This window comes from Amphibalanus amphitrite, unplaced genomic scaffold (assembly GCF_019059575.1).
Source record: "Amphibalanus amphitrite isolate SeventyFive unplaced genomic scaffold, NRLGWU_Aamphi_draft 000215F_arrow, whole genome shotgun sequence".
NCBI classification, from domain to species: domain Eukaryota; kingdom Metazoa; phylum Arthropoda; class Thecostraca; order Balanomorpha; family Balanidae; genus Amphibalanus; species Amphibalanus amphitrite.
This window is the reverse complement of record NW_024881710.1, coordinates 500,555-643,049: the sequence shown is the minus strand read 5'-3', so window position 1 is coordinate 643,049 and position 142,495 is coordinate 500,555. Positions and strand designations below refer to the sequence as shown.

General features: G+C 48.3%; 6 protein-coding genes across 11 annotated transcripts; 4 read left to right on the top strand and 2 right to left on the bottom strand.

Annotated features, from left to right (window-relative positions):
* Window positions 1-3,405: 3,405 nt before the first annotated feature.
* Window positions 3,406-11,428, bottom strand: LOC122385354 (ribosomal RNA processing protein 36 homolog). 3 transcript variants are annotated; one of them, XM_043373572.1, is made up of 2 exons: window positions 11,397-11,428; window positions 3,406-4,653 (listed from the first exon to the last, which is right to left on the bottom strand). In XM_043373572.1, the coding sequence occupies exon 2, from the start codon at window positions 4,643-4,645 to the stop codon at window positions 3,893-3,895; it is 753 nt and encodes a 250-aa protein (XP_043229507.1). In that variant the 5' UTR covers window positions 4,646-4,653; window positions 11,397-11,428; the 3' UTR covers window positions 3,406-3,892. The 3 variants fall into 3 exon arrangements, with proteins under 3 accessions (XP_043229507.1, XP_043229509.1, XP_043229508.1); XM_043373574.1 differs by having other exon boundaries at window positions 11,389-11,420; XM_043373573.1 differs by lacking the exon at window positions 11,397-11,428 and adding an exon at window positions 11,358-11,378.
* Window positions 11,429-11,501: 73 nt separating this feature from the next.
* Window positions 11,502-16,629, top strand: LOC122385353 (2',3'-cyclic-nucleotide 3'-phosphodiesterase-like). 2 transcript variants are annotated; one of them, XM_043373570.1, is made up of 5 exons: window positions 11,502-11,823; window positions 12,982-13,704; window positions 14,041-14,298; window positions 14,698-14,873; window positions 15,070-16,629. In XM_043373570.1, the coding sequence occupies exons 2-5, from the start codon at window positions 13,106-13,108 to the stop codon at window positions 15,660-15,662; spliced, it is 1,626 nt and encodes a 541-aa protein (XP_043229505.1). In that variant the 5' UTR covers window positions 11,502-11,823; window positions 12,982-13,105; the 3' UTR covers window positions 15,663-16,629. The 2 variants fall into 2 exon arrangements, with proteins under 2 accessions (XP_043229505.1, XP_043229506.1); XM_043373571.1 differs by lacking the exon at window positions 11,502-11,823 and adding an exon at window positions 12,121-12,191.
* Window positions 16,630-17,052: 423 nt separating this feature from the next.
* LOC122385339 lies at window positions 17,053-24,566 on the top strand. The gene is made up of 4 exons (XM_043373540.1): window positions 17,053-17,211; window positions 17,602-17,739; window positions 17,965-18,212; window positions 23,133-24,566. Exons 1-4 carry the CDS (start codon window positions 17,109-17,111, stop codon window positions 24,564-24,566), a joined length of 1,923 nt encoding a protein of 640 aa, XP_043229475.1. The 5' UTR covers window positions 17,053-17,108.
* Window positions 24,567-35,247: 10,681 nt separating this feature from the next.
* Window positions 35,248-36,648, top strand: LOC122385338. Its single transcript, XM_043373539.1, has 3 exons — window positions 35,248-35,375; window positions 35,738-35,971; window positions 36,223-36,648. Exons 1-3 carry the CDS (start codon window positions 35,248-35,250, stop codon window positions 36,311-36,313), a joined length of 453 nt encoding a protein of 150 aa, XP_043229474.1. The 3' UTR covers window positions 36,314-36,648.
* Window positions 36,649-36,732: 84 nt separating this feature from the next.
* LOC122385359 (metaxin-1-like) lies at window positions 36,733-50,596 on the bottom strand. 2 transcript variants are annotated; one of them, XM_043373582.1, is made up of 8 exons: window positions 50,525-50,596; window positions 40,552-40,646; window positions 39,413-39,559; window positions 38,991-39,094; window positions 38,556-38,721; window positions 38,169-38,406; window positions 37,702-37,871; window positions 36,733-37,351 (listed from the first exon to the last, which is right to left on the bottom strand). In XM_043373582.1, the coding sequence occupies exons 2-8, from the start codon at window positions 40,618-40,620 to the stop codon at window positions 37,298-37,300; spliced, it is 948 nt and encodes a 315-aa protein (XP_043229517.1). In that variant the 5' UTR covers window positions 40,621-40,646; window positions 50,525-50,596; the 3' UTR covers window positions 36,733-37,297. The 2 variants fall into 2 exon arrangements, with proteins under 2 accessions (XP_043229517.1, XP_043229516.1); XM_043373581.1 differs by having other exon boundaries at window positions 50,529-50,596.
* Window positions 50,597-74,793: 24,197 nt separating this feature from the next.
* LOC122385358 (alpha-2-macroglobulin-like) lies at window positions 74,794-130,363 on the top strand. 2 transcript variants are annotated; one of them, XM_043373580.1, is made up of 25 exons: window positions 74,794-74,904; window positions 81,355-81,530; window positions 82,944-83,059; window positions 84,867-84,992; window positions 85,369-85,485; window positions 85,725-85,879; window positions 89,742-89,886; window positions 92,619-92,711; window positions 92,924-93,076; window positions 94,548-94,681; window positions 95,175-95,361; window positions 95,971-96,150; window positions 96,779-96,958; window positions 100,715-100,805; window positions 102,111-102,342; window positions 106,853-106,964; window positions 119,933-120,237; window positions 124,504-124,588; window positions 126,652-126,795; window positions 127,031-127,230; window positions 127,376-127,577; window positions 127,877-128,027; window positions 128,280-129,401; window positions 129,740-129,912; window positions 130,181-130,363. In XM_043373580.1, exons 1-25 carry the CDS (start codon window positions 74,831-74,833, stop codon window positions 130,205-130,207), a joined length of 4,680 nt encoding a protein of 1,559 aa, XP_043229515.1. In that variant the 5' UTR covers window positions 74,794-74,830; the 3' UTR covers window positions 130,208-130,363. The 2 variants fall into 2 exon arrangements, with proteins under 2 accessions (XP_043229515.1, XP_043229514.1); XM_043373579.1 differs by lacking the exon at window positions 119,933-120,237 and adding an exon at window positions 115,879-116,186.
* Window positions 130,364-142,495: the final 12,132 nt, after the last annotated feature.

Genomic DNA, 142,495 nt, shown 5'->3' with positions numbered 1-142,495 from the left:
CCGGCAGTGTAATGTCATTGCGGCTTACTTAAACATTTATAATGTTAATCAGGCTGGATAAATAATAAATGTAGAGATAAATAGCGATGTTTTTTGCCCAGGTAAATAACTTTACATGTGTCCGTATGTTTGTAAAAGTGCAACGAAAACGTTTTATGTAACCGACTAGATATATGTGAAAGTATGGTTAGATTTTCAATCGTTTCTCTCAAAATTATTAATTTTTATCATTTCGACAACTTGTTGACATCAGTTTTTACTTTTTGATCATAGCTGTCACCTCTCACGCCCGAGTCCATGTTGAAAATGCCGTATTTTGTCAATTACACCACAAGTTGGCAGCCTAAATGGCAGCTGCATTATAAGTTTGACGAGAGAAATAATTTGCGGACTGGCGACAGCGGGCTGCTCCCCTGCCTGGCATTAAACTCCTTCTTTATTGCAATCAGTTAATGGTGCATTCATACTGTCGTGATACAATAGCTACACCATTATTCTATTTGCGCCCCCATGGAGCAATTGCCATGGGCGCAATTAGAATTGAGGCACTTTTTAATAAAAGCGTAGAAGTTATCATAAATATGATGAAGGAAGTTTACTGTTTACGTGAAATATAATGAAAAAATGGGCTTTCTTTCTAAATATCACTCTGAAAATCACACACGTATCACAGATTTTTATAGCCAACGGTTCAAAATACTGCAAAAAAGTTAAGAAAACGCCGTAATATCTTTGATGGCGTAACTGAGCCCTGCTGATTGGCTTCGTCGGAGAGCTTGGGCCATAAAATGAACTATCAGGTGGTGAAAATATTGTTTTCGAACACAAAATTATAAACATGCCATTGAATTCGTGGGAATGTTGGTGGGCGCAATTGGTTAGGAGGGCGCAATACACCCACTTTCCCCTACTCGAAAACTGCTGTGCAAGTGTATTTTCGACATAGCCCACAAATGACCTTAGGTCATCGCATGACCTTGAGAGGTCAAATGAGTGTCGGGAAAGTAAGATTACATGCTGTCGAGTCGATTGGTGCCATTTTTAGCGCTCTAGCTCTACTGGGTGGGCCACAATCTGCTGTGCAAATTTGGGCCACGTGACCTTTGCTGATCTCTGTAGGTCAAACAGCTGGGAGTGCCACCGAATGACTTGGGCTGTGGATTGGGCAATGGGCATGTCATGGCCTACATTGTGTGTGAGTTTCAGCTTGATCGGAGGTGTCCCGAGTCTGGGCTGAATCCGGGCTGAGACGTATTGTGTGTCGTTTATTTGCACGTTTTGACCTGCCGAGGTCAAACGGGGTCACATATCAAAAAACGGTTTTTAAGGAAAGTTACTACGGCCTATGGGCTACCCGATGATGTGCTTTGATTTGGAATTTGGTCAATCCATCTACTCGAAAACTGCTGTGCAAGTGTATTTTCGACATAGCCCACAAATGACCTTAGGTCATCGCATGACCTTGAGAGGTCAAATGAGTGTCGGGAAAGTAAGATTAGATGCTGGCGAGTCGATTGGTGCCATTTTTAGCGCTCTATCTCTACTAGGTGGGCCACAATCTGCTGTGCAAATTTGGGCCACGTGACCTTTGCTGACCTCTGTAGGTCAAACGGCTGTGAGTGCCACCGAATGACTTGGACTGTGGATTGGGCATGTCATGGCCTACATCGTGTGCGAGTTTCAGCTTGATCGGAGGTGTCCCGAATCTGGGCTGAATCCGGGCTGCGACGTATTGAGTGTCGTTTATTTGCACATTTTGACCTGCCGAGGTCAAACGGGGTCACATATCGAAAAGCGGTTTTTAAGGAAAGCTACTACGGCCTATGGGCTACCCGATGATGTGCTTTGATTTGGAATTCGGTCAATCCATCTACTCGAAAACTGCTGTGCAAGTGTATTTTCGACATAGCCCACAAATGACCTTAGGTCATCGCATGACCTTGAGAGGTCAAATTAATGTCGGGAAAGTAAGATTAGATGCTGGCGAGTCGATTGGTGTCATTTTTAGCGCTCTAGCTCCACTGGGTGGGCCACAATCTGCTGTGCAAATTTGGGCCACGTGACCTTTGCTGACCTCTGTAGGTCAAACGGCTCGGGGTGCCACCGAATGACTTGGAATGTGGATTAGGCATGTCATGGCCTACATTGTGTGCGAGTTTCAGCTTGATCGGAGGTGTCCCGAATCTGGGCTGAATCCGGGCTGCGACGTATTGAGTGTCGTTTATTTGCACATTTTGACCTGCCGAGGTCAAACGGGGTCACATATCGAAAAGCGGTTTTTAAGGAAAGTTACTACGGCCTATGGGCTACTCGATGATGTGCTTTGATTTGGCATTCGGTCAATCCATCTACTCGAAAACTGCTGTGCAAGTGTATTTTCGACATAGCCCACAAATGATCTTAGGTCATCGCATGACCTTGAGAGGTCAAATGAGTGTCGGGAAAGTAAGATTAGATGCTGGCGAATCGATTGGTGCCATTTTTAGCGCTCTAGCTCTACTGGGTGGGCCACAATCTGCTGTGCAAATTTGGGGCACGTGACCTTTGCTGACCTCTGTAGGTCAAACAGCTGGGAGTGCCACCGAATGACTTGGACTGTGGATTGAGCATGTCATGGCCTACATTGTGTGCGAGTTTCAGCTTGATCGGAGGTGTCCCGAATCTGGGCTGAATCCGGGCTGAATCTGGGCTGAATATGGGCTGTCTTGACGGACATGAGGCGCCACTGGGAAACAGAGCACCGGCTTTGGTCTCGAGCACCCAGGCCACCATTGCTGGCAGCTGCTGCTTATAGTAGCTGCTAATATGGCTACTGCGGAGGGGGCATACTTTAAAATATATAAATATAAAAATGCTGATCTCGCCGCCCATGCGGTGCTGCGTGATTCAAAACAGAGTTTTTCTTAGGTGCTTCTTAGTGTTTATCGTGAATTGCAGGCGATGCAGCAGCAGGGTAAATATCACTTCATGCCCCCTGAATGCCCCTTACCCTAAATAACAACTATTGACCTATCTACCAGCTTCGTAACACTTCGAAGTACAGGTACCATTATTTACTTATATACGGGTTTTAGCGGGCATTGGGAAAATACCAAATATTTTGCCTTCATCCTTTGATATATAGGTCGTTGACCTAACCGGACTTGATCTCATTATTTTTTTTTTTTTTAAGGTGAGGCAAGAATGACCTAAGGCTGCAAATATTTGACGAGCTCATTTAGGACCTACATACATTCCTAAACAATCAGAGGAATGACATACACTATCGCATCCCCACATCAGGCGGGGGTCATCTTTGGGTATATTGAGCTCAAAGGTCGTGCAATGCCTTCATGTAGCTATCTCATCTAATGATGAGACTATCTTTACTACATAGGTGATGCCCGCAGGCAGTAGACAGTAGGCACATTTCAAATTCATTTATTTACCTTTTACGGTAGAAGCAAACAGACTAACAGTACCACCTACCGGCTACCGCTTCGATTCTCATAAACGGTAGCGAAATGCACCATAACAACTATAATGTATAGGTACCACGTGAGGCCGGCAGCCTGAGCCGCAGGTGGCTGCAGAGCATGCAGATCAATTATGAGAACCATTGATCCAATCATCCACCACCAGCGAAGGCGAATCATCCAACGTATATACATTTGCGACATTACATTAGAAGTGAAAACTAGTTAAATTCGGTGACTGGTTAAAAGAGCCGGAAGTAACCTTAAATGACAACAAAAGTGTTCAGAAATGCTCGGAAGCATCGTTCTGCAGTATCAAACACAAACAGAGGCAGCAGTGGAAATGGCAGACGATACGTTCGCTGGAGACCGGGGGAGCAATCAATTACAAGGGCAACCGAGCGCTACAAAACACATCATTTGACAGGCGTCGTTACTCACGATGACATCAACTGCTTTTTCGACTTGCCAGCCATCTTCTTCCTCTTCTTTTGCAAGTACTTATCTAGCCTTCCACTTTCCTTCAACTCGATGAACTTTTCGGCAAGTTCCTCCTTTTTCTTGACCGATTTTGCTTTATAGATGGGTTTCTTGCCCTGCTTCAAACGAGCGATATTTTCCTCGCGTTCCATCTTCGCCTCAGCTTCTTTCTTTTCTTTTTCCTTCTCTGCCTTCTCTTGATTTTGTAACCTTTGCAGAAGTACTTTGAGCTTTTTCTTCTCGCTTGGGTCACTTTCCTTTCGAAGTTGTTCTTTCAACTGCGTTTTCTCTGAGGTCTTGATGTCGCCGACAAATTTGTAATTTTTCTTCCACGCTCTTTCGTCGTAAGTTCCAGACACACCATCAAATCGAGGATCCCTCCGGACTACCTTTGGCACAGCGATCACATCTCTTACAGATGGAACGCGCATCTTGGACGATTCTTCCCGCGGGGCGTGTTTGCCTCTCTTGCCATACGGCTGACCGTGCACACGACCCGATTTCAGCAGGGCCTTGCTCCCAGTTCGAGCTCGTAAGGGTCTTCCGTGGTAAGCCTCATTAAAAACCTTAGCACCCAGCTTCTCTTTCAACTTCTGAATCTCCTCGAAAGACATATTAGCGAGCTCTTTGCGGATTTCTGTTCTCGTATCCTCCTCACTGTTTGCTGAATTTTCACCAATTTCCTCTTCATGATTCAGGTTTACAGCCATTGTTCTGCCTGTATAAAGAGAAAAACAGTTATACCGGTATGCTGAATTACAAACACAGGTACAATTAGCACAATTAGCATCGGTGTCCTAAAACAGTCAGTTTTTGACTCATGCATTTGTAGCGGTCGGATGGGCCCCCTCTTGTTTTTCCCCCCACGAATAGCCCGCATAAACAGCGGCAGATCGCGCCATTTTTTCAGCATTAGGATTACCTGCAAAACGACTTTTGGGGCGACAAACGAGCGAGTGATAAATCTAAAGTTAAGGGTATCAGCCCTCAACCAGCGCAAGACACTAAGAGATTGACATCTGCCCTTTAAAAAATGTTACAATTGTAAAAAATGACAAAAATTTTGCTTTTGATCATTTTTTTGTGGCCACGGCAACGACCAAAGCAAAAAACAAACTATAACTATGCCTACTGCTGAAATAAATTATGCACCGTTTTTTTCACAGGTAATGACAATACAAAAACAATGTAATATTGTCATTGTCGGTGAGAAAAACAAAATGTCTGACTCTTCTAAATTGTGCACTATACATACAGAGCTATCGAAATCAATGGCTTTTCTTTTTCATATTTTTCTTTTCTTTTTTAGATTGCTGAGTGTGCCTAAAAAGGCTCCCTCACATGGGTGAAAGTGGCAAAGAACCACACCTGGGTGTGGGTTAAGTACGCCACTACTGGGGCCCCTAAGGTAAGGGTGGGGCTCCTTGAGTAGGTTTGGCCTCCCCTTTTCAAGATCCTGGATACGCCACTGTGCATGCCCCACGGCCACCTCTCCTAAACGACCTCCTCACACTTAAAGGAAAAGGGCCACCTTCGTGAAATATGAAGATATCGTTGTTTTTCATTTTGACATTATTATTTTCATTTTCTTTTTAAAACTGGTGCCAGAAGTGCACAATTCGCGAAAAAGTATTTAAAACTATTTAACATATTGGTACTATGTTGATACTCTCTACGGCACCTACTGTATGATGGCATAGCGATGACGTCACACTCAAGCCAATCAGCGTTCAGAAGACAGACTCGTCGGATTGTGTCAGATAAGCTGATTGGTTAAAGCTGAGCTGGTTAGAGCTGATTGGTAAAAAACCAAAGCCTCGCCGCGGGTGGCTGTATTGTCGGATAAGAACGCATTCCTGGGATAAGGACGCATTCCTGGCGTATTTTCTTTTAAAATTACCGATAACTACGAATGGAGGCCGAAATCGGCCGTAAGGAGGTACGGTTCTCCAGGGTATTAGTCGTTGGTCGCTCGGCGAGCGGGAGGGCAACCAGTTCCGCCCCTGTATCGCGTGACCCCTTGCTCCGCCCAGTTACGCACGAGCGTACTCCACGCCGCGTAGTAGAGTGGGGAGGGGAGGGTTAGAACGGTGGCATGTGTAGAGGCTAGAACCGGTTTCCACCGCCATGCCACCGCCCAGCGACATGGAGCAGGGTCAGTGACCAGGGCGCAGGGAAAGGTCAGAGGTCAGCTATAACGTAGAGCTTTGTGTCTCCCTCCCCTCCGCGTGTAACGACCGCACGACAGCGGCCGGCCGCCAATCAGGCTTGACATGTCAAGGTCACCCGCAGTCAACGGGCTCAGAGGGTTGGTGGAGTGCGTGTCCGTGGCTGAGGACAGTCTCGACCATGTGCTATGGTGCTGATAGACTAGCGTGGGTAATAAGTTTTTGTTCAGTGCATATGGCTGCTGGGGTGTGTCATCTTGATATGATGCTTTGTAACGCGTATGATACGCTTAAAACCTCGCTGGCAGTGGCCGAGAGGAGAGGGGGAGGCGGGTGCCGCCTACACATGTTTATTTTTGTTGATAGCTGCGAGAGCTGAAATTTGGCAAGCCTGACCTTTGATTCAAGCTGAATTTTTATGACAGCAGGTATATTTTCACCCTCGCCCATATTGGTGTTTTGCCAGCGTCTATCGTAAAGGGGGGGGGGAGGGTCCGTTGGACCCCTTTGCCGTTCAGCCCCTGATCGAGCTAGAGCTTCGCGGAAAAAGAGCGTGTTGCCCGTGACGAGAGGAGGCCGATGATACCCAATTTTAAGGTCCTAGGTCATTGGTTGACAGGTCAATATAACTCAAAAGTCGGGGAATCGGGACCTGTTAGAGCTTCGTAAAGTGAAGCTGTTATAAGGTTTTGCGGGGTGCTGATCACGAATTTCAAGTTAGTTTTGATCACAGATTAGAGGTGGCAAAATGTGGACCCGAGGACCCGGTCCAAAGAACCAGTCTGGACCCATATGGGTCCAGACCGGTTCCTGGAAATTTTCTGATGGGTCCAACCGGGTCCTACCATAAACTATACATCTTGCACACTACACATTAGTGCAAAATACGAAGTGAATGAAGTGAATGTTTCTTTGCACACAGTAGCTCATGAGTATTCCCAGTGGGAAATAGGCTGTTTTATATGATGCAACAAATGACACCTACAAGTAGTTTGTATTAATTGACTTTTTGGGGAACGGGTCCAACTGGTGCCGATTCCCACTAAGACCGGGTCCGACTGGTTCCAGAAATGTCCAGCCGGGTCTGGTTCGAGTCTGGTTCCCAAAATTTTCATCTTTTGCCACCTCTATCACAGATGATGTTTTCGTGCATTTAGGCCAGGTCGGGTCAGGTCAGTTCAGGCCACATGTCACGAGGGAACCAAAACTACTTCTTAAATGTTCAAACGGTTTCTAAATGCGAAATCAACTCCAAAATCTACCCTGGACACATAGAGCTCGAAAGAGTGAACAAAGGTCATCAAAGGTCAGTGACCTGACTGACCTTCACGTGACCTTGATACCCACTAGAATCCATGGGATCAACATCCTTTCACGTGTTTGATCGCATAACCCTATTCCTGGCGGGGGGGGGGGGGGCCTCAGGAGCCGCCCCCCTGAGGTTTTTTGGTTATTTCTCCCAAACGCTTTGAGCTAGGAAGCTCAAAATTTCTGACTTTTCCTAAAAGACTTTTACGCAACATTTCTGAAATTTTGAGTTGATCTGACCTCAGGTCAGGTCACCAGGTCAACCTAATTTTAGGTCATGAAAAAAGTTTGTCCCCTCACCACAGCAAGAGTTTTCGAGCAAATATGTTCAAACTTCCAGGTTCAAATAAGCTTACCGATATGTGCAACATATGTTTCAGTTTTTGTTATATCCTTGACAGGTCATGACCTGAGGTGACCAATGCTTACCATTACGGTCAATGAGGAAACGATTCAAACTAACATGTTTGGGGTAAAATCAGAAATTATATGCATGAAACATTCATATCGTCTTCATATAATGATAAAAAGTAAAACAAATATGATAAAACACTTCTTTATATAACAACATGTTTCCCTAGTCATGACGTATCGAATGATATGTTACTCGCCTATACTTGCTCAGGTCAGGTCAACCGTGACCTGAGCTCAAAATTGAGAGTGACCTTAGTAGGTCAAAATACAAACCATTTGTTTCACATTTATTAGAGAACTGCAACGACGTTTACCGTTTCAGGCTATCACTAACGGTGTAGAAGTTATTGACGCAAAAGTGATGTTACTAAAAAATACGCTTTTAGATTTTTGACTCCTAGCGCCTAAAATATCAAAAATAGCTGAAACCTGTTGGCAGCTATTCGAAAGGAAATTTCCTCAGCTATCAGCTGCTTTTTTCCATTTTGCTCTGACTTTCCTAGATACTGAGCTAGACCTCATTCTTTGAAAACTGCCAAATCGGAAAATTTTGGCTTTTTGGGGGTCTCAGGGGTTTGTTTTTTCGTTTTTGATATTAAAAATGTCTAAAATGTATTTCACGTTGAGAGCAATCCAATGCCGCTTACCGGATCAAAATCCGTCCATTAGTTTCCGAGATCTCAGGGGGGGCCGAATCGCCCCCCCCGCGTTTCTTGTCCCGGCGGAGCCCGCCAGGAATAGGGTTAAAGCCACAAAAAGACAATAAAACGCGCTCTTCTCGAAATACGCCAAAACGCGATTCCGGCCAAACATGGTCTCGGAAAACAGGTCACAAGTCAAAGGTCTTTTGAGCCAGGGTCATACAAATTATAGGGTAGGCGCAATATTGATTAACTCGAGGGTACTGGAAGTTTCGTCGCAATCAGTCGCTTTTTGCGCGAGTTATTTGCACAAAAACTGAGGGTAGGAGGTCTGTTCGACACCCTCCTACAAGTGCGAAGGTTAAGGTCAGGCCGTTGACCAATGACGTCAAAAGTGAACCTATGTAAGGTCCCAAAATGTCGCTACGTCGCAGCACCCTTCGTGCCAGGGGACTTTTCAACGGGGAATGAAGCTTATATGATCTAGTACTATCTCCCAGAGGCCTCACAGCTTGTATGTAGCTATCTCGCATTTTTCGCAAGAGTCACCTGAAGTCAGGTCGGTCACGCAACCTCACGATTATTAATCAATTGGGAAATATGAAAGCTGTTATTATGGCGCCGGGAGCCATCTAAAGCTGTCTCAAGCGCAATAATTCGCAATTTTATACAATCTTTGCAAGCCCCAGCGGCCAGCATTCACTTTTCCATTCTTAAAGTTAGGCGACTTCATTTATGACGTCATTAAGGTCACAGGAGTTTTCACCAAAAAGTCCCGATCAAATTGAGCTAGCGAGTCGGGAAGCCACCAGTGGACTTGTGAGGACCTACCGAATCTAAGAAGCGATATGACCTCCTTGGGCCAGCTTCGTGGCCTGAGCGGCTCTGCCCTGACCATGACCTGATGTGAACACCTTAAATTGACCTCAACAAAAACAAAGCGTATACCTACTATTCGACGCGCTTGAGCATGCAAAACCCGATGGTGCCATTATCTTGGCTCTGTAACCACTTATGGTGGTTGTTTACCAAAAACCGATCCCGCGATTTGAAACACTTATACTAACCTCAGAGTTTATCGGTTGACCTGAGACATTCAACTCGGGTACCAGTTGCTGCATCTCATGCGACGCACGCGCTCAGTTTTATCCGCAAGGCGCTAGCTCAATTAGGGGCAAAAAGACGGAGAGGGGTCGTAATCGCCCCCCCCCCCTCGGCCGGGGTATATGCAGAAAACCCAAAATTCCGTTGAGGGTTAGGTAAGCACTGAAGTGATATATTATGATGCGAGAAGGTATAGGTCAAAACGAGTATGCACTTGAGCGGGTGTGAATAAAACTGTTTGAGGTATGCCTTTTTTACTATACATTCGATTTGCTTTAGTTATTGGTAAGAACAGATACAACCAAGAAGAGCGCCCCTGAAGAAAAGGTGGCGCACCGGACGGGTGTGGTTTTAAGGTCTAAGGTCAGTCGGGGACCTCTAAGTTCGGATCAAGCGCTGCATGTTAGGGGTAAAAAAAAAATGGGGACAAAAAAGCTTCCCGGTTTTGGCAGCATCGCCATGCTTTGTCACGGCACTCATCCACTCCCTTGGCCGAAATATTATTTCCTTTTTGTATGAGTTCTGGCATAATCCTGCCCATTTTGCTGCATGTTGCTTGCCATGAAAAAAAAACAATGCATGTTCAGCTACGTTCCACGCAGTATGCACTAACCTAACCACCATCCCATCATCCACCACTAGCCACCATCCCGTTCTGTGCTCCCTTCCACCCCACACGAATCAGCCGAGATACTAGTCAGTCGGGCTAGCACTATCCTATCCTCCCTTCCTGACTGCACAGCGCTAAAACCCAGAGCCGAGACTTCCCGAGCGCGACCTCTGACCCCACGCGGTCCGAAGGGTCGGCCGGTGCCTAAGGGCGCGCCGCGCGCCGGCCACCCGGATAGCCTCTGCCGAGTCTCCCTTTCATACACCGTTTACTACGCGCTCGATTCATTCATGATTCTGTGCTTCCGCGTTCCTGTCGTTAGATGGCTCTACTAATGTCATAGGCGATCCCAGGAAGATTGCGGCCAGAATACCCCAAACGGCAGAAAATGAGGTTTTTGGTGAATATCTCGGAAAGTATTTGGCATACAACGATGCAATTTCACAGTCTCGTGGTAAATGTGCATACACATAATTCGGGTTGAGACTTATGCATTTGAACATTATATAGGACCAGATATGTCCGAAAAAGCAAAACCAACAAGACTTTTACTGGAGAGCCGTACCTAGTCAGGCAGGTTTTCGGACACGGGCTACAAGATGGCTATCTCAGTTTCAATCCCCATGTTAAACGTGGCCCTTTTCCTTTAACAATTTAAAAATGTCAATAAAAAACAGAAGCAATGGGTAAGAACCTTGTATTATAAGACAAGGTTGTAACCTTGTAGCATATATTTATGTATTGTAACACTGAAACTTAAACTAGAAACAATTTAAGTATCCTACACCAGACAAAAAATAATGAATACATAACTCACAATACCCATAATGACATGCTTACTTTGCGATTTCCTCAAAGCAGCTTTTACATGGACAAAGGCTCTCCAGCTTACGAGGCCAACCAATACATGTCTCACTTGATTTTGGAGCTGTTGTTTTGCATGCACACAAAATATTTGTTCCTATTTATTAAAAAATATGAGGTACCCGTACCTACTACCTACCTACCTATACCATGATTGTGATAGAGCCCATTTAACCTACACTGGTAACAGGCAAGGTGACAATACATGACTTTTTAACAATCAAAATAAATATTTTCTAAGGTCTGAATATACTTCTCCCTTTCAAATTACATGGAAATTGATATAAAAATGCTTAAATCGATTATTATTTTCGATATAATGGCGAATTCTGTTCTATACTGACACCACAACACCACAACACCACAAACCCAACCAACCCCAACAACCCACGCGGCTTCAATGTTTGCGCCAGAAACGTATGTAGTGCGGCATAATTGTAGTACCAAAAACGCAGTGAACTTTTATGCAAAGATATAACTCTTGAATTCATGCCTCTTTAGGACCAAAAACTAATATAACCTGACTTAATTCTACATCATGAGCTTAAATATATGACCTTACAACCTAGCTACCTAAAAACTACTTATCTAACATCTAAAGGCTACTAAGAGGGAACATATCACCTACAACTTTCCGTCTAAATTTTGCTGCGTAATAGTGTAATTTCAACATAATTTATGGGACAAATACCTATAGATGGCATTGCAAACACTTGCAAACACCAGTGTTTTTATATACCATTATATCGTGCATTACGTGAGGTCTGCTGGCCGTTACGGTACGTAAAATTAATAAAAATTGGGTTTTTTTGCAAGTATTTGACGTTTCGGTGTGTTGATGATATTCCTCCCTTTCATGGAATCTGAATGAAGAAGCTTTTTTCAGTCATTAAAAAGTTATCTCAATTAAGTCATTTTGATGATTGCATTAGAGCTAAATGAAAAAAATATTTTCAAATTTATTTTTGAAAATAACGTAACTGGACCTTGGAACCAGGGTGAGCGAGCAGTCTGCAGTCAGTAGGTTCCCCTAAGGTAACAGGGACCCCAGACCCCTTAGGGTAGCAGGGGTTTCATAGGTTACCAAGGAAGGGCTCCTCAAGCGACGAGGGGCCTTTCAGTTGAGAGATGACAGCCTTTTTTATAGGTAGGTACCTCTTAAGAACTAAGAACACATCACTAATTTGGCCATTGATGAACAACAATTCCAAATATGTGTGACCACTGGGCACTGACCCCCATTGATAACTATTGATTCTTTATTTCTGGTAATCATGTAATGTCAATTTTTAAGAAGTGTGGTGGGACGCTAGTAGCCAAAGGGGGAAGGGCACGTGGGCCCAGCCCCCGTTCACGAGCTCCAGAATCCCTTTACCGTGACATCACCACGGCGGTAGAATCTTCCTTCACCCATAGGCATGCATGCAAATTTTATCATGTTTCGAGCAAGCTGGAGAAAAAAAACAAGGATTATGTGTCATCAAAAGTTGTACCAATGTAACAATGAGTTCGCCTCATTATGATAAATGGGGCTGAAACTAAAAAATAGGACTATATCGAGCAAAGTCAGCAATTCAAATGACCCCTTCATTTGAACGTGAAGGATTTCCTCTGATGACGTCACCACGGCGCCTTTATTTCCCTAGTGAACCAACCTGAGTAGTAAGGGAATCTTGTGTGGGCCATGCCTGCCCCTCAGCACTGAAAGCCTTGAGCCTCAGTGTGCCCTTGGTGGTGCCACACCACCAGCTGCCCCATTTGGGGAAGGCTTTCAGTTGTCTTAAATATTTTGGTAAATTTGCTGTCTTCTTTCATAGTTACCTACCGATGTTTTTGGCTTGCTATAAAAATGAATATTTTGGCAGAACCATTTGTAATTCCTTGTTTTTCCTTGTTGATAGGTTTTTATAAATGCTGATTGTTTTTTCTGTTTCCAGCTTGGCCCTTGGGACTAATCATTGGCAGACTGCAGAGTGCCCCTCAATCTGAGAGTCTGGGCCACGCGGATCTGTCTACTGCCGCACAGTCTGGTGGACGCTGTCGGGCGTCGTCTGCGGCCGAATGCTAGGCTCGCTCACGGTCGCTCTGTACCTGGTGTCGCGGTGCTTGGAGCAGGTCATGGGTCAGGTGTTGGCGCGTCTAGCTCCCGACTGGCGGGGTGCGACGGATGGCCCCTCAGCGGCCGACGCCCCCGGTCAGGACGAGTGCGGCGGCCGGCTGCACGCGCCCGCTCGTGGCTTGCACCGCGTGGCGCTGCACGATGACGAGGAGATGGTGATCCGAGAGAAGGTCGAAAACGGCACGCGGCAGGAGCACCACAGCGAGGCTGTGCTCCTCGAACACCAGCCCAATGGTGTGCTCCTGGTGCAGCCCGCCGAGCCGGCCGGCCAGGTGCTGCCGGTCAAGCGGCCGCCGCCGCCGGCCGTCGAACAGACGGAGCCCAAGCGGCGGCTGCCGGCCGAGCTGGGCACACTGATCCGCTGTCAGTACTCGTTCCTGGACGACCCGGAGACGGTGGACTATCTGCGCACCTCCAAGGTGTTGTTCGTACTGCGCGGTCTGCCCGGCTGCGGCAAATCCTATCTGGCCGACAAGATAGCGACCACCTACCCGGGCACCGTCCTGTGCTCGGCTGATCACTTCTTCATGAAGGATGCCAGGTGAGTAGGTACTAGGCAGGAAACTGGTAAAGTACTTCTTACTTTACTACCTATGAAAGGTGCAGGAACAGAGCTGTTATTATTTCATGTTGCATTATTGGTAAGCTGTTTGTGAGCTGCTTTGCGTGGTTTATGTGCTCGTTAGTTACCGATGTTTCTTTCTCTTTTGTTTCTTTGGTAATGATATTGGTCCTGGTTTTGGTGAACGTTCTATGCTAATACAGGTAAAGGCACGATCTTCAAAGTCTGTTTTTTTGTAAATGCGTCTTGGTGTCTCCAGGCCTGATAAGCTGTCAGTTGACACACCGTGTTCGGGGTTTGTTTGTCTGTCACCAGCTACCAGTTCGATCGTGAGCAGCTGTCGGCGGCGCACGAGTCATGTAAGCAGCGCGCCGAACACGCCTGTCTGGAGCAGCGCAGTCACATCGTCGTGGACAACACCAACCTGCGCTACTGGGAGTGGTCCGAGTACGCCAAGCTGGCGGCGCGTCACCACTACCTGGTGCTGGTGCAGGAGCCGGCGACGGCCTGGCGCCGCGACCCGCACCGACTGGCCATCACCAACTGCCACGGCGTCACCGAACAGGAGATCAGGTACCGCTCAGCAGCCGGAGGCGACGGGCGGGGGCGTACGCCGACAGGCCGCGTAGGTAAATTACTCGGGCGCAGACGGTCACATGTAAATAAGCGTGTAAGTGTGTGTTGGTGAAGCATATTTAACAGTGCGCTAGTTCGTACCAACATATTACACATCGGTATGTGCAAAGCATGTCATGGAAAATGTAGGACTGACTGATGCTAGATTTAGCTGATGAGGATTGCTATTAATATTTCGACATCCTAAATTACAGAAGCGTTTACACGCACTGAAGATTATGCTTTTTGTGCATGCTAGAAAGCCATAGACGAGCTGTTCTGAATAGAATGCCATTCACGGTTTCGACCGTTATTATCAAACGAGACCTTACCACCCCTGTTTTCTCATGGTTTCAGGAAGAAGCTGAAGTCTATACAGGAGCCGGTACCAAAGTATTATGGCTGGTTTCTGAACGCCGCCGATTGTCGCGATCTGCTGGACCGAGTGTGGAGCCTCCTGCAGACGATGCACCGTGCCAGCGACCAGTTCAGAGAGGAGTTGACGCTGATGACAGGCAGTGACAATATCTCGGGTGAGCCTCCCGTAGCCTGCTGGGTGACGGAAAGTCGTACTGCGATGCGTGGTCAGTTGCGTGTCATGGGCAGCCTGCTCTAGCATGGCCATTGGCCAATCTTAGTTGTGATGTGGGGTGTGCGCTGTCATGGGCGCTGATGTGAAACGGTGTAGCGTGTTCCGCGCCGGTAACCGTCCCTCTGTGTGACCGCCAGACCTGGGCTCGCTGTACCAGCCGCCTGCCGAGCTGCTCCACTGCACGGCCTTCTTCTGCGGCGGCCGGGCGCGCGCCGCCGCCGGCCGCCAGTACGGCGAGCGGGCCGAGGTGCGGCGCGCGCTGGGCGCCCTCTCCACGGCGCGGCTGACAGCCGTGCTGATCACACCGCGCACTGTCTGCGGCCGGGTGACGCTGGACGCCGAGCAGCTGGCGCTGTGGCACCAGTCGGACCGGGAGGCGGGCCCGCCGCCGCCGGCGCGGCCCGAGCGGCCCCGACCGCCACCCGCCGGCTGGCAGGTGGGCGCCGCCCAGCCCTCGCTGGCAGTCTCCGGCTCGAAGCGGCCGGCACGGACCGAGTGCGGCCGGCGCGCGCACGTGACGCTGGGCTGCCGGCCCGGCTGGCCGCCGGTGACGGCCGGGTGCGACCTGCTGGCGGCGCTGGACCGACTGGAGGCCAGTCCGGAACTGCTGCGGCGACCGCCGGCGGCAGCGGCGGGCCGCGCCGCGCTGCACCGTCTCGGCGAGCAGCTGTGGTACCTGGACCTGGACAGGGACATGGTGGTGGATGTGATATTCAGCGGTCGCTACTGAGCGCCCGGCGAGGAGGGATGGGCGGACTGGACCGCCCTCTGCGAACGAAGACTGACCTGGAGAGTGACAGTCTGCCTGTAGCGCTGACTGCTGGTTCAGACAGACTGCCTTACCACTGACTGGTCCTGACAGACTGGACTGCTGCCAGTCTGTCAGACTGCCGACACGAACGGACTGACCAGTACAATCGGGTGGCCCGTTGGCCTGTTTGCGTTACGTGGGTAAGTTTTTAAGTGCAAATTGGACAGGCCACAGGCCTGTCTACTCTGTTTTATTGGGTTGGGTGCGGTACTATCACGTAGCTCCTCGTGCTCATGAATAATCGTACTCATGAAACATTACGGATACCAAATGCCGTTACAATGCGCACGCATTGATTGTATTGTATGCATTGTTTATGACTGTCATTCATCTCCAACTCTAACTATCTCCAACTATCACACCATTGACCTGTAGAGGCTGTGGAGGTCGATACATCACAAAGCCGAAAGCCCTAGGAAATCGACTTGTGTGTGGGTTCGTGTAGGTGGTTGTGCTTGGCTCATTGTATATAATCATCGTTTTGCAGTTTTCGCATATTTGTACTATCAGATCTCTCGCGGTTGGGTTCGTGTTTTCATCCCGCGATATATTTGTTTTGTTTTGTTGGTACTTGAATGCGGTTTTTATTTCAATGATGCTTGACTAACGCTATTTCCTTTTGTTTTGCGTTACTCAACGAAACTTCTTTGTTACTTTGCACAAAACGTTTCGGTGAAGTAGATGCTGAAGTGACAGCATGTGTGTCCTCTCCGTCACACATAACACGTTGTGTTATTATTGTTCGAAACTTTGCGATAGTTGGTACATGCATCGCGCATCGTTTAAACTCGATGAATTCACCAATCACCTCACCACATTGGACCGTACAATGTTATGTTTGCTTAATTGTTATGCTATCTACAAATAAAATGAAATTGCACAAACATATGCATATGTTGTAACGTATTGTATAACCGCCTCCCCCCTCCCCAATCGGTTTCTGGGTAGACAACCGAGTACCGACAGCAGTGAATGACGTCCAATGCAGCTACAACAGCGTGGCAAAGTATCTTATTGGGCCCAATATCGTTATGTGGCATTATTCACCTCAATGCAACGTCTTGGCCTCTAGAGACTAAGTGGTGAACCTCAACGTATCTATCGTGATGTTCCGTCGCCGTTGTTCCGTCCAGCCGACACCAATCGCAAATCGCCCGTTTGTTCCGTACAGCGGATACTAATGGTAAATCACCTCCAGTGACTGCTGCCCCGATCGGTGGTATCGCACGCCGGGCGTGGGACCGGCGCAGGTCGCCCCATTGATTGCCGCCGCGCGGGAATCTCTCACGAGCCGTTCGATGTCGGCCGTACCGCGCCGCCTGGGTACACCTGTGCAGTACACGCGGGTCCGTGGTGCGATCAGAGATGCCCCGGTGGCGCGCGCTGGTCCGGCTCGGCTCCCCGCTGGCCGCCAGCGCCGTACTGGGTGCGCTGGCCACCCTTCTGCTCACCAGTCCGTCAGGTGACGGTAAGACGGTGCCGTCCGACACACCGGTAATACCTGGAAAGGTGTCTGCTGCTCATGGCATCAACATCGTGTGTAACGTTCATGTTTGTTGTTATCAGTCAAATGTTGGCACTTCTTTTTGGTGCGGGAATAAGACAGAGACAGGGAAAGGAAAGTCTTACATACATACGCAATAAATGCATGCTAATAAAGGATTCTAAGTCTACACTATGTACAACATCTGGGATCGGAATGCGTGCTCCCGTAAAGTACCTACGCACGTTGAATGCATCATATGCACGGTAATGGATCTTCTGAGAGAGTAAGTACTGACCGGACGAATATGACGACCACTGCTACTGTCAGCTCGGCCGTCTGACGTCTCCGCCCTGACTTCCCTCTGCCCAACAGACCTGCTGCCGGAGCGATCCGCTCTGTTCTCCGAGAGCAGCCTGCACCGTCACGTGCTCTGTGGTGACAGCGTGGAGCTGCGCCGGACGATGGCAGCGCGGCTCCAACGCATCCGGACAGAGCTGGCCACCGCCGCAGGTAGGAGGCGTGTCAGCCACTCTGACATTATGCGTGCCTGCCGAGAGAAAGTGCTTTGCTCATCACAGACCATATGTATGAATGATAGTTGCAGTGCAGTTGAGTGCCGCATCGCTAAAATCACGCTCGTTTACCAATGCAATGAATGTAAAATATCTGTGTATAGTTATGTTCAGCGACTCCAAAGCCCGTCCTGAACTAAGACGCACGTGCTCTGTGCCGCAGAGCTGAACCGTCAGCCGGACCCATCAGTGCTGTCTCAGCTCACAGAGCTGGCGCAGCGGCTGGACGCCCGGGCGGCGCTGGCGCAGCTGGACCCCGACGAGCTGGACAAGACGTTCGGCCTCGACCACGACTCGGACTCGGACTCGGAGTCGGAGCCGGCGCGGTCGGAGGTCTGTCCGGAACTGTACCACGGAGCGGCGGACGACGCGCCCCTGCACAACAATGGATTTGTTACGGAGGAGTGTAAGGTAATAGGACACAGGCCACAGAGATTCGTAAGCGGAAAGGGTAGCACGGGCGTAGGAACGTTATGAAAAGTGGGTGGGCCACCCTGCCAAGGGGCCTCCTTTTCCAGGGGGCCTCCTATTTTCAGGGGCCTCCAACTTTTGCCTCGTCCTGCTGGCTGCTTTCAAGTATGACCTCCAAATCTAGCTTCTGAGATCGGGCAGATGTACCCAGGGGCGTAACCGCTTAACCTTCCAGGCGGTGGGGGGGGGGGGCAATTTTTTGCCCCCCTTTACTTTTTTCGATATATCTCGAGAACCGCTGCGCCGATCGTCACCAAACTTTCAGTACCCTCCCGGGAGCAGCTAGCGCACATGGTGACCAAAAATTTTTCCAAAGGCTATGATAGGTTGGCCGCTAATGACGTAAGAGTGACGTCATTTTTGCCATTTTCGACCCAAAAAAAGGTTTCGCGGGAAGAGCTGTCAGGCCTACAGCTTTAGAGATACAGAAAAATGTTTTATACATAAAAGGTGTGGAATCAAAAGGGCTACAAAACTGCTATTTCGGTTTTTCAAATTTTTTGGATTTTGACCCCCAAAAATAAAAAAATAGATTTTTTGAATATAATAGCCAAAAAATCCAAAAAGTTTTTTGAATTTCGAAAAAACCGGAATATATGTGATAGTCCCTACCGCCTTCTATCTACATACCAAGTTTGAGATCGATACCTCGTTTTTTGGCCAAGTTATAGCGAAAAAACTGTTCAAAATTGATGACGTCAAAATTTTCAAACTCAATTTTTAGCAATTCTAGACCTCGTAGCGCAAAACAAAGACCACCATTAGACTCCCCGTGACGAGCTGCATCGATACCCATAATCGATACCCATTTTGTGCAAAAATATCAACTTTGAAATTTGACCTTTTTTGACCTGACCTTGACCTGACCTCCACCAGAAAGTGACCTAAACCGTACCTGATGCTCTTATAAACAACACCATTGAGTTGGAAATGAAAAACTGGCCATAAAACATGCATCACATAACCTTAGTAAAGTTGGGCTCATGTGGTGACCCTTGGTGACCTTTGGTGACCTGACCTGTGACCTGACCTGGTATGACCAGTGACCTCTAATAGCAACATTTGTACTAGACAACTGAAGCCTTATCGCTGATTTTCGACAAAATGCGTTTTACTCGGTGTTATAGCGCTTTCCCTAGAAGCCCTGTGAACGGTGAAACATTTTATCTTTGACCTGACCTGTGACGTCATCGGTGACCCCGAGGTCAATGAAATTTGGTTTCCCTCGACAAATTTGACAGGGCTATCGAACGCCGTTTGAATTTTTCGGATCCGTCCAGTAGTTTCGGAGATACGGGGGGGGGGCAAAAAAGTGCCCCCCCCCCACCGCGTGGAAGGTGGCTGGTAGGCCCACCGCCTGCCGGGTTAAGCGAACAGTGCGGAAAGTCCGCACCATTTTTAAAACTTATTCCCCCTCCGATTTTTTTTTTAGAATCTATTTGCCGCAAACGGCGCATGACCCCTGAAAACCCTTACACAAATGTCTTCCGCGTTTCCCAGGTGCCCCCATAAGCTTCATAGGCGCCCTCTTTGGCATATAAGCGCCCTATGTATAGTCATCAGAGACATCCCTATATGTCACACAGTCGCCCCGTTGTCGCATACAATGTGCGCTCATAGGCGTCTCTCTTTTATGGACACTTGAAGGCGCCTCTCTTTGTCATGCCGGCGCCCCTGTTTCTTATGAATGCACCCCCATGGCATTGATCAATTGCAGGCAGACCTCTATTGCATGTGGACGCCCATATATGTAGGCCTCAGAGGCGCCCCTCTTTCGCATTGATGCGCCCCTATGATGGGCTTCATAGGCGCCCCTCTATTGCACGTAGGTGCCCTACTGTCTCAGAACCGCTTCCCTTTGGCATGCAGACGCCCATCTTTCGTACGGAGCAGCCGCTGTGGTTCTTAGAGACGGCATGGTGTTCCGAGACGCAGATGGGGCTCTCGGAGTAGACACTAGACAGTATGGGACCTTCAGTCGCTGATGGGTGCCCGCCAGATGTGGACCCTCGGAGACGCCGGTATGGAGCCCTCAGAAATGCCGGTATGTGGCCCTTAGAGACACCGGTGTGGAACCCTCAGATACTTCAGTGTGAAGCCCTTACAATTGCTGGTGTGGAGCTATGAGTGCGCTGGCTTAAATCCCTCAGAGGCCGGTACATGGACATTAGAGCTCAGTGAGAGCTTGTGTGGTGCCTTCAGTGGCATATGTGGAGCCGTTAGACATCAACATGGTGCTCTCAGGAGCCGGTGAGTCCTCAGAGTCACCGGTGTGGGGCCTTCAGAGCTCCGAGATACTGGTGTGGGGCCCTCAGAGGTGTCAGTGTGGGTCCTTCAGATGTACCTATAGAGCCTTGAGATGCACAGGTGTGGTGGCCCACAGAGGCGCCGATGTGGGGCCCTCAGAGCCACCGATATAGGGCCCTAAGAGACACTAGTATGACCCTCAAAGGCGCCGCTGTGTGGCGCTCATAAACACTGGTGTGGAGCCATCGCAGGCGGGTGGAGCCGTTAGAGGCCGGAAAGGGCCCTTAGATGCCTACAACTTACAAGGAGCCTTCAGAAGCCGGCGTGGCACGCTTATGGGGATAAGCGTGTCTACTTAGGACTTAGGAGCCCTTGAGGTGCTCTCATGAGCTTTGTGGGGCCCTACCGAGCCGAAATATGGCCACGGCCAGTTGCCGCCGCATGGCTCTTCGGACTATCATTCTCAGGGGCCTCATCTGCCTAGTTTGAATAGAAGGGCCTCTCAGACCATCAGTCTCATAGGCCTCCTCTGGCTAGTATAAATAGAAGGGCCTGTTAGACCATCAATCCTAGGGGCCTCCTCTGGTTAGTATAAATAGAAGAGCCTCTCAGACCATTAATCTCAGGGGGCTCCTGTGGACAGTATAAATAAAAGGGCCTCTCAGACCATCAGTCTCGGGGACCTCCCTAGAAAAGTGTAAATGTGGATAGAGGGCCCCCTCAGATTCATTAAGAGTGGACCTCTCTGACTATCAGTCTCAAGGGCCTCTTGTGGCCAGTAATAAGAGCCTCTCAGACCATCGGTCTCAGGGGCCTCTTCTGACTAGTGTGGATAGAGGGCCCTCCCAGACCACCGGTTTCAGGGGCCTCCAGTGGCCAGTTATATGAACAGAAGGGCCTCACAGCCATCAGCCTCGGAGGCCTCTTCTGACTGGTGTGAATATGAGGGCCTCTCATACCATCAGTCTCAGGGGCCTCCTCTGCCTAGTGTGAATATAAGGGCTGCCCAGGCCATCAGTCTCAGGGGACTCTTCTGACTGGTGCCGAATTGAGGTCATACCTCCCAGACCGAAAGTTTTGGGGGTCTCCTGTGGCCAGTATGAATAGAAGGGCCTCTCAGTCCATCAGTCTCATAGGCCTCTTCTGCCTGGTGTGATTATAAGGGCCTCTCAGGTCATCAGTCTCAGGGGCCTCCTCTGACTACAGTGTAGATGGATAGGCCTCCCAGACCATCAATCTCAGGGGCCTCTTCTGACTATTGAGGATAGAGGGGCCTCCTCTGACTAGTGAGGGTAGGGGGCCTCGGCTAGACCGCCAGTGTCAGGAGCCTATTCTGACTAGTGTGGATGGAGGGGCCTCTCAGACCACCAGTCTCAGACCTCTGACTAGTGTGGATAGAGGGGCTTCCCAGACCGCCAGTGTCAGGGGCCTCCCCAGACCAGTGTGGATATTGGGGCCTCCTCAGATCCACTAGGGCCTCTCAGGCCATCAGTCTCAGGGGCTTCGACTGACAAGTATGAACAGAGGGCCTCCCTGGATCCATCACGGCCCCTTGGAGTCCGTGCGTGGGGATTCGTGGAACTTATTTTTACCGAGTTTGTTTATTCTGGAAGGTGACGACGTCCTCTCAAATCGAGACAAGAGGCCTCGAGTAAAAAGTGGGTGGGCCAAAACACATGGTTGGCCCCCCCACCTCGAAAAGTGGGTGGGCACTTGCCCACCTGGCCCCCCCTGTTCCTACGCCTATGAAGGGTAGTGTGCTTGCTCAAATGTTGCTCATACAGATAGGTGGGTTTCGCATTGACAAAATATTGTGGGCAAAACTTCAATGAAAGCGTGATATTGTGTCAGGCTTTACTTTAACCCGGCGGCCGCTGGGCCTCCGCGCCACCCGCCGGCCGCTGGGGGGGGGGGCATATAGTGGCCCCCCCCTTTACTTCTGCGACGATATCGTCGCAACGCGAAGAGATAGAGAAGCGAAACTTTGCACACATCTTCCTGAATACCTAGCCGAGGTTGTGTCCAAATTTGGTGTCGATCCCATTTGAAGTGACGTCACAGTGACGTCATAAATGAAATTATAGATTTGCGACTCTCATATTCCTCACGATACATCAGATATATGGGACCGAATATAAAGGGTCGATTATTGGTCAGAAACTAGATGGAAGTGTAGTTAGATGTTTTAGGATGACAGCAGGTGCTGTCTAGTTCATTTACAGTTGAGTTTCATGCTCAGCGTCATCAGAAACGGTCCATATCGGAAAACGACAAAACTTTATGACGTCACTGTGACGTCATCTTAGGTACTACAACCACCAAACTTTCCTCAAACATTGCCTAGGTATTCATTTGAAGGTATGCCAAGTTTCACGTTCGTAGGTCATCAGGTTTCGGAGATATTTCACAAAACGTAAAGGGGGGGGGGCAACTTTATGCCCCCCCCCCAGCGGCTCGTGGGTTAAAATGGAATTTGTCGATCATATTCGCCTGGTAAACACGCAACACCAAGTGACACTTGGCTCGCAGTGTGTATGAAAGATCTCTATGACAGTGGACGGCGCATCCTAAACAGTAAACACACCGTTTTTGGCTGTGTCCGTATCTTCTCAGGAAGCCCCGCCACTACACACAGTCATCTCGGTGCTGATGCCCGTCACAGACTCCACTGCCGCCTCTGACGCCGCCAGAGTAGTCACCCAGCTGCTCCGGCTGTACCCGCGCCTGCCGGTGATCGTGGCCGCTGCCGCCGCCGAGACGGGGGCTCTGCGGGCGCTGCTGCCGAGAGGAGAGCCCTCCGTGAAACTGGTGCCGGCAGAGTTGTCCGGCAGTGCGCGGCTCGGAACGCTGTTGAATAAAGCGTCGGCCGCAGCAAGCACGCCGTACGTGCTGGTAGCGCGCCAGCTCAGCCATGCCACTGGCGAACTGCTTCTGGAGCGGCACGTTCGCGTGCTCGGTCGACTGGCCATGGTGGACGCGGTCGGCGGCGCGGCGCGCAACCGCTCCGGTCACTGGCGTGCCGGCTGTCTGCAGACCACGATGTCCGGACACCGTCTCAGCTACAGCGCTGGATACCGGCACTCGGCGCTCGAGTGCATGCTGTGCGACCACCTGGACGAGTCGTTTGCGACGCGCACGGCCACGATGCGCGATCTGCCGCTGGACACCACGCTGCCTGATGCTGTGGTCGTGCACGACTGGTTCCTGCGACTGCGGCGCGGCGCGCGGCTGGCGGCGCTCTGTCCCGATATCATGTACGAGTCGGCGCGCCGGCCGGTCGCCGAGGAGCGTGCCGTCGACGCCTGGCGACAGCTGGCCACCAAGTGGCAGCTGAGCTCGCTCTCGCTGGCCGGCGGCACGCAGCATAAGTTTCGGTGTCGGGACGTGGCCATTCAGTGTAACCCGCTGCGTACGGCTCGGTTCTACAGTCAGCCGCCGTGCTGTCAGGACCAGCTAGAGCGCGCTCTCCGGCTGGTGAGCGCCGCCCTGGCTGAGTCAGGCGTCAAACACGAACTGGAGGCGGGCGCCCTGCTAGCTGCCGTCAAACTGGGCGAACCTCTACCCTGGGGCATCAACACCCAGATCGCCATCAACGCTGACGACTTTGAGCTCGTCAGCTCGCGGATGTCTCGTCTGCGCCGATACGGTCTCGTGTTGGAGCCGGTGACGGAGCCTGTGCCGGCCAACGCCACAAACTCCGAGGCACGGCTGGCCACCGTGCTGCGTGTGCATACTCCAGCTATGTTGATCACCCTGCGTCCCGAGCATCACTTCAGCACCGATCAGCTGCCTGCTGAGATGCGCCGCCGACCCACCCTGGTGCGGCTGGGCGGCGTCTGGCTGCCCGGGCACGCCAACCCCGGCCGGTACGCCCGCAACCGCTACGGCTACGACTGCCTGAAGCACGCCGTGCACTGGCGGTACGCCAATGATGAACTGGTGGGTGAGTACAGCCGGTACGTGGCCGGTGTGTGGCCGGCGTGCCCCAACCACCACCATGCGTGTCTGGACCAGCTGCCGGCGGACGGCAGCCTCGGACTGCCCTGACATGGCCTCTTAGATCGGGCGGAGATGGGAGCGCCCTGCTTTGACCTGTGGTATAATCTGCCTTGACCTGACCTGTGAGTCTCTCACTCAGTCCCACCATAGACATATACAATTTGCGTGCACCCCCACCCGCCGCTAGTCTCAATAAAATTAGTCACTGTGTGGCTTTATTCAGCCTTGACATGTACGATGTGTTGAACCGCGGACGTGACAATACAAACGTGATATACCAGCCATGCTTGTCGTTAAAGGGACAGTATCACCATTTTGATGAAATTTGACATTGCATAGGCCCCACCTTTCTGGTCCGGGAACTGAAGACCGATCCTCGAAGCTCCACACCGTTATCCCGCTATCGCCGCTCAAAGTACGAAAGGTGTACCACACTTTGAATCGTGCTTCACTATCTTCACTGTTTAAATGTTTGCGCCGTTTTGAATTGACCGCCAGTAATAAAACTTTTACCCTGGTCATTTCATCAAATTTTATAAAGCCAAAACGTTTTTCGCACTTATTCATCACCGTTAAATTCATTAAATAGTCGTAGGCAATTTCCGCTGTTTCCTTCGGATTCTAGCGGCTCAACAAAGGAATTCCTCCAGCTTGAATCACAATCTCCCTCCAATGTATGACGTTTATCACGTGATTGTCACGTGATATTTTCTCCCATTGTCAATTGTCACGTCCAATTGTCACTCCCTCCAATTGTCACGTTATATTTTTATAGGCAATACCTAAGGCTACCTCTCCCTAAGGACAACTCAATCAGAAGAACGACCGCGTAAGCGTAGCGTCAATAATGTATTATCTGCGCCAGTTCTGTAGTAATTTTACATGCTTCCAAACTGGCGGCCATGCTTGTATAGTGGTGGTTCGCTCATGAAAATGAATCATGAAAATGAAATGTGGTTGCAATATTTTTCACCGAGTTCGGTCCTCAAACTATGTTTTTCTGATTCAGAAAAATAAGAAATGCTAGTAAAAAAAAAATCAGCTCCATACATGGATTTTTTTTTCGATGATACTGTCCCTTTAATCTATCATGTGTGGCTCGTGTGATAAGCAGCTATGATCGTGAATAAAATAGGAGCATCGCACGTTGCGAGCGACCTCTGTCTTCCACGATGCTAGTCCAGCTTATACTCTAGCCCCTAGGTGGCGCTAGTGGTATACGCCTGAAAGTATGCTGCACCGCATAACACGGAATCGGGTTCTCCGGCTTCTAAGTAGCCGGGAGGTGGGGTAATGGAGCCGAGTGACGCGTACTTATGCTATTTGTGATTTACAAAACGCTTCATCAGTTGCGAAATAATATTGATGTGTTTTCGACCTAAGATAACCAGCAGAAATAGTCACTGGCTCGTGTTATGGCGCGAAATCAAACGGTAGTCGATATAATTGCAACGCGAGACTCTCAAAGACAAGGAGATGCATGACGCATAATTCTGGCTGACATTCCATTCCCATTTTCCCAAGGTATGAACGAAGGTTTGCCGGTCCCGTAGCTCAGTTGGTAGAGCGTTGGACTCCGCGTGGTGAGAGCACGCGTTCTCGGTTATAACATTCCGGGTTCGAAGCGCGACGGGCGCTTGACATTTATGGGCTTCCTGACAGGTATGGTTGCGGTTGGTGGCAGGCCGTAGCCAGGCGAAGTCAGTAAGGGGACCGGCCGTGCGCGGCTATGTGCGCACGTTAAACTTTGGACTCTAAATTCTGCCAAAGAACCGGAATTGCGCGATCGGAGGGTAGATGGCAGGGTCACCGCAACAAGCTTCGCTTAGCGGTGGCTCTGTCCTTGCGAATCCCTCCTATCAAAAGGTTCGGACTAAATTAAAAAAAAAAATTACTCGCACGGCGGGATACCGTTCTCCAGTCCCGTGGCACTTGGAGGCGATAAAATAATTGATGAGGTATCCATGGTCCGCGGCAGCCATTCTCGGTGCCTCTGTCTGAATGAGATTAGCGCCTCAATCCGAACTCCAGCCATATTGCCAAGAGGAGAATCGTCAAAGTGCGGACAACATGGAACCTAAAGAGCCGCTCTGTGCCCTTCCAGTTGCAATTATGGTTCGTGCGATGAGTGCGGTTCGACATTTCATCGCTCTTCGTTATCGTCTGGTCGCCACTGCGGCTGGATGATGCTAGAAAACGGCTCGTGATTACATATTTTCTACTCAGATTCAGTCGACTTGGCGACGACGCACCGTTGTGACTTTCGGTGTAGCTGGCGATTGTGTGACTCGTTAGTGTGACTCGGCGGTGTAGCTGGAGATGGTGTGACTCGTTAGTGTGACTCGGCGGTGCAGCTGGCGATGGTGTGACTCGATAGTGTAACTCGGCGGTGTAACTGGCGATGGGGTGACTCGTTAGTGTAACTCGCGGTGTGACTCGATAGTCGATGGTGTGACTCAGCAGCTGGTGAGCGGTGCCGGAGACGGGCCACCCCCGCACACAAGCCGTACTGGAACGGCCACCGTTTGATCAATTCGGCTCCCCTGTGCACAGTGAGGGGCCGGCACCGATGTGGGCACCGGCCCTTTGGTGTCTCACTGCACTGGCCAGGCCTCGTCCGGCCTGGTCCCACAGTTTATCAAGGTACGGAGTCAGTGGTGCCACCGCTGCCGACCGCGCCAGCCGACGGGTCTGTGTGACCGGCCACCCGACCCGGCTCAGCAGACACTACTCAGCACTCACGTCAGGAGCAGAGACAGGTGAGACAATCCGTCGTCTGAAGCATCATAGTGTCAGATGACTTCTGCATTTACCACTCGAGTGCAATTTGTGACGAAAGACGAAAAACGAGTGGAGATTGACGATGAATGATGAAAGGACGGGCAGTACAGATGAGTGAAAACTGATCAGTGATCGCCGATCAGTGTCACATGTGACAAGTGTCGAGTGTCACACGTAGCGGGTGGCGAATGCAGTGATGATAAGCGACAATGACCGGGGTTGGGTTAGAGGAGCAGGGTAAATGCGTATTACAAACGCACTGTAATGGTGAGCGAATAGGAGAATCCGTTCCTGATGCGCATTTACTCGCTCATGTAACCCAGATAAATATTTGCCGTCACATTGGCGCATCTCGCTGTCATCTCGCTGTCATCTCGCTCTCGCTGTCAGGCCACCCCACAAGTCCAACAAATTACCGTCACTGGCCACTACCGTCTATCGCATTGTCGCCTGTCTACATACATGAACATCAGAATCATGAATGAACTCTACTATATTTGGGCAGCATGACCGTTGATCACGCAACATAAACTCACCAGCAGAAAACCGAGCCAGTAGCCTGCTAACGTAAAACAGCACTGAGCACGACGTGACGATTTCTGACGCCAATATGGTGCAATTGAAGGGTTACTGGGCCGTTACGTTAATACAAATAAACCAGCACGGCAAGCGACACCTGGTAATGGGGAGGCCAACCGAATAAAAAAGCCGATTTGGATGGAGGGAAGAACAGCGGACTACGGTCAGTCTATTAGTAAAGTAATCTTGGGCCAGTCCACGTTGGTTTTTAGGACAGCCGACTTGGATGGGCATCCAAGTGGAAAGGACACCCAATTGGGGAGGTCCGTCGGTGTGATTAGGGAGCACAGCAGCAACTGTGAAGGACAGTCAACTGGGGAGAACATCCGGCCAGGGAGGTCGGTCGGCGGCCGGCGCCTGGCTCGGGCCCGTCCAGCGGCCCCGAACCGACCCGGCCGGGCCATCGGCGGGCCGACCGGTGCCAGCCGCTCGGCCGATTACCGGGCCGTGTAGCGCCGCTTTCCATCAGTCAACTTCGATTGGAAATTAAATCCGGCCCGATCGACGGGCCGTCGAGGCCTTTTAGGCTGGCCACCGCGTCCAGGACGGGTCACTCTCCGGCGGCGGGGCCAGTGCGGCGGACAGCGCACAGCACGAGACTCCTGAGGCCAGCACAGCGGACAGGATACCGCGCGAAACAACTGTACTGTGTTCGGTAGATGGACAGTCGAACGAGTGGGCGGCACAGCTGGACCATGAGGTAACCAGGCTATTTTGATTGTGCGTTGCAATTATTTAACATGCAAATATTCAACCTGCCGCGATTTGCGAACACGGACAGTGACTGTGATTTTCCAGCTTTGACCTGACACGTATTTTGTGGGATCGAGGGTACCGGTCCGGTGATAATTTATTATTTAGAGTGATCAATTACACATAAGGTTATAATTTTAGATTTTCAAAATCAGGTCAAATGATTGAATTGATTAATCCAATTGATGAGACCAAAGCCCTATATAGACTCTAAACTTCATCAACCAATTCGGATGTTTTGAGTTATCGGGACAATCAAAAAGCCGTAATTCATGCGTACTATCATTTTCAAACACGGTTCGCCTCAATCATTGACTTGGCCTGGTTATGATTATCACCTGTTTATGATAAGGGTCTGGGGGACGAACAAGTAAGCATGATTGGAACAGAAGTGAGCGCACTAGCCTTCCCTGCTATACGATTAGTAGGTACGCTGTTTCGCAATTGAGTGCAAAAGGTGAAAATAATTAGTGCGCACGATACATGGCCTGACTTGTTTGTTTACTACAGACTGTTTGGCTTTGTGTAGCAAATGGTTGTTTGTTTGATTATTTTTTTAATCAATCTGTATCGCATCATGCCCGATATATCATCGTTGACTCCTCCCTCCCCGTATGCTAGCAGGGCGAGACGGCCGGGCGGCGCGCGTCCGATCGACCCCATGGAGCGGCTGCAGGTGGCGCTGCCCAGTCTGCCTCCGCTGCCCGGTGAGGATGCCGCCGACCCCGGCTCCGGCTCCGGCTCCGGCTCCGGGCGCGGCTCCGGCTCCGGGGGACAGGTGACGCTCACACTGGTGCGGAGGTCGCCGCCCGGGCACGGCCTCGAGCGGCCCCGGCCGGTACCGCGGCGCGACCAGCAGGTGAACACTGAGATCACTCTGACCGGCGGCCGGCCGGTGAGACCGCCGCGCCCCGCGCGACACACGGCAGTCGAGGTCACCCCGCAGCTGATCCGACAGGCCCTGCGGCAGCTCATCCAGGCGGGCCGGCGGCGCTCGCTCGAGTCGGCTGTCGTTCCGCCGGCCCTGGCCCCAGTTCAGGCCCCGGCTCCGGCCCTAGCGCCGGTACCGGCTCCAGCTGATCCTGCCGCCGAGACCGCCCGGTCGGAGGGTCCAGCCGAACTGATCAGTAGCTGGGGCCTGCTGATGTCCGGACGACGGAAGAACGTCAACATCTACCTTGGCGTGCCGGACCTCCGGACTGACGCAGCCAGCGACGATGAGCGCTCCGTACTCAGCGCGTGTCGTCTGATACAGCCCAACTCGGTGGTCCGCACGCCCATCGCGCCGACATCTAAAACTGCCCCCCGGCCCGACCAGCCGACCGGTCATCAGGACAGCGCTGGTCCCCAGCCGCACACCACCTCGATCCAGGCCGCAAGAGCTGCTCCCGTCGCCAAGAAGGTGACATTGGGCGCCGCCAAACCCGGCCGGCGGCGCACGGCACGGCGAGCCAGCGATGTAGTGACCCAGGTGAGCCGTGCCGGGTCCGAGCCGGACCGTGACGTGGACCATGACCCGGATCGTGACCCAGACCACGACTCAGACCCCGAGCCAGTCACCGAGGTCGCCAACCGGGTCAGTCCGCGCCGCAGCCAGGTACGCTCAGCGTTCCGGCGACCCGTGCTCGCTCAGCGGGCAATCGGTGCACTCAAGTCAGCCGCGGCTGGAGAGGCTGGCAGACGATCTCTCAAGGAGAGTGGAGCTCTGAAGGCGGTCGCGGAAGGAGGGACTGCCGGTCAGCCGGCGGGGGATGGCCGCACCGATCAGAAGAAGGCAACACCGAATGGCCGCAATTTGAGTGGTGAGATCTTAGGTGTTTGTTCAGCTTTCACGCTCAGTTCAGTTACGCCACTAACGTTTCACGTTTATTTTTTTTTCTGACGGAAGTAAAAATCCATCTAAAAACAATTGATCGTCACAAAAAGAGAAAATTGTATTTGCCCTGACCATGACGAGCGCCTCGCAAAACTCCTAGTAATGGGTTGGAGGGGAGTAATCTTCAGTAGAGTGTATCGATTTGAGGGTTTTTATTCCAGATTGAGAGGAAACTGTCAGATAAAGTGGCGCTATATATTTGTAAGTAAGAAAAACACAAAATCGGTGTCCTGCGGTCAGTATTCTCTGGTCCGCGCCCACTTCTTTGAGACCATCTCGCCGTAACACGGGCTCCTATGGGATAACCTACTAGCGACATCTAGAATTGTAGGTGGCGCTGGCGTCGGCATGGCGTTTTAACACAGTTTGTGGTGTCTGATGCTGATCTTACTCACTCAATAGCGTTTGTTTTCCTTATTTGCCCATAATAATTTGTTTCAGACGTCTAGTTTAACAACTTCAAATGACAGTTAGAGGTTCCTTTGACATACTTCATAGTATAAAATAACAAAACACACAGGGAGTGTGGAGTTTTAGCTACACATGTGCCTATTTTGCCCTAGTTTTGCTCTCGGCTCTCGGCCTAGGCCCTGTTCTGTCTGGGGCAGATCGAAACCTATCTTATACCTTGCTGTGTATAGGAGAGCGTTACATGCGTTGGAAGGCTTGAATGGACTTTGAATGCCCATATCTGTATCATTATCATTAACAGTATCAAACCGCATCTATGCACTTTTCTCCTACGCTATGTTTTCGTGCTGTTCTCATGTCTCCTGTTCTATGATCACTGTATGTTTGTCTGGGTCACAAATGGCCATTGCTTTTGAGCAAAGTAATAGAAATACCCTAAAAACTAAAGTGCATTGCGTACACCAGTGCCTATCGCGCACCAGCCCAGTTCACCGTCAGTTAGCAAAGAGCTCTTCATTTAGTGCCTGTGACGCTTGAAACGGCTGAGCGGCAACAGAGGCAAAGTGTGTACGGCACATGAGTCAAATAATAGGATTCTGGATTATGTATGAACTATGAAAGCAATGGTGAAAGGTATTTTATTAACTCGGTTGGCGCGGCGGAGAAGGACCGACGTAAAAGTCGGTCTCGTCATTGGCCTCGGCAAGTGCGCCGAACAGGGCCCGAACGTGAGCTAGCTACAGCAGGGGTCATATCACGGACTGGTTGACAGTCAATCTGTGCCGGTGACCGGGCTCTTACATGTGATCCTGTATTAAAACACCGCAGACTCACGAGTCCTGGTTGACTGTAGCCGTCTCTCGCATGCGGCAGTTCAGTTTGGTAGTATGCCTATTCCACCTACATAGACGCACCTGTTCGGGTACAGATAGTGCGCTGTTCCGGTACAGACGGCACCCGTTCCGTGCTTCCATCCTCAGGATACTGAAATCCTTCTCCTCCACGCCGAAATCCCCTCCGGGCTGGACAGGCAACTTATCTCATGCGGGCTGCTCCCTTGGAGCGGCACCGCGGCTCCCGAGGGAGCGCACCCCGTAGTCGGGTGCAGTGAGTACTTTGGGGATGGGTGGCTTGTCCTCTGGACGGGCTCAGCCCCGGCGACTCACTAGGGTGCCTGCCCAGACCAATGTCACCCCCTAATTCCTATCATCCGGCTCTGAAATGGTCTTGTCGGACCGAAAGAGCCTAACCCAACAAAACAAACAAACAAACAAATACAGACGGCATCGCCGGGTCTCGAGGGGACCGGTGACGGCACTGTCGCCGCCGTTGGTCGCGGTGACACGGGCGGCGGGAAAGTCACCGGACCTGCACCATAGTACGGTGAATGGTTGGGCCTTCGCCGGCAGTAACTATTTATTTGGGATGCGAGCTGTATGTAATACTACCAGCGCACGATATTCACCGTGTTCGCCGCGCGGTAAGAGAGGAGCCCACGGCAGTCCGGTAGGATAGGCTGAGTTGTGACAAGTTCTACCCCGAAAGTGACCACCTTTGGGGCACTGAGGGACCGCTTGACGTGGCCACTCGTCGGTTTCGGTTTCACCTACTGGCTACTAATTTTAACAGCAGACGTTCGGAGACTGCTAAGTGGGTTTGTTCGTTATGCTTGGTTACGGTTAGAGCCTATGGGTTAGTCTATTCGAGAACATTTTAGGGCCGTGGTATGATGAATAAATGAATTAGCGGGGAGAGGGCAATATCAGAATAAAGTTGACCATCGGGCACCGGCTGTGTGCCGCAGCGTCTCAGTCAAAAGACACCATAATGGCTGCAATGCTCTGAGTCAGGCTATGCTGGGATGATAAAACACGAGAGGGAGAGGGCAATGTAAGGTTCAATCAACCAAGGCTCAATCGGTTCAATCAACCACTGACGACTAGTCCGCTGTACTGCTGGGACGGCATTTCAGCGCCGGGACATACTGTTTTGACGGCAAGTCACAACGGGACAGACTAGAGCATACATTTGTTGAAATGGTCACTCCGAAGCTGACTTTCATCGGTTGTCTGCTAGGCGGACCGTTAATCCGGAACACGGAGAAGTGCAAGCAAGGATGATGGTGAATTAGTCGTAATATAGGACAGAAAGCAAACTGGCTCACCAGTCACCAGTTACCGAGCACCTGACCAGTGTCCACTTTGACATTTGGTCGCTGGTACCACAATTGTACCGGCTATATGTAGTCCTTAAAGGTAGACTGCCACCTTTTTTCCACAAAACGGTTTTCACTAGAGCTGAGCCACCTATGTCCCAGACTGAAGTCGGTTTTCCGAAATTCGAGCCCGTTTGCGAGAAATCGGAGACCAAAGTTCAGTTTGATGCCATTTTTTTAGTCCAAGAAAACCGACATCTCTACTGTTTATCGATAACTTTGAAACATGAATTTTCTTATCTTTTGGTAAATATGTGTCAAAACTTTTATTGTTTCGAGATCAGAGAAGAATTTTGGAGTGTCAAAATAAAAGTTAAACTTATATATTCAGTAGTTCATTTCTTCCAAAAAAGTGTGGGAAATGGGGTTTAACATGGGCCAGACCCATTCCAAATGAGCCATGATTTTTAAATGTTTTACGAACTTAAATGCAAAATAAATTAAACATGGCCAATTTCTTATGAAATCATATATTAGTAAATCATAAAATACCTTACTTTTTCAAATAAAATGTAATAATCTTATGACCTTGAAGTCTAGTGATGTGTAAACATTGTCGCTAGACATTAACCGATTGATAATTGTATGATAATGGACAATTTTTTTTCGCGATTCACGTGATGATACTTTGTCAGGTGAATTCTAAAATTTTGTTTTGTCCAGGGAATAAATCATAGGCCGATCTGAGAAAACTTTTTGAAGGTGGCAGTCTTCCTTTAAAGTACGATGCGGCAGGAGCTCAGTTGCTAATAGTTGCCTAATCTGCTATTTACTTGTTCGTGTTTAAGAGCTCAGGGCGCTAATGCATAGGTAATGTGTATTGTGTTATGTGTGATAATGTGTGGAAAGCTATGCGTTTGCAATGGAAAAAACACTTGCAATGGAAAAAACAGCAATATACCAACACCAATGATGTAAAAAAAATGTGCATAATTTAATCCGAATGGCTTTTTTTACGTTTACAGATGTCTGAAATTAAGTTAGAGACAGTCTGGAATCACTGCCATCTAGCGTCAAAAGGGGAGAACTAAAGCTTCATCCTATGTCCGCAGCAGTTGGAATGGGGTTTACAAAAACCGTTCCGGGTCAGTCAATTTTGAGTTTTGAGGAAAATGTTGCGCCCAGATATTATTTTTATGTCCTTGCGCCAAATAATATGCCAGTTTCCTTGCAAATTTCGGTTATCGATACACTCTAATCTTCAGCCCTCCAGAGCCCGACTCGTGAATCTCGCAAGATGCATTAGGATGGTCGTAAAAATCATAACAAAACTGGGCATGTTCTTTAGTAACTGTTTTCATGTCAAAGGTCAGATAGCTATAGATCATCGAACTAAAAATTTCCCGATTTCTTTTAAACATTTATCCAGCGAGCAGGGCTTTAACCAATTTCGGATCGCACTATAAAAACGTGCAAAATGTGAATCTCAGTACGTAAATGGACGGCATTCGGCTTGAACCATAACTGATCTCGGATTCTCTCGCTTCCCTCTCCGAAGCAGCATGTCCGCTGCCCGTTCGCCTGTTTTATTTGATCGACTCTGCTGCCATTGCGTGATTTTCCAGTCGTGCCGACTGTACGTGACAGCCGGTCTCCCGCGGTGTGGAGTGTTTAGATAGCGTCCATCGATTAAACTGCCACCCTCCCCCCCCCCCCCCCTCCCATCATCACGAACGGGCCACATTGGTTATCTGGTATCGACCTGCGGCCTTGTACCGACACGGCAGCGTTCCTCGCTCCGACAATCGCCCGGTCGAATGGAAGAATAAATATATACTTCAGAAAACTTATAAACTTGAACAGCGATCTTTCTGGATGCCAAGTTATGAAAAAGGCTGTTGCATCTTGATTGTTGCATCTTGATAGTTTGAATTCCACTACACGGCGTTATGTAATTTGAGTTTAAATGAAAAAAATCGCTGGTATGTTCGGCGCATACGCATTTACACGTGGCAAGTGACTTTGTCAGTGACGTAACCACCACATATTTTTTTCTAACCACAGATATCTAAGATTCATGTGTGTCCCTAGTGAAAAAGAGTACTTAGATTTATAATACTTTTGACCTGTTTAAGCAACTGTCGGCTGAGCTTCCGGCTGTTTCAGCAGAGAGGATGGCCACGGTGGCGGCGAGTGGGGACGTCTCTGGAGTCCCGGGGCCCCGCTCCACCCCCGCCCCGGTGTCTGACTCGGAGCGTCCGTCGGCTGCGGCAGTCTGCCCGGCGACGGCAGCCACCGGCACGTAAGTCCGTCAGCACCGACCACTGGCCTCAGCGCCCTGGTGATAACACGATCAGTGCTCCCCAAGTGCTAAACGCCTCGGTACCAGCAAATTAAATGTAACGTCAACCCGTCTTCGTACTGGCATACGACCGTGGTGCTGACATGTCGAGTACACGGGCGACACTTGCCAAAAGCCGTTGGTAGGACTCTGATAAATTTTAGGGTACCACAACCAGCCATTAATACCACGCAACGCTATGCTTTTTTTATGTCTCCCTGCCTGTGCTTCACGGTGAATACTAAATACCATACACGCCTCCCATTATGTGTTTGCACTCACCCAGTAGACTGTCTGACTCCTCCTGGCCGTCCGACCGTCAGGTGCCCCGCCGGTGGTGTTGACTCCACCCACTTCTCGACGCTCGCTCCTGGCGACCCGGTCCCAGCCTGCCAGACACTGGCGCCGTCTGACTTGCGCCGCTCGCTGCGGCCGCGCTCACCGGAACCAGAGGACGCACCAGACGAGCACAGCGAGCCGCACGAGCACCAGTGCTGGCAGCTCTACCAGAAACTGAGGAGCAACGGGGTCAAAGTGTCATATGACGTCATCAAAAGGTATCTGAGAGTACATACAAATGGGCAGAAGTGCGAGCTTATACGCCCTCAAAATTCGCGCCTGTGGCAATCATGGCTTAATTCTGCTCTGTGTAAAGTAAAATGGTGGAGTTCTCTTAATTCTAACTAGCCTATTGGCTCCAGTCTAATTTAATGTTAACCTATTACTTCCTTTGGCTTAATCTGTGTGAGATTCTCGCTGTCTGCTAAGCTTCTATGAGTCCCACTCACGTGACTATAACCTGTTGCAGGGGAATGCTTACCCCTACAGAGTACAAGCGCTGCTCCCGACCCAGCTCCACCAGAAGCCCCGTGGCAGCCTCAGCCGCTGGCAACTGCTGACCGGGGTGCTTGGGAGTGGAGAGCTGCTGACGACCTCAGCAGCCAGCTGCCGACTGCTGACGATCTCTGCCGCTGGAGATTGCTGACGGGGGTGCTGGTCTGGTCATCTTCAACTGTGGAGAGCTGCTGACGACCTCAGCAACTGCCGACTGCTGAGTGCTGGGTGCCGGGTGGCACACTCTACTGTTGTGGACGGCTGGGGGACACTGTACCATTTCCCGTACGGATAGCGGACGCTCACCGAACGTGACAAGGAGTCCACTATATAGCGCGTTTCTGCGTTACAAGTTGCAAAGAGTTGCATTTCAAGTAATGTCCACATTTAAGAGAGCGAGTTGCGTCCCAAGTAATGTCCACATCTAAGAGAGCAGTCACTCGTGGGTCGACAATCTGATGTATCATCAAACAAGGGGTGCATATTTGGATAAAAAGTGGGTTTATTGTATACTCCAACCTATTTTGCAACGCTGCATGGCACAAAATGCATCTTTACCCAAAAATAAACACGCTTACGGTCGAAAACCAGGGTTTCAATACCTACAAATGGGACCCTAACAAATGCTAAGTAAACACAAACTGCACTGGGTAAACGAATGGGGACACAAATGACGGCGTTCTTTGAGTCCTTCTCTGGGCCTACTGTCCACTGCCGATCAATGACCATAAACAGGCAATAAAATACACAGCCATGTGTTTACTTAGTGAGTCGTATGACCGGCACGATCGGCCCATCTAATCCATACAAAACAAGGGCACTGCAAATCCATAGTGCCAGCGCAGTGCCATCCCCGCTACACCCTGGCACCAAATCAGTAGCGGCATCAAAATAGGTCACAGCGATACCGAATCGACAAGTTCAGCTCACAAAATAACCCCGCTGGGCCTACACGCATCCGTTATACACATCATACACATCAACAGCCTCACAGGCTCTCTGCCTACTACATGGAGCAAAACTATAGGGTCTGCCGACGGTTTGAGCGCCTAGTCGGCATCCATTTCCGACATGTCGTATTCAGACTGGTCCTGAGTCTCGATCTGAAACAGAAGCCCGACTGCGTCAGCACAACAGTTCGCTTAGACGATTCGCCTATTTCCAACTCGCTTAGAATGTTTCATTAGTTCGCATGCTTGGAGCCAACTTGCCTTCAAGTTCGAAACCGGTCAAGTTTGACTTCGGCGCGATGTCTGTTGACTTTTACTATAATTTAATAAAGGACTTTCCCTATTATGTTTCATTCTCGCTTCCAGCTTGTCGCTACGTGACTCAGAAGCCGATTTAGATCAGCGGAGGCAGGTAAGAACGCCTCCTGTGTCGATGCCTTACAATCTGACCGCCCCAGCGCCGGCTTCCCTCCCCACCCTGCGTCAGCATGTGTAGCCCGCACCTTGACAATGCCGTTGGTGAGCGCGAAGGTCAGCATCACGACAGCGGCGACTAGGCCCGCCAGCACCTGGTTGCGCCGCTTGTGCGGGAACTCGGCGTCATCTGCCGTGTTATCGGCCCGGGAGCCGCCGCCTTCGCCCGACCGTCTGTCCTTCTGACGTGCCTCGTACTCTGGGGGTCACACACAGCAGTGGTGCAGCGATACAGTAGTGGTGCAGAAATAATACAGCACTGATACCGTGATACTAGAGCAGTAGTACAGTAACCACAGCAGTGATTATATAAACACTAGCACTACAGAAATATTCAGCAATCGAAAGTGACTGTAATAACTTATTTGTTTGAATGAGATTAAAAATGAAAGCGGCAAAAACCGGCATCCTTTCAAATGAAAAAATAAGAACAATCAAAATACATTCAACGGTAAGCATTTCGTTAACTTTGTCTCTTGAAGGTGTGCTGGCTCACCATCCCGCTCCTTGACGAAGAACTTTTGCTGCACGCGACCGACGAAGGTGACCAGGTTGGGGTATCCCTTGAGCAGGCCCTGCAGTCGGTGGCTGGGCAGAGGCGCGCGCAGCAGCGGCGCCAGCAGGCCGAACACCCGCGCGTCCAGTGAGGTGGGCGCACTGCCGCCCAGGAACCAGTGCCGGTCGCCCAGCTGCTCCGAGAGCGACGAGAAACACTCGTCGGCGCGACGACACACCTGCCGGACGGCAGCCGTTAGCAACCTGCGGCCCAAGTCTGTTTTGTAATGCATACGAGCCGGATCCCAGCTGTCATTATTTACCACCGATATGCAGCGACGAGTGTCCTTAAACTAGCACAGCAGCTGCGCGTGTCGGTTCCACTTACATACGCCTCGACGGCTTCTGGCGTGGCATCGAAGTCGCAGACGGCGGCCAGCCGTCGCCGGGCCGCCGCCTCCCACACAGAGGGGTAGTAGAAGTTGAGCGGGAATCGCAGGTGTGACGCGTACCACTTGCGCGTCAGCTCGGTGCTGTTCTTGGCATCCACCCACCTGCGGCGGACCCCGCCCAGCGAGTCAGCGCGTCTGACACGATAAATACAGAACTGAGACAATATAAACACAGTAAGATTAGAGGTGTTCTCGTAAAATTTCAGTATCTGGCGAAATGATCAAGCATAATGCAGCGTATTGAGTAACATTGAAAAATTGGTTTCGATCAAATTAATAAGCACAATGCGATTATTTGACGAAATTATATGATAAGGAAGCGTCCCCACAGCGACAGAAGCGCCGTGTCTCGGCCGGCACTTGACACGTACCAACAGAGCCACAGAGCCGGCTCCAGGCGGTCCCGCAGCAGGTTGGAGAAGGCCAGCGAGTCGGCACACTGGCGGGCCGACAGCGCGTAATCCGGGTTGTAGTTCTGCAGAACACACACAGGGCGTCCATTGGTGGGCTCAGGGGGTGTGGGCACTCCAGCCAGCAGCCAGCAGACACTACCCAGCCTGACGGGAAACACTATACAGCCTGACAGGAAACACTACACAGCCCAACAGCAGACACTAACGGCTACCTGTATCAATCAGGAGACGCTAGGTAGTAGGTACCCATCCTGACAGGGAACGCTATCCAGTCTGACAGCACACACTACCCGTCAGAAGACTCTTCCTAGCCGGCCAGCACCCACTACCCAGCGACACCGGCCAACGACGGAGCCCCGGACCGCGGTCCGACCCCTCACCTGGCGTTTCAGATGCAGTATGATATCATCTAGCAAGCCGATCACAGCCTGCTCGTGGCGCAGCACGGGAAAATGCCCGCTCGGAGAGCGCAGAGGGTTGTTGGCGGCAGTCAGCTCCGCTTCGGCGCCGCACATCTTCAAATAGGTCTACACAGAGGGGATACAACAGGAATCAGATAGCGAAATGTAACCTTTATGACCTCTAGTCTAGACTCTAGTGAATTGACCTATGACATCTCAAGATTGACTGAAATACTAGGTTCATGATTTTCACGCTCTTTCGAACATCGCCTACCACGCGTCGCTACGTGGCTCAGGAGCCGAGTCAGAGCGGAGGAGGTGTGTTTCACATCCCCGGCCCAGTGCGGGTATAAGTACCAAGCGCTGCTCCAGTGCACTGTGCAAGTTAATTTGTAGCAATAACTGAAGCCCACATTTTTTATGAACAATTAAAAAAAACTGATGAATAGTGAACAACCAATTAAAAAACTTTCTTGAAATACTCTGTAGCACAATCAGACAATTTTAGAGGCATGGGTCCTGATACCTTACTAACATTGTACCCGGTGCCCTGCCCTTAAGTGACATGGGGCCAGAACTCTGATAAGGGTCGCAAAGTTGATGCATCGCAAGCTAAGCTAAGTGCTGTGGCATTAACTACCAACATACACAATTACACACACAAACTCCCGTAGCCGGTCCCGTAGCTCAGTTGGTTAGAGCGTTGGACTCCGCGTGGTGAGAGCACGCGTTCCCGGTTATAACAGTCCGGGTTCGAAGCGCGACGGGCGCTCGACATTTATGGGCCTCCTGACAGGTATGGTTGCGGTTGGTGGCAGGCCGTAGCCAGGCGAAGTCAGCGAGGGGACCGGCCGTGCGCGGCTTTGTGCGCACGTTTAACTTTGGACTCTAAATTCTGCCATAGAATCGGAATTGCGCGATCGGAGGGTAGAGGGCAGGGTCATCGCAACGAGCTTCGCTTAGCGGTGGCTCTGTCCTTGTGAATCCTTCCCATCAAAAGGTTCGGACAAAAAAATTAAAAAAAAAAAGACTGGAATCCCTTCCCACCAGAATGAAGATGACTGCTTTTGACTTGACTAATGACAAGATGGGAAAGGAGGTGCCAGCTCACTACTTACCAGAACTTCCAAGCAATTGGAATCAATTGATGGCAGACCCCAATCTCCAGGCCATATTTCCAAATTCATGGCTGGTGTTATGCAAGGTCTTGATTCTGAAAACAGCAGCATAACACATACAGGGTGTCTCAAAAGTTCGTTCACAGGTACCAGCCATGCTTTTTTGTCAATAATTCTGAATCAACAAGAAATAAACAGTCGAAATTTTGCATGGGCATTGGTGACAACCTTCCTCAAGCAGTCTCATTGTTTTCAAGTGCATTCGACCCTTCATGAGCTCACAAAAAGGGTTCACCTCTGACCATGGGTCAGGCACGAAAATGTAGGTTGCAAAGTCGGGTATGTTGTGAAACTCTCTGTTTCAGGAGTAATGGGAATGGTTAAGTCGGAAATGACACATGGCTAAGTGTCGGCGAGGATGAGTGCAACATGATGATTATCTCATAAAAACGGTGGCTAAAATTTTTGAAGGACGAAACCATGCGAGACTAACGGCGTTTTGAACGACCCTCGCACGACAGCAGACTCGTGTTCCGGAAAGCAGCTGAAAATGCGGTCATAACTATTGAAAACTGGCAAGAAGGTCACAGACAGAGGTTACCCATTTTGAAAAAGTGCAGGTCATCGTAAAATAAAGACAAATTATAATTTAAAATTGTTTATAATATCTATAACGCTAATTTTTGGGGACAATAACACAAAAATCGTCAATGCCAAGGACACCTGACCCTCCAAAAGTGTCAGTTATTGTAAAATTTTATCTAACGAAGTTTCAAGAGGCAGATCTGCAGCGAATAATTTTCTTTTAAACACAAAATCCCGATAAAACCACACGATGGACAGGTTTGGGCCGTTTACAAAGCAGAACATCTCCCGAGGAAAACACTCCGCAACCGAGCGAAGGTCTTGGCATGGGGAATGACGAGCGCTTGGAATTTGCAAAATTTGCACAATGTGTCTGAGAAACAGACGTCCGACACATTCTGCTACCATATGATGCGAAAAATTTACTCCTGGTACTTCCCGTTTGTTCAGGACTGGGGTCGTTTTGAAAAGGAAAATGGCGCTTGGGATGTCGGCGCCAGTCATTCATGAAGCAGTTAGCGCCAGAGAATGCCTACAAAATACTCAAGAATGGTGTCGATGCAAGCTGTCGGCTTTCAGGGAAAATCAGATGTTGCCGGGGAGCTAGTCAAAACTAAATCCGACGCAGAAACTGCAGGGGATTCCCCTGCAAGAGCTTGAAAGCTGGTAACCTTTTATCAGCCTCCGGCAGCTGACGGAGCAACAGAAATCGGTATGGGCAAATATTTTTTGGAGATACAGCAAAGGGGTTGGTTTCCAACCTTCTTAATCAGTTGTCAAAGCATGCATATTTGTCTAGTGTACACACAGACACCAAAACTTTATACTTTTGGCCGGTTCTTATATGCTTTATTGGCATGGGAAATGTGTGAACGAACTTTTGAGACACCCTGTAGGTAGCTGGCATTACTGAAAAGTTTTCACACCTGCTACATGGCGCTAATATTAGCTGTAAAATAATTACCTATACATGAAATGCTGATGTCCCTGTAAGGAAACAGTTCCTCATTCCCAATCATCCTTTCCCATACGCCGAGATATCCCTTTAGCATTATTCTAGCCGTGCGGGAAACATTTGCACGTGATCTTTCCTGCACTGTTTTCCGGCACGGGTTGATGACCTACAGTTCTGGTGATTTTTTGATAAAAATCTTAAAAAGGGTGATTTCAATAATTAAATTGTGAGTTTCTGAATAGATATTAAACGACGTATGGGAAATATCTTACTGAACTTGCTCTGGGAAGAAAAATTGAAACCTCGGTCTTCAAAAAATCTCCGGCACTCGGCTACGCCTCGTGCCTACAATTTTTTAAAGACCTCGGTTTCCATTTTTCTTTCCCAGAGCCGTTCAGTAATATATATTTCTGAATTTCCAATTTTCAATCAAAAATATAATTCAATTGGAAAAACACAGGTAGATACATTACTCTTACTCTTCAGTTACATTTCACTCCTAACTCCATGTCATAGTTTATCATCTTATTCTTGCAACATCAATCATCATCAAAGTAGAATCAGCAATCAGCATAATAAAATATGCAGAATAATTGTTCTAATTATTGGCCCACTGTAAAGCAGGGCAACACAATATACGACAAGATAGCAGGGTGGCAAATCCTAACCAGCAAACACCATCCACATCCAGACTGGAAATCTGCACCGGCATAAACAGAACAAAACTTACAACTTTTACCAGCTTTTAGATATCTATGCTTTTGATATGAAAAACTGCAATTGCAATGAAATGCTCATTATTCACTGCCTGATGCCAATGTCATGCCAATGATGTGTCCTGTTCATCATTTTCTTAAAGGGACACTCCCACCTTAACATTAGTTTTGAGTTGAGATAGCCAAATTGGTGGCCATGGCCTGCAAATACCGGTTTGGGCACTCACAACATCGACAAATGCTTTAATTCGGAGATATGGAATTTCAAACTTGCAGTTTTCGGATTCTAAGGGGCTAGTGCATTGGTATGCCCCCTTAGAATTTGTGACGTCAGCGGAGATCTAACGATTTTTAAATCTTTTACTAAAACGTTTGGTAGCACGCGGTGGTATATGCTGCTTTGCGCGCAACAAATGCCGCACTTTCAAATAAAGTCGCTAGGAACAGCGGAGATCCCAAAAAGTAAACAAAAGTAAAAGTCTAATATCTTGCAAACCGGTGAATATTTTTCGATGAAATTTGGTAGATATTCGTTTTCGCTCTTTCTGAACCGAGCGACATCACTTTCGTGCCAATTCATTAACTTTTTTGAAGGTGGGAGGGTCCCTTTAAACAACGATGTGGCAGCACAGTCATTCAGCACAGTGTTATTCGAGGCCTGATGGTGGGGCTTCACTGCTCCATATCACAGTAAACAGGGGCGTAGGCAGGGGGGGGGGCCACTGGGCCATGGCCCCCCCCCCCCCCCCCTTGGGCGCCGAAGGCGCCCTTTGCGATTGGAGGGCGCCGAAGGCGCCCTCCAATCGCAAATGCAATTGTGATATAATCGAATCGAAAAACAATCGCGACTGGAGGGCGCCCTCCAATCGCGAATGTGTTTACAGGGAAAATACGGATGGAGGGCGCCCTCGGAGGACGCCCATTCCAAATACGCCCTCCAAATACGGTTGGAGGACTCCCTCGGGCGCCCTCCAACCACATTTGTAGGCTGTAGCTCTCTAAGCGTAACGGTGGTCGCCTATGTAAGCCGCTGTCCTGTAAATAAGCGCCCTCTCACCCGAAGGCGCCCTCCTGTAGGTCGCCACCCTGCTACACATTGCCGCCCTTCTGCTGATCGGCGTCCTCATAATTATTGGCGCTCTCCTACCTATTGAGCCCTCATGTGAAATTTTGAAGGCCGCCTTTCTCCCTTTTGGCACCCTCTTGTTCAGTGCCGCCCTCCTACCTATTGGTTCCCTAGTCCTTCCTGTTGAATGTTAATCGGGGCCCTTCTCCTATTGGCGCCCTCGTGTAGATCGCCGCCCTCCTAACCACTGGCACCCTCCTGTTGATCACCGCTCTCCTATCCACTGGCACCTTCCTGTTGACCAGCGCCCTCCGCACAGACGCCCTCCTGTTCGTGTCATCCTCTTGAGCAAAGGCGCCCTCCTCACCATTGCCACCCCCATTTTAATCGTCACCCTTCCGCTCATTGGCGAATTCCAGTTGATGACCGCCCTCCCACCTATTGGCGACCTCTTGTTGATCGCCACCCTCCTATTGGTGCTCTCCTGTTCCTCGCCACCCTCTTACCTGGTGGCGCCCTCCTGTTGATTGTTGATCGGCGCCCTCCTACCTATTGGTGCCCTCCTGTTGATCGCTGCCCTTCTATCCATTGGCGCCCTCCTGCTGCTCGCCAACTTCCTACCTATCGGTGCCCTACTGTCGAAACTCGGGATGTTGATCGGGGCTCTTCTACCTATTAGTGCCCTCCTGTGGATCGCAGCCCTTCTACCTATTGGCAACATCCGTTGATCGCTGCCCTCCTATCATTTATTTACTCCTTTGGCATGTTTTTCAACTTAGTCGTTCTATTGCACATAGTTGATGTCTTGCCTGTGAAAACTGCCACAAATGAACGTGCATTCAGCACAATGAATGAAGTATCTATACCTACCAAAACTATCTACGCTCTACGATGCATGAAACACGTCTTTGGTCTTAACGGATTGATCCTACTTTACGTGCATCATGGCATCTATATGGATTACGATTAAGTATTGTCAACAGGTTCGGGCGCAACAGCAGGCATCTGAAGTTTCGGTGATTGAAACTGGTTATGTGGGTCCGGTACACTGTATGCATCTGTGAGAAGGCTATGAAGGCTGGTCTGAGGTAATTTGGATGATGTTTACGCATCTCGCGCTCCGGTATCAATCCGATACGGTGATCTGGTGCGTAGATATGCCACCGCCAATAAACTTTTATACATCGACACCCATGAGCCAAGCTTTCTGTACAGTTTGTGTGGCAGCGGCCCGACCAAACCTTAGGTATTTTTTACACCTTCAAATTTGGTAAAAGAGCGAGAGGAGCTTTGAACAGTGATCGTATAAAAGGCGTGCCTACAAAGCGGAGGAAAAGGTTGTTTTCAAAAATTTCGCGCGCCTTCGGCGCAACATTTCAAGAACACTTGACCTTTTGTGACCTGGAGTATAAAGAATACACACGATGCAAAATCAATGCAGCACGACCTATACGAGGTTACGCAAAAAAAAAACTGGTGGCATGGTAAAAAACGCCTCCCAACCCCCCAACCCCCACTGAGCGATTTTTTATCTCGCGACCGTATGGCGCCCTCCTTGGGTGAGGTGGCGCCCTCCAAACCCTTGGCCCCCCCCCTTCGCGATTTTCTAAATACGCCGCTGACAGTAAATGGTGGCAGTTCGGGAGAGGGGGCCCTCCAGACGTAATTCACAACCACAGCAACGAGCATCACTGCATTGCCAAAAAATAAATAATAAAATTTGGGAAAATGATAGCCTACAACATCCAAAATATTATGAGCTACAAGAATTGTTAACACTATTATTGAAAAAGTGTCACTATTATACTATTATAAAAGTCCATATTTATGTTGCGATCTTCAAAAACGCACCCTCAGGCAACCTCCCCCTAAATACCCAACCCACCCAGTAAATCTGCCCAGCACCTCATTTTGACAAAGTGCTTTCACAGTTCACACTGACATCTCTAATTGGCATTTGGCATGCTTCGCAGCATCAAGCTATAGCTTGGTTTAGAAAATATAAAATTTATAACAGCCGACATGGTCACATGGGTACGGATCCCAGACAACCAATCACAGAAATCAAGATGGCCATTAAATTGACAGTCTTCAAGCATGAAATTATGGTTCAAAACATGGCTAATAGAAGCCTCTCAATGAACCATTAATTTTGCATTCCCTCAGAGTTTCAGTTTTGAGAAAATCCCTCAAGATCCAATATCCATCTCAGATCCATGATCATGAATCATGGATCCGAGATGGTTCTTGAGGGATTTTCTCAAAACTGTGAACTCTGAGGGAATTCAAAGTAGTTGGTTCGTTTAGAGGCATCTATTAGCCATGTTTTGTTTTCCACAATAATTCCACGCTTAAAGGCCACTAATAGGTTTAGGTTTAGGTTTTACTAGTGGGCTTGGGTAGACCGGGTCTATTCAGGGCCCACATCCGGATAAGGTCAGAAATGACTCAGTGAGGATTCCTTGTGGCCCAGTGTTGGTCCAACCGGTTTTTAAAGCTGTTCGTAGTCATTGCCGATATAACTTCCTCTGGCAGAGCATTCCAGGGGGACACCACACGTTGAGAAAAGAACATCCTCCTTGCATGGTGGGTCACTCGTTTCTTGGTCAGCTTGAAGCAGTTTCCTCTGGTTCTCCCCTCCTGGTTCTGCTGGAAGAAGTGCTCCGGCTTCAGCTTCGTCTTCCCCGTCAATATCTTGTAGGTCTCGATAAGGTCTCCTCTCCGTAGGCGCTGTTCTACACTTGTCATACCAAGATTGATGAGTCTCTGCTTGTATGGTACGTTCTTCATCCCCTTCACCATCTTTGTCGCCCTTCTCTGAACTTTCTCCAATGCTTTGAAGTTTTGCGCCATGTACGGTCCAACCGCTTGGGCACAGTACTCGATGTGGGGTCGGACAAAAGCGTTGTAGAGTGGCTTGAAGTTTCTCCTGCTTATTGTGCGGAAGGTCGCCTTGAGCTGCTTCAGGGCTGACATGCCTCTGCTGGCTGCCATCTTGCAGTGTAGTGTCGGCTTCAATGTGTTTTCCACAATCACTCCCAGGCCTCTCTCTTTGCAGGTCTCTTCCAGCGACTCCGAGGTTCCGTCCTGTGTCATAATGGTACACTCTTCGAGGATTTCCTGTGCCGCAATGCATCACTTTACATTTGGATATGTTGAACTTCATCAGCCATGTCTGTGACCAGTGCGAGAGTGTGTCCATGTCTTGTTGGAGTGCCTGTGTGTCGTTGGTGCTGGTGACTGCCCTGTACATTTTCATATCGTCAGCGAACATCTTCACTCTGCTATGTAGTAGTTCGGGAATCTCATTGACAAAAAGCAGAAACATGACCGGTCCCAAAACCGAGCCCTGTGGGACACCGCTTGAGACGTGGGCCCAACTTGAGTGGCTACTACCAACCTTCACCTGCTGCTGCCGTGCATGTAGAAAATCTATCAGCCATCTCAATACTCTACCCTTCAGACCATAGGCACTTAGCTTGCGATACAGTCTCTTATGCGGTACGGTGTCGAATGCCTTCTTGTAATCTAGGTATACGACATCCAGTCCCTTACCCCCATCCAATATCTCCGTCCACTCCTCGAATGACTCCAACAAATTGGTTTGACACGACCTCTTCTGTAAAAATCCATGCTGATGCTCACTGATGATATTGTGCTGCTCCAGGTGGTCAACAATGTGTCGCTTCAGTATCCTCTCCATGACTTTGCACACCTGTGAAGTGAGGCTGACTGGTCGGTAATTACTCGCATCACACCTTGCTCCTTTCTTAAAGATGGGTGAGATGATTGCCTTCTTCCAGTCCATGGGTAATTGTCCACTCTCCATCGACTTCCTGAATAGCAGGCACAGAGGCTTGGCTAACTGGTCCGCACATGCCCTGAGCACTGCGCTGGGCACTTCATCTGGGCCTGGGGCCTTGTTTGGGTTCAGGTTTCGCAGTTCCTTGAGCACTTGCTCTTCTGTTACATCGATGTCGGTCATTACTTGGTCACTGTCCAGACGATCCGGGAACTCTGGGATGTCACCTCCTCTTTCCTCAGTTAACACTGACTTAAAGAATGATTGCAGGACCTCTGCTGCTTCTCCATCTGTCTCCGTCAACTGGCCTCTGTTGTCCTTGAGTGGTCTGACAGCTGCTCTCACCCTCTGCTGTGTCCTGATGTAGGAATACAGCTTCTTTGGCGCTTGTTTGAGACTGCCTGTAATTCTGTTCTCATAGTCCCTTCTTGTTTTTCTTATCATACTTGTCGTCTTATTTCTCTGCTGTACAAAACTCCTCCAATACTCTGTGCTCTTTGTCTCCACATATTCCTTCCAAGCATTATGTTTCTTCTTGACTTCTCTCTCTAGGCCCTTGTGCCACCATGGCGCTTTGCACTTCTTAGTTCTTCCTGTCTTCATCTTTGGAACATGTTCCTCAATCATCCTTTTGAGTTTCCTCTTGATGCAATTCCAGGTTCCTTCTGTATCCATGTCCAACAAGATGTCGTCCCAGTTAACTTGTCTGAGTGCTGCAGACATGTTGGTATAGTTCCCTCCTGTAGTTGAACTTTGTCTGTTCACTTCTTCTCTCCCCGTCACTATCATTACCATCCCTGAATAACCATGATAACACTACATGATCACTCTAGTTGTCTACATGATCTAATCTAGTTGTCATGTTGATTTTCGTGTTTGGTCGTCTGGGATCCGTATTCCGTGCCCATGCCTGTCGGGTATACCGGGTGGCCCAGAAAAACGTTCCGAACTTTGGAGGCCTATATATCAAATTCGAGTGCAAATAACGAGCCAAAATTTTCATCAAGTTTGCGTCATTCCTTTGCGCATTGGTATGCCAAATTATGACATTATACCATCGTTTTCAAGCTGGCAATCTTGAGTTGAACTAAGCAAGACGTTTTTGCTTTTTTGCCGATGTCAAACGATAGTGATGCTTGGGTTAGACGTCCCATGTTATAAACAAGAATAAAAAATAGAACACGTGAATGAAACCAACACGTATGTTCTTATTTTAAATACTTTGTCTCACTTATGTGCCAAATATTCAAATACTGAGCCGAAATGGTGCTCATGGATGCCATTCGTTTTAACACCAAATCATGTTTCGAGCAGGAGTGGCACGGTGCATGGATTACTGCTGATTACCCTCCTTTCAGTAGATCAAACAATAAATCGACCGGATAAGGAAAACAAACTAAAGCAGACTGGTTCCTGCGCCAGAAAACCACAGAAAAGCTTATGAAAAACATTGCCAGCAGATGACAAAAAACTGGTTGAAAAGCTACCTTTTCCCAGGAATGTCAGCCAGGAAAGCATTTGAGCCACAAGATGGTTAGAAAACTGGAAACTTCTTCCGATGCCGCTGTCACAGAGCCATCGTCGTTGCCTGAGGGAATGTGTCATCCTGAGACCACAGACTGCAAAGTATGGCAATGTCGACGAGATCTCGTCGGTGCGGGCTTGTTCGGCTGGTGCGGATTTTGGAGTGGTGCGGTGCGGATTTTGCCTGGTGCGGTGCGGATTTGGCTTGGACCTTGATGCGGTGCGGACTTCGCTTGGTCTTCTTACCCGGCCGGGTTTCCTTGTTGACTGTTCTTTGGAAAGCCCTACAAATGCGTGCCAGCCACGGTGACGCACGGTGACGGAGAAAGGTTTCAATTTACTCTACGAACTAACAATTGCGGCAGAACAAATCCATTCTCGCCTCGGAAATTAACGTGATGACGACGTCATTAGAACGAAGACTGGTTGCGGTGGTGACTGGTATGTCACATTTGCGAGCAGCTGATTTGAATTGCCAATCAGCACGCTACTTTGGAATGACGTCATTAGTTTTACTCATACGAAAGTTTGTTGAGGCGATTTTATCAAGAATCGTCAAATTCACACGTGACATTTAGCATGTAGAAGGCCCACAGAGAGGGGAGAAGTTCCGAATGTCACATGACCCAATATGCCCTCCGGCGCCCTTTTGTCACCGGCGTCCGTCTATTTGCTCTATTTCAAACTTCCCGTACAAGTGCGTGGCGCGGTCCCGTGGTGAGCGTTTCTCGTGAAACTGAAATTGGAGGGGAAATAATTATAGTGAGATGAAGTCCCTTGCATTATAATTGCCTATGGGTTCGGTGCGGATATTTTGGGCTCTCAGCTCGCGTTGGTGCGGATTTTCCGGCTCAGTTTGAAGGGTTGTTGCGGATTTCGAACTTGGGCCGGTGCACCTCGTCGACCTGCGTGCCATACTTTGCAGTCTGACTGAGACCCGAACCATCAATGAGACTAGCCGCTAGTAGAAGTCATGGCTCTTAGCCGCGGCGGCGCGGGGTGAAAGTGACCCGTTCACTCACATTATTTAGTAAACATCGGAGCAAAAAAGTATTTTTTACATGGCATGCTTGAAACACGAACCCTTTAAAAAGTAATCTACCGAACACCATGAAAATCACACCATTTACTCAAAATAGGTGCCGCATTGACTATTCGGAGTTTCAATGTTGTATCTTTATCACTTTCTGAGAAATATTGATTTAAAATTGGGAACGTTTTTTCTGGGCCACCCGGTATACCCGTTATAAAATCTAGGCAAGTCCCTTCCCTTATCAGTCAGGCTTCCCTTTGTGAAAACAGCCTAGATTAGGTTTAAGACTTACCTACCCTCGGAACAGATGTGAGATGAATATAAAATGATCACAGAATACCCGGGGAACGCCACAGTTCCGACTCACGCAAGGCGAGACTCACGCCACCCTCCACCACAAAAACTTTGTCCTTCAGTGTGATCGACGTTCACGATTTTCAGCTGCTGGCAGCAGATAAATGTCTATCCAGCCAATCAAAATGACCTTTTTTATTTACTTGTGCCCAATAACCCTTGGTACTTTTATTTCCGAACAGAATCTTGATCGTAGCGCTAGCGCCGTTGGTGCCGCACTTTAGGCTTGCTTAAAAAGCAGACATAACATATGATAAGTCAATGCCAAGGCCATCTATAGTGTAAGTGCCCTATAATAAAAGTACCTAAGGGATAGCACTTCTCGGATAGCCACTATTCATGGGCGTCACAACCACTAGGGACACTAGGGACATTGTCCCTAGAAGTTTTGAAATCTTAAAAAATTACTAGGGACTGTCCCTAGAAGTATTTGGAGCTCCCTTTACTGGGGAAAAGATTTAGGGACACGCAAAGAATCCGGGACACGATAATGGCGCAACTTGCTCAGCTCTCCGAATACATTTGGTTTGCCTTGAGAACAGTCGCGTCAACATCGCTACGGTAAGTAAAAAGGCCCGCGAGCGGTGTGCATCCCCATAGGCCATAGATGTGACGGTGCTCTCCATGATATACCTAGGGCCTTGCTCTCCAGGCACGTGTATGTGGTCGCCGTAAAGCTGAATACGGCAGGCCGGCACTCGTCCGAGAAATTGGCCGAGATTGTTTCCCAGTCACCCGAGGAGACACCAGAGCCGATTCTGGAGGTGCCCAGCATGATTGCTGAAACGAACTCGGCTGGTTACATCCAGGTCCAGCTCAAAAACCCGACCGATGACGATATGCAGCTGCCCGCCGTTTACGAGCTGGGGCAGACTCGGCAAGAACGTGCCCTATGTATTCATCGAGCAGTGCAGGGAGTCTTTTGAGGCGCTGAAACGGTGTTTATGCGAGAGTCCGGTGCTCCGGTCTCTCGATCGAAATTCAAATGGCATCTGATAGCCCCGGAAAAACTGTCGAGCGAAACCTAATTTCATTGACCTCGAGGTCACCGATGACGTCACAGGTCAGGTCAAAGTAAAAACTATTAGCATTTTGGCTTGTTCACATTTTGGGCTCTGACCGCCGTCCTTAGTCAGATTAGGCTCATTTTTTGTTAACACACTCGTGAACAGATGCTTTTATAGATAGGGGAGAGTGGGGTAAGATGCCCAGGGTGGGAAAGACAAGTAATCTTGGGAAAGACGCCCCATCCCCTCTGCCGGCAAAACAAAAAATCAAGCCTGGAAATTAATGTTCTTAGCGTAAAGACTAAAGCGGAAACCTTCCTTGTTAACTGCACAAAAATTTGCCAAGCTCAGTTGGGCAACGGTGGGCTGGTGGTTGATTTTTTTATATGTGCTGCTTTCAAAAGATGTTTTAGTGTCAAAACATTGTGAATATCAAAGGAATTGTAAAAAAATTAACCCTCGCCGGCACAGGGGGGGGGGGGGGGTGTTGATGCTACCCCCAAAGGTTTTTCGCGAATAGCTCGCGTAGGAAGCGGCCGATCGCGACGAAACTTTCAGTACCCTCGCATTAATCAATTTTACACCTAGGTACCCTAAAAATTTCATGACCCTGACCCAAATGACCTTTGACCTGTGACCTCTTTTCCGGGACCATGTTTGGCCGGAATCGCGATTCGGCGTATGTCGGCTCGCATTAGCCGCGCATTTGCAAGCTTTTCGTGGTTTCAAACGTTCAAACATGTGATTTGATGTTGCTCCCATGCATTAGGGTGGGTGGCAAGGTCACCTGAAGGTCAGGTCAGGTCATTGACCTTTGGTGACCTCGGTTCACTTTTTCGAGTTTTACATGTTTCTAGGCTAGTTTTTGGAGCTGAATTCGAATTTAGCAACCATTTGAACATTTACGAAGTAGTTTTGGTGCCTTCGTAACATGTTACGAAGCTGTCAGAGGCGGATGACAGGTACATACTACGAATACCCGTCACGACCCCTACCGGTTGTTGACCTGACCTGACCTGACCCGACCGGGTCTAAACGCTTAACGACATCATCTGTGATCAAAACTAATATGATATCCGTGATCAGCACCCCGAAAAACCCCATGGCAGCCACACTTTACGACGTTCTAATAGGTCCCGATTTTCCCGACTTTCGGGTCATTGACCTGACCTGAAAGGTCAACCGATGACCTAGGACCTTAAAGTTGGGTATCATCGGCTTCGTCTCGTGACCGGCAACACGCTCGTTTTTTCCGCGAAGCTCTAGCTCGATCAGGGGCGAAACGCGAGGGAGGGGGTCGTACCAACCCCCCCTTGCCGGCGAGGGTTAACCCGGCACCGCCTGGTCTAGTTCCGTACCCACGACAGCCTGGGGGGGGGCGGGGGTCGGATCCGACCCCCCCCCCTCTGTTATCTCGAGAACCAATGGTCGTATCGAGCCCCGCGAGGCGGCGTTCGAAAGGTCTCTACGAGACCTTCCCAAAGCACTCTTAAGATTTTAAGATTTTAAAATTGAGGTCAACTTTCGCGTCAAGGTCAGGTCAAAGGTCAAATTCTGGGGTTTTGCATGATTAGGCTTACGGACAACAGAATCGATAGCTGCTGCTCAAAACTCACCAAAAATGACCTCAAAGACCCAGTGAAGGTACCAATTACCATGTGCGTATAGGGGTCATACTAAGTGCGAGTCAAGGTCAGGTCAGGTCACGAAAGGTCACGGTTTCCACTTTCTGCTACATGGGCGTGCGACACATGTTTTATGGCTTATTTTTCACGCCGAATCCGATGGTACCTAATGGTTATATGTGACCCCAAGTCACTGTGCTGGTGATAAGTGTGCATTGAAAGCATAAAAAATCGTCTATACCATACATAACTAAACGAGGCTAAGAAAAAAGTCAACTTAAACTTTTTATTTTTGACATAAAAATGCACTTTTCTAGACGAGCATTCTCCCAGGAATCTAGTGGTGCCATTTATTGTTACATGCAATGTTCAGAAGTGCCTCTAATTCACGAAAATGCTTATGACGTCGCCATGCCCTATGCATGTTGGAGCTATTTTTTTACAATTTGGGGGTCAAGAATTAAGATAGAAAGTTGAAATTTGGGATATCTAATGTTCTAATAGAGCTCTATAACAAAGATTCCGTTTTTTGGAAATTCCCAAAATTTTGGATTTTATTAGCTGTTTTCCAAAAAAATAGTATTTTGAATTTTTAGGGGTGGAAATCTCGTTTTATGGAAAATCCGAGATAGCCATTTTAAAGAACTGGTTAAGGTGCGTCTATTAATGTCCTTAATTTGCAATTTGCTTTAAACCTCGATTTTTGGCGATTTTTTAAACATTTACCAGTTTTTGACTGAAAACGCCTTGTAGTTACATCACTAAAATCGATATATCTCAAAAAGTTTTGGAAAAAAATATTAAAAACTACACAGGAACCGTCAAATTGATGGGGGAGAAGGTGTGCCAAGTTTCAATTTGATAGCGTAAGCGGTTCATGAGTTATTCAAGAAATACGGATGAGGGGGGTCGGATCCGACCCCCCCCCCCCCCCAGACGGTCGCGGGTTAAGTCCCTTGCTATTGTCGTGATACATTTATATGCGTGTACTTTGCCTCAACTAGTTTGTTTCAGGGTGTAGTTTTAATGCTAACAAAATGTACTGATTAAATGTTAATTCGGTACCTTGGGGAAAGATGTCCCCTGACCTGATAGGGAAAGACGCCTCCCGCTAAATCCGTGGGCTGCCCTTCAAGGAACTCGTCGAATCATTTAGTACATACTTGTGAAGAAAGACAAAAGTCGATTTGGAGTTATTGAGAGTCCAGTGGCGGATCCAGCTCAGTTTTTTTTTTGGGGGGGGGGCAAACCATAACAATTTATCGATTCTTTCCATGCCTCGTCCATAGGCGTAAAGTTAAAATCATGCCGTTTGGGAGGGGCAAATGCCCATTTTGCCCCCCCCCCTGGATCCGCCACTGTGAGAGTCCAATACGGTCAGTTCTCGCCATGTCGGTCTCTTGGCCCATATGCCTACTGTTTGGGTCTGACTGACTCTGAGAGCCCTCACGACGGCCTCTGTGGGCCCCATTATTGGCTCCGAGGCCCCTCACGACACTTTTAGAGCTCCCGCGCTGGCCCCACGGGCCGCGCTGGCATGTGAGGTCCCCACGATGGTCTTGAGGGCCTTCAAGTCTCATGAAGAACTATAAGGGCCCCACAACGGTCTCCGAACGTCACCACGGAGGCTTGTTTGGCCGCGCTGGACTATGATGGCCCCCACGATGACCTCTGAAACCCCTTGCGACGACTTTTTTTGCCCTTATGATGGCGTTTAATTGTCTACCGCAGACTCGAATGTAACTGATTCGTTCAGGCAATTCACATGCCCATTTTTGTCACTTATAGTGCGGAGGGGCATCTTACCCAACCACAGGGGGCGTCTTTTCCACCCTCTGGGGTAAGATTCCCCCTTGCACTTCTTCAGGAAAATGATTAAAGCAGGCCCATGTCACTCCACTTTTGATGACATCATATGGGGGCCTCAGGACAATAATGGCGCGGCGCGCCACAATCGCTTCAAAGCTACTTGCCAACAGTTGCCATTTTTGAAAATATTATTTTAAAATAAAGTTCCAAGTAATAAAAATATTGTAATAAAGTTGTTGAATAAATCGATACCATATCTAAAAACTTACTGAAAAATGATTTATTCATAGTAAAAATATAAGCTCGATGCGTTTTTACGTTGCTTTCCTGCAACTGCAGAGGGTTTTTAAATCGTCTATATCTTCAAAACCGGCCATTTCTTAGCATATTGCTGCTCTTTTTTATCGCTAGAAAATTAGTTGGACTTTCCAATGACATCAATGGTTGAGCGATATGTGTAGAGTGTCACCAACAATCTTCAAATGAAGTTAGTCATTTTTACGTTGTAAAGGAATGGAGTACCCCTTTCGAGCATCAGGGGTGACGTCACTCAGGATCTGTCTCTGATTGGTCGGCGGGGGAGTGACTGTACCTTCTATAGATGGCCTTGGATTAAAGGGACTATCCCACCTTTACATTAGGTAGGTGGTATATGCTGCCTTGCGCGCAACAAGTGCCGCACTTTCAGCTGCCAAACTATTGCTTCCAAATAAAGTCGCTAGGAACAGCGGAGATCCCAAAAAGTAAACAAAAGTAAAAGTCTAATATCTTGAAAACCGGTGAATATTTTTCGGTGAAATTTGGTAGATATTCGTTTTCGCTCTTTCTGAACCGAGCGACATCACTATCATGCTAATTCATAAACGTTTTTGAAGGTGGGAGGGTCCCTTTAACCATTAACGGCAATCTGATGACGTCATTTGCCTTTTGAACGCCTGTCACGCATTCAAGTGAAGTATCACTTGATTTACGAATAAGCCAATCAGAGACACTTTTGTTGCTGTATGAGCCGCGTCATATTTTAGAGCAAACATATTTGCTGCCAAATTTTCTCCCACATTGACATGAAGTAATTCCTTCATTACGTCACAGATTCGATCTAAATGACGTCACGATGAAATATAAAAGTCGCAATATCTCAAAAAGTATACGATGAAAACGCGTAAAAACTTGCAGAATTCGTCACGATATCATGAGTAACATTTCCGAATCACAAACGGTGCTTTTTTGAAGGTGGGACAGTCCCTTTACCTAATAGCAAAAAAGTTATCATATTTCAAGCACAGAAGTGTGTTATTTTGTGGAGAAAAATGATGTCGGGTTCCGTTGAAACTTCAAGTTTTTGCTTTCCGATTGTCAATTTCGAATAATTTATGACATTGCAAACCCCTGGGTATCTTTCCCCACTCTCCCCTACCCTGAGGGTACCAAACTTGTACTTTGATTTTCACATAGGCGTAGGAACAGGGGGGGCCAGGTGGGCAAGTGCCCACCCACTTTTCGAGGTGGGGGGGGCCAACCATGTGTTTTGGCCCACCCACTTTTTACTCGAGGCCCCTCGTCTCGATTTGAGAGGACGTCGTCACCTTCCAGAATAAACAAACTCGGTAAAAAATAAGTTCCACGAATCCCCACGCACGGACTCCAAGGTGCCGCGATGGATCCAAGGAGGCCCTCTGTTCATACTTGTCAGTCGAAGCCCCTGAGACTGATGGCCTGAGAGGCCCTCGTGGATCTGAGGAGGCCCCAATATCCACACTGGTCTGGGGAGGCCCCTGACACTGGCGGTCTGGGAGGCCCCTCTATCCACACTAGTCAGAGGTCTGAGACTGATGGTCTGGGAGGCCCCTCCATCCACACTAGTCAGAATAGGCCCCTGACACTGGCGGTCTAGCCGAGGCCCCCTACCCTCACTAGTCAGAGGAGGCCCCTCTATCCTCAGTAGTCAGAAGAGGCCCCTGAGACTGATGGTCTGGGAGGTCTATCCATCTACACTGTAGTCAGAGGAGGCCCCTGAAACTGATGACCTGAGAGGCCCTTATAATCACACCAGGCAGAAGAGGCCCATGAGACTGATGGACTGAGAGGCCCTTCTATTCATACTGGCTACAGGAGACCCCCAAAACTTTCGGTCTGGGAGGTCCCTCAATCCGGCACCAGTCAGAAGAGTCCCCTGAGACTGATGGCCAGGGAAGCCCTTATATTCACACTAGGCAGAGGAGGCTCCTGAGACTGATGGTATGAGAGGCCCTCATATTCACACCAGTCAGAAGAGGCCCCCGAGGCTGATGGCTGTGAGGCCCTTCTGCTCATATAACTGGCCACTGGAGGCCCCTGAAACCGGTAGTCTGGGAGGGCCCTCTATCCACACTAGTCAGAAGAGGCCCCTGAGACCGATGGTCTGAGAGGCTCTTATATTCATAATGGCCACAAGAGGCCCCTGAGACTGATAGTCAGAGAAGTCCACTCCTAATGAATCTGAGGGGGCCCTCTATCCACATTTACACTTTTCTAGGGAGGCCCCTGGTGGTCTGAGAGGCCCTTTTATTTATAGGGTAGCCTGGGGCAAGACGCCCCAGATAATTTATTTTGCTACATAAATTTTGTCCTACATTAGCTGGAAGGCCAAATTTGTGCTCAATGCGTTCTTTGGACATTTTACTTTAAATTGCACCCCTCAAATTCATTCACTTATGATCGGACTCCAAGCTAGGAAGTGGTTTGTGAAGCAACTGCAAATGGGGCATTTTGCCCCAACCCCAGGGCAAAACGCCCCACTGCCTGGGGCAAGTAGCCCCATACTTTAGATTAAAGATTTAACATGGTAGTTGGCTAAATCTTATGTGAGAGGTCCGTTAGACCTCTGGAGGCACGGCACTGAAGTTAGCACATTCCATCCTGTCAGGTGTCCAGCTATAACACTATTGTATGAGCAGGTTTTTCACCTGCCTCATAAGACCAAATAATAAATTATTGCAATGCAAATGTTTACAAAATACTTCCTTTGCCATCCAGTTGCTGAGAAAAATACACATAATGGCATAGAAACTTACTGTTCGCCAGCTACCGAACATTAGAAAGTGGGTAGCCCGAACAACACATGAGGTAAAACGCCCCATGGGGCTTTTTGCCCCGCGACCTACTGGGGCGTTTTACCCCATCACGTAGTTCGGTCAGAGAACAACACCTTGCACTCCAGCAAGACATAATTTAACACGGACCAACCCGGCATGATAAGCGTTAGACAATAGTTGTTCAAAATACATAAAAGTCGTGAGCCTGATGTGGACCATAAAAGAACGCCATGATGCATAATATGACAACAAAACATAAAAATCACTCAAAAAACACATTTTTGGCTATATCTCCCGAAAGAGTCATCACAATTTCTTTCCAGTCTGCTCATATAATGATCATATAGTACACGTTTTATAGAAGAGAGGATGTTTCCCCAGAACTCTGCCAGTTCCGGAGGCGTTTTACCTCGGCGGGGCGACTTGCCCCGGTCTACCCTACTGTCCACAGGAGCCCCCTGGGATTAATGGTCTGAGCGGCTCTTCTATTTATACTAACCAGAGGAGGTCCCTAGGACTGATGGTCTAACAGGTCCTTCTAATTTATGCTAGCCAGAGGAGGCCCATGATACTGATGGTCTGAGAGGCCCTTCTATTCAAACTAGGCAGATGAGGCCCCTGAGAATGATAGTCCGAAGAGCCATGCGGCGGCAACTGGCCGTGGCCATATTTCGGCTCGATAGGGCCCCACAGAGCTCATGAGAGCACCTCAAGGGCTCCTAAGTAGACACGCTTATCCCCATAAGGGTGCCACGCCGGCTTCTGAAGGGTCCTTGTAGGCATCTAAGGGCCCTTTCCAGCCTCTAACGGCTCCACCCGCCTGTGATGGCTCCACACCAGTGTTTATGAGCGCCACACAGCGGCGCCTTTGAGGGTCATACTAGTCATACCGCCTTGATACTAGTGTCTCAGACTCTTAGGGCCATATATCGGTGGCTCTGGGGGCCCCACACCGGCGCCTCTGTGGGCCATCACACCTGTGCATCTCAAGGCTCTATAGGTACATCTGAAGGACCCACACCGACACCTCTGAGGGCCCCACACCAGTATCTCGGAGCTCTGAAGGCCCCACACTGGTGAAAAAGCATGATCATGTATCGCACCTGCTTGAGGAGCTGGGTTGACTCAGCGCGGAGAAGCTGGCATCTTATCACACTCTCTGTCTCGTACAAAAGGTGCGCAATCACGGCGAGCCCCAAGCTTTAGCCGAGGGCTTTGTTACTGTCGCAAATAGGCGCGAAGCCTTGGGGACACTGACCAGGACGACTCGCCAGGACCGCGACCTCTATGTGCCCCGGTCACGTACCGAAATGGGGAAGAGGCGCTTCTGTTGTCGCGGTCCTGCTCTCTTCAACCCACTACCATCGATACTAACTGAGCTTCCTGTGACCGTGTTCCCTCACCACCTCAAACGTTACCTATCTAAACCACCGGACTAATGTTTACTTTATACCGTACTGTGACGTTTTATCGATTTGACCCATTCACCTGTGTGCGTGTAAGTTCCATCCCATACTTTTTATGACTTTGTATCTTTGACGAGAGGTGGTAATAGCCACAAGCACTGTGGATCGCCTTAATAAATGTCTATGTCTATGTCTATGTCTATGACTCTGAGGACTCACCGGCTCCTGAGAGCACCATGTTGATGTCTAACGGCTCCACAAGGCCACTGAAGGCACCACACAAGCTCTCACTGAGCTCTAATGTCCATGTACGGGCCTCTGAGGGATTTAAGCCAGCGCATTCATAGCTTTACACCAGCAATTGTAAGGGCTTCACACTGAAGTATCTGAGGGTTCCACACCGGTGTCTCTAAGGGCCACATACCGGCATCTCTGAGGGCCCCATACCGGCGTCTCCGAGGGTCCACATCTGGCGGGCACCCATCAGCGACTGAAGGTCCCACACTGTCGACTCCGAGAGCCCCATCTGCGTCTGGGAGCACCATGCCGTCTCCTCTAAGAACCACAGCGGCTCCTCCGTACGAAAGATGGGCGTCTACATGCCAAAGGGGAGCGGTTCTGAGACAGTAGGGCACCTACGTGCAATAGAGGGGCGCCTATGAAGCCCATAGGGGCGCCTCAATGCGAAAGAGGGGCGTCTCTGAGGCCTACATATATGGGCGTCCACATGCAATAGAGGTCTGCAAATGCAATTGATTAACCCTCGCCGGACCTATTGGTTTTCTACATACGCGCCGGCCGAGGGGGGGGGCGGGTACGACCCCCCCCTCGCCGTTTCGCCCCTGGTGGAGCTAGCGCGTCGCGGAAAAAACGAGCGTGTGCGCCGTTACGAGACGCAGAGATTGGTACCCGATTTTAAGGTCCTAGGTCAACCGGTGACCTCTGAGGTCAGGTCAAGTGCCCCAGGGTACGGTTCAGTTTTTGGTGAATAACTTCGCAAAAAACGGCCGCAGAGCCGCGATTTTGGCAGCATCGTGTTCGCCTTGATCAGGCGCGTCGAATGATATACTTTTTGTCCGGGTCAGGTCAACTTGGGGTGTTGACCTCAGGTCAAGGTCAGGTCAGCACCCCCAGGTCACGAAGTTGGTCGAAAGAGGTCATGTCGCATATCATTCGATTCGGCAGGTCTTCCTGAGTCCATTGGTGGCTTCCCCGACTCGCTAGCTCAATTTGATCGGGAGTTATTGACGAAAAACTAATATGACCTTGATGACGTCATAAATGACGTCACGGAAGGTCAACATTGCAAAAGTGACGCATCTAACCTTGCAAGGAGTGCATCAAATCACGATTCTGTGTGCTTGAGATAGTTGGAGATCGTTCCCGGCGCCAGAATAGCAGTTTGAATTTTTCCCCATTGACTTATAATGGTGAGGTCACGAAAATGACCTGACCTCATATGACCTTTAGGAAAAATCCGAGATATACAAGTTGTGAGACTCATAATGGATACTAGATCCTGCAAGTTTCATTTCCCTGTGACATCTCCTCTGGCAGTGAGGGCGTTGCGAAGTTGCGACATCTGAAGACCGTGCAGAGGTTCACTTATGACGTCATAGGTCAGTGACCTGACCTGACCCAAAAATGCAGTTGGTGTCAAAAGATGCGGCTTGGATCAAAGGTCAGGTATGCCAAGTTTCAGCTCTCTATCGCCAGCGTGTTCGGAGCTATCGCGAAAAAACCCTATGGGGGGGGGGCGGCACCCGCCCCCCCCCTCGGCCGGCGAGGGTTAATGCCATGGGGGTGCATTCATAAGAAACAGGGGCGCCGGCATGGCAAAGAGAGGCGCCTTCAAGTGTCCATAAAAGAGAGACGCCTATGATAAGCGCACATTGTATGCGACAACGGGGCGACTGTGGGACATATAGGGATGTCTCTGATGACTGTACAGTGTACATAGGGCGCTTATATGCTAAAGAGGGCGCCTATGAGGAAGACATTTGTGTAAAGGTTTTCAGGGGTCATGCGCCGCTTGCGGCAAATAGATTCTAAAAAATCGGAGGGAGAACAAGTTTTAAAAATGGTGCGGACTTTCCGCACTGTTCGCTTAAGCGGTTACGCCCCTGGGCACATCTGCCCGATCTCAGAAGCTATAGATTTAGAGGTCATACTTGAAAGCAGCCAGCAGGACGAGGCAAAAGTTGAAGGCCCCTGAAAATAGGAGGCCCCTGGAAAAGGAGGCCCCTTGACAGGGTGGCCCACCCGCTTTTCATGACGTTCCTACGCCCGTGGATTTTCAGGTCAGGGTCAGGTCATCACAGGTCACGGAAATATCGTATCATGCGTCGGTCACGTGACACATTTTTTATGGTTCATTTAGGTCATATATTTCGAATTTGATGTCGTTTGTGTCATTCGAGGTCATTTTGAGTTGAATTTAGCCATAGACCCGGGAACAGGGGGGGGCAGCGGGGGCGCTTGCCCCCCTAACTTGAGAGCCGAGGGGGCGGCGCCCCCTCAACATTGAGGCAGCGTGAAAGGATCTTTCTTCCCTTTTCCGGACTTCTTTCCTTCTTGTTTTCCATCTAAACATCATCACACGGCATTTTCCTAGCCATCTGAATGGTTTCTGCTGATACAGTATCGATTTCACAACATCTGCTATTGTCATCCCGCTTTGGTTTGAGCCTGGCCTTGGCCATGAGTTTGGCAGGCCAGATTTTATACTAGACCATTTTGAGAAAACTTTGAGAAATATATAACGTACAACGGTGGTAAAATCGTTGCTATAATATAGGTATAACACAGTTTACCCGCTCCGGGTGTGAGGGAGGGGTGTGGGGCAATGAGTGCACTGACGTGGCGCCCTCGGAAGGCTGGTATCTATGGGATTAAAGCTCAGCGACACTAAGGGCTTGTCTGATGCATTTGGTTATCGGTAGCACCCTCAGAATCACCGGCGTATAGGGCCCTCAGAGCCGCCGGTAAGGGGCATTTAGAGGCATTGGTAATTGGTATGGGGCCGCCATGCAGGTGCCGGTTCGGGCGCACAGAGTTGCTAGTGTGATTCTCTCAGAGGCGCCGGTGAGGGTCCTTACAGGCGTTGCTCTGGGATCTCATAGACGCTGGTGTGGAGCCGTTACAGACGGGTGTGGGGTCTTTAGAGCTGCTGACGCGAACCCTCTACAAACCAACAGGGGGTTCTCAGTGACCGGCACGGGGCCCTTAGGCCGGCAGAAGAAGTCTTGTGGGTTCCTTAGAGACCGGCATGGTACTGTCAGACGCCGGTGGGGCCCTCAGGGCTCAGAGTCACCGGTGTGGGGCCCTCAAAAGTTTCCAGTGGGTGGCCTTTAGATGCGCAGGTGTTGACTGTTGGGTCCTCAGAGCCGCCGATATAAGGGGTTTAAAAGGCACTGGTATAGGCACTCAGAGTTGGGGGTGTGAAACGCTCAGAGACACCGGTGTGGGCCCTCATAGGCACCGATGAGGGCCCCCACAGTTGCCGTTATGGGACCCTCGGAAAAATAAGTGTGTGACCATCACAGGCGGGAAATGCCCCTAGAACTGGCCCCTCATAGGCCGGTAAGAACTCTCAGAGGCCAGTAACGGGCCTTTGGAGACCACCGAGGGGCCCTTAAAATCTGCAAGATTCCCTCAGAAGCCGGCGTGGAGCCCTTGTTGAGATTTTAGTGTGGTTATTTAGGGCCCATAAGGTGCTCTAACGAGACTTATGAGGCCATTCTGAGTCGAAATATGGCCATCGTTGACCCTCAGCGGTCAAATGGCACCGCAGGTCCTCTCGGACCCGAGGGTCCCTTTCAACCCGATGGGTGGGGGGTGGGGGTGGGGGGGGGGTACGTGTCCCCTTAGACCCCTAACTACGCCACTGCTTCATATGCATCATGTCAGGCATTTTAGGCTCGCCCCCCAACTTGAAAATCGTTCCCGGGCCCCTGAATTTAGCTTAGGTCAGGTCACTTTCAGGTACCTAAAAAAGGTCAAATTGTGAAGTTAAAATTTTTCAACGAAAAGGTGTCTATTGGATGCAGTTTGAGCTCAGGAAAACGATTGTGCTATTTAAATTGGTGTACATACGATGTCAAATGCGTACTGAAAAGTTGATTTGATTTTTTTATAATTGTGAGTTTTTTTGCAATAATGCATATACCATGGCTATTTTTGAAGATATTTAGCTTAAACTTGCTAGAGTAAGTTATAAGCATGTGTTCTATCACATATATTCCGTTTTTTTTCGAAGTCAAAACGTTTTTGAAAAAATATAAAAATATAAATTTTGAATTTTATTACTAATGTTTTCGAAATGCTCAAAATTTTGAAAATCGAAGATAACAGTTTGATAGCGCAATCTATTTTAAGTCCTCTCATGCAAAGAAATTGGATCTAGCTGAAAAACTGAGCTCTTGGGAGCGATTGCCGTGGTTCAATGTTTTGCGTCGAAATCGGCCGAACATAACGTCACTTTGACGTCATTTCCGGCCGACCTATTAGAGCTACGAAGTTCATATTAGGACACAAGGTGTCAAATTGATACAGCCGAAGGTACTGAAAGTTTGGCGTCGATACGTCAAGCGGTTTGGAAGTTATTGCAGAAACACGGGAGGGGTGGCTTTGAATAGCTCCCCCCCCCGTGGGGCGCGGGTTAAAGGAGACACTAGGCCGATGGGCGAAGAACACACCGTCCCCCCAACCAAAAGTACGTGGCAGAGCCCTTGGTGTTTCTTATAATATCTGGCGCTCAAAAAGCAGTATGTATAAGCAGTACCTGCACTGGGCTAGTAAACATAATGGACAGGCGGGCACGCGAAAGACCTCGCCTTGAGCTACCCATGCACAAAATAACAAATATACCTACCTACCCATACGATTATTTCGCCATTTGAACAAACAAGGTATTTATTTTTGTTGCCAAGCAGAGGGATAGTTGTGTCAAAGTTGGGCTAAAACTGCCAAACATTACAGGGATCAATAGCACTAAACAAAGAGACCATCTTTCTGTCACGCTTTCTGTTCAGTGAGCGACTAATTTATGCACACCACACCATTGTCCATTGGAGCTATTTTACGTTGCCTCGAAATATGAACACCAACAAGCGGTAAAACGAGAGTTACTCCCGTTGTGTTCCGATTTCGTAAGAATAGTGCCGACCGGAAAAGGCCAATCTGCTACAAACTGGAATACGAGTAAAAAAGGGGCAATGCCGTCTACATATTTACAGGCAAAACGTCAGGGCAGCGTTCATCGACCTGAGAAGACCTTCTCCCACACAGTGCGTGTGGGCGCCAATGGCAGGCAAGCTCTGCACACGGACACGTGAAGGGGTCAGGGGGGGGGGGGCGGACCGGCGCCGTGTCGGCCGGACCGCGGCCAGTCCCGGACGCCGCGCCGTGACACTGACACCCGTCCGACCTGTCAGAGGCCCCCGGTGAGCGGTGCGGAGCGGGCCGGTGTCGTCATCCGGTCACCTGACGCCGCTGACATTTACCGACGCTCGAGCGATCTGCCTGCCCTCCGCTCCGCGCAGCCAGATTCGCAGTCAGCCAAACTCTTCAACTGACTTTTTACCTTGTGATGTGGCTATAATGCTGCTGTATGTAATATAGACGCAGCGTAATAAATGACTAAAATGTTTCTGATTTTTTATTGTTTTTTTTTTTCTGAACATGTCTTGTCAATTTTTGTTCTTCATCGAACTATTCTAATGACTAACAATTTCATTCAGTGTTATGTCATATATTCACTTTATGCTCTGAACACACACAACCCGCATGACTGATGTCACAAATATCAATTGTATGGCCTATATTATTTGAAGCTAATTCTCATTCAGATTTGTAGGCAATGTGAATATGTATAGTAAATCTTAGCCCGCGCATGACGGGGGGGGGGGTGGCTCTATAAAACCTCCTCCCCTTTCTCCGCAATATCTTCCAAGCCGATAAATGCATTAATATTTAATACGAAACTTTCAGTACCTGCCGCGAAATTTCGAGGGGGTTCTTCCAACTGACTTGTGCACGGCACCCTAATAGCCGGTCTCTAGCGATGTGCCAAATTTGAGCACAATCGGCCCAGCCGTTCTCGAGATCTGGAAGCGGCACCCTGCACGTGCGCACGTGCAAAATGGGTCCCATCTGACTTTTGCACGGCACCCTTCTAACTGGTCCCTAACTGTGCACCAAATTTGAGCGCCATCGGCCCAGCCGTTCTCGAGATCTGGAATCGACCCCTGTGCGCACGTGCAGCAACACCCCAACTCTGGCACATGGATATGCATTGCCTAGTAGGTGTCTACCTACATGCCAACTTTCAGCGCAATCGGCCAAGTAGTTACCGAGATATTGCAACTATTACAAAACTGACACCTCTTCGTTTTGCACGTGGCACGTGCATAAGGGGTCACCCACATGCATCGGGAATAGTCCAATACTTGTTAGGAGGAACGAAGCTATACCCTACAAAAATTACCGCGCGTAAATCGGTCAAGTGGTTGCTGAGATATATACCTCGCGCTCATACTCAGAAATTTCCGTTAAAGGGACCCTCCCACCTTAACCCTAGAACGCCTGAGGTTTTTTCGAAGTGCACGCTAAACGGCTTGTCGTAGCGGGCTGAAATTTTCAATACCTCTGGGGCAACCTTTGCGCATCTTTTGCCGAAAAAAATTGATCGGGTCATGTCAGGTCACGGAGTTATGACGTCATAAGAGGTACAGCCTCCGGCCGACAGTTACCAAACGTGTGCGCCGAATCCCTAGGTTTTCTGCCGGTGATACCCACATTGTTTGATGGATCATGATGAAACTTCCCATGCATGTTGGGGCAAGCATTGGCTATCGTGTGGTGCAAGAAAAATGACCGAGTCAGGTCAGGTCACGGAGCTATGACGTCACAAGAGGAACAGCGTCCGGTACTATTTTTGAAAAGCGCCCGAACCACTATTTTGCTAATTCTTGTCACCTCAATGGGAATATGCAGCAATATTAGCTTCTATAGGGAGCAAATGGACCTCCCAAATCCAAAAATACAATCAGATTTCAAAAATTTAAATTTTGATTTTTCGAATTTCTGCCGCCGACTGTGACCTTGCCGACTTCCGGCGCTCCCAACGCGCCATTTTTAGAGCTAGGGAAACGAAATACATACCAAACGATAGAGAATTGATCAAGGAACACGATAGTGAAGGTTTCAAGTCGATATCTCCCACCATTTTGCCGCAATCGCCGCGGAAAGTTGAAAAAGTTTGATTTTTTCGGAAAATTTGACCTTTGACCGGTCATAAGTAGGTCAAATGTTGACCTAGGACCAAAAAATATACCACCAATCGCGAGATCTCGTTGAGAGCAATCCGTTGGTTTTTTCCGCTAAGCTCTACGACCTTCCGTTGCGAAACGCCAGGGGGGGGGGGTCGTAACAACCCCCCCCCTGGTCGTTCGTGTTATGAGAAATGGCCTGGTCGTGCGAGGGTTAACATTATACATATTTGAGTTGAGATAGCCAAAATGGGGTCCCTGGCTCACAATTACCGGTTTCGGCACTCACAACATCGAGAAGTGCCTTAAATCGGAAATATTGAATTTCAAAATTGCAGCATTTTGATTCAGAGGGGCTAATGCATAGGAATACCCCTCTGAATGTGTGACGTCAGCGCAGATATTTAACGATTTTTAAATGTTTGACTACAACGTTTTGTAGCACGTGGTGGTATATGCTGCTTTGCGCGCAACAAGCGCTGCACTTTCAGCTGCCAAACTATTGCTTCTAAATAAAGTCGCTAGGAACAGCGGAGATCCCAAAAAGTAAACAAAAGTAAAAGTCTAATATCTTGAAAACCGGTGAACATTTTTCGGTGAAATTTGGTAGATATCCGTTTTCGCTCTTTCTGAACCGAGCGACATCACCTTCATGCCAATTCATAAACTTTTTTGAAGGTGGGAGGGTCCCTTAATTAAAGGAAAGACTACGCTCGCTTCGTTCGCGCCGTAATAACTGAAAGTACGTTTAAAGCATCGTACACCAAAACACACGAAACCATCATGAAGCTCAGCTCAGATTGCGCCGGATGGGCACCTTTTTGTTAAAATATCAACTTCAAAATCTGACATTTTTTACCTGACCGTGACCTTTGCTTCGCTACAAGCAGATTAAACAAGGCTTCAGACGACAAAACCGACACTATTTTCGAATTCTGTTTCCAAAATTGACCGTAAAAATGTGTCACATGACCTATACAGGCCTTGAGATTTCCTTGACCATTGGCATGACCTACGCTGACCTGGCTTTGATCTGAAACATACCGAGCATGAAGGTTCGCTATCCATAGCGTATCTTTAACATATTGCACATTTATAAGTGTGTAAACCAAACATGAACTTGATGGGACTAATATGGCGGCAGCCAGAACCTTAAGTACAATCGTGCCTAAATGTTGATAGTTTTCACTTTTAGTTTTACCTGACCTGTGACGTCATCGGTAATCTCGATTTCGATAAAATTAGGTAGATACGTTCGATAGCTTTCCAGGCCTACCCAAAGCCGCTTGAATTTTTACAATCGGGCCTTGAATCGGACCAGTGCCTTCGAAGATACAAGGGGCCGGGCACCCCCCTTCACTCCCGTTATGAAATATGTATACCCCAGTCATGCGCGGGTGTGAATGTGAAAAAGGGATGACATTCTGTATTTAGTTTTGCATGTTTTACCAAAATGCTGTGAACAAGCACCATATAATATAGCATCAACAACTCTAAAGCATGGTCGAAAATTAAGCTTTGGAATTTACAGGGTGATTCATAGCCGTGTGACCTATTTAGTTGATCTCTCTTGAGAAGAGGATTGCATATTTTCGCGTGAAATTTCACGTGCTAGTAGCAAATTTTATGAAGTTTTGTTCGGTCTTGGTCTGGTCTCTGTATATCGCTCAAGATGTACACAGTGCAGCAAAATGTAGAAATGTGTAATTTGTATAATTCAACGCAGTCCGTTAAGCGGACACCAGGATAGTTCTTCACGTCTGAGGGCCTGCACTATAGGGAAGCTCCAAAGAAGATAACAATTAATAGAATTGTTAATAAATTCAAAACAGAGGACACGGTTTAATGATAAATACGGCAGAAAAAAAATGGTAAGCGAACCCCGGAAAGTTGATTTCAAAGAGCGCTGATGTCCCGTGGGCACCACACTCGCCGGATCTCAACATCGCATGCAATTTTTCCTCGGGGCTATACAAAGTCCGAGATCTTTTAGGAGAGTCCCCAGGATATTATGCGACTGAAGGACGCCATTGCAAGCTTCTTTGGCTCCATTTCCTTAGACATGTGGTGCGCCCGCGCCATCGCCAACTTTAGGGCTCTGGTGCTGGAGTCATCCGTCGCCGAGGTGGCCATTTTGAGCATCTTGTCTAAAATGAGTGTGAGCTTCACAGGAAAAGTGTATATGACTGATACAATACATGGATCAAAACTTCAGATTTGGCTCTTTCATATGGTGCTTAGCAATCGCATGTAACACGAAAGCATTTCCTGTAGTTTTCATTTATTTTCGGTCACACGGCTATGAATCACCCTGTATACGGTTTTTACTAGCAATTATAGCGATTTTGCACGGTGCTATATTTTCTTAACCCTCGCCCGCACATGGGGGGGGGGCTGCCACCCCCCCCAGGTAGTCTTTCTGCTCTGCACTCAACATTTTTAGAGCTAGAAGGCTGATTTTTCGTATAGCTGCTCCTCTATCCTTTCTTGAGGTCCACTGAAAATTTCAAGTTTCTGTGATTTTTGGTTTCGGAGATATGACCTTGTTTTTCAGGTCATGTCATGACCCAAATGGCCAATTCTCAACATCTTGCGCCTGCCATGGGCCTTGTGAGCTTTTGACACCCTGATTTCGGCCTTTTTTGCCAGTCTTACCTCCCACCTATCATGGAACATGTTGTTCGACGATGTACAGGGGTCAAGGTCAGGGTCAAGGTCAACCTAGGTCATCTAAGATAATTGCGTTTTAGGCAAGCTGAATTTACTTTTTGTGAAGTTTTTTGACTGCATTTTTGGTAAAAGCTTCTCAGATCATGATTTCATGTAGTATGGACCCAAAAACAATCGGTGCCAAGGCTATAGAACTCCAGGTAAGGACACCAGCTGTTTGACCTTGAACGCCGCCGGGCGGCCGATGACGTCATTGGAGGCAAGCCGGCTCGGTGGACACATCAAACGAATGCATAACGGAGGGGTGTTGGAACGTTGCGGGAGCCAAGCGGGAGCCGGGAAGAGATTTTAATGCGGTTGCATACCACCATTGTTATGTTGATTGATCTACAGACAGCATTCTTATAAATCTCGATGCCTCCTAGGCCTTGATGGTGCGTACATTAGTAGAACGATCACCCTGACCGACGTCCGTGGTCGAAGCTGTCTATGCACCTAAGGACGCTAAGACGGGTGCAATAACGGCGACCCGATCCGGTCTCTGGCGAATCTGTAGGGGTCGTTAGGACCCAGGCCGAATCTAATAGTTTATTTTTAAGGAGACGGGGTGGGTGAATGACCGGGATAACATCGTCGATGGTTGTTGACAGCCAACACAAGCTGTACTGGGCGGATAACCATCAGAGATAATGCCTGAACATAGGCAAGCATAGTTGGTCTGTCATTTTGTTGAGGAATAGGGGCACCGCAGGAGCTGTTGTTTTACCATCGGTCCCGGGAAACTCCGGGGAGCTGCAGTACCCGGCAGCGATTTCGGACGGTGCCCCGGTTGTAGGGGAACGGAAGACAATAGCCTCAAATGCCTTCCCCTGGATCCGTCAGTGGGCTGCCCCACTCCCAGCTTTACTAAAAACGTCTTCAAATCCCATCAGACACCCGATGATAATGTGAATTCAAATCCGATAGCTCATCTCTGTCTGCCCGCCTAAATATACTATACACCGCACGGAGCCCGGCCCCGTCGGAGTCCTGAGCCGACCCGACCGTGACATTTTCGGCTTTCCCCATCCCAAGCTCGATTAGAACCCCACCCGATTGCTGATGTTGATTCAAATTCAATACCTCGTCTATGCCTGCCCGCCAAAAACCCTTTCATCGCACACCGTACAGCGCCCGACCCCGCCAGAAGTATCCTAGCGCGCTGAGTAGTTGCCTCCAGCCGCGTCATCGCAAGGCCCCGCGAGGCGCATAAATGAATACATTGCGCGAATAGCCGTGTCGCCCCCCTGATCGGTGCACACATCAGTATACACACAGACACACACAGACATACAAACACATATAATTGACCTTGACCTAACTTGACCTGAAATGACCTCAGCAGCAAAATTCTGGTCGGGTAGTGTGACAAAGAGGTTCTAGCTGGCTTGGCACCAGAAAACAGCATCGTCATCGGTATTTGATAAGCAGCGCACTTGATATCCAACGGTGACCCAAAACAGCAACATTTTTTAGTTTGACCTGACCTGGAAGGTCAATGACTGACCTGAGAAGGTAAAACTGGGTATCATTGGATTCGTCTCTTCCCAAAGAATCTTTTTGGTCTTTACCGCTAAGCTCTATCTCCAACAGGAACGAAATGGCGCGGGGGGGGGGGGTGGCAACCACCCCCCCCCCCATGTGCGTTCTAGGATGGGAAAATGGCATGTGCGGGCGAGGGTTAATGCACACGGCCCCGCATAAGGCTATGGGTGTTACACCTGTGACCTCAACATAGGTCAGCCGTGATAATGAATATCGAAAGATTGGGTCGGTCAGGTGGGTGACGGCACGTGATCGCCTGAGGCGGTGGGGGGTAAAAATATTTTCGTCATTTAATGCTCAATGCAATCGCTGCGACTTTTTACAAGACCTTCTTCTTGTCGTTGTTCCTTGCTTTCAACGACTGGTCCTCGAGTGATGACTATCCTCACGCAAGAAAGGATGAATGGAGCTAGCAATTAAGCCCAAAAAACATATCGAAAATGTTACAAAACACTTCTTTTGAAGGAGATGAATTGAATGGTTTTGGAGCCTCACGAAACATGTTTCAGATATGACGCGTAAAACAAACTGACGCATAAAGACTGTGTTCAAAAGTGTGAGCGGCAGCTCCGTAAGCACTTGTTGACAAATGAAAATCGTAGGTACTGCTCGGTCGCCATAGCAACAAGTGAGCGTCACAAATTTCGAACACTATCTGAGTGCGCCAAGTTCGGCTACATCGAGGACGATGGGTGATGGTTGTCAGCTGATTAAATTAATGAAACGCGAATAAATTCATTTTTTTAGATTAGGAGTAAAATCTGTTTGTTACTTTCAAATATCATTAAATTAGTTTTTGTATATAAAATAACTACAAACGTCTCTGTGCAAGGAATAAATCAAGGCTTATGAAAATCGTGAGTAGGGTTGGGAAAAGCAGAAAAAGGATCACGTGATTGGCGTCCCAACCTTATCTGTAAGAATATTGGGGTCGGTAAAGCGCAGCTCTCCGTTTCTAGGCTGTGGCGACGATATATTTGGAATTAGGATAGGGATGGGTAGGCGGCGGCGGTAGTGGGTATACATATGTAATAGTGCGAACAGTCCAAATGTACCTAGTGCAGAATGTTTCTAAAGGCGAAAACTTGTCAAACAATAAAGCATTCCGAGCGATCCTCTTACGCCAAAAAAAAAGAGATAATCTTGCGCCAGTAGAATCGCATGTCCGGGTGCACCCACGGACTCTTGGGTCCGTGGGTGTCGAATTTTGTCCATCCGAGGTATGCAGAGGTTTTTGGTCCATCATTATCTTTTGGAGCCTTGCACGCTGTCAGTACTGGTGTCTGCTGGCGGTTAGTCACCGGCCGAGGGAACCCCGTCGGCCGGTCAGTTTGACAGCCGTGACGGCCACGAGCTCGCGGCGGTGCCGCCGATGTGGGCGTCTAACCGCCTCTCCGCCCACGTGAGCCCCCCCCCCCCTGCTCGATGGAGCAGCGCTGACATTTGTACCGCCACCTGCGCTGCCTTGTTTGTCACCATGGGGCCACCCATTTTGTCAGAGTTGGATGACAAGATGACCATGTGCGCTTGCATCATGCAACTGGGCTAACTACCTGAAATCGACTAATCCTTACTTGTTTTGGATGGTGCAATCCCGAAAATGATTTACTTTAAGTTTCTTATATTTTAAAAGCCATGTCACCAGTTTCAATTGAAATATCAATATTTCCGGCTCGAACTTCGAAAGGTTAAATGACATGAAGTCCATGAGGTAGGTATGAAAGTAAAAGGTAGCGTCAATTTCATAATACGCATTCTGTGCCAGGAAGACACATTTTAGTACGCTTGAGATGTGGAAACGGCCCGGGCGCGTGTGCAAGTGCACACGTATACTGAATCCATAGCTGAGTTGCCGGGCACTCTTCTCATCGGTTCCCAACAGGGAGCCAAATTTGAGCGTATTCAGCCCAGCCGTTTCTTAGCCCAGCGTTTGGGTCGGCCCCTGTACAACGTGTGCACAATCAGTAGTCAGTACACCCCAAGCAGGATGCATGGTAATACATCGCCCGGTCCAATGTCGACCACCTGGTCAAGTTTTAGCGTAATCCACCCGGTCAAAGCAGGCTATGGCCTGCGGAATAACGTAACACTTGTGTCGGTCGCAATAAAAATTGTTGAATTAACCCGCGCATCGACAGGGGGTGGGGGGGGGGGGCGCCGGGCGGTTAATCGCCCCCCTGACCCTGAGGTTTTTCGTGAATAGCGGGACGCCGCAAAATTTGGCATGAATATTCCCTTGTCAATTTTACACATGGTGTGCAAGCTTCAACCCCCTACCTTGTCACGAGGTCACTTCGAATAACCCAACCTCAAATCACTTTTTTGCAACTTTGTCACCGCGTCAGAGCTACGTGATGACTGAGGCTTTTGAAGGTCGCAAGATGTAATGAGATCATTAGTAGCTACAATTTGTTCATCTCGGAATTTTGATATCGATGACCTAAGGTCAGGTAAATTTCTTGACCTCCCCATTGAATGTCAATGGGGGAAAATCAACTCCCTGTTTTTCACTAAAAGGCGTCGGAATGGCCCAATATACCAAAAATGACTTCAGATCCGAATCCAATCAACCTTAACTATATTGAGGCCTATTTTGCTATTGATCAACTGTAAGGTCATGTGACGTCATCAAAGGTCATCATAGTTTTTTTGCTAATAACTCCTTACAGGAATGAGGTACCTATAGCCACGCGGGTGGTCTCATTGTGTTCAGCTCGTCAAGGCACATCGAATGATATGGGTACATGATGACCTTGAGGTCACGTGACCTGAGGTCAACCTTTGACGTTGACCTTTCGAGGTCAACACATATATGTTTCGATACGGATTTACGACAGGATCACGATAGTGCCATTATTTTGTTCCTAGCTTCGCTAAGTTTCGAAAGTTATTCAAGAAAAACTCCATATCTAGCGCCGCCATTTTGACCTTTTTGACCTCTGTGACGTCATCTTTGACCTGACCTGAAAAAGACCCTAGTAAAAATTGTAGACCTTGTCCGTGCGTATCCGATGCCGTTTACCGCATGTCGCTAGCTTGCTTCGTTCTCGAGATCTCAAGGGGGGGGGGGGCGGTCAACCGCCCGTCCCCGTCGGTTCTAAGTTGACGCGGACCCCCGTCGGTGCGCGGGTTAATAATAGAAAGGATGGGACTGTCTGGTACAGAAGATCGCTTGTTGATCGGTAGAGCGGTTGCCAAGACGTTGGGCTGTGAAAAGGATCGCGGGTCGACCCAGTTAGGGCCGCTCAAGGCCCTAAAACATAAGGCCGCTCATATGGCCCTAATAAGGCCCTTGAAATAAAAATAAGAACGATATGGGGTTAGGAAATCAAAGCGAGCAAATCTTCAATTAGATTGAAAAACATAAATAGTCGCCTTTCCAGCCGATTCCGACATGACCGCGCCCCTCAACACCAAATTACTTTTCTTACGACGTATATAATGCATTTTTTTTTTGCAAAGTTGACTCATGTTTCGGCTGTTAAAATTCAAAGCCGAAAGGATGAGAGCATACCGCAGACAAGACGTTTCCACTGTGCGGCGGGTGAATGAAACGGGAATGAATCTACAAGTCAACCTAAAGGCGTATGAATTAGTGGAGCTCAACACAAAGCAGGCTGCATTCACGTCAAGCCAGCAAAGACTGTCAGCTATGGTGTAGCGGCTGACTGGCGGGGAACAGGTGACGCTATCGACCGTCTGTCACGGGCGTGACAGCCGAGCTGACAAAGGGAGCGACCACCCTGCGCACCAGTCACTCTGAGGCTCGCGGCCGACTGGGTGGCAGAACTGGCAGCCATGATCGCGGTGGTAGCCTGGCTAGCGTTGCTAGCACTGGCGCCAGCCACGTCAGCAACCTCCTTCGCCGACAAGTAAGCTGGTGTTCATCTGGATGACAGGACAGACTTCTAACGGGCTTTGCTTTGTCTATTGTACAGTTGGCTGTTACAAACATCAACAGTGGCGTAGCCAGAAATCAGCGAAGGGGGGGGGGCATGGTGCTCGAGGGGCGACTTTTCCCTTGAGGGGCGTTCCACGACAAATCGACAAGTGCCCTGCACCCTCATATTTTATTTTTTGCTTAACCCTATAGGCCTGGCTACACTATGCGTTTTCTGCGTGCGTTTTTGCAGGTTTGCGTGTTTTGCGTAATATCGTTCTATAGGAAAAAAGTTATAAACTATATAATTTTTACTTTGGTTATATACAAAAGCTAATATAACTCTTATGTAACTAAAATTTAAGGTGAAAAACATCACAAAAACGTAATATCCTTCTTTTTTCTAGAACGATATCACGCAAAACACGCAAACACGCAAAAAACGCACGAAGAAAACGCATAGTGTAGCCAGGCCTTATTAGTGGCAGGGGGGGGGGGTTGTTTTTATCCACCCCTCAGGTTTTTCGGGAATATCTCCGAAACCGCTGTAGCTACGATGCTGAAATTTTCTGACTTTTCCTAAAACTAAATTGGGCACATTCCCTGAAAATTTCAAGTTCATAACTTTACCAGGGGCGGCTCCAGAGCACTGGGAATTGGGGGGTCCTATTCGTGAAGCGAGTCATTTGGGCGAAGATCACGATACTGCACCAGTTTTACGAACAGTGAATGAAAGGTATCATGTGATACATATACAAAGTTATTGTGCATCCTCCTTTGACACGTTTTTGCTATAATAGGCGGATCCAGGCGTCCAAAAAGGGGGTTATTTTTTACCTCCCAACATAGGTGCCCTGACACCGCCTATGCATGACCAATACAATTTTAGTCGTTCTCTCATGAGAAAATTGTAACATAACAAGACCATTGCCACCCTTTTTAGAAACAGTACCAACAAAAACCTTATTTACTATACTTTTTGTGTACCCCCAATCTCAATTATCTGTATCCGCCTATGATTTTTGAAAATGCATATTTTTAGGATCCCTGTGAATTCCTGGTTCATTCTCTATCAATCGGCAAAAGTTGCGTTAAGATTGGTTCAGAAACCTGGCCGTGATAAACAGTCTAAAATGTATCTGCAATTTGCCCGTTTTTACCCCCCCCCTCTACCCCCTATTGACATTTTTTAATTTTTTTTAGAAATGTAGATCTCGTTGAGCGAAATCGAATGCCTTTTGAATTTTGAAAATCGGCCCGTTAGATCTCGAGATATCAAGGGGGGGGGGGGTCGTAAACAGCCCCCCTGCCACTAATAGGGGGTAGCCAGGAGCATGCCACTAATAGGGTTAAAATTGGTCTAATGGGTTGTGATGGGCGGGGAAGCCAGCTGTCACAAGGATTTTTTTTGTTCGAACAACGGTTTCCGAGATATAGCCTCGGGCAATTCCTGGAGGTCGCGCTGCAGCCCTATGTTTGGCGGCCTATAACTCAGAAACTATTGGTTTTCTACGATAAAAACTTGATATGGTTCAACTCACAATTAACCAACAAACATATTGGCTATCTCGGATTTTCAATTTTTGAACATTTTGATCATGTGACCTTTTGACCTATTTTTCGAAGAGTGACCTTGATATTTTTCCCACTGAAAGTTGCAATTTTGTCTGATGACGATTAAAGCCTTATCAATTTTCATTCATATGCGATAATAAAAAAGTGGTTATCGCCCTGCGTTGACCTCAGGTCAGGTCATTTTTATGACCTGTCCATTATTACGAGCGGGAGCGTCAGCGAGATCTCGAGAACAAAGCAAGATAGTGACAAGCGGTAAACGGTACAGGGTACACACGGATAAGGTCTATAATTTTTACTGAGGTCATTTTCAGGTCAGGTCAAAGATGACGTCACAGGAGCAAAAATGAAGTCAAAATAGCGGCACTACATATAAATATGAAGTTTTTCTCGAATAACTTTCAAGGTATCCCAGCTAGGAACAAACTAATAGCACCATCGTGATCCTCTCGTCAATCCGCATCGAAACATATGTATGTTAACCTCGAAAGGTCGAAAGGTCAAAAGTTGACCTTAGGTCACGTGACCTAAGGTCAACTTTTCCGAGATACCGAGATCCGAGATACCTAAAATGTTTGTTGGTTGATTGTGAGTTGAATCATATAAAGTTTTTATGATAGAAAACCAATAGTTTCTGAGTTATAGGCCGCCAAACATAGGGTTGCAGCGTGACCTCCAGGAATTGCCCGAGGCTATATCTCGGAAACCGTTGTTCGAAGAAAAAATCCTTGCCACAGCTGGCTTCCCCGCCCATCACAAGCCCTTACACCAGTTTTCAACGAAAAATCAAATATGAGGGTGCAAATTTAATTTTTTATTTGTCGATTTGTCGTGGAACGCCCCTGAGAGGGGCTCCATTGTTAGCTAGTGATATAGGGGCGTTAGTCTAAAATGTAACGTCATGTTCATCCATGATTTACTAGGTGCTGCAAAATACGAAGTATATGAGCCAGGTTTCGCTGCTTTTTCATAAAATCCAGTTAATGCAATTTGCAGCCCGGTGTTTTTTACATATAAAAACCTTGATCTTGATGAATATTCAGCACGATATAGGAAACGATCTCAGGCTACAGATATTTTATTCTCAAAATACGCATCCATGCGCATTCGAAACGGTAAAATATACGTTGGTCGATAGGCATAATTTTTATTCTTTGTAAAAAAAAGATATACAGGTTCACTCACTGATCCAAAGTGACCTGTGAGCTGCAGCCTGTGGTCGACCTCGATGGCTGTGCTTGGAATCTCAGATCGCACGTATGTAGGATTCACGCTGCGACTAATTGTCTAAATTGAAATCAAGGAAAGATTTGGACATTTAAGACCATGAGATCCACCATGAGATCCCAACTCATTGTCATACCAGCAGCGACTGCAGTCAGAGGCGAGCGAACGCTGACATTCGTTCTGGATTTTTTTTTTCTCCACAAATCACCTTCACAATTCGATGTCTAGTGCGCGCAACCCCTACTTGTGGACATGCATGACTGCATGAGTGCCAGATGGGTGAGGCGTGAGACTGTCCCATATAGTGGCACGAAGCTCAAACGTCTTCGGCCGACGTATGTAGTACCTATAGAAGACGACCTTTGATGATGTGAGTGTGCATGATCGACTTTGAATAAACGGCATAGAAACCTGCCGATCTCAGCAAACATTCGCCTTGCGTAATCCCCAGGCCAAATATCTACATTGAGGACCAGGTCAATTTTGCGACCTCTCCATTACCTACAGGGTGACACAAAAAACGGTCATCACCAAATTTCAAATAACTTCGGAAGTTTTATTCAGATCATCACCAAACTTCGGCCACTTCAGGTCACACCTATGTAGCATACATCCACCAAGTTTCAAGTCTTCACTACGAATGCTTTTAGTGCAGTGTGTGTTTAACTGACGCTCCACAATGTGCTCCAGGTGAGCGCCACGGCGCTGCAGGGCGTAGGCACACTTGCATCCGGCGGGCAAAGTTGTCGATAACCCGATGGCTGTGCACTTTACAGAGTGCAATGGCCTCTGGAGACAGTGCTCAGGGGGTGTGCTACCCCTGAAACGTTATTCTTATCGGGTTATCGGCAACTTTGCCCGCCGGATGCAGGTGTGCCTACGCCCTGCAGCGCCGGGGCGCTCACCTGGAGCACATTGTGGAGCGTCCGTAAAACACACACTGTACTAAAAGTATTCGTAGTGAAGACTTGAAACTTGGTGGATGTCTGCTACATAGGTGTGACCTAAAGTGGCCGAAGTTTGGTGATGATCTGAATAAAACTTCCGAAGTTATTCGAATTTTGATGATGACCGCTTTTTTTGTGTCACCCTGTATTAGTGAGCCCGCGCCGTGCGGGTGGCCTGTGTTTTCCGTGTCGTGCTGGGGGAGAGGGGCGTTTTCACGTCCCCTCTAACTCGGTTCCTGGGCAACGTAGCGACACGTAGTAAGCGGCACTCGAAAGAGCGTCAAAAATAATGACGGAAACAAGTCGTTCAATTTTTAGGTTAGTTCAAAGATCAGGTCACCAGAGATCAGCAAAGGTCAAATTTTGACCATTTCAACAATTTTGGAAACTGCCAACGACTAACTCTGGAACCAATAGAGCTAGAGCGCCGCGGAAATCGCATTCGATAGCCCCTTTACAGACCTTTCTGATTATTGCTCTCAGATTTGACATCAAGTCAACGGTTTAGCCTCTAGAGGGCAAAAACTAAAAAAGAGCAGTTTTTATGAAAAGTGTTTTTTTCTGCAATAACGTTTGACTCGAGACAGTGACGACATTTATTTTGCCAGAATCGTGTTCCTCTCGCCGAGACGCGTGGAATGAGCTATACGTTGACCTTGAAGGGTCATTTTGACAATTTGACCTCAGGTCAAGGTCATGACCTGACCGGAAAGGGTCATGCTGCATATCAGTCGATCCGTATTGTCTGACGTATTTTCACCGCTCTAGCACGTCTCTATCAAAAGGTATAGCAAAAAAAAAACTGCTGGTGACCGTTCATGACCTGAGATGACCTCAGGGGCACACAGAAGGGTCACAGGTGCATTTTTACGATTCAGTGTGTTATGTTTACCTATGAACCAATGTTTGAGAGGGTTCTGAACGACATTCGTCCAAAAGAGGCGCATTTCAATTTTCTCCCATTGACTTATAATGGAGAGGTCGCAAAATTGCCCTGACCTTAGGTCACCGATATCAAAAGTCCGAGATAAACATTTTATACATTTTGTTAGTCTTACCAATCTCTAAAAGTTTCAAAAGTGATCAATCAGTCGGTGTAGCTATAGCGAGCCTTTAAACTTTTTCTGAGGTAAGGTCACTTGACGTGACCTGGTGACCTGACCTTGAACGACGGGTCTGAAAATTTCACAAGATGTGTGGAAAAGATGTATGAACAGGTGTGCCGAAAACGGTGGCGCTGTGCGACGCCGTTTTTGAGATATTTGCGAAAAACCTAGGGGGGAGGGGCCAGCACGGCGTGGGTTAATAGGAGAAATTTGAATGATCTTCTGAACGAAACACCCTCATACATCGGGATACAGGCAAATATGACACATTTAATCAGAAAATTTCACTCGTGATGTGACCACTTGGTGTTTCATTGCTCTACCATATGTCTCTATCAAAAGTTATTGTCCAAAAACTACTGGAGACCTTTTATGACCTGAGATGACCTCTGGAACATAATCCTAGATAACAGTTTTGTAGCACTGTCTTTTCTCTACATGACCATATAAAGAACTTTGAAATTGCTAAGTAACTGTAGCATTGGTGAGCGTTTCAAGATTTCATGTTTTTTGCTCATTTTTGCACGAACCTGGCCTCAGTTTGACCTCAATAACTCCTGAGCTAAGGTGATCTAAGACTTGAGATTTGGTGTGGAGGTGTCAAATTGATGCCCGGTAAGGTAATGAAAATTGGGTGGCGCTGCGCGCCACCGTTTTCTTGCTATTTAGGAAAAACCACGGGGGGGGGGGCCAATTGCCCCCCCAGCGGGGCGAGGGTAAATTGATAGACGTTGTGTGATCAGATGATTTGATGTTGTGAATCAAGAATATCATAGGCTAGTTGATATTCGATCTTGCGAGAAGTGGAGTTTTCGTTTCATGTCCTCACTCCGTACCGTGCTGATCACTGATCAGTATGCCCCTGCGATGGCCGAACTTCGACATTTTCCTTTGTTCCTCTCTCTCTCTCTCTCTCTCTCTCTCTCTCTCTCTCTCTCTCTCTCTCTCTCTCTCTCTCTCTCTCTCTCTCTCTCTCTCTCTCCTCTCTCTCCTCTCTCTCTCTCTCTCTCTCTCTCTCTCTCTCTCTCTCTCTCTCTCTTCTCTCTCTCTCTTCTCTCTCTCTCTCTTCTCTCTCTCTTCTCTCTCTCTCTCTCTCTCTCTCTCTCTCTCTATCTATCTATCTATCTATCTATCTATATATCTATTTTTCCCCTATCGTCGGGAATGCCAGGATAGTCTTGAATCTCAGTCCTGAGCCCATTGGCTCTTCTGTGCCTGAAGGGAATTGTATTAGCTACTGATGGGTGTTCCAAAATCTTCCGCAATACATAAACATAGCATTCAACGGTCATCGCACACCTATATGGAACGTGAACTGCATGGGTGGCTGATGTTGCTGCTGTTACCCAGCAGAGGGCAGTTCGCCTACGTCCTTTCCCGCGTGGTTTGTGTTGGGAGGGTTTCTGGAGAAAGTTTTCACAGAGAACATTTTAAGTGGAAATAAAAAAGGCAAAACTTGTTGAAAAGGCTTGCAATTTGGACACTTTGTAGGGTAGGTAATAAACAGCCTTATGTTTTTTTTCATTCCTCTAATAATTTTTATTCAGTATCAGTGTCTTTGAGCTGCGCTGCTCCGCCTGTCTGCAGAGGTTTTCTTCTCACGTGTCCGAAGTCGCTGATCGCCGGGACGAAGGAGAAATGCTGCGTATCGTTTTACCAGCTCGCACGCCAAACAGTGCGGCTAAATGTGCACCTACTGCCCAAGAAAAATAGTACAACGGCTGACAGCGTAGCAAAATACTACAAAGAAACATATATCAGAGGTAAGTTCCTTGCGCGGCTTATTTGCATACCTGACTGGATGTAAGGTACGAAATCCCGTTTCGTTGTGTTGTGCGATACTTTGTCCTTAGGTTTAAAGGGAGATTATGACCTTTTTCCACAAAATCTGAGTTAGGACCATTTTCTGACAAAACACAACAAGTTATAATGTAAATTAAAACCATTTTGCTCAATTCGGTACCTTGCCGCAAATATCTCAACTTGAAGTCACGTTAGCGGGGAGCGCTGAAAATGACCGTTGAATAAGTACTTACATCACTTTTTGGTACTTGCATGTAATTTTGTAAAATGAGCGTATTCATTACATTTGATCTTCATCACATCTAGTTAGTTAATGGTCGTCTATAGTGCCTTCAAAAGATATTCATGGTTTGGGGGTGGTTTATGTCTAAATTTACGCAACTATTTTTCCTGTTCATCATCTGTCGCCATATGCTGCTATTTTAGTAGCAACGACTCAATTTTGAATCGGTCCCGCCGACTGCACAATAAAAGAAGATAGATACAACACTTTTGCGGCATCACTGAAAAACTTATGCAGTACTGTTATCGAAATTCTCATAACACCGTTCGACAAACCTGAAGTCTTTTTGAAATAAATATGCTTGTATTTTTCGCTTCAGGCTCTGAGGCCAAAATAATGAATTTCGTAGTCGCAATCGCAAGATTTGGCTGCGTTTCTGGCGCTTGCCGTTCATTTGTGGCGCAAAATAATACTTGGAAACAAAGAAGAGTAGGCACTATGTACCCCCGAATTAGAATCTAATTAATTCTAAACCGAATTAACTCTAATTCAAATTAGAATCCTTACAACCAAGCAACGACAAGGCGATAACATAAACAAAAACCCAAGCGTCGCTGTTTGAAACAAAAGCGCCATATACTGCAACTTTTTTATAGAGAAGGACAACGCATTTCGGTGGGTGTTACAAGTACTGCAAGTTCTGCTTCTTTTTTGCAAAAATAAAACCTTTTTCACATACGAAAATGTGCTAGGAAATTTTCATATTTTTTAGAAACTACAGTAGAAATAGTATAGATGTCGAGTAATTTTTATTTAAGAAAAAAGAAATCTCATTATCTCCCTTTAAGCCTAATAGTTATTAAGCTCTGAGGACACAAGTGTGTTAGAATGTATTCTAAAATAGGTAAGATAATTAAGAATAACCTTCTAATTATGTTTTTAAAGCAAATGCTACTTTCCAGGGTGTCGAAAATAATCCCTACCTATTACTCTTCCACTTCAGTTCTCGCCAGTCAACATGCTTACCTATATTGCAAGGAAATGAAAGAAGAGTGAGAGACTTTGCATATATTACTGCAACCGTGTTGCAAGCATGATGAAGGCAGCGGTAAGCTATATTTGGTGCCACTAATGAGCGCTATGCTTTCAGGTGCCTCGGACTTTCGCTGTTTCTCCCTTTCCATTCCGAAGAAATCACGTTCCGGCACGCTCTACCTGAAGGTATCCGTTCAGGGATACTATTTCCAATCGACGAAAACATCTCCGGTAAGTAAGCTAAGTGGCTTGAACAACATAGGAAATAGGCATGATGTTCGTTTTTTTACTAAACAAAAAAAAGCAGATTGTTCTTTTGAGTAATGCGTAAACAACTGTATGTTAGTGCTTCGTAGGCATTCGCTTGAATAATATCTAATGGAGAGAGGGCGTTCAGTCGGTGCAACGCTTAGATTTGGCTTAACCCGGCAGGCGGTGGGCCTACCAGCCACCTTCTGCGCGGTGGGGGGGGGGGGGGCACTTTTTGCCCCCCCCCGTATCTCCGAAACTACTCCGAAGCATTTTGTCGAAAATCAGCGATAAGGCGTCAGTTGTCTAGTACATATGTTGCTATTAGAGGTCACTGGTCATACCAGGTCAGGTCACAGGTCAGGCCACCAAAGGTCACCAAGGGTCACCACATGAGCCCAACTTTACTAAGGTTATGCGATGCATGTTTTATGGCCAGTTTTTCATTTCCAACTCAATGGTGTTGATTGTAAGACCATCAGGTACGGTTTAGGTCACTTTCTGGTGGAGGTCAGGTCAAGGTCAGGTCAAAAAAGGTCAAATTTCAAAGTTGATATTTTGCATAAAATGGGTATCGCTTCGATGCAGCTCGTCACGGGGAGTCTAATGGTGGTCTTTGTTTTGCGCTACGAGGTCTAGAATTGCTAAAAATTGAGTTTGAAAATTTGACGTCATCAATTTTGAACAGTTTTTTTTTCGCTATAGCTTGGCCAAAAAAAGAGGTATCGATCTCAAATTTGGTATGCAGATAGAAGGCGGTAGGGGCTATCACATATATTCCGTTTTTTCGAAATTCAAAAAACTTTTTGGATTTTTTGGCTATTATATTCAAAAAATCTATTTTTTGATTTTTGGGGGTCAAAATCCAACAAATTCGTAAAACCGAAATAACAGTTTTGTAGCCCTTTTAATTCCACACCTTTTATGTCTGAAATATTTTTCTGTATCTCTAAAGCTGTAGGCCTGACAGCTCTTCCCGCGAAACCTTTTTTGGGTCGAAAATGGCAAAAATGACGTCACTCTGACGTCATTAGCGGCCAACCTATCATAGCCTTTGGAAAAATTTTTGGTCACCATGTGCGCTAGCTGCTCCCGGGAGGGTACTGAAAGTTTGGTGACGATCGGCGCAGCGGTTCTCGAGATTTATCGAAAAAACTAAAGGGGGGGGGGCAAAAAAATGCCCCCCCCCCACCGCCTGGAAGGTTAATATATCATTCATATATTATTTCAAAACAGTCTCTCCCGTAGCTCAATTGGTAGAGCATGACTCCCAGTAGTGAGGGCCCGGGTTCGAGTCGCTCCGGCGCTCTATATTTGAGACTCCTGATCGGGGATTGTTAGCGGTTTATGGCAGCAGCCGCAACCAGCTGAAGTCTGTTGAGTGGGACAGGCCATGTCCGACTTAGAAGTGCACGTTAAACTTTGGCATCTAAATTATTCCGTTACCCAGCATTGCGTGATCGGATGGTAGGGGTCGGGGTCTACGCAGCAAGATCTGCTTAGCGTATAGGCTCCGGCTCCGTCAATCCGTTCATTCAAACATTGGAGCTAAAGTTATATATGCTACATATATCCAAAAATATTGACGTGTTGCTTTGTGTTTTCTGTTATATGTTTTCGATTTTGCGTTCTGCGTCTTTTTAGGTTCCTCGTTTGAGTTTATAGCAATTGTACAAAATACATGCATACCGGCAGTGAGCCCGTTGCAGCCCCTGACGCAGACCTCCGCTGCGGTGAAGTGCGGGCCGATCACTTTCGGTCATCGGAATGGTGTTGGGCGTGTTCCCAGGTCAATGTGGTGCCCTACACACTGGTGACACTGGTGCAGACGGACAAGTCCAAGTACAAGGCTGGCCAGGAGGTGCTGTTCCGCGTGGTGACGCTGAAGAGCGATCTTACCGCCCAGGAGGAGACGGTGAGACAGCAGCGCACATCACGAGCTGTTTGTGTCCAAACTGACCAAAGGAATGACCGGCGCATGCGGTCTCATTCAAAAGTGACCGCACGCGAATCACTCAGAGATGACTTGCTCATAATTAGTGAAGTTAAGGTTTGAGTCTGTTGAATAATGACTTATTCACAGTTCACTGTCGATTATTGCAAACAAAGAAGCTGCAAAGCAGCATGATAAACAAATAAGATACTCATAATGATGAATGAAAGCGAGACTTCTCCGGAAAAACGCAAACGTGGTAGAAATGTGCTAAGCATCTGTGCTGTGGCCTGCCGAGCTCGCCAGGTCACCTGTTCACTACCATTTGGTATTATTTCTCGTCTCATTGGTTCTACAGGTCGATCAGATCTACATCACAACTCCCGCCGGCACCCGGCTGGCGCAATGGAACCAGAAAACCACCAGCTCGGGCATCATAGCCCTGTCATTTAAACTGACACAGGAGCCACCTCTGGTGAGTCACACCGACACGGGAGCCACCTCTATTGAGTCAAACTGGCACAGGAGCTACCTTTATTGAGTCAAAACAGCTTGGAAACCACCTTTATTGAGTCAATCTGACACGAGAGCCACCTTTATTTAGTCAAACTGACACGGGAGCCACATTCATGGAGTCAAGCTGACATGGGAGCAGCCAGCACGGCCTATATGACCGTGACCTCACGCTGACCTCTGGGCTGACCTCTGCCGCAGGGCATGTGGACGATACACGTGAAGCGTGGAGATCGTATCACAAAGCAGACATTTGAAGTGGACGAGTTTGTCCTGCCTCGGTTCGAAGTCACCGTCACTGGACCCAAGTTTATTGTCCGAGATGCCAACACTGTTACTCTCAAAGTTTGTGCCAAGTAAGTTGAGTGTTGTTACGAGCGAGCGAGCGCAGCGAGCGAAGTGAGTCTTTTCAATATAACGGAAAAATCTCAGTATGAGCGGCCCGGCCCGGCCCGGCCCGGCCCGGCCCGGCCTGTAACGCTTTTGAGAGGCTTATATCTCAGCAACCGCTGGACCGATTGGCCTGCGGTCTTTTTTGTTGGGTAGCCCCATCCCTTCTACCCCGTAATTGACTACTTTTGATACATCTCAGTGACCGTCGTGGCACGTGCCACGTGAAAAGTCAAGGGTGTTCAAGCTGTTTTGCAAAAGTAGTGATATTGAGAGGCTCATATCTCAGCAGCCGCTTGGGCGATTGACTTGCGGTAATTTTTGTAGGGTAGCAGCATCCCTTCTACCCAAAATAGGATACTCTCGATGTATGTGGGTCACCCCCAGTGCACGTGCAAAATACAACAATAAGAGGTGCCAAATTTGTTCCCATTTCAGTAACTCGGTAATTACTGGGGTGATTTAGCTGAAACTTGGCATACAGGTAGGCACCCACCAGGCAATGCATTCCCATGTGTTGCGGTTAGGGTGCTACTGCACGTGCGCACGTGCAGGGGGCGTTTCCAGATCTCGAGAACGGCTGGGCCGATTGCGCTCAAATTTGGTACACGGTTGGGGACCAGTTAGTAGGGTGCCGTGCAAAAGTCATTTTGGACCCCGTTTGCACGTGCGCACGTGCAGAGTGCCGCTTCCAGATCTCAGGAACGGCTGGGCCGATTGCGTTCAAATTTGGCACACCGCTAGCGACCGGTTAGAAGGGTGCTTTGCACAAGCCCGTTGGAAGCACCCTCTCGCCCTTCCGCACGTGCAGGGCTCACTATCTCGCTCGCTCGTTCTTCGCCCAAAAGGCGTTTTACTGGTGTTTAAGATATGTATGTACAGCCCTCTGCATACTGCGTGCTAGGTATTCTTTTTCGACAAATTCGACAATAATTCGAATAATATGCTATCGGTCACTCTGAAATCGTAACAGCAAGACGCGCGAGGCTCCGTACCTTAGATTTGGATTATCATTACGAGCGAGCGAGCGCAGCGAGCGAAGCGAAGTCTTTTCAATATAAGGGAAAAATCTCAGTATGAGCGGCCCGGCCCGGCCTGTAACGCTTTTGAGAGGCTTATATCTCAGCAACCGCTGGACCGATTGGCCTGCGGTCTTTTTTGCTGGGTAGCCCCATTCCTTCTACCCCGTAATTGACTACTTTTGATACATCTCAGTGACCGTCGTGGCACGTGCCACGTGAAAAGCCAAGGGTGTTCAAGCTGTTTTGCAAAAGCAGTGATTTTGAGAGGCTCATATCTCAGCAACCGCTTGGGCTTGGGTCTTGCGGTAATTTTTGTAGGGTAGCTGCATCCCTTCTACCAAAGGTCGGCTACTCTTGATCTATGTGAGTGACCCCCACTGCACGTGCAAAATACAAAAAGAAGAGGTGCCAAATTTGTTCCCATTTCAATAACTCGGTAATTACTGGGGCGATTTCGCTGAAACTTGGCATACAGGTAGGCACCCACCAGGCAATGCATTCCCATGTGTTGCGGTCGGTGTGCTACTGCACGTGCGCACGTGCAGGGGGCGCTTCCAGATCTCGAGAACGGCTGGGCCGATTGCGCTTAAATTTGGTACACGGTTGGGGACCGGTTAGTAGGGTGCCGTGCAAAAGTCAGTTTGGACCCCGCTTGCACGTGCGCACGTGCAGAATGCCGCTTCCAGATCTCAGGAACGGCTGGGCCGATTGCGTTCAAATTTGGCACACCGCTAGCGACCGGTTAGAAGGGTGCTTTGCATAAGCCCGTTGGAAGTACTCTCTCGTCCTTGCGCACGTGCAGGGCTCACTATCTCGCTCGCTCGTTCTTCGCCCAAAAGGCGTTTTACTGGTGGTATACATTTTACTTCCAGTTTGGCAACAATACATAAAAAACTGTATATACTTGCCCCCCAAAAAACTTTTGCTTTTTGCTGCCATAATAGGCGCATACTTTGTTCAGTGATGGACCCAATCGAAGGAGTGGGGCATTGCGCATCTATGCAAGGCCATATATAGGCATCAATGTGCAATCAGATTTCTGACTAACTGATAATATAGCCTTTGAGGTAACTATTATCGGTTTTGTCGAAAAACCAATACCTACCACGCAGTGTGCTGAGGGCTGTACGTACTTTGTTACGGAGCGAGCGAAGCGAGCGTAGTCTTTTCCATATAACGGGAAAATCTCAGTATGAGCGGCCTGGCCCGGCCGGCGGCCTGTAAAGGCCTGGCTACACTATGCGTTTTCTGCGTGCGTTTTTCGCGTGTTTGCGGGTTTTGCGTAATATCGTTCTAGAAAAAAGGTTATTATTAATTAAACTTCTTTAATATTTATATAAAAGTTAATAAAACGTTTATGTTAATTAAAAGTTTATATGAAAAACAAATAACAAAAACGTAATGTCGTTTCTTTTTAGAACGATATTCCGCAAATCACGCAAACTCGCAAAAAACGCACGCAGAAAACGCATAGTGTAGCCACTGCATTACGCTTTTGCGAGGCTTATATCGTAGCAACCACTTGACCGATTAACATGCGGTAATTTTTGTAGGGTAGCTTCATTTCACGGTTGAACCGATTGCGCTGAAACTTGATGCATAGTCAAGGACTGGTTAGAAGTGTGCCGTGCAAAAGTCAGTTAGGACCCATTTTGCACGTGCGCGCGCACGTGCAGGGTGCCGCTTTCAGATCTCGAGAACGGCTAGGCCGATTGCGCTCAAATTTGGCACATTGCTAGAGACCGGTTAGAAGGGTGCCGTGCACAAGTCAGTTGGAGATACCCCTCACGATTTCGCACGTGCAAGGCTCACCCTCTCGCTCGCTCCGTTTGTCGCCCTCAGGCGTTTTACTGGTACTTACGAATGTCCAATGAGCTAATAGATGAGGTAGCTAGAGCTGAGAAAGCCAAGCTTGTACTTTTTATGTGTCAGGTCACAGATAACAGTAGTACTACTGTTATCTGTGGTCAGGTCTAGGCTAGGTCAGGCTACGTAGTTCTCGGAAATTGTGAATTATGAATGGGCCATGTGGCACATGTTTTATGGTTCATTTTGGCCACATATATCTTAATTAGTGTCGTCTGTGCCTTCCGAAGCCACGTTCAGCTGAATATAGCGAAGGTTAGGTTACCATCAAGACAGAAAAGGCCAAACTTTAAAGTTGAAACTTTTGAACAAAAAAGTTTCTATCAGATAGGTACAGTTTGAGCACAGGAACACGAAGGTGCTATTGGGTGTGCGATGTCTAAACCGTACTGAAAATTGAATTAATTTTAATGCTTGATAAAGATGGAAAATTAAGGTATAATGTAAAAATGGATGACTTGGCTATTTTTGAAGATATCGGGCTTAAGCTTTCTTGGGTAGATCATCGGCATATGTTATATCACATATGCTCCGATTGTTTTCCCCGGTTGGATAGAAATAACGAAATAGGCTGCGACTCGCAAGTTGCTTCCATTTTTGCACGTGACTCACAGCATGCGAACATGAAAAAACATGGCAGGCATATCTCAAGCATATCTGTTCGAAATCCAAAAAGTGCAGTGTGCAGTAGCGGCGGAACACCTTCAATTAAGGGGGGTGGGGCACTGACGACTTTTGGTCCCATTATTTCCATGCAATGCCCATAGGGCTAATGTTAAAATGCCAAAATCAAAGGGAGGGGGCACGGTTCCCCGGTGCCCTGCCCGTTCCGCCGCCTATTGCCCAGTGCCCAGGTATTGAGTTATATAATATAATGCCGGGTTACCAGTCAACAATAGCTGCCCAGAGCTGTCTGTATGATGCGTCGAACTGTTGTCAGGTACACCTTTGGAGAGCCAGTTTCGTCGGCCGACGTTGTGCTGTTGGCCAAACGCACAGTTCCTTCCTACTTCTACTCACGAAACAGATACGGAGAGCTGGACCGACGAGGAGAGACGCCATCTAACATAACGCTAGAGGACACGGTAAGCTAGCTCAGCAACTCTGTGTGCTCTGGAGCCCGCGCTCTAAGGTTCATTGCAGCACCTGTTCTGTTCTCCTTTCTTAAATTCACCTGCAGATGATCGCTCTTATTTATTTTTATTTTATTAATTAATAAGAGTTACTGAGTTACTTTTTACTTTTACAGTTAAAAGTTACTTTTTTTGTTACTGACGTTAGGAGTGAATAACTTGGGTACAACTACCAAAATAGTTAAGCACTCGAAACTTATCAATAGAACTTAGTGTAAATAATACAGACTAACGCATTTGGTACGGTGGAATTATGCTTGACAACACTGCAATCGAGCCTCTTTTTTCTAGCAGCGGGCTCTAGGGATTGATCTTGTTGCCGGGAGGGTCCCGGCTTTGAACATTTTATACGGCTCAATAGGTATACTTTATCATGGACTGCTTACTGTGTTACTAACTACTGTGTCTACTGATATAGAGTAGTCTATGACCTACCTATAGTTAATGATGTGGAGTGGATCAAGGAAGAAATGGTAGATAGTACCCATTTTCACGACGGGCTATCGGGCGAATGCAACTAATTTGACTAAATCTGCACCTAATATTGCCGGTCCCGTACCTCAGTTGGTAGAGCGTTGGACTCCGCGTGGTGAGAGCACGCGTTCCCGGTTACAACAGTCCGGGTTCGAAGCGCGACGGGCGCTTGACATTTATGGGCCTCCTGACAGGTATGGTTGCGGTTGGTGGCAGGCCGTAGCCAGGTGAAGTCAGTGAGGGGACCGGCCGTGCGTGGCTATGTGCGCACGTTAAACTTTGGACTCTAAATTCTGCCATAGAACTGGAATTGGCGATCGGAGGGTAGAGGGCAGGGTCACCGCAACAAGCTTCGCTTAGCGGTGGCTTTGTCCTTGTGAATCCTTCCCATCAAAAGGTTCGGCCTAAATTTATAAAAAAAAAATGCAACAAATGTGCATTAGATGTGTACCAGATGGCCGTCGTGAAAACGGCTACTGAATGCTCTGATAAAAAGCTATTGGTTATTTCTGTTTAATTTGTCGACAATAAAAAAATCCAAATAACGCTGACAAGTAGGAAGAATCAAGAAATAGCCTTTTGCTCAGAATTAAAGTTAACCCGCGCCCAGTTTGGGGTCTGCCGAGCAGCGCGCCCGTTAGGGGGGGGGGGGTATTTTGGCCCCCACCTAAGATATCGAGAACCACGCAACATAGCGACAAACAGCAAACGGTGTTAGATAGTCCCAACAGGGATTATCTACTTTTTGATCCAATTTCATTGACCTCGGTCAAACCAATGACGTCACAGGTCAGGTCAAAGGCCGAATTTTCACCGTTTACAGTCATTTCAAGAAATGTGTTGTAAAATCAAGTAAAATGCATGTCATTGAAAATCATTGATGGCGAATTGTTCTTCAAACACATATTTTGCTATTTCAAGGTCACTGATACCAGGTCAGGTCACAGAGGTCAATTCACTGAGGGTAACAATATGAAAATATCATGTGATGTATGTTTCATGGTCCATTTTACATGACAAATGTGATTATGTGGGTCAGGCAGCCTTTGGGGCCAGTGTATGTTATGCTCTGCTCTGGTTAAGGTCAGGTCAAACTAGGTCAAATTTTAAACTTAATATTTTTGCATAAAATGGGTATCAGTTCGATGCAGCTTGTTACACGCGGTGTCTAATGGTGGTCTTTGTTTTGCGCTATGTGGTCTAGATGGCTAAAAATTGAGTTCAAAAATTTGACGTCTTGAATTTTGAACAGTTTTTCCCTATAACATGGTCAAAAAGGAGGTATCGATCTAAAATTCGGTATGCAGATAGATGAGTGCAGGTACTATCATCTATATTCTGTTTTTTCGAAATTCGAAAAACTTTCGGGGTTTGTTTTGCTTTTTTATATTTTTTTATTTTTTCGTGGTAAAATCACAGAATTTTGAAAATCAGAGATCGCAGTCTTGTAGCGCCGTCTTTTTTTCTACACGACCACATAAAGAACTTTGAAATTTATTGTTAACTGTAGCTTTTGTGCGCGTTTCAAAAATTGTTTTTTGCTCAATTTTTGCTCGAACATGACCTCAGTTTGACCTCAATAACTCCTGACTTAAAGTGACCTAAGACTTGAAAATTTGTGTGAAGGTGTCAAATTGATGCCCGGTAAGGTACCGAAAATTAGATGGCGCTGCGCGTAGCGGTTTTCTTGATATTAAGGGAGAACCACAGGGGGCATGTTGTCCCCCCCCGGCGGGGCGAGAGTTAACCGAATTACATGAGCAAAAGGGTATCATTTCTTCTCGTGACACTCATATTCATAGCAACGCCCAAAATAACGTTTCAAGCCATCAAGTTAAAAATGGTTTATATTTTGCACAGGGCTGCGGAGTCGATGGATTTTCGGCGACTCCGACTCCGACTCCGACTCCGGCTTTCAAAAACCAGCTCCGACTCCGACTCCGACTCCGGGCAGAATTGTCGACTCCGACCGACTCCAACTCCCGACTCCGACTCCGCAGACCTAGCAGGGCTGCGGAGTCGACAGATTTTCGGTGACTCCGACTCCGACTCCGGCTCGGGTTTCTAAAATCGACTCCGACTCCGACTCCGACTCCGGTCACAACTGTCGACTCCGACCGACTCCGACTCCGACTCCGACTCCGACTCCGCAGCCCTGATTTTGCACGTTTTCAGTTGTCTCACCTAAAAGAGTATTACTTTTTTGGCAGAGTGACTCGAAGGGCTGCGCAGAATTTGACGTTCTTTTGTCGAAAATCGGAGTCGGCAGAACATTCAGAAACCGCGGAATCTACGTAAACCAGGCAAGTGTTCTTCGTCACTACCCATTCAACTCTGAACTCTGAAGGCTGCTTCCCATGAAGCAATAACTTCATGCCTCTGTATGTAGTGCCCGCATCTCTATAGCTGGCTGGTGCTGTACCCAATTTGTTCAGTGTTGATACGAGTGAGCACCTCCGCCAGGCGGTGCGGCGGCCTGTGGTGACGTGCTGCTCTGTGTCCCTCCCACTGTCAGGTGATTATCCAGGCCAACGTGACGGAGGCGGGCACGGGCCTGGTGCTGGGCTCCGACCTTGTCATACCCATCCAGACACCGCGCATCAGCGTCGAAATCGACGAGCGGCCCGGCACCAAGTTCATCAAGCCCGGTCTGGAATACATTGGATTTGTAAGTGCATATTATGATAGCTTATTCATCACTCACATTGTGATGAATGTGCCTAAGGGGTGAAACAGACTCGTTCCGCATTCAGGAAATCGCATGCAAGAACCTATTCAAATACGTTATAATTCTTCCCGCATCAATCGCATGCGGGAGGTGCGTGCGATTGATGGGAGCGTGCTTCCATGTATTTGAATAAGCTCTCGCATGCGATTCCCTGGCTGCGGAAAGAGTCTGTTTCAGGCTTAACCGTATTCCTGGCGGGGGGGGGGCCTCAGGAGCCCCCCTAAGGTTTTTTGGTTATTTCTCCCAAACGCGTTGAGCTAGGAAGCTCAAATTTTCTGACTTTTCCTATAAGGCTTCTACGCAACATGTCTGAAAATTTTGAGTTGATCTGACCTCAGGTCAGGTCACCAGAGGCGGTTTGGTGACCCTACCTCAGAAAAGTTTGCAATCACGCCAGAGCTAGAGTTTTTGACCGATCAATTTCTTCTCTTCAGGCTTTTGTTAGGGTACCAGTATGTGCAATTTGTATATCTCGGAATTTTGATATCGGTGACCTAAAGTCAGGTCAGTTTCGCGACCTCCCAAAAATCAACTCCCTGTTTTTACCACTAAAACGGGTCGGAATGGCCCCATATACCATACATGACTTCATATACGATCAACCTTCACTACCTTGAGGTCTGTTTTGCTGTTGGGCAGCTGTGAGGTCATGTGACGTCATCAAAGGTCACCAAAGGTTTTTGGCCAATAACTCCGTACAGGAACAAGATACAGACGCGTGGATGGTCTCATTGTGTTCAGCTCGTCAAGACGCATCGAATGATATACATGATGACCTCGAGCTCACGTGACCTGAGGTCAACCTTTGACCTTGACCTTTCGAGGTCAACATATATATCATTCGATGCGGATTGACGAGAGGATCACGATGATGCCCTTAGTTTGTTCCTATCTTGACTAATTCGAAAGTTATTCGAGAAAAACTCTCTCCATATCTAACGCCGCCATTTTGACTTTTTCGACCCCTGTGACGTCATCTTTGACCTGACCTGAAAATGACCTTAGTAAAAATTGTAGACCTTGTCCATGCGTATCCGATGCCGTTTACCGCTTGTCGCTATCTTGCTTCGTTCTCGAGATCTCAGGGGGGGGCCGAATCGGCCCCCCTCCCCGCCAGTTTCTTGTCCCGGCGGAGCCCGCCAGGAATAGGGTTAAGAAGGGCTAAGAAAATGTGAACGTGAATTCAGCGGGTGCGACAGTCTGTGGTGCGATTGTGGTATAGGTATTTGCGTAGTCAAGTAGAGCAGACTGTGGAGTGGAGTGGAGCAGACTGTGGAGTATTTTGAAGTCCTGTTAGTAGAAAAGCACAATTCTAACGAATAGTGTTTGTATTGCAGGTGTTGTCTTTCCCTGTTGCCTTTGTCGTGTACTGCACTGCAAGCAACATAGCTTCTGACACCATTCATTGCAGGTCACAGTGAAGGGAGCGGATGGCGACCCGCTCTCCGATGAGACCCTGCAAGTTTGTCACACGGAGTCCTTCATTGACCAAGGAGCGATCAAGCCGATCAAAAAGTCGGAAAATCCGTTTATAGCATACCCGTCGTAAGTAGCATTGAAAGTGAGGACATCCGTTCCCATTTAACCAATCTAGTCATCCGTGATCGTAAAATTGGCTCATATCTTTTTCGCTGTTGTTGTTGTAATCCAGCTTTTGTGTGTGGGATTTATTGCGACGGGTTCCGAACGAAATATCAAATATCGAAAAAGTAAAGCACGAGTCGCAGCATATAGTACTGTATGACCTGGTTTGGCAATGGAACTGTCATTAAAATTTTGCAGCAGCATGCCATTTGGTTTCCGGTTTGGTCAATATACTTTGACAGTGAACAAATGACCTGGTCTGAAACTTTTCAAGTGTTCAGTAAGTATGGAATTAGCTGCCAGCGTCGAAGATATCTTTGGCTTTGAGGATATAATTCATGCCGTATAATGTTTTTTGTCGTATTTGGTAGAACATTTTTTCATCATAATCTTTGTATGTCTTGCTAAATCCAGTGCAAACACATTAACAAAAATGAATATTTGTGAAAAACAGTTACCAGACAGCCAGCAGAGGAGTCAAGCTGGTGAACAAGGACTTCAACAAGCTTCCAATCATTTATCCTGCAATACCATCCAAGACAGACCAAGAATCATGCAATGAGTACAAGAGCAACAAGGACGGTCGCATTCGGTTCCGCATTGCGCCCCAGTCTGCCGGTATCATCTCCAGCAACGTCAATGTGAGTAGACCGGCTGTGGGACCCCACTCAGACCGGCTGTGGGACCCCGCTCAGACCGGCTGTGGGACCTTACTCAGACCGGCTGTGGGACCCCACTCAGACCGGCTGTGGGACCCCGCTCAGACCGGATGGGGCCCGCACCGGCTGTGGGCCCGAGTAGACCGGCTGTGGGTCCGCTCAGACCGGCTGTGGGCCCGAGTAGACCGGCTGTGGGTCCGCTCAGACCGGCTGTGGGACCCCGCTCATACCGGCTGTGGGTCCGCTCAGACCGGCTGTGGGTCCGCTCAGACCGGATGTGGGACCCCAATCAGACCGGCTGTGGGCCCGAGTAGACCCGTTGTGGGACCCTGCTCAGACCGGCTGTGGGACCCCGCTCAGACCGGCTGTGGGACCGCTCAGACCGGCTGTGGTGGCCCGCTTCCAGTCACAGCGGGCCACTATTTCACATCGGATGACCCGTGCGCTCAAACATGAGCGCCCGGGCAAACGTGCGCACGGAATCTCGAGTCCAAAAGCATGTCTTCAGTAATTAAAGACATGATTTTGACAATGAGCCGTCCGAATGTATGCAGCCTCGGATGAGACATTAACGACTGTTCCATTCTGCAGGTGCGGACTCGTCGGTCCGGCCTGTCCGGGAGCGACTACGTGTCGCTCAAGGGATGGTTCTCTCTGACCGACTCGTACATTTCGATCGTGCCCGTGAGGGACCCATACGGTCTGAAGTGTGAGGGTAGCCTCCGACTCACCGTTAAGTCGAACATCAAAGTGCCGCAAATGACGTATTTGGTAAGTGACTCCAAGTGCCCTTAGCTCCTTGCGTTTTGTCTTTTTGTGTCTTCAAGCTTACTCTGTTTCTGTGATTGAATTGACGAAACCTATAGGCTGCACGCCTTGCATAAAACCGTACCTACTGGTGTTTGGACTTTGGTTACCTGTTTGGGTACGGCATTAAGTGTAAGTAACCACGGATTAACCAGGGCCCAATCTTACCAATGCCGTAAATAGGATTTGGCAGCACTGGCCGGAGTTTAGGCACTGATATCAAATATATCCTTTTTATTTACACCCAGCTTATCTTGTCCAATGATTTTGATAGCGTTAATGATCATGAATGTTGCCTAAACGAATGGATAAGTTAATGTGGAATAGTTCTGAATGTTACCAAATGCCGTGAATGCGCATTCACGGCATTTGGTAAGATTGGGCCCAGGATATGTACGTACCTGCTACGCGCTGATAGTGCAATCTGTTTACATGATCAGTAATCGTACGCTAACCATCCTAGACCGTCATCGGGTACGTTATGTCACTCTCGTCGTGTTTTGTGTAGCATGTTCATTTTCAGTTAGGTCATCCCATATTCCAATAAATATCTGATAATGCCGCCTAACTGACCATTTCCTCCGCCGCGCAGGTCATGACCCGAGGTCAGATTCATACCTCTGGTAAGGTGGCACGCGACGGATCCATCGAAATCAAGCTGAATTTCAGAGTGTCGCCTTCTTTCAAAGTGCTCGTCTACTACGTCAACGGCCTGGGTGAAACAATCGCCGATTCAAAGACGTACAGCGTCGCTAACTGCTTCCAAAACCAAGTACGGGAGCATAGAGGGGTTCCGGACAAAATATCGGAAAGCAAAATATCGAATAGCAAAATATTGAAGACAAATTATCGAAGTGGCAGAATATCGAAAGCAAAATATCGAATGCGCAAAATAACGAAATCGCAAAATATCGAACCGCAAAATATCGACATTGCAAAATATTGACATCGCAAAATATCGAATTGCATAATATCGAATTGCAAAATATCGAACTCGCAAAATATTGAATAGCATAATATCGAAAGCAAAATATCGAAACGTGAAATATCGAAAGACAAAATATTGAAAGACAAAATATCGAAAGACAAAACATCGAAAGACAAAATATCGAAAGACAAAATATCGAAAAGGCAAAATATCGAACGCAGAATATCGAAAAGACAAAAAATCGAACGCAAAATATCGAAAAGACAAAATATCGAAAGACAAAATATCGAGAAGGCAAAATATGGAACGCAGAATATCGAAAAGACAAAATATCGAACGCAAAATATCGAAAAGACAAAATATCGAACGCAAAATATCGAACAGACAAAATATCGAACGCAAAATATCGGAAAGGCAGAATATCGAACGCAGACTATCGAAAAGGCAAAATATCGAACGCAAAATATCGAAATGACAAAATAACGAACGCAAAGCGTCGAAAAGGTAAAATATCGACTTGAAATGGCCCTCTGCGGACTCCTTAGAGCTCTATCGAACTCTGTCAAAATTAACGGTTTCGCTCGACAGATCTTCCGGGGCTATCAAACTTAGGCAGATCCAATCCAGAGTTTTGGGAGGGGCAAACCATCACAATTTAGGTATTGTTTCTTTTCATGCACTGCCATAGACGTAATGTTAAAAATGATGTCCTTTGTGGAGGGCAATTACCCTATTTGCCCTACCCTGGATCCGCCACTGCTAGCAAACACCGTTTGAGTTTTGAAAATCGGTCCAGTAGCTTCGGAGATAGGAGGGCGGGGGGGCTCCAAATAGCCCCCCCCCCCAGTCAGTTGTGTTATGGAATATACGCTCCAGGGGCCTACCTGCCTCTAAGACCCCACACATACAGCGTACACACACACATACTGGCTCTTTAGGCTAAACATCGGCTCCTGGTGGCCATCCCAGCTTTGGAGGGTCTCCATACAGGCTTTTTTGGGTCCGATGCCAGTCTCTGAGAGCCATCAAAAGCCTTTCGAGCCTACGAGTATACTGCTTTCTGAAACCCTTCAGCAACTTCTGAGGGACCGACCTGGTCGGAGGGCTCATTCGGTCTGGGGAGTCATGTAGGTCTCTGGAGGAGCCTCTAAGGGGTCGGTATCCAAGGGGTTTTTAAACACGGTCTTCTAAGAACGGTCTCGTAGGGCCCTTAATGGTCCACTGCGGATCCAGAAAAGTGGGTTGAGATGCTGAGGGTGGTGGCTAGACTAAAACAAGATAAGATGATAAAAACTAGCTGCATTTGCTTCGTTATGCTTTATTTGAGATAGGTACACTGTAATTTCAAATATTTTGCAGAACTTGTGTGTTTGAGGATAGTTTTCCAAAATCTTCGTTTTTCATAAAGCAATAATAATCACTCTAAAAAATATCGGGGGGGGGGGGGGGCGAAACTTCCAGAGGGGCCCCTTGAGAAAACTTTGCACCCCATCCGAAATTACCTTCCGCCGCCACTGCTGAGATCTACAAAAAATATCAGAGTTTTCCTAGTCTGTCATGGACCCGCTGATTGCTCTTTGAGGCCTACATATAACGGAGGGCCCAATGAGTTCGACAGAGCTCTAAGGAGTCTGCAGAGGGCCATTTCAAGTCGATATTTTACCTTTTCGACACTTTGCGTTCGTTATTTTGTCTTTCCGACATTTTGCGTTCGATATTTTGCGTTTTCGATATTTGCGTTCGATTTTTTGCCTTTTCGATATTTTGCGTTAGATACCTATTTTGTCTGTTCGATATTTTGCGTTCGATATTTTGCCTTTTCGATATTCTGCGTTCGATATTCTGCCTTTTCGATATTTTGCGTTCGATATTTTGCGTTCGATATTCTGCGTTCGATATTTTGCCTTTTCGATATTTTGTCTTTCGATATTTTGTCTTTCAATGTTTTGTCTTTCGATATTTTGTCTTTCGATATTTTGTCTTTCAATATTTTGTCTTTCGATATTTTGTCTTTCGATATTTTGTCTTTCGATATTTTGTCTTTCGATATTTTGTCTTTCGATATGTTGCGTTTCGATATTTTGCGTTTCGATAGTTTGCGTTTCGATATTTTGCTTTCGATATTATGCTATTCGATATTTTGCGATTTCGATATTTTTCAATTCGATATTTTGCGATTCGATATTTTGCGATTTCGATATTTTGCGATTTCGATATTTTGCAATTCGATATTTTGCGATTTCGATATTTTGCAATTTCGATAATTTGCGGCTTCGATATTTTGCTTTCGATAATTTGCGTTCGATATTTTGCGCTTCGATATTTTGCGTTTCGATATTTTGTCATGAAGCAGCATAGAGCTACGTCACTTAGATTTCGTTGAAAATGAACGCGTGGATAGTAGACATATTTTGATATAGACGCTCAAGTCATCCAAATATATACACTGAGAAAAAAGTTTCTCCATTTCCGGTCTCAGAGACCAGTTTTCGGGCTAATGTCCGCTATTCATTATTCAAAACTGACCACACATTTTGAGAATACTTTCTGAGCAACGCCATTGATCGCAGAAACAGATCTCAGTCAGTACCCATTATCGGTGTCAAGTTTTTAAAATTAATCTCACTATGAAACCAGTTTTCAGCCGGATCCCCAATTTCGATCTCACTTGAATCCAGTATTCGGGCTAAAAGTACATGAGCCCTAAAAGGAAGCCTTGCTGAAACCATTTTTAAAATCAGACACATTTGAGGCTTGTTTCAGCACTCAATTGAGTCTTTATTCAAAAATGTTCTCAAAGTGTTTTCTGAGTGTACCTTACTATTGTTCTTTTCACCATTAATTGTCCAATTTTTGACACAATCATGAATATCCACTCTATGCTGTTCCAATACTATATTCAGTGGCGCGGGAACCGGGGGGGCTAGGGGGGGCTGAGCCCCTCCAACTTTTCGGCTGGGGGGGCTCGTAATGTATTTGAGCCCCCCCCCCCCAGCTGGAGGAATCGAAATCGGAAATCTACCAACACAAATTCATAGATTCATACATAGGTGCGGAAACCGGGGGAGAGGGCAGTGGGGGAAGCTTGCCCTCACAACTCTGGGGCCGTGGGGGCGGTGCCTAACAATTCTTCATGAGGCCAGGAACCGTTGGGGCAGCTTGTCCTCCCCAAATTAGGGGTTGTGAGTCACAAAGGAAGAAAGCATGTGAGTGAAAAATCTACCTATTTTCTGACTCGGCAACTTATTTGGGAGCTTAAAACCTTTATTCCAGGCTGCCAAAACGGTAGTTTCATCACTCAGCTGAGACGGAATACCTCACTTTTTTTGCAAATATTTTCTTCTTTTTTTCGTTGAAAAGGCCAAGGTCTGAAAAACAAGTGGCCTAAAACCGATGAGAAAACTAGATTTGGGGGTACCCTAGGTTGATCTTTATGATGGTTCAGCCCCCCCAGTCTGGAAGAAGTTCCCGCGCCACTGACTATATTTGCATTGCTCCTTTACGTATTTTATGCTACGTCACTTGAGTGCTGTCGTGCCTATATTCTGTTGCGCTACTCGACCGCTGTCCTATGCATGACCCAGCTGATGGTGTGCTCAGGTGAAGGTATCCTGGGACCAGGAGAAGGTCGAGCCGGGCGATCCGGCAGTGCTCACCATTCGGGGAGCGCGCAACTCGCTCTGCGGCATCTGTGAGTACTGAACAGCGAGGAGGTCAGTACAGACATTGAGTACCACCAAACGCCACTGAGGAATTCATTACAGCCACTGACTAATGTTCCGTTGCTGCAGCTGCCGCGGTCGACTATATAGCCCAGCCCGCCGGCCGCCTGGCTAAGCTAAAAGAAATTGTATGCTAAGTGGAAAATTTTTGCATGGCTGTCGCTTATAATTACTAGCATCATGAGACCATATCACGCGCACTGCAGGGGGGGGTTGTTTTCAACCCCCCCCCCTGTGGTTTTTCGCAAATCGCGAGAAAACGGCGGCGCTACGCGCCGCCAAATTTTGCATACCTGTTCTCCCAGCTTTTGCACACCTTGAGTAAAAATTTTGACCCCAGGTGACCTATGGTCAGGTCACCAGGTCAGGTCAAGTGACCCTACCTCGAAACGTAAATTTCGAAGTTTGCAATCCCACCAAGCCCACAGTTGTTGAGATATGATCTTGAAACCCACAGGAAATAGTAAAGTCATCACGAGCTACAACTTGTATATCTCGGAATTTTTATATCGATGACCTAAGGTCAGGTCATTTTTGCGACCGGCCCATTATAAGTCAACGGGAGAAATTTCAACTTACTCTGAATGCCATCCTATGACTTCAATACGCTCAGGATCATAGTATTACAGGTCCCTGTTGGTGATTTCACCGAAACATATCACTTATGACCTTTGGAAGGTGATCTCCAGGTCATCTTAGGTCACCTGAGGTCACCAGCGGTTTTTCTTCAATAACTGAGATTGAATAGAGATAGAGACTCCGTTCGACGGTTATCGTGTTTTCTCGTCAATGCGGATCGAATGATATGCAACATGACCTATTTCGGTCAGGTCATGACCTTGACCTGAGGTCAAATTTTCAACTTGACCGTTCGAGGTCATATTATATATCATTCGATGCGCCTTGACGAGCTAAGAACGATGGCGTTCGAATCGATCCTCTGTCTTGTGTGCAAGACAAGTTATTCAAGAAAAACTACCGCGAAATTCCTGTTGTGAAAATCGTAACATTTTGTCTTCGGTGACCTCTGGTGACCTCGTTTTTGACCTGAGACAAAATGACCTAGTATTTCCTCTAAATAACATCTCCACCTATCTAACGCCGTTTACCGTTTGTCGCTACGTTGCGCCGTTTTCGAGATCTCAGGGGGTGTTGTTTTCAACCCCCCCCCCCCTGCAGTTCGTATTCGGCTCAGACCCGCTGCAGTGCGCGTGATATGCAATGCAGGCACTTTGACTCCGGGGAGGCTCACGTTATTTTCCTTCTGTTGTCAGCCGTTGTCGATCGCAGCGTCGAATTGCTCAGCGACAAGAACAAACTAACTGCTAAGAAGGTGTTCGAGAAGCTGCAAAAATTCGTCATCGGCGAGTACCAGTATCCTAGGCTTGTAGAATCTGATTCTAGCTATTGTAAGCGGAAACCACGACATGCAAGGCCAGGCCATGGAGATATCTTTGGCTTCCCTAACGAGTTCCAGTTGGAAGACGGAATCGCCGACAGGGAACGGTGAGGATGATCCCTTCGTCTATGTGTCTGTTTCTTTGAAGACTCGTCTGTCTGTCTTTGCCTGTTTCTGCCTGTCTTCCTGTGGGATTTACCGTAAACCGGGGTGAGTTGATATGGGGTGGTGAGTTGATATAAATTGCTCGAAAAATGTTAAAATGTGTGCTGCTCATCCATTTGTAAACCAATTTTTAGTTTTATTTTTCTGTGAAGTGAAGCAACCAATAAGTGATGCATATAGCTGAGAAAGGCATGCATGTGGTGCAGTGCCTTCTTAACACATTACTTTTTTCAAAGTCCTTTTTTTCTTCTGATTTTGAAACTAAGGAAAAGTCCCCACCCTACAGCAAAGACGGTGGATATTCATGGAACAACATGCACTGGGAAAGTACCTACCATCAATTTACTGTTGATCCCAGGTAGTTTTGGGTTTCACCTATAACAACGCTTTTTTATAATTTTAAGAAAAGTGACAGGTGGTGAGTTGATATGCCATCAAGTGGTGAGTTGATATGTATGATAAAAGCTGATACTAGGCTGGTATGCATGCAAATTAGCACGAAATATGGGTCTGCAAGTAAGACAAAGTCAATTAGACCAACTCTTCTCCTTTTCTCTCCCCACATCATTCCATCAACCCCCAAAAGCTTTAGTTTTTTTTTTTTCTGAATGCTTGAGACGAGGCCTGTTAGTATCACTGATGTTAGTTGTCGGACTTTCGTTCCCGTCTTGAGATGAGATGTTAGTTTCACAACGTTTCAGCAAGTAACTTCTCCGGCCACCGGCAAATCTGCCTCGATAGTGGCGTGGTTAGAACCGTGGACCATCACCGGGGAAACCCGAGTTCGATTCCCGCTGACTACAGGAGCTTTCGAACGGTTGGACGCGTACGGCGCAACGCCACCAACATCCAGGTCCTTCTGAGGGTCTAAGAACACCTGACGAGTGACGACGGCCGGAGAGTAACTGGCCGAAACGTTTGAAACTAACATCTCAATTATCAACTCAAGACGGGGACGAAGGTCCGACAACTAATATCAGTGACCCCAAAGTTTTTTTTTTTTCTGTGGACATACCTAACATGCAAAAGGCACAGCACAACTCCCTGTCAAGTCCCAAGATGGCTCCCTACAAGCTACAAAGGAACACTATAGAACACCTATATAGGGGAAGCGGGGGTAACACCGCCCCCCTAAGCTTTTCGCCAAAATGAGAGAATATGTGTGAAGTCTCTTGGTAGTTATTGTTTTGGTTACAATATTTAAACATTTTCTCACGTGTTTTAGGTACTTATTTTGCATGCTCCTAAAAGGTTTTCATGTATCACGACTTTTAAAAATACCTTGCATATTTGCTGCCTACAAATTGTGTGGGTAACCCCGCCACCGGTGTTGATGTTAACCCAACCCATTCCTACGAAAGCTTTTAATTGTTCAGAGATCGTGTGCGATGAGTTTCCTGTCGGTAAGTGGTAATTTTCGCAAATAATCGGTAATGGACACCTAAATAGGTATCAGTATAGGTTCATCAGCTGTTTGCCAGTTTTATACAGCTGGCAAGTGCTTGGTCGGGATGCATGAAAAATATAAAGTAAAAAATCAAATAAGCTGCTTATTCCCGACTTAGGAACATCTACGAACATAAATAAAGCGTGTCTTTGGAGTTTCATCACATCACGCAACAAACAGGAAACACCGCAACCTCAATTGGGGTAACACCGCCACGGGGTGGCGGTGTTCCCCAATAAGTGATCACAAGCAAAAATCGCCAGCGGTAAGAATGTACTACACGGTTCAAGCAAACTTATCTTACTGGACAAAGCCGATCAGTTATTTTTCGATGTAATCAAGTAAATCAAAATGAGTCTCTACTTAAAGACATTCAAAAGTGCTCCCAACTCATCGAATTTTTACAAGAGAATGTGCATTTTTCTTTAAATGCCCACATTGAGCTTCGATTACACTGAAACACCGGAACACAAATCAGAAGACGCTTACCTGCGTGCGGTCAATAGGAAATAACGGATTTTTACACTTCACATTTCATACTTTCGCCGCCAGATGGGGTGGCGGTGTTTCCCACAGCGGCGGTGTTACCCCCGCTTCCCCTACATACTATATGCATACAGATTAAAAAAAAATGTTATAATTATTCGTGGTTTCGAAAATGACAGAACTGTCGTTTCTGTATGGCTAACAGCGCGGGAATTCTGATCTCGTGAAACTGATGAGTTTTCCTGCTTGGCAGTTGCCAACCGAAAATGAGTGACAAAATGAAATGGAACAAACAATAGAAAGAAATTGACTGGTGTTTTAGCCCTCGCCCGTATTCGTGTTTTGCCAGCGTTTAACGTATAGGGGGGGGGGGGGGATCCGGTGGAATCCCATCGTCGTTTGGCCCCTGGTGGAGCTAGAGCTTCGAGGAAAAAACGAGCGTGTTGCCCGAGACGCGAGGAAGCCGATGATAACCAACTTTAAGGTCCTAGGTCATTGGTTAACCTTCCAGGCCAGGTCAATTACCCAAAAGTCGGGAAAATAAGGGGTTATTTGAAGTTCGTACAGCGAGGTTATTATTTTTTGGCTGTTGCTGATTACGAATGTCATGTTTGTTTTGATCACATGTGTCTTCGTACATTTAGGCCAGGTCAGGTCAGGTCAGGTCAACCAGTAGGTGTCCTGCCGGCTATCCATAGGGAGTGTCAAGTGTCAACTACCACTGACGGTGTCGTAACATGTTACGAAGGCACCAAAACTACTTCGTAAATGATCAAATGCATGTTAAATTCGACATCGGCCCGAAAAAAACTACCCTATAGAAACATGTAAAACTCCAAAAGTGAGCCGAGGTCACCAAAGGTCAATGACCTGACCTGACCTTCAGGTGACCTTGGCAGTTGACACCCACAATACTGCATGGGACCAACATCATTTACATGTTTGGACGTTACAATCACAAAAAGACTGGAAATGCGCGGATAATGTGAGCCGACTACGCCAAATCGCGATTCCGGCCAAGCATGGTCTCGAGAATCAGGTCACAAGTCAAAAACCATTTGAGACAGGGTCATGAAATCTTTAGAACAAGTGTAAAATTGATAAACTCGAGAGGCACTGAAAGTTTCGTCGCGATCGGCCGCTTTTTGCGCGAGTTATGTGCGAAAAGCCGAGGATGTCCGTTCGCCCGCCTATAAGTGCGAGGGTTAATTTTGGCTTTTGATGCCGAATTCTGTTTTATGTCGCTTATTTCACCTGATAGAATACAGTCCGAATTAGATTCGCTTCACTTCACTTCATAAATATTTTGTTGACTACCAGTCCACAAAAGCTCAGAAGTATATGTATTCTTTCATTTCAATCCATTATTTCTGTCAGAGGCATATCAACCTTGACCCGCAACTAACAATGTGTTTTAATTACAAGAAAATACACTTTAATTCCAAAATATATTGCCAGTTTTGATACTGTTGGCTTGAGGACACGTGACTAGCCAAGTTCAGAATGTTCTAAGTAAAACTAAGTATCATAAAGCGAAAAAATGATGCTGCTAAAATTAAGCCATTTTGATAGCGCTGTGTTGGACACATGATTGCGTTTTCATGAATGTGAGGTCTGCTGCCAAACTACTATCATTTTTCTAATGGTTTCTTTCAGGATGTGTTCTCTCATCCTTTTTTTAAACACTGGCATTTTATCAACTCACCTCTGAGCTTCTTTAGCCGAGAAATTTTGAAAAATCCAAAATCATATCAACTCACCCCCTGGGGGGTGGTGAGTTGATATGAACTTTGGCGTTTTAAAAAAGGGGCTTAATATATACATTTTTTATTCATTTTTGCTGATTGCCTCCCCAAGGCATGTGCCATGAAACTGGCACAAAAAGAATTCCGTAAATGAACGTGGCTTTTAAAGAAATCTAGAATAACCTCAAAATCCATATCAACTCACCCCGGTTTACGGTACCCTTGATATTATTTCACCGGGCTCTTACATCCAAGGTCAGGCCATTTTCGATGAATGGCGCAAATGCAATTATTGGCGCATTAGTGAAGATTAGCATGTACATACCTTGCCCATTTTAAAGTAAGGTTCATTGTGCGATACCCTTCGGCTGTGATTCATTCGAGAAGCCATCTAGCGTAGATTTAGTACGCCCATACAATATATATATATATATATATATATATATATATATATATATATATATATATATATATATATATATATATATTGTAATGTGTATACACGTTACACAATACACATGTATTGTAAGCGGACAACTCGATACATGTGCATTGTGCACTGCAGTGACTCAAGTCGATCGCCTTTCATAGATTACGGCGCTTTGGAGATAGCCATAGATATCAAATGTCCATAGACCACTTCATAGGTTCGTGACGATCTATGCGACGATCTATCTTTCTATCTTCACCTCTGTTGCACGGCTCATTATGTTATATGTGCGTGATAAACAGTGCAATTCTGATTAAGGCACAATGCTCAATTACCTGTTCCAGAGTGCCCCCCTCAAACAGCCGTAATGCTAGACGCATACGGCCAATACCACGACCAACCCCCGACGGTTACTGGTACAGAACACGGCAAGATGACTCCATCAAGGCCTTCGAGGTAAGGTCTCTCTCTCTCTCTCTCTCTCTCTCTCTCTCTCTCTCTCTCTCTCTCTCTCTCTCTCTCTCTCTCTCTCTCTCTCTCTCTCGCTCTCGCTCTCGCTCTCTCTCCCTCTCTCTCTCTCTTCTTTCTCTTTCTCTCTCTCTCTCTCTCTCTCTCTCTCTCTCTCTCTCTCTCTCTCTCTCTCTCTCTCTCTCTCTCTCTCTCACTCTATCTTTCTCACTTCTCCCTTGCTGCGTACATAACTTGTATCTCTCTCGCTTTTGCTCCGTCCTTCTTGTTCATTTCATTACAGTAGCACATAATTTTTAAGGTCCCGGTAAATGTAAGAATTGAGCGTGTTTTTGGTTAGAGCAATAGTGAACGAAGAAACTGAAGGCTTTCGAAACTGAAGTAGGTAAATAAGGCTAAAATATGTTGACCAAAGAACAAATGATTTTTTTAGTTAATCTGAGTTTATTGTCACGTAGCTTAACTAGGTCGGTGCAGTCAGAGAAACCTTCCGCCTTTTAACCCGCGCCCGGCTGGGGGTCCTGGATTTCCACGCCCTGCTGGGGGGGGGTGTTTGAACACCCCCCTTGTAACTCGGCTCCTGGGCCACGTAGCGATACGCAGAAGGCGGCGTTCGAAAGAGCGTCAAAAATAATGACGAAATCACTTCGGTCAATTTTTTGGTCAGGTCAAAGGTCAGGTCACCAGAGGTCATTGAAGGCAAAATTTCGCCGATTTCTAGGTCGAATGTCGAAAATTTCCAAGAAGCCAACGCATAACTCGGGAACCAATAGAGCTACAGCGCTGCGGAAAAGCGCATTCGATAGCCCTATTAACGCCCTTTCTGAGTAATTCTCTCAGATTTGACCTAACGTCAACGGTTTTGCCTGCAGGGGGCAAAAACTGCAAAAATAGCCGATTTTTTCGAAAACAGTTTTTCTGCAATAACTTTTGACCCAAGCCTTGTACGAGCTTACTTTTACCGGCATCGTGTTCCTCTCGTCAAGACGCATCGAATGAACTATAACTTGACCTTGAAAGGTCAACTTGAAAATTTGACCTCAGGTCAAGGTCATGACCTGACCGGAAAGGGTCATGTTGCATATCAGTCGATCCGTATCGGCGAGCTGAACACATCTAAGGCGTTTTCATCGCTCTAGCATGCCTCTATCAAAAGTTATTTGCGAAAAAACTGTTAGATACCATTCGTGACCTAAGATGACCTCAGGGCATAAACAAGGGTCACGGACACCATTTTCATGTTCAGTGTGTCTAAACCACTTGTAATTCGGTGTTTGGGAGTGTTTATAATGTCTTTCGTCCAAAAGAGGCGCATTTCAATTTTCTCCCATTGACTTATAATGGGGAGGTCGCAAAATTGACCTGACCTTAGGTCATAGATAGCAAAATTCTGAGATATAAATTTTGTACATGCTATTTCTCTTAGCAATCGCTGAAAGTTTCAAAGCGATCAGTCACTCGGTGTAGCTATGACAAACATTGAAAGTTTTTATGAGGTGAGGTCACTTCAAGTGACCTGGTGACCTGACCTTGAATGACCTTGGTCTGAAATTTTCACAACATGTGTAGAATTGATGTATGATAAGGTGTACCAAAAACGGCGGCGCTCCGCGCCGCCGTTTTTTAGATATTCGCGAAAAACCACAAGGGGGGGGTGTTCAAACACCCCCCCCCCCAGCAGGGCGCGGGTTAAATGCCTACTTAGGAACGGAAATCGTATTCAGAGTTTGCAGACGTCATGGATGCAACCATATGCTTTAAGTCTTTGAGGTCATTTTTGTGAGCTTCGAGCAGGAGCTATCGATTCCACTGTCCGTAAGCCCACGGGCGTAGGAACGTCATGAAAAGTGGGTGGGCCACCCTGTCAAGGGGCCTCCTTTTCCAGGGGGCCTCCTATTTTCAGGGGCCTCCAACTTTTGCCTCGTCCTGCTGGCTGCTTTCAAGTAGGTATGACCTCCAAATATAGCTTCTGAGATCGAGCAGATGTACCCAGGGGCGTAACCGCTTAAGCGAACAGTGCGGAAAGTCCGCACCATTTTTAAAGCTTATTCCCCCTCCGATTTTTTTTTTTAGAATCTATTTGCCGCAAACGGCGCATGACCCCTGAAAGGCTGAAAACCCTTACACAAATGTCTTCCTCGTTACCCATGTGCCCCCATTAGCTTCATAAGCGCCCTCTTTGGCATATAAGCGCCCTATGTATAGGTAGTCATCAGAGACATCCCTATATGTCCCACAGTCACCCCGTTGTCGCATACAATGTGCGCTTATCATAGGCGTCTCTCTTTTATGGACACTTGAAGGCGCCTCTCTTTGCCATGCCGGCGCCCCTGTTTCTTATGAATGCACCCGCCATGGCATTGATCAATTGCAATTTGCAGACCTCTATTGCGTGTGGACGCCCATATATGTAGGCCTCAGAGGCGCCCCTCTTTCGTATTGAGGCGCCCCTATGGGCTTCTTAGGCGCCCCTCTATTGCACGTAGGTGCCATACGTCTCAGAACCGCTCCCCTTTGGCATGAAGACGCCCATCTTTCGTACGGAGGAGCCGCTGTGGTTCTTAGAGACGGCATGGTGCTCCCAGACGCAGATGGGGCTCTCGGAGTCGACAGTGTGGGACCTTCAGTCGCTGATGGGTGCCCGCCAGATGTGGACCCTCGGAGACGCCGGTATGGGGCCCTAAGAGATGCCGGTATGTGTCCCTTAGAGACACCGGTGTGGAACCCTCAGATACTTCAGTGTGAAGCCCTTACAATTGCTGGTGTGGAGCTATGAATGCGCTGGCTTAATTAAATCCCTCAGAGGCCGGTACATGGACATAAGAGCTCAGTGAGAGCTTGTGTGGTACCTTCAGTGGCCTTGTGGAGCTGTTAGACATCAACATGGTGCTCTCAGGAGCCGGTGAGTCCTCTGAGTCACCGGTGTGGGGCCTTCAGAGCTCCGAGATACTGGTGTGGGGCCCTCAGAGGTGTCGGTGTGGGTCCTTCAGATGTACCTATAGAGCCTTGAGATGCACAGGTGTGGTGGCCCACAGAGGCGCCGGTGTGGGGCCTCCAGAGCCACCGATATAGGGCCCTAAGAGACACTAGTATGACCCTCAAAGGCGCCGCTGTGTGGCGCTCATAAACACTGGTGTGGAGCCATCACAGGCGGGTGGAGCCGTTAGAGGCCGGAAAGGGCCCTTAGATGCCTACAAGGAGCCTTCATAAGCCGGCGTGGCACCCTTATGGGGATAAGCGTGTCTACTTAGGAGCCCTTGAGGTGCTCTCATGAGCTCTGTGGGGCCCTACCGAGCCGAAATATGGCCACGTCCAGTTGCCGCCGCATGGCTCTTCGGACTATCATTCTCAGGGGCCTCATCTGCCTAGTTTGAATAGAAGGGCCTCTCAGACCATCAGTCTCATGGGCCTCCTCTGGCTAGTATAAATAGAAGGGCCTGTTAGACCATCAGTCCTAGGGGCCTCCTCTGGTTAGTGTAAATAGAAGAGCCTCTCAGACCATTAATCTCAGGGGGCTCCTGTGGACAGTATAAATAAAAGGGCCTCTCAGACCATCAGTCTCGGGAGCCTCCCTAGAAAAGTGTAAATGTGGATAGAGGGCCCCCTCAGATTCATTAGGAGTGGACCTCTCTGACTATCAGTCTCAGGGGCCTCTTGTGGCCAGTATGAATATAAGAGCCTCTCCGACCATCGGTCTCAGGGGCCTCTTCTGAGTTCTGACTAGTGTGGATAGAGGGCCCTCCCAGACCACCGGTTTCAGGGGCCTCCAGTGGCCAGTTATATGAACAGAAGGGCCTCACAGCCATCAACTTCTGGGGCCTCTTCTGACTGGTGTGAATATGAGGGCCTCTCATACTATCAGTCTCAGGGGCCTCCTCTGCCTAGTGTGAATATAAGGGCTTCCCAGGCCATCAGTCTCAGGGGACTCTCCTGACTGGTGCCGGATTGAGGGACCTCCCAGACCGAAAGTTTTGGGGGTCTCCTGTGGCCAGTATCAATAGAGGGGCCTCTCAGTCCATCAGTCTCATGGGCCTCTTCTGCCTGGTGTGATTATAAGGGCCTCTCAGGTCATCAGTCTCAGGGGCCTCCTCTGACTACAGTGTAGATGGATAGGCCTCCCATACCATCAGTCTCAGGGGCCTCTTCTGGCTATTGAGGATAGAGGGGCCTCCTCTGACTAGTGAGGGTAGGGGGCCTCGGCTAGACCACCAGTGTCAGGGGCCTTTTCTGACTAGTGTGGATGGAGGGGCCTCCCAGTCTCAGACCTCTGACTAGTGTGGATAGAGGGGCCTCCAAGACCGCCAGTGTCAGGGGCCTCCCCAGACCAGTGTGGATATTGGGGCCTCCTCAGATCCACTAGGGCCTCTCAGGCCATCAGTCTCAGGGGCTTCGACTGACAAGTATGAACAGAGGGCCTCCTTGGATCCATCACGGCCCCCTTGGAGTCCGTGCGTGGGGATTCGTGGAACTTATTTTTACCGAGTCTGTTTATTCTTGAAGGTGACGACGTCCTCTCAAATCGAGACGAGGGGCCTCGAGTAAAAAGTGGGTGGGCCAAAACACATGGTTGGCCCCCCCACCTCGAAAAGTGGGTGGGCACTTGCCCACCTGGCCCCCCCTGTTCCTACGCCTATGCGTAAGCCTCATCGTGCAGAAATCCCATAATCTTACATTTGACCTGACCTCGACCCGAAAGTTGACCTCAGTCTTAAAATCTTGAGTGCTTTAGGAAGGTCTCGTAAATGCCTTTCGAACGCCACCTCGCGGGGTTCGATACGGCCATTGGTTCTCAGATAGCAGGGGGGGGGTCGGATCCGACCCCTCCCCCTACCCAGGCTGCCGTGGGTACGGAAATAGCCCAGATGCGGTGCCGGGTTAACCCTCGCCCGTATGGGAGGTTCGAACGGACTCCCTCGTTTTTTTTTTTCACGAATGCTCCGCGAATGCGAAACTCTAAGGACCCTAGAGATTTTCAACTTTGCATCTTCCCTGAAAATTTCATGACCCTGACCCAAATGATCTTTGACCAACCAGTTTCTTGAGACCATGTTTAGCCGGAATCGTGATTCGGCGTATGTCGGCTCGCATTAGCCGCGCGTTTGCGGTCTTTTCGTGGTTTCATGTGTTCAAACATGTGATATGATGTTGGTCCCATGCATTAAGGTGGGTGCCAAGGTCACCTGAAGGTCGGGTCAGGTAATTGACCTTTGATGACATCGGAGCCCTGTTCGGGCAGCGCATCCTACTGCAAAATTTTGCACCACGCATGCGCAGTAGGGGTCTCTCGGGTGCCAGGCTCCACCCTTCGGCCTATGACGTCACATATGTGACGTCGGCAAGCGCAAAATCTTTCAGTTTTGCGCAACAAGAAAAAAGTAGCTGCAGGAGGCGAAAGTGGCGCGAATTAAAGTTTACCGTCCTATATTTCTTATTGTAAGTGGTTTGAATGCCGTATTTTGGGTATCATTATCACTTTTTTCAGTGGCACATTGCTATTAACCACATTTGAACGCATTTTATTCAGTTTTTGAACGAAAACCACCAGTCCATCCGCGCCACGGTTCGTCACGCGTCGAATAATGGCTGCCGCGGCCGCCGCGGCCCTCGGCTCTGGCGGCCCGGCGGAGAGTGGGCGGAGCCAGTGGCTGACGTCATCCAAGTGTGCCGTCACACGCTGCAAAATATTTTGCGCGGAGCCGAACAGCACTCGGCTCACTTTTTCGAGTTTTGCATGTTTCTAGGCTATAGTTTTTGGAGCTGAATTGGAAATGAGCAGCCATTTGAACATTCACGAAGCAGTTTAGGTACCTTCGTAACATGTTACGAAGCTGTCAGAGGCGGTTGACAACTCTACGAATACCCGGCAGGACCCCAACTGGGTGACCTGACATGACCTGACCCGACCTGTCCTAAATGCATGAAGACATCATCTGTGCTCAAAACGAACATGGTGTTCGTGATCAGCACCCTTAAAACCCCATATCAGCCACACTTTGCGACGTTTAGGTCCCGATTTTCACGACTTTTGGGTCATTGACCTGGCCTGTAAGGTAAACCAATAACCCAGGACCTTAAAATTGGGTGTCATCAGCTTTCTCTCGTCACGGGCAACACGCTCGTGTTTTTCTGAGAAGCTCTAGCTTGATCAGGGGCCAAACGGCAAGGGGACCTCCTTCCCCCTCCCCCCCCCTATACGTTCGCGGCTGGCAAAAGACCAATACGGGCAAGGGTTAACCCAAACACCATAAACTTTTAGCAAATTCTAGACGTCTTGCATGCAAACAAATATCACCCTCAGATTACGTGGCTTAACCCGCGCACCGACGGGGGGGGCGGATATCCGCCCCCCTGAGGTTTTTCGCGGATAGCGGGAAAACCGCGGCGCGTAGCGCCGCGAAATTTGGTATGACTATTCTCTCATCAATTTTACACATGGTGTGCAAGTTTGAACCTCCTAACTTTTAAGGTCAGGTCACCAGGTCACTTTGAATGACCCAACCTCAAGTCACTTTTTTGCAACTTTGTCACCGTGCCAGAGCTACAGTAGATGTCGGAGGCCTTTGAAAGTCGCAGGATGTTATTAGGTCATTAGTAGCTACAATTTGTATATCTCGGAATTTTGATGTCGGTGACCTAAGGTCAGGTCAATTTCGCGACCTCCCCATTATAAGTCAATGGGGGAAAAATCAACTCCCTGTTTTTACCACTAAAACGGGTCGGAATGGCCCCATATACCATACATGACTTCACATTCGATCAACCTTCACTACCTTGAGGTCTGTTTTGCTGTTGGGCAGCTGTAAGGTCATGTGACGTCATCAAAGGTCACCAAAGGTTTTTTGCCAATAACTCCTTACAGGAACAAGATACAGCCGCGCGGATGGTCTCATTGTGTTCAGCTCGTCAAGACGCATCGAATGATATACATGATGACCTCGAGGTCACGTGACCTGAGGTCAACCTTTGACCTTGACCTTTCGAGGTCAACATATATATCATTCGATGCGGATCGACGAGAGGATCACGATGATGCCCTTAGTTTGTTCCTATCTTGACTACTTCGAAAGTTATTCGAGAAAAACCCTCTCCATGTCTAGCGCCGCCATTTTGACTTTTTCGACCCCTGTGACGTCATCTTTGACCTGACCTGAAAATGACCTTAGTAAAAATTGTAGACCTTGTCCGTGCGTATCCGATGCCGTTTACCGCTTGTCGCTATCTTGCTTTGTTCTCGAGATCTCAGGGGGGGCGGTCATCCGCCCCCCCCCCCCGTCGGTACTAAGTTGGCGCAGACCCCCGTCGGTGCGCGGGTTAAACTGAGTCCGATTGCCACACTTTATTTGAAATACTCAGCTCCCAAATTTGACATTTTTACCTGTTCTTGACCTGAATGATACCCAACGAGCTGAAGATGACATAGACGGCGCAGACGAAACTAGTATCGAATTATTTGTCAAAATGGGTCATAAAACGTGTTTCACATGACTTTTTCTGACTAATTTCTGTGACTTTTTGTGACATATTCTGACCTAGCTTTCACCTAAATCATGATCACCTAAATCGACATAGCTTTCACCTAAAGGCTACTTACCGCTGTGACTGATCGCCATCCGTTTAGGTATGAGTGGATAAATCAATTTTGAGCTCGATGTGACTGGCCACAGCCTGAAGTGTGAACATGTTGAAATGTTGATAATATTAACTTTGACCTGACCTGTGGGCTGTGACGTCATGCACAATGAACTACACTCAAGTCAGGCGCGGGGTACCTAACTATAGTCACCACCTAGTGGTCATAGCGATTAGTGAGGCATGTGGCGTTTAACCCTCGCCCATGTAGGGGGGGGGGGGGTTGGTGCAACCCCCCCTGAGGTTTTTCGGAAATAGTGCAAAAACGGCGGCGCGCAGCGCCGCCAAATTTTGGGTACCTTATGGGGCAAACCTTGCGCATCTTTTGATAAAAAAAAATTTGACCGGGTCATGTCAGGTCACGGAGTTATGACGTCACAAAGGGAACAGCCTCCGGCCGGATTTTCACAAACTGAGTGCCAACGCCCGAGGTTTCCTGCCGGTGGTACGGACATCGGTTGATGGATCGTGATGAAACTTCCCATGCATGTTGGGGCAAGTATTGGCTATCATATGGTATAAGAAACTTGACCGGGTCAGGTCAGGTCACGGAGCTATGACGTCACAAGAGGAACAGCGTCCGGTACTATTTTTGAAAAGCGCCCGAACCACTATTTTGCTAATTCGTGTCACCTCAATGGGAATATGCAGCAATATTAGCTTCTATAGGGAGCAAATGGACATCCCAAATCCAAAAATACAATCAGATTTCAAAAATTTAAATTTTGATTTTTCGAATTTCTGCCGCCGACTGTGACCTTGCCGACTTCCGGCGCTCCCAACGCGCCATTTTTAGAGCTAGGGAAACGAAATACATACCAAACGATAGAGAATTGATCAAGGAACACGATAGTGAAGGTTTCAAGTCGATATCTCCCACCGTTTTGCCGCAATCGCCGCGGAAAATTTGAAAAAGTCTATTTTTCCGAAAATTTGACCTTTGACCGGTCAAAAGTAGGTCAAATGTTGACCTAGGACCAAAAAATATACCACCAATCGCGAGATCTCGGCGAGAGCAATCCGTTGGTCTTTTCCGCTAAGCTCTACGACGCTCCGTTTTCAAACGCCAAGGGGGGGGTCGCACCAACCCCCCCCCCCCTGCATGGGCGAAGGTGGCAGATCGCCGTTTACGGGCGAGGGTTAAAGCTTCCTGTCCAGAATCACCTGGTTTGCCATTTATTCAAATCAATTAGTTCAGAATTCGTGACGCTTTGGTCCAGAGAGCTCACATAAATGGTAGAGCATTATTTTAGGACGATCCTTTTACCGACAGGTGGCTGGCTACCTTGTGTTCTCAAACTTTGTGCTGGAGTCGCGACCCTGCGAGAGAAACAACCGGTCTTCGCCTGTCTATTACCCGCGGAGAACGTTCAGAACTGGCAATGTGGCGTTTGCGATGGAGGGAGGTGCCGCAGCGTCTCTTGTGCCTGTGTCCACTGCGGCACAAGGCTCCATCGCAACTACTGCGGAAGACTCGGCGGCCCCGGAGCCGGCCGCGGAGACGGCCGTGGAGCCGGTCGCGGAGACGGCCGTGCGCTCTCTCTTCCCGCCGACGTTCCTGTTTCAGCTGGAGAAACTCGGGTGAGTTGGGCGGTCTGCAGCTGATCCGGGGCCGACAGTCCTAACAACCGACAGCGCAGACTCTCGCTGTTGGAACAGCCTGCTGTATGTAAGGGCGGACAGTCACCATGGAGAGGCTGGTGATCAGACCTTGGACCCGGTAGTGACGGCGGAATCTATAGATCGGGATGGTACTTTATTTTGACTTGCAGATGACACGGCAGGAGAGGAGATGTGGGTTTGTTTGCGAAGGATCCAGCCTGGAACTGGTGTCGGTGCCTGAGTCTGCTATTGGTGCCAATGTTGTTGGGGTGATCGATGACGAGGCAGCTGCTGCTGGTTGAGATGAGACTGGCACGGTTGAAAGCCTGCTGATCGGTTCCCAGTTCCGGAGCTAGACTTCCACACTGCAGGCAATAGGCAGTGCAGTACTATCGGTTTTAAGCCGCTGTCTAATAGTCATCTTGAAGATCGTTTCATATGGTGGATACCTGCACATCGCTTTAATTCATATGCTTATGTCGAAAAGCTTACTTAACCCGCACTCCACTGGGGTCTGCATATAACGCGCCCTACTGGGGGGGGGGGCTATTCATAGCCCCCTTCTAACTCCCAAACTACTGGGCCGATCGTCCAAAGTCAAACGGCGTCTGATAGCCCCGGAAAAACATTAGGGCGAAACCTAATTTCATTGACCTCAAGGTCGCCGATGACGTCACAGGTCAGGTCAAAGTAAAAATTATCGATGTTGGGCTCATGTTCACACTTTGGGCTCTGGCCGCCGGCTTACAATTCATATCAAGCTTTGGTTTACACTTTCGTGAATAGATGCTTAAGGTGCCCTGAGGGTACCAAACTTGTACTTTGATTTTCAGGTCAGGGCCAGGTCGTGCCAGGTTACGGACATCCTATACCTATCATTCATCGGTCACGGTGACACATGTTTTAGTGTCCTTTTAGGCCATAGATTAACCCGCGCTGTGCTGAGGGGGGAGGGGGAGGCGTTTTCACTTTTCACACCCCTCTTCCCCTCAGGTTTCTCGCGAATAGGCATATCAAAAACGGCAGCGTGCAGAAAACGGACGATAGACCGGTTAAACGGTTGAACGGAAAGCGTGACGATTGTTGTGATCTGGTCACCTGACTGGGGATCACTGAGACTGAAACTGAAGGAAGGTATACAGTCTGTAACGACTTGATTTGTATCTAGATACTGGAACGGTCCTTTTACCGACAGGTGGCTGGCTACCTTGTGTTCTCGAACTTTGTGCTGGAGTCGCGACCCTGCGAGAGAAACAACCGGTCTTCGCCTGTCTACTACCCACTGGGGACTGAGACTGCAGGGAGCGCCGCCATTGTTGGTGCGCGTCGCTTCGCGGTAGCATCAGCAGATGGTGCTGTGAGTGGGTTCGCAGAAATTGCACAGAAAGCAGACAGTTCAACTGTTTCGGCAGACTCGGCGGCCCCGGAGCCGGCCGCAGAGACGGCCGTGCGCTCCCTCTTCCCGCCGACGTTCCTGTTTCAGCTGGAGAAACTCGGGTGAGTTGGGCGGTCTGCAGCTGATCCGGGGCCGACAGTCCTAACAACCGACAGCGCAGACTCTCGCTGTTGGAACAGCCTGCTGTATGTAAGGGCGGACAGTCACCATGGAGAAGCTGGTGATCAGACGTTGGACCCGGTAGGGACGGCGGAATCTATAGATCGGGATGGTACTTTATTTTGACTTGCAGATGACACGGCAGAAGAGGAGATGTGGGTTTGTTTGCGAAGGATCCAGCCTGGAACTGGTGTCGGTGCCTGAGGCTGCTATTGGTGCCAATGTTGTTGGGGTGATCGATGACGAGGCAGCAGTTGCTGGTTGAGATGAGACTGGCACGGTTGAAAGCCTGCTGATCGGTTCCAAGTTCCGGAGCTAGACTTCCACACTGCAGGCAACAGGCAGTGCAGTACTATCGATTTTAAGCCGCTGTCTAATAGTCATCTTGAATATCGTTTCATATGGTGGATACCTCCACATCGCTTTAATTCATATGCTTATGTCGAAAAGCTTACTTAACCCTCGCCGGCCGAGGGGGGGGGGGGCGCGGGTGCCGCCCCCCCATAGGGGTTTTTCGCGATAGCTCTGAACACGCTGGCGATAGAGAGTTGAAACTTGGCATACCTGACCTTTGATCCAAGCCGCATCTTTTGACACCAACCGCATTTTTTGGTCAGGTCAGGTCACTGACCTATGACGTCATAAGTGAACCTCTGCACGGTCTTCAGATGTCGCAAATTTGCAACGCCCTCACTGCCAGAGGAGATGTCACAGGGAAATGAAACTTGCAGGATCTAGTATCCATTATGAGTCTCACAACTTGTATATCTCGGATTTTTCCTAAAGGTCATATGAGGTCAGGTCATTTTCGTGACCTCACCATCATAAAATGGGGAAAAATGAAAACTGCTATTCTGGCGCCGGGAACGATCTCCAACTATCTCAAGCAAACAGAATCGTGATTTGATGCACTCCTTGCAAGGTTAGATGCGTCACTTTTGCAATGTTGACCTTGCGTGACGTCATTTATGACGTCATCAAGGTCATATTAGTTTTTCGTCAATAACTCTTGATCAAATTGAGCTAGCGAGTCGAGAAAGTCACCAATGGACTCAAGAAGACCTGCCGAATCGAATTATATGCGACATGACCTCTTTCGACCAACTTCGTGACCTGGGGGTGCTGACCTGACCTTGACCTGAGGTCAACACCCCAAGTTGACCTGACCCGGACAAAAAGTATATCATTCGACGCGCCTGAGCGAGGCGAATACGATGCTGTCAAAATCGCGGCTTTGCGACCATTTTTTGCGAAGTTATTCACCAAAAACTGAACCGTACCCTGGGGCACTTGACCTGACCTCAGAGGTCACCGGTTGACCTAGGACCTTAAAATCGGGTACCAATCTCTGCGTCTCGTAACGGCGCACACGCTCGTTTTTCCGCGACGCGCTAGCTCCACCAGGGGCGAAACGGCGAGGGGGGTCGTACCCGCCCCCCCCCTCGGCCGGCGCGTATGTAGAAAGCCAATAGGTCCGGCGAGGGTTAATCCGCACTCAACTGGGGTCTGCGTATATAACGCGCCCTACTGGGGGGGGGGGGCTATTGATAGCCCCCCTCCTAACTCCGAAACATACTGGGTCGATCGTCGAAAGTCAAACGTCGTCTGATAGCCCCGGAAAAACTGTAGGGCGAAACCTAATTTCATTGACCTCAAGGTCACCGATGACGTCACAGGTCAGGTCAAAGTAAAAATTATCGATGTTGGACTTGTTCACACTTTGGGCTCTGGCCGCCGGCTTTAAATTCATATCAAGCTCATTTTTGGTTTACACTTTCGTGAATAGATGCTTAAGGTGCCCTGAGGGTACCAAAGTTGTAGTTCGATTTTCAGGTCAGGGCCAGGTCGTCCCAGGTCACGGACATCCTATATCATTCATCGGTCACGGTGACACATGTTTTAGTGTCCATTTAGGCCATAGATTAACCCGCGCCGTGCTGGGGGGAGGCGTTTTCACATCCCTCTCCCCTCAGGTTTCTCAAAAATATCAAAAACGGCAGCGTGCAGAAAACGGACTATAGACCGGTTAAACGGTTGAACGGAAAGCGTGACGATTGCTGTGATCTGGTCACCTGACTGGGGATCACATGAGACTGAGACTGAAGGAAGGTATATAGTCTGTAACGACTTGATTTGTATCTAGGTACTGGAACGGTCCTTTTACCGACAGGTGGCTGGCTACCTTGTATTCTCGAACTTTGTGCTGGAGTCGCGACCCTGCGAGAAAAGGAATCGGTCTTCACCAATATACTACGGGAAGACGACTGTACTTGGAGGCTTCACCTCTAGTTCTGGGTCTCGCCCCGCATTAGCGAAAACATCAGCAGGTGATGCTGTTTTTGAGGTCACAGAAACTGCACAGAGAGGGGGCAGTTCAACTGTTTCGGCAGACTCGGCGGCCCCGGAGCCGGCCGCGGAGACGGCCGTGCGCTCCCTCTTCCCGCCGACGTTCCTGTTTCAGCTGGAGAAACTCGGGTGAGTTGGACGGTCTGCAGCTGATCTCCTGCCGGGGCCAACAGTCCTAATTGAGGTGGGGCCTGCTGTAATAGCGAATACTCGCCATGGTGAAGCTGGTGGCGTTTGTCGAAGTAGACAAAGGATGTGGTACTGGCAGCGACAGCAGAACCCGTCCTGTGGTCCGGGCCACTATTTTCGACTGAGGACGACCTGTGAGATAGGACTTTGCTCAGGGGACAGTTGCACTCTGCAGCAAACCCATGTGCCCATGCAGACTGCAGAGAGATATGGTACCATACTGTTGGCGCGGCCGGCGGCCGTGGCCAGGGGCTGGTATTGGTGACAGGTGGTGGCTCTACCATTGCAGCCAATTTGTTTGAGGCGGTTGATATTCAGCTGCTGCCGTTGTTTGTTGATGCTTACAGTTGGTAAATTTTCATCTCTTTCCAGAGCTGACGTTTTTGACTACGTAGCTCGCTTCTACTGTACTCGTAGCTGCATATACTACATCCATGCTGTAGGCTCTATATAGTTGGCTGTTCGAACTGAAGATCTATTTGTTTTGGAAATGGTTGGTCATTGCTGATAGGAGTGCTACTACATACTCGCAGCCATGGCTGCTGCTGATGTCCATGGCAGACCAGCTTCAGCCTCATGCCGCCAAGTCATCAACTTGCACGTCTACTACGAAAGGAGAGACTGTACTCCTTTTTCTCCACGTCTTAGACGAAAACTATCAAATGAACCCATCGGTGACTCAACTCTTACTCTGAGCAAGAGTCACTTCGCAAGGTCAGGTCACTGCTGAGTTGAGAGCATGCAAAGGTACGCATTCATCCAATATTGCCGCTTTTAATCCACGCCGTGCTGGGGGGGGGGGGTTACACCCCCCCCCCCCCAGGTCTTTCGCGAATATCTCAAAAAACGACAGTGTGCAGCGCCACCGTTTTTGGTACACCTGTTCATATATCATTTCCGCACATGTTGTGAACATTTTAGGCCCAGGTCGTTCAAGGTCAGGTCACCAGGTCACGTCAAGTGACCTTACCTCAGAGAAAGTTTAAAGGCTCGCCCTAGCTACACCGACTGAACAATCACTTTAAAACTTTCAGCGATTGATATGAGTAACAGTATGTATAAAATGTATATCTTTTTTATTTTTTTTTTTATTTTTTTATATATGTGACCTAAGGCCAGGTCAATTTTGCGACCTCTCCATTGCTATGTCATGTCTCCATGTCAATGCGAGAAAATTGAAATGCGCCTCTTTTGGACGAATGTCGTTCAAAACGCTCTCGAACATCGGTTCATACGTAAACATGACACACTGAATCGGAAAAATGCACCTGTGACTCTTCTGTGTGCCTCTGAGGTCATCTCAGGTCATGAACGGTCACCAGCAGTTTTTCTTTTTTTTGCTATAACTTTTGATAGTGACGGGCTAGAGCGGTGAAAACCGTCAGATGTGTTCAGCTCGACGATACGGATCGACTGATATGCAGCATGACCCTTTCGGTCAGGTCATGACCTTGACCTATGGTCAAATTTTCAAAATTACCTTTTAAGGTCAGTTCATTCGACGCGTCTCGATGAGAGGAACACAATGAGCTGCCAAAAGTAATGTAGTGGCTCTCTTGAGTTAAACGTTATTGCCGAAAAAACATTTTTCGTAAAAACGGCTATTTTTACAGTTTTTGCCCTCTGGAGGCTAAACTGTTGACCTGAGGTCAAATCTGAGGACATTACACAGAAAGATCTGTAAAAGGGCTATCGAATGCACTTTACCGCGGCGCTGTAGCTCTGTTGGTTGTCAAGTTAGCCGTGGACTACCTTTGTCCTTCGATGACCTCTGGTGACCTGACCTTTTACTTAAAAATTACCGATGTGTATTCTTCCTTATTTTTGACGCTCTTTCGATTGCCGCTTACCGCGTGTCCATACGTGGCCCAAGAACCGAGTTAGACGGGGGCGTGGAAACGCCCCTCCCCTCCAGCGCTCGGCGGAAAGTTCAGGCCATCAGCACGGCGCGGGATAACATCAGAAAAGAAGCTGTGCGAACAGATATGGCTAAAAATAGAGACCCGGATAATGTTTTACACCCTGTTTTCCTGAAAATGTCTTTTGTCTAGTTTTAGTCTTTTTAGCCATCAGGTCAGGTCACCAGGTCAATAAAACTGGCACCTTTTCAAAGCAATACAATAACAAAGTACGTTTCTCGCTATAAATGCAAATTTCCATCGATTGCATCCAAATTATCAGGGCGCATACGTATAAAGATGAGGCTTCAAAGAAAGGTGTATTTGTGTTCCTCTCTCTCAGACGACTCAAATAGGCCTTTTATGTCATATGTATTCGTAATATTTTTTTTGAACTTTGGCTTACGGTTTTTTTATCATTTCAAAGTAGTAAATTAGTACATCATTTTACGTGCATTGATGTTCTGAGCTTTTTTCCTGTTTCGCTCTATCTGAAGCTGTAGGTACTTGAGGGAACGCAAGAAATAAGTCAAAAAACGTTTCCGTGGTTCGGGATAGTTTGCAAACTAACACCTGCCCGTGATATAGGTCAATTACATACATGCAATTGATTACAAAGATTATGTAATGTACCTTATTTATTTCGCATCGAGGGTGAACGAATAATAGGTACCAATCCTTCAAAAATTCTGCAATTCGCTCCTTTTATCTCTGATCAAAATTTATACATTTTGGAATATTTTACTTCAAACAAATTATTCGAAGCTTATATTATCAGCTTCACTTCGACCTGCGGGCCGATTTGAGCCACCCACGTTTCGTACTTGAGGACGCTTCCATGGCAGTTGGTAGTGGCACTGCAGTGGGCTGTTTTGCCGCCAGCTGGCAGGACTTCTGCCACTTTCAAACCTGGTGCTGGAGAGCAGACCTTGCGAGAGGGACCGGCTGTCCCGCCGGTGGCCGCGCGTCTACCGGCGTCGCGTGCGCCGCTTCCTGCGGCCGGTCATGGCACGGCGCTCGGGCCGGGCGCTCGACGCCGACGACGACGACGCCCTCACCTCGCCCGCGCCGCCAGTGCCGACGCCGAGCACTGTGGCGCCGTCTGGGCCGGCACCCCGCCCCGCCGGACGGACGCGCACAGAGGCGCGCTCACTTTTTCCGAAAACATTTCTGTTCGAGGTACAGAGCCTTGGGTAAGTTTCATCACTGGTTGGCAACCGTCACTTTATAGCATGTATGCGCTGCGGAAACGGTATCAAGCGTTGATTGGATGTGTCTTCTCTCTGACAATATTTATATTTACGAGTGCTGTGCAAGGCCATGCATGGTGGTGTGTATAACTAAGTAGTTGCTACTTGCTGGGGGGATTCGTGTGGTCCTTCTCCATATTATCTCGTACCAAGAAATATCTCGTACCAAGACATTTCACAAGAACGTCTGCGACTCTGCAAGTTTACTGAAGCTTTCGTTCGTTGCGGCAACAGAACACTGTACACTGTACAGTGTACATAATCGGAGATATTTTCGACTGTCTGCCTTCACACCATATCGGGCCTGCGCTGTTTCTTCAAGTGAATGGATTGTTTTGTTTGCTGGGTTTGGATATTCTCCATATTTTTCTCCACCAGAGCTGCGCTGTGCTCTTCGACTGAGGTGCTGAAGTTTCGTGTGGTGTCGCGTCCCGTCTCCAGCAGTGAGAAGTCTCAACTCTTTACGGTTATAATATTGGCCCGTCGTATGTGTTTCCTGTGGCGCTGAAGTGAATATAGCCGCTTGTTGGTAACCAGCAGGTAATTTGCTATATATGTAGTGTCGAGTTATCTGTAGCTACTGGAACCTGCCCTTACTTAGCCACTAGCTAGGTCAAGGGTAAATTAATTTGTGCACGAAAGAAATGACTTGTAGAGTTCCAGAAGCATGCGTTAAATGTTACAGCGTTTTGATTTGTATTGCGAATTTGGTCGCTTTAATTCATGCCCATAACAATTACATGTTGTATATGTTTTTTATGAATTAGATCGATTAGGTGCGTAATCACTTCGTTCATGTGTCTCACTACTCGTATCTCTCGTTGCATTTGTGACTCCCTCCCTCCCTGTCCTAATATCCCCGTCTCTTCCTTTGTCAAGACGCTGAACTTCTATCCGCGTCCTTCCGTCGCTGCATCCCTCCCAACGATTCCTTCCGTCTGTGTATCTCTTCCATCCGTGTTCTTCCGTCTCTGTCTCCTCTTCTGTGTTATTCTGTCGCCGTCTGTTGGATGCCCTCCTGCCGCTCGGCTGAGTACTGAAGCCCCGGCTGTGCACAGGGGCTCGGGCCGTAAGGATATCAGCACCACCATGCCGGACACCATTACCAGCTGGGTGGCGTCGGCCTTCTGCAGCGGACTTCGTGTGAGTGCAGTGGCCACCTGGTCGGTATGAGAGACTCGGAATGTGTGAATTGTGGTCATTCAAACTTACTGCCGAGTGATGTTTCACAAATCTGACTTTGGAGGATCGAAATCCGAGATTCGACTCGAGAGTGAAGTACGTGTCTATATCGTCTATATGTTACAGGCAAAGTGAAAACTCGGGCATTTTGCAAAATGCCTAGGCAATTTGCAAAATGCCTGACACGCCAGGCATTTTGCAAAATGCCCAGGCAGTTTGCAAACTGCCTGACCCACCAGGCATTTTGCAAACTGCCTAGGCATTTTACAAAATGCCTGACCCGCCAGGCATTTTGCAAAATGCCTGGGTTTCCATATATTCCACCGCTTTTGTTGACTACAGGCGTTGATCATAAACGTTCCACTGTGACTGACCCCACAACACATTTCACATGTTTTGTGGGCACATGTGACACATTCCACGGTCACGAATACAGGGTGTCACGAAATTGTTGCGGGATGTTGTACTTGTGTCCCGAAATGTATTGCATCGTAGTTGCGTCAGTGTTCTCCAGCACCTCGCTGACAAGTTATCAGCGGCCACGTGGTCTGTCCCCGCGTCACCTGGTGAAGCTCAAATAGGCCTCTGTAGACCATCATGCCTCAAACGAGAATCCCCAGTCCCCAGTGGGTGCTTCACCGTCTCGGCGGTGCAGCGCCTCTGAGCTGCTGTTGACCCAGAACTGCTTGTCGGGACGGTTCGTGACTAAGAAGAGCTCTAATAGCCGTTTTCACGACGGGCTATCCGGCGAGTGCACCTAATTTGACCAAATCTGCACATAATCTCTTTTACAGCAAATATCTTTATTTTATGAATTTATTTCAGTGTTTTAACCGATGATGCTCTCTGATAATATGACAAAGGAGGCATATAAGCAATTAGTACAACCCTAGCTGATGGCTACTAAGAGACACACTGAACCTAATTTGACCAAATATGCACCTAATCTGCACCAGATGTGAACCAAATGTGTACCAGATGGCCGTCGTGAAAACGGCTAATATTGCCTCACGGACTCATCATTGAAAAGTCTGAATCTCTAGTCCTGAATGGTCCAGATTTGGTGGGTTTTGTCTAAATCCAGCTGCATCACTTATGGATGACGGTAAGTCAGGGTTGCAGCCTGGGGTTGAGCGGCTTCAGCTTCAGGGTAAAATCTTCAGATACCGAGGGATGGCCGATTTAGGTGCCGAGTGCCCTGGTCCAGATGCCCTGGTGCCGGATCCGTTCAAATTACATCCATTCAGCACTCAGGAGGGGCATGGAGGGACAAGACCGCGCCAACCGCGTATCAAGTTCGTGACATTCTGTATACCTACGTCTTGCGTCAATTCTGTCGAGATGGAGCCAACGCTGAATGGACTTGAGCCACCGTCTCCGTACCTTTCGTACCTATATACGGAGTTGTAGCCGTGTGTATAAAAGCTGCGATGTCCAGTATTCTGCCCCGGTGGGCAGCTGTTCCGGCAGAGACGATTGATAATGTACCTACCTAAACGCGTAACAATCACATTTTCGTAAATTGGAGGAGTATTCTTGTCTGATCAATATTCACCCATAGTATTTTCAAAAAGCCACCAAGAGCTCCTAGAAACAGTACAATCATTGTACCGAGCGCGTGTTTATCCACGAAACCACGCCCGGTGCTCGGCACCCGACGGACGCTGGGGCTCAGTGACCTGAACTCGGCGGCGCTACCCGGAGAACGCAGTGTCCCCTCACTTGGTGCGCATTGACAGCGATTAACTTTTGTAAGCGGCAGTTACAAATGATGCTTACCTATACATCGTCGCTAGTGCGAGTTTGATGTCAGGCATTTTGCAAAATGCCTGGAAAAATATTTCAGGCAGTTTGTAAAATGCCTGGTAGGTCAGGCAGTTTGCAAACTGCCTGGGCATTTTGCAAAATGCCTGGCCGGTCAGGCATTTTGCAAATTGCCTAGGCATTTTGCAAAATGCCCGAGTTTTCACTTTGCCTGTAACATATATATGTAGCATGTGCGTTTCTCTTTTTGTCTGCCACAGAGCGGCTTTGGCCTGTCTGATACGGCAACTATCGTCACATTCAAGCCGTTCTTCGCTCAGATCCAAGTACCGTACTCGGTGAAACGCGGCGAGCTGCTGCGTCTCAAAGTCTCCGTCTTCAACTTCCTGAGCTCAGACCTGTCGGTAAGTTCCTGGATCAGCCTGGTGGATGACAATATGTCCGCAGATATACTGGCTGCAGAATGCTGCTGTGACGCGCTGTCACTGACGGAACATCGCTGACGCTAAGACCCTGTCTGACCGCACGATGTCGCTGGGACTTGTTGTAGATGGTAGTAGGATACTGTGGCCCCTTGTGGTTGATCGCAGGATGTTATGAACATGTTGTGTCTGACCTCCCTGTCTCGCGTATTGCCAGGTGGCGGTGGTGCTGGCTTCGTCGACAGACTTTAGTGTGGCGTCGGGGGGAAGCGGCAGCCAAACCGTTTGCGTTCGCGCCTCCAAGCCCTCAGTGGTGGAGTTCCCGCTCGAATTCAGCACTCTCGGCAAGGTTAACATCACCGTATCGGCCAGGACGAGTGGCTCAGCCTGTGGCTCTTCCAACCAGGTCCAGGCCAGGTAGGTGAAACGTATGTACTTACCTCGCATGACTCATCGTTATGCGGCCACTGGGACTAAAATGGCGGACGAGACAGTTGAGGCCTGGAATGCGCGGCAACCGCAGCCGTTGGCCTGACTGACTATTGGCCCGGGTGTGTTTCAGTGATGCACTCGTACGCAGCCTTATCGTCAAGCCGGAGGGATTCCCACAGGAGGAGGTCAACACTGCCTTTATCTGTAAGGAGGACAGCACGTCTCCGCCAAAGGAGGAGACGTTCGAGCTGGCCCTACCCAACCAATTGGTACCCGACTCTCAGCGCGCATGGGTCAACATCGTGGGCGACCTGATAGCTCCTTCTGCAGAGGTGAGGAGTCGCTCAGCTCAGCCTTCCATGGTTGAATGACACCGGAAAGGAATAAGTGCTCCTTCTTTCCCCTAAAAAAATAATGCTACATTTTTACAACAAAACAAAGAATGATCAAAAGAAAACAAAGGCTTTAGCTGTGAGTGCTTTACCAACATTTTTTTATTGCTATTTCTTGAAACTTCAAAAGCATTCGCTTATGACCGTCTTTACCTTGGTGCGTTCATTTCAGTGAATACTGAATACAGGGAGGTACCATTGTTTTCCCCGCCTGTGCTGACGTGTGCCGTCATTGGCAGAACCTGGAGCGTCTGGTGCGAGTGCCCACCGGCTGCGGCGAACAGAACATGATCGGTTTCGTGCCCAACATCCTGGTGCGCCGCTACCTGGAAGAGGTGAAGCTGCTGACGGACAGCCTGAAGGACCGCACCACGGCCAACATGCGGACAGGTCAGTGACATGTCTCGCACGCGTGTGTCACCATTTTTTGATGATTTGTTAATCTGTGTTCCAGCGTGTGCTAAAATTGTAGCTGAAACCTACGAACGCATTTTAACAGTAATATCTGATTCTGTATGCATCTGTTTCGTAACGCCTGAAAAAATTACTAGGGGATTTTAAACGCATTAGGTACTCAGATCGAAGTCCGACGGGACGTTAGGTGCTGACGGTGGCCGTCTCCCTGTCTGTCTGTGACTGCAGGGTACCAGCGTCAGCTGCGCTACCGGCGCCGCGAGGGCTCCTACTCGGCGTTCCCGGAGCGCTCGCCGCCGCGCTACAAGGGCTCCCTGTGGCTGACGGCCTACGTGGTTCGTTCCTACATGGCCGCCAGCAAGTACATCGCCATCGACAAAAACGACGTCTCCATCAGCACATCCTGGATTGTCAAGCTACAGGAGAGCAACGGCGCGTTCAAAAGTTACGGCAACCTCTTCCACAAGGAGATGCGCGGCGGCGTGGGTAACGGCGCCGTGGAGGCGATGACGGCCTACGTGCTGCTGACGCTGCTGGAGGCCAATGACCAGCCGGCGGCCGCCAAAAAGGCCGTGGACTTCCTGCTGGCCTCCAGCACATACAGCACCCTGTACGCCGAGATCCTGGTGGCGCACGCGCTGGTGATGGCCGGGAAGACGTCCGAAGGCAGCAGTCGGGTGCAGACGCTCCTGACCAAGGGCACTCGCCGCGGCGGACAGCTGTACTGGAAGGGAGACCGCACCAGCAAGTACGGCGGCAGCCGCGCGGTGGACATCGAGATGACATCGTACATGGCGATGACGCTGCTCAAACTGGGCGGCTCGTCGAACCTGGGCGAGGCCGCGCTGGCCGTGAAGTGGATCAGCGCCCAGCGCAACAGCCAGGGCGGCTTCGTGTCCACCCAGGACACGGTGGTAGCGCTGACGGCACTCACCGAGTTCGCTATCGCCACCTACTCGGAGAGCACGGCCGTCGACGTACTGGTCACGGCCTCGCCCAGCTACCGGTACAGCGTGCAGATCACGGCCGAAAACCGGCTGCTGACACGCCAGGACTGGCTGCCGCAGCCGCTCGCGCTGCCTAAGAAGGTGACGTTCTCGGTCAATGGACTGGGCTGCGCCGTCGTCCAGTCGGTGTTCCGCTATAACACCAAGGTGGCCTTCCCCGACCCCAAGTTTAACCTGAAGGCCGTCATCACCAAGGTGAAGAGTTCCTGCTCGTTCACGCTCAACATCTGCACCAGCTTCAAGGAGCCCAACACAGAGAGCAACATGGCCATTGTCGAAATCGAGATGCTCTCTGGATTCGTCACCATTGACAGCAGTCTGAGAAAACTGGAAAATGACAAGGGTGAGAGCCTGACTATTGAGAGTAAAACTATAGTGTTTGTTCCTTTTTGCTAACACTTTTCCGCTCCTAATTGAATACTTAGTAACTAAAAGTTTGGGAGAAACTGCTGCCACACGAGTTCAATTGTTGCACTATTTATATTGTCTACATACTTACTGATAGTACGTCAGTGTTGGTTTGTAACCGATGCCTAGTAGTTATATGGTAGCTAGTAGCTACGAGTAGAGTAGTATATGACGGCAGCGAATGCGCTAATTTCCGAGCATCAATAACGCAATACTAAAACGTGTGTCATGAATCAATGTTGCATATATAGTAACAAAACGTTTTCCCGACAGTTATTGAGCGCTGGGAATTCAACGAAGGCAAGGCCAGCCTCTACTTTGAAGAGTTCACTGATAAGGAGGTCTGCTTCGACGTGCGCTTCATCCGCGCTCTCGAGGTCGAAAAGCTGAAGCCGGCCGTTCTCCGAGTATACGACTATTACGCCCATGAGGACAGATTTGAAGTGGTGAGTATTTCAAATCATTACTTTTCCCGTGACATCAAAAGGAAGAACTTAAGTCGGTTACAAAATCTCAGATTAGCGGGAAAAAGCTGGTTGCAATACTTGAACTCAAAGCTCGTCTCGCTGGCACTCTTTTGTTCCAGTGAACATTTATTTCATCATGTGCGTAAAATTAAATGGATGAGACCTTCTTTGCTGAATGTTGTTAATAGTTTGAAAGACAGTCCACGCTTGTTTTAAACATCTGCCTATTTCTTTGTCGTGTTTACAGACATATGGCCCGCCTGAATGTCCGTGATAAAACATGATGCGGAAAGAACAGATCCCGGCAACGACGGATACGACGGTTGGATTTGACGAAATCAAGCATCTTTGGTGTGATAAGGTTATTTACTGTTGGATAATGTGCATTTACGGAATAAGCGCCTGGGGTCGTGTAGTTGTGTTTCCTGTAATGAAGAGAAATAAATGTCTTGTTTTATATATATAAAAACAAGATTTATATATATATATATAAACAAGATCATTACATTTCTCTTTTATCAAATACGTAAGATGATTGAGGGTAACAATCCGAATAAATTGAGACAAAAAGTGGTGTTTGCAGAAAATTCATCGAGAAACGGCATTATTTGACAATTGTCTGCTCCGCCCACATCTGGCTGGGTGACCTTTTCTGCATGGGGTTTTTGAGAGCGTGATATGCGTTGGAAAATGTTGTATTTGCTACCCCAAGGTAAGGTCCGATCATAGCACATCGAGGAGGCGGAGAAATGACGTTTTACGCCCCCCCCCCTTCCCTTTTACCATGGCCACGACACGCGGCAAACAGCGCTCGAAAAGTCAAAAAGACATTTCGAAGAGTAGAAAGTCTTCAGTCATTTTAAGCTCAGATCCGATCAGGCCACCAGAGGTCATTAGAGGTCAAAGTTGCTCGATTACCGGTGTTAGACAAAATCAGAAGCGGCGGAACACCTTCAACTAAGGGGGGGGGGGGCACTGCCGACTGTTGGTCCCATTCTTTCCATGCAACGCCATAGCGCTAATGTTAAAACACCAAAATCAAAGGGGGTACGGTGCCCTGGTGCCCTCCCCGTTCCGCCGCCTATGGACAAAATGCCTCTTTTTCCTTTTCATCCCTCTCCTTCCGGTCTCTGTCTCTCGCACTCCTCTCGGCGTCTCTCTCGTCTCTCTCTTGTCTTCGTTCGCCGTCTCCTGTTTGTCAAGGTCTCCGGCACCGTACTTTCCGACGAACAGCCCGACGAGCCGCGATGTCCAAATACTATTCTTGGTGATACATACAAGAATTGCGTTTGGACAATCAGAACTCATTGGGCCTTGTGGAGAGCGGTACAGCCGTTTTGTGCCGCAGCGCAGGAAGGGCCAGTCCGGTGTCCATCCGTTGGAGCTCGTCCCGTTGTTCAGCTTGACCTCCCGCTGGTGGCGGCCGATATACCACACCGTGGCCGGTCCCGTACACCCCTTCCAGCGGTGCCGTGCCCCGCGGCCGGCCGCCGTGTCGTCCGTTCCGCGCCGGTGCCAAGTCGTCGGCTCCGACGCCGGTCATCTCCTCAATTAGCCAGATTAGTCGGGGCCGTGTCCGTCGCCAGAGAAAGGGACGCTAAGAGCGATTCGGCGCGGGGACAGCACACCAATCTGTCCGTGCCGGCCAGGGGACGACATGCCCGCTGGCGGAATTAAATACGGCCCGGGGGGTGATACCGAAACTGCAGTGATGGTCGGCCGTGCCGGGATCCGGCGGCGTCGGTACTGAATAACTGGAGACCGGTCACAGACACATTATGCTGTGACTTCTTAGTCGCCCGAACTGACATTTTTCAAGTTATATTTAAGTTAGATGGAAGATACTTAACTGTTGAACTTCCTTACTTGACATTCGGGCGTGAGAAGCCAATACGTCAGAAGGGCTGGTGGTTACAATGACCATACACTTACATGCAAAGTGGATAGTCCCACGAACTGAACCATCAAGGGGATAAACAGCTCTGATAGCCGGCGTTACCAACGGTCACCGTACCGGTAGATGGACCCAGACGCCCGCTCGAGCCGGACACTTTCGTCCGCTGGTCACTACAATCCGCTATGATTGTGTCCAGACAGAGATAAGTTATTACTTACCCGAACATATGTGCCTGAAGTGCTCAAAGTGCGGCATTAGCTGCCGCAGTCGGCCGCTACAATAGGCCGCCGCGCTCCGTCTGCTGGGTTTTGTCCGGGCCACCGGTCGCCGGCGACTCCGTGGCCGTTCGGAGCGAGTCCAGCTGCCGACCGCGCCGAGACGGTCCCCTTCGAAACCATACAGCCCTGCCGGCGCACGTGCGGCGCCACGTGGCGCCTCCTCCCTCCAGTAGCGTGCATTCCGGTGCGCGCGGCTGAATCGGCGCGCTGCCGCCACCAGCTGCTTCATTCTTCTTCCCCAGACGGTCGACAAAGAGTGCTGATGCGTCTGGGCGGCGGCCGGCGCGAGGGGCGGCCGGCCAGGTGCGGCCAGCGCCGCCAGGTGACGGAGGGCGGCAGGGGCGTCCTTTGTCACTCGCCGGCACAGAATCGGATTTGTTAGCGGCGGCGCGTGCGCGCCAGGGCGAGCTCGCTGCACTAGATCGGTGGGCGGGAGCAATTTCAACCAATTGGACCGATGATGGGACTGGAGCAAACCGGGTCCGTTTATATTCATTAATTGGGGGAGGACTGTAGGAACAATGCCTCCGATCGTCCCCATGGCTAAGGACACATCGTCACAGCAACGTGCTCCACAAAGGAAAATACAGTTTTGTAGCAACCGTACACTCTCCAACACACTTTCGTATTCATATAGGGTTTATTACGGAGCGAGCGAAGCGAGCGGAGTCTTACGTAGAATAACGGAAATTTCTGAGTATGCCGGCCGGCCGTGGTCACGATTTTGCGACGCTTATATATCAGCAACCACTTGACCGATTTACATGCGGTAATTTTTGTAGGGCAGCTTCATTCCTTCCACCAAGTATTGGACTATTCCCGATGCATGTGGATGCCCCTAATGCTTGTGCCACGTGAAAAACGAAGAGGTGTCATTTTTGTAACAATAGCAATATCTCGGTAACTACTGGGCCGATTGCGCTGAAACTTGGCATGTAGGTAGGCACCCACTAGGCATTAGGCAATGCATTTGCATGTGCCACTGGGGGTGCTGCTGCACGTGCGCACGTGCAGGGGTCGATTCCAGATCTCGAGAACGGCTGGACCGATTGCGCTCAAATTTGGTACGTGGTTAGGTTAGGGACCGGTTAGCAGGGTGCCGTGCAAAAGTCAGTTGGGATCCATTTAGCATGTGCGTACCTACGTGCAGGGTGCCGCTTCCAGATCTCGAGAACGGCTGGGCTGATTGTGCTCAAATTTGGCACATCGCTAGAGACCGGTTAGTAGGGTGCCGTGCACAGGTCAGTTGGAGTAACCCCTCGCGATTTCGCACGTGCAAGGCCCACCCTCTCGCTCGCTCCGTTAGTCGCCCCAAAAGGCGTTATACTGGTCAGGGATATTCAGCTAAACCTAGCGAAACAAACTACCATGATTGAGACGGTCATCAATAACACAAGGTGTAATGATTAGAATGGTAGGCTCATAATAAGCTACACTTTTTACTGCGGCAAATAAGGTACAAGTTTTCGTCACACACGCTCGTGCTTCTGGTGAGGAAAAGGTCATCTGCGTCTCGTTTCTTACTTCCTTGTTCAGTTTTAAGTCATAACATACCTAATAGCGAAATATTTCGACACTTCCCAGCAAGAACATCCGAATTCCGAAGTGTCAAATTTTTCAAAATTGAGATTTTTATACCATTCGATTCAGCTCGTCGGGTTGAGTCGAACGGTATAAAAATCTCAATTTCGAAAAACTTGACACTTACGATGTTCTTGCTGGGAACTGTCGATTTGTTCCTACCCAACACATGCTGCCGCCAAAAGTTCTAAAGTTGAAAGGTTGAGTTTTATACAGTAAAAGCAGTAGTTATTCATCGTACCTTCATGCTTCTGTAAATGTTTGCTTTTTCAGCAAAATGATAACATAGTGCATTGATGTGCACTTGCCAAATGTACCGTGTAGAAAGATTTGAATTTCAGCGTACACAAATTAAACCTCGCCGGCCGAGGGGTGGGGGGGGGGGGGCGGGTGCCACCCCCCCCCCTCATAGGGATTTTTCGCGATAGCTCCAAACACGCCGGTGATAGAAAGCTAAAGCTTGGCATACCTGACCTTTGATTCAAGTATGAAGTTGGATCTGTTGACACCAACCGCATTTTCGGGTCAGGTCAGGTCACTGACCTATGACGTCATAAGTGAACCTCTGCACAGCTTCGCAACGCCCTCACTGCCAGAGGAGCTTTCACAGGGAAATGAAACTTGCAAGACCTATTATCCATTAGGAGTCTCACAACCTGTATATCTCGGATTTTTTCCTAAAGGTCATATGAGGTCAAGTCATTTTCGTGACCTCACCATTATAAGTTAGCGGGGAAAATTGAAAACTGCTATTCTGGCGCCGGAAACGATATCCAACTATCTCAAGCGCACAGAATCGTGATTTGAAGAAAAAACGACCCATACCTAACAAACACTGCATTCGCCACTATCTATGACATTGCAGAAATCGCGTCTTGTGAAAAAATCCCAATTGTTTACAAATACCTTATAGTGTTCTGCCATCCGAGTATTCAATCGCCCATAGGAGTACCTACAATGGCACGGCTGTAACTGGAACAATCAGGCACTTTATACAGAGCATATGTATCATAAGATAAGCATTTCTTCAATCATAAACCTGAGCAATTTTGCAATAACCAAAAACAAGTCGATTGCTTTTAATATTACACACCCTGATAATCTCATTAAAGAGACGATCATGATAAAACGCATTTATGCTCAATCACTGAACCACCCGTTATGTCAATTTTTGACCGGCCCACCAGTGGCTTATAAAGTGTGCAATCATCCAGTGTGCACTTACTTAAAGTGTGCACTTACGTCCAGTGCTATAAAGTGTGCAATCATTTTATACAGTTCGGCTCTTGAATAGGTAATGTTAAATATTGGCCTTCTCATCAGCTTTTTTCGTATAAAGAAAAGTCTCAGAGCCTTGGATCACTCGCTGCAAGTTCAACTTTAACAGTTTCAATGCAATCGTTGCAGTCTAATGCGAGTTCGCATTAAAAACAATATCATGCACATGCATGCCTGGGAAATGTGATGATTGACCACAAGTATTGAATCTTAAAAACTGCTTAATTTAACTTAACCCTATTCCTGGCGGGCTCCGCCGAGACAAGAAACTGGCGGGGGGGGGGGCCGATTCGGCCCCCCCCCCCCTGAGATCTCGAGAACGAAGCAAGCTAGCGACAAGCGGTAAACGGCATCGGATACGCACGGCCAAGATCTACAATTTTTACTAAGGTCATTTTCAGGTCAGGTCAAAGATGACGTCACAGGGGTCGAAAAAGTCAAAATGGCGGCACTAGATATGGAGAGAGTTTTTCTCGAATAACTTTCGAATTAGTCAAGATAGGAACAAACTAAGGGCATCATCGTGATCCTCTCGTCAATCCGCATCGAATGATATATATGTTGACCTCGAAAGGTCAAGGTCAAAGGTTGACCTCAGGTCACGTGACCTCGAGGTCATCATATATATCATTCGATGCGTCTTGACGAGCTGAACACAATGAGACCATCCACGCGTCTGTATCTTGTTCCTGTACGGAGTTATTGGCCAAAAACCTTTGGTGACCTTTGATGACGTCACATGACCTCACAGCTGCCCAACAGCAAAACAGACCTCAAGATAGTGAAGTTTGATCGTATATGAAGTCATGTATGGTATATGGGGCCATTCCGACCCGTTTTAGTGGTAAAAACAGGGAGTTGATTTTTCCCCCATTGACTTATAATGGGGAGGTCGCGAAATTGACCTGACCTTAGGTCACCGATATCAAAATTCCGAGATATACAAATTGCACATACTGGTACCCTAACTAAACCCTGAAGAGAAGAAATTGATCGGTCAAAAACTCTAGCTCTGGCGTGATTGCAAACTTTTCTGAGGTAGCGTCAGCAAACCGCCTCTGGTGACCTGACCTGAGGTCAGATCAACTCAAAATTTTCAGACATGTTGCGTAGAAGCCTTTTAGGAAAAGTCAGAAAATTTGAGCTTCCTAGCTCAACGCGTTTGGGAGATATAACCAAAAAACCTCAGGGGGGGGCTCCTGAGGCCCCCCCCCGCCAGGAATAGGGTTAAGGTTTGACTTTGGCGACTCATGGTTGCATCGCAACACTTGGATTGCGAAGGCTAAGAGGCTTGGCTTTCAAGCAGCTTGTGCTATGTGCGTCTAAAATTCATTGCTTTTTTCACCAAAGTTAACTTGTGATAGTATAGTATATTTTTGAGTGTTATCTATAGTGCTATAGGACTGTGCGAGACATTATTTTCGCTTGGGAAGCACTTTTGTTGCAAAAAAAAAAACATTGGCAACAAAATATTATATCAAGTAGGTACAACGACAAAGTTATTAGTTGAAATTATTTGTCAGTTAGCATAAGCCGAGCGCTCTATATCTACAAGAAACTTCTATTGGAATAGCAGCTTGCACAAATTTCAATTTGAAACATGTGTCAGGATTTGTGTTGATGTTCAAGACACTGTGGTAAAACAAGGATAAAACAAAATAAGCGATGACGGAACCAACTCAAATAAGAAAATCGGCACGGAGCGCTCACCTGAGACGGCAACTCCGGAGGGCTGGCAGCTGCGCACTGGTGTCCACGGGGCGGGCCCGCTGTCGCTGCCGCTGCCGCTGCCGCTGCCGCTGCTCCTTCCCCCCTGGGCACGGGCTGACTGGTCCCTGTCGACCGGTGGCCGGCCTTAAAAGGCGCCCCCTAGCCGCTGGCGTCCGCCGGTACCATCTCATTTACCCCTGTCCCCTGGCCGGTGAGCCGCTTATGAGCCAATACGGTTACCGGCCATCAGTAGTCGTGCTGCTAATATAGCCTCCCAATCCGGTCAGATTGAGACGATTTTATGGGGGGGGGGGATGAGTATCTGAGAGATGCACATGACGACCTACCGCAGCATGTGTGACTCTCTGCTATCGGGGGAGAATCATTCTGAGGGTTTACGGCTGCTGAGACGGTCAGGGAGGGAAGGTAACTCAACGGGCAACAGCGCTTCCGTAGCCTTATCAGTAGATTTATTACGAGCGAGCGAGCGCAGCGAGCGAAGCGAAGTCTTTTCAATATAACGGAAAAATCTCAGTATGAGCGGCCCGGCCCGACCCGGCCTGGCCTGTAACGCTTTTGAGAGGCTTATATCTCAGCAACCGCGGGACCGATTGGCCTGCGGTCTTTTTTGATGGGTAGCCCCATCCCTTCTACCCCGTAATTGACTACTTTTGATCCATCTCAGTGACCGTCGTGGCACGTGCCACGTGAAAAGTCAAGGGTGTTCAAGCAGTTTTGCGCAAAAGTAGTGATTTTGAGAGGCCCATATCTCAGCAGCGGCTTGAGCGATTGTCTTGTGGTAATTTTTATAGAGTAGCTGCATCCCTTCTACCAAAGGTCGGATACTCTTGATCTATGTGAGTGACCCCCACTGCACGTGCAAAATACAAAAAGAAGAGGCGCCAAATTTGTTCCCATTTCAGTAACTCGGTAATTACTGGGGCGATTTCGCTGAAACTTGGCATACAGGTATAGGCGGCCACCAGGCAGTGCATTCCCATGTGTTGCGGTTAGGGTGCTACTGCACGTTTAGAATGATATACATTATGACCTCGAGGTCACGTGACCTGAGGTCAACCTTTGACCTTGACCTTTTGAGGTCAACATATATATTTTTCGATGCGGATTGACGAGAGGAGCACGATGATGCCCTTAGTTTGTTCCTATCTAGACTAATTCGAAAGTTATTCGAGAAAAACTCTCCATATCAAGCGCCGCCATTTTGACTTTTTCGACCCCTGTGACGTCATCTTTGACCTGACCTGAAAATGACCTTTGTAAAAATTGTAGACCATGACCGTGCGTATCCGATGCCGTTTACCGCTTGTCGCTATCTTGATCCGTTCTCGAGATCTCAGGGGGGCGGTCATCCGCCCCCCCCCCCCGTCGGTACGAAGTTGGCGCAGACCCCCGTCGGTGCGCGGGTTAAAAGGACAAAAAGCAATGCTATGAACACATCACTTGGAGGACATTTATACTTTATAGCTTACATTTATTATGGCCGGCATCTCCGATTCTAATAAAAATTTCGAAGTTTAGGGAGCACAGGAAATGCATACAATAGCTAATTGAAGGCTTTTCACTTACTTTGCAGTCTGATGGCTATCACTCAGTAGGTATGTAGGCAATACCTAAGCTTCGTAACAAACGAGTGATGACCATATTGTATATTGAAAACTTGCTATGGTCTAAACATAAAAGACGCACAACGACGGTAACTCTTATTGTTCAAGCCCATGATTATGGCGTAATTTGATATAGCCTATTAGGACGTATCGGCTAATATGAGGCCGCCGGCCGATGGCGGTGTATTACCGGACAGGTAATAAGCCCGGCAGATCCGAGACAGATCGACCGGAGCACGTCCGAAGGGCCGCACGGCCGGCGGGGCCGGACCTAATCCCGGTCAGAGCCAGCCAACACCGGAGGCCGACGGGCCGCCACCACTGGTCACATGTCAATTGCAGATCATTGGGAGACCGACATAAAACCAATTAACCCTCGCCCCGCTGAAGGCCAATTTGCCCTCCCCCCTGGGTTTTTCCTTAATAGCAAGAAAACGGCGGCGCGCAGCGGCGCTAAATTCCTAGTACCTTCCCGGGCATCAATTTGACACCTTCACACAAAGTTTCAAGTCTTAGGTCACCTTAGGTCAGGAGTTATTGAGGTCAAACTGAGGTCATGTTCGAGCAAAAATAAGCAAAAAACATGAAATCTTGAAACACTCACAAAGGCTACAGTTAAGCTCATTTTCATTTTTATTACATACCTTGCGTGCTGTATAAAATGTTTATATCTTGTTAGCTTGATAAATTAATTGGCCGTGTTCCCCCCCCAAAAAAACTCGATTTTGTGGAATTAGTATAAAGTTGCGTAATTCGAGTTCAAAAAAAGTGTTAACTTTTCTGGGGTTAGCCCGGCATAGGGGTAACGCCGGCCACCTCTCCAGCGCTTAACAACGAGTTGGTGAAACCTTTATGTGTCCTCAAAATATTGACGGAAAATGAAATATTAAGGTACTGTTTAGCTCTGGGCATCTTGGAGTTTATGACACTTCAGGTATTTTAGCCAGCGTCTACCACATAAAGGGCACAGGTCGATGAAAATCGTGATGCAAAATATACAAAAAATGTGTATTTTAAAATTCCTTATAATTCATTTTTTTCTCGTTTACCTAAATGCATCATATAACATATCATCCTACTCGGCTAATGAAGAAGAACACAATGACACCATTGTTTAAGCTCTAGCTTCATTTTCTACCATGTTATCTGCAAAAACGTAGTTTGACCCTAGTTGACCTTAAAGGGACTATCCCACCTTTAACATGGGTTTTGAGTTGAGATAGCCAAGTTTGCGGCGAGGTTCAGAAACCACTATCTATCTAGGTTGCAACCCCCGCGGCCTCTTGGTGTTGAAGAAATTCGTTCCCTTCATTTGAAAATGGGCCTTGTACAAGGCCCTATCTTCAACATAGAGCGACCGTTAGTGTGACGTCACCTCGTTTAGTCATTCTGATATAAATGGGTTTGTTCGTTGAAAAATCGCTTAAAACTTGTTCTGAACTTTGTTGTGGTGCCTACAGAGTAAAAAGAATCAGCTTTATGACAGTAATGTGGCCTGGGGAAGGAGGTAATTTTGGGCTGTGACGTCCATATTTGAAAGTTTGTGTTTGGAATATGGGAAGCCTAAGATGTTTAATGAAAAATAGATGCCAGAACCGTGTTCCTGGTCATCCAATCTATAAAGTCGGGCACAATTTAACTGGTTTTAACAACATTTTAGAAGGTGGGATAGTCCCTTTAAGTTACATTACCGTTCTTGTAGCATACAAACATTAACCCACGAGCCGCTGGGGGGGGGGGCATAAAGTTGCCCCCCCTTTACGTTTTGTGAAATATCTCCGAAACTTGATGAGCCACGAACGTGAAACTTGGCATAGCTTCAAATGAATACCTAGGCAATGTTTGAGGAAAGTTTGGTGGTTGTAGCAACTAAGATGACGTCATAGTGACGTCATAAAGTTTTGTCGTTTTCCGATATGGACCGTTTCTGATGACGCTGAGCATGAAACTCAACTGTAAATGAACCAGACCGCACCTGCTGTCATCCTAAAACATCTAACTACACTTACATCTAGTTTCTGACCAATAATCGACCCTTTATATTCGGTCCCATATATCTGATGTATCGTGAGGAATATGAGAGTCGCAAATCTATAATTTCACTTATGACGTCACTGTGACGTCATTTCAAATGGGATCGACACCAAATTTGGACACAACCTCGGCTAGGTATTCAGGAAGATGTGTGCAAAGTTTCGCTTCTCTATCTCTTCGCGTTGCGACGATATCGTCGCAGAAGTAAAGGGGGGGGGCAACTATATGCCCCCCCCCCCCAGCGGCCGGCGGGTGGCGCGGAGGCCCAGCGGCCGCCGGGTTAACTTAGTCACACTTATTCATATAAATAGATAGTATAACCCAAAACCGTTAAAATGGAGCAGACCTCTCCCATATTTTTTCAGTAAAAACCAGGCAACCCATCGCCCCTCATCCATAACTGATAGGTATGGGCACTGGAATAGAGCGACAAGCTAAAGAGACTTTGTCTATGTTACCACGTTTATTTTCAAAATGTATATTTTGGCCAGATGTAAGCCAAACCTACTCACAGTGGCGTATCCAGGGGGGAGGCCAAGAGGCCATGGCCTCCCCCTTTGGCATCGAGCATGCAAGTGGGCCCTTTGGGTCACTTGAGCGTAGTGACGTACCTACCCAAGGGGGGCCACGGGGCCCTTAGGGGCCCCCTGGTTACCTGAGGGCCCCCTGGTCACCTGAGGGGCCCTGGTTATCTGAGGGACCCTAGGTTACCTAAGGGGCCCCTGGTTATCTGAGGGGGCCCTGTTTACCTGAGGGGCCCCTGTTTACCTGAGGGGCCCCTGGTTATCTGAAGGACTCCAATGGCTACATGAGGGGCCCCTTTCTACGGGAGCCCCTGGTTACCCGAGGGGCCCTGGTTATCTGAGGGGCCCCTGATTGCCTGAGAGCCCCTGTTTATCTGAGATGCCTCTGGTTACCAGAGGGGCCTCTGGGTATATGAGGGACCCCTGGGTATATGAGGGCCCCCTGAGGGCTATCTGACGGACCCCTGGTTACCTGAGGGGCCCCTGGTTATCTAAGGGGCCCCTAGCTACCTGGAGGGCCCCTGATCCCTTGGGTGGCCCTTGGCCAGTGACCTGAAGAAACCCTGGTCACCTGAGGGGCCCATGTTTACCCGGGGAGTACCTGGTTATATGATGGGCCCCTGCAGTCACACGAGGGCCCTTAGTTACCCGTGGAGCCCCTGGTATAACCGGCCCCTGGTTATCAGAGGGTCCTGTGGTCACCTGGTAAAATTAAAAACTCAACGGATTTCGTCCACTTCATTTTGGTGGTGCCCCCATTTTCAGTTTTTTTCTTTTTATTTTTTATTTTTAGTCAGTATCTTAACTCTTAGCCACAACCACATTTACCAATTGTAAGCAAGTATATATGAATGTGCTATGTGCATAGATGCTATGTGTATATATGTTGTGGACGCTGAGTAGTGAGTACCTACTTACCAGGAACGTTATCAGGTAAGCAAATCGTTGTCAGTCCGACGAACTTGACCCTGGCGTCTAAAGGGTCTGTCCTTGACACTTCAGGCTTGTCAGGGGCACCAAAGTCCTTCCAGGGACACCACAAACCTTTCAGGGGCACCTACGGCCTTGTAGGGGCGCCACAGGCCCGCCAGGGGCACCACAGGCCTGCCAGGAAGTAGGGGCACCAAAGGTCTAGCAAGTATACACGACAGGCCTGTCAGGGGCACAACGGACCTGTTGGGCCCATGAGCACCCCTAGGGGCAGGGGCACCACAGTCCTTCCAGGGGCACCGCAGGCCTGTGAGGGGCACCAGCGGCCTAGCAGGGGCACCAGTCAACACAGGCCTGCCAGGGGCACCACAGACCTGCAAGGGGCACCAGAGGTCTGCCAGGAGCACCACCGACCTCGCAGCGGTAACTTGGGCCCGTCAGGGGCCAGGGGCACCACGGGCCTCAGCCTGTCGAGAGGCACTTCAGGCTTTTCAGGGGCACCATAGTCCTCTCCGGGCGCAGGGGTAGCAGGGGCACCAGAGGCCTGCCAGGGGCACTACAGGCCTAGCAAGGGCACCACTGGTCTATCAGGGGCACCACGAGCCTGTCATAGCCAGGCATCTCAGGCTTGTCAAGGCCCAGGGGCACCACAGGTCTGTGAGGGGCACCAGCGACCTAGCAGGGGCACCAGTCAACACAGGTCTG

Excerpts from the sequence above, each read along its gene's own strand:
- LOC122385354 (XM_043373572.1), bottom strand. The coding sequence starts at position 4,645 with ATGGCTGTAAACCTGAATCATGAAGAGGAAATTGGTGAAAATTCAGCA.
- LOC122385353 (XM_043373570.1), top strand. The coding sequence starts at position 13,106 with ATGCTAGGCTCGCTCACGGTCGCTCTGTACCTGGTGTCGCGGTGCTTG. Across the intron at positions 14,299-14,697 it reads GTCACCGAACAGGAGATCAG|GAAGAAGCTGAAGTCTATAC; the intron begins GTACCGCTCAGC and ends TCATGGTTTCAG. Across the intron at positions 14,874-15,069 it reads AGGCAGTGACAATATCTCGG|ACCTGGGCTCGCTGTACCAG; the intron begins GTGAGCCTCCCG and ends TGTGACCGCCAG.
- LOC122385339 (XM_043373540.1), top strand. The coding sequence starts at position 17,109 with ATGCCCCGGTGGCGCGCGCTGGTCCGGCTCGGCTCCCCGCTGGCCGCC. Across the intron at positions 17,212-17,601 it reads CACCAGTCCGTCAGGTGACG|ACCTGCTGCCGGAGCGATCC; the intron begins GTAAGACGGTGC and ends TCTGCCCAACAG. Across the intron at positions 18,213-23,132 it reads TTGTTACGGAGGAGTGTAAG|GAAGCCCCGCCACTACACAC; the intron begins GTAATAGGACAC and ends GTATCTTCTCAG.
- LOC122385338 (XM_043373539.1), top strand. The coding sequence starts at position 35,248 with ATGGCCACGGTGGCGGCGAGTGGGGACGTCTCTGGAGTCCCGGGGCCC. Across the intron at positions 35,376-35,737 it reads GCGACGGCAGCCACCGGCAC|GTGCCCCGCCGGTGGTGTTG; the intron begins GTAAGTCCGTCA and ends TCCGACCGTCAG. Across the intron at positions 35,972-36,222 it reads TCATATGACGTCATCAAAAG|GGGAATGCTTACCCCTACAG; the intron begins GTATCTGAGAGT and ends AACCTGTTGCAG.
- LOC122385359 (XM_043373582.1), bottom strand. The coding sequence starts at position 40,620 with ATGAATTTGGAAATATGGCCTGGAGATTGGGGTCTGCCATCAATTGAT. Across the intron at positions 39,095-39,412 it reads TACTGCATCTGAAACGCCAG|AACTACAACCCGGATTACGC; the intron begins GTGAGGGGTCGG and ends TGTGTTCTGCAG. Across the intron at positions 38,722-38,990 it reads CCGGCTCTGTGGCTCTGTTG|GTGGGTGGATGCCAAGAACA; the intron begins GTACGTGTCAAG and ends GGTCCGCCGCAG.
- LOC122385358 (XM_043373579.1), top strand. The coding sequence starts at position 74,831 with ATGATCGCGGTGGTAGCCTGGCTAGCGTTGCTAGCACTGGCGCCAGCC. Across the intron at positions 81,531-82,943 it reads CAAAGAAACATATATCAGAG|GTGCCTCGGACTTTCGCTGT; the intron begins GTAAGTTCCTTG and ends CTATGCTTTCAG. Across the intron at positions 84,993-85,368 it reads TTACCGCCCAGGAGGAGACG|GTCGATCAGATCTACATCAC; the intron begins GTGAGACAGCAG and ends TTGGTTCTACAG.